Below are 144,179 nucleotides of genomic sequence, written 5' to 3'. Positions count from 1 at the left end.
GGGGCAGATACTATTATCCATAGCAGTTGTTCAGCTGGACATCATTACAACAACAACACCTGATGGCACATATAAATCATTCCACATCATCTATCCCATTATTATGGACCAGGTACTACATTCAATTACATGCATATATACTTCACATACCTGTTGTGGGAATGTTGTCTCTTCTGGATACAGTTTGCTGTGTAGATGGATGGATGTGTGTTTGTTTGTTTGTTTGTTTGTTGTTTTTTTTTTTTTCTCTCTCTCTCTATTTCGGTTTCTCTCCACTAAATGGATTGAGCTGCTTTGAATAGATTGCAGCATGGATTTTGTAGGTAATGCACATGATCAGGTGATGGCTTCTGCACCAATTAGTGACCACCACTTGCTACCTGCATGCAGCTTGCTGTGTAGTACTTCCAATTACCACTGTCATGGCAACCCACTACTATAAATTCCTAAATCATGTGGGTGTGGTCCCTTTACCTTTCCTGTATGAAGGACATCCTTCCTGTGTGTGGCCAGCAGTGTTACAGACAGTAGGTAGCAATACCTCTTACAAGAGGACTTGCAGACTCAGGCCAGCTACATATTTGTATAAGGTTCCAGACTTACAGACAGTATGAGTAGTGTTGTTATATGCATTGCATACCTCTAGTGTTACAGGGTTTGTGTGTACATACTAGTTTAGCATGGAATGCAGTCTGCCTGCATAGCTCTCAACTGTGGGCCTATCCACATGATGGCCGAAGGATTTCCTGTTATGTTTTGTCTGTCCACCCCACAGGTCTTGTCTCAGATATATCACTGGCATTCTTTCTGTTGAGTGCTTTCAGTACATGGCTACATCCATTTGTGTTACTGACTTCATATTTCTGACTAAGGGTATGTTGCAAACAATCCTGTAACACCAGCAACTTTCTCAGTGTATAACAACAATATTGCAGATATGGCCTTGTGTTCCATCCTCTGTCCTCCACCTATATACCAGGCTTTGTGCATATGACATGCAGTAAGAGGTTGTTATGTAGTGGCCTGTGATTATGTTGTGCTGCCATTCCTGCCATCATTCCAGTGATGTTGTGGTCCCCACACATATTGTGGGGTAGGGTCCATATATATATATGTGGGCTGCAGCTGGACAAAACGTTGTGCCCTTGTGCAGTCCAGAGGTCAGTGTATGTAACACTGTTATATGCCCCTGTAAGTCAGTCTGTGGGGGAGGGTTATGCATCATATATAACCTAGCCTGTTACAACATGTGAGGGATATCAGTAGTAAGACACCTTAAGGTATATGGCTGTACATTATTATACATTTAACATTGGGAACATTGGTGGTCTAGTGCTTACTGTCATACAGACCGTTCTGTTTATCAGTGTGATAGTGATGTTTTATGTTAAGCATTGTTATGTAACAGATACATCCTCATTGTGAAAACTTAATTCTTTTCCCCCTAGGGGTTGAGTACAGAGTGTAACTGGAGGCTGCTGAACTACATCTGCATTACTTACTGTTGATTGATTGTTATCCTCTGGTCCAGTCTTTCTTTACTGTTGTACTACTTGAAGGCCTTGGCCTAGACAGCAACATATGTTATGCTTTCAGATTACTGTATAAAACAATCTGCTTGAGAGTTGCATTACTCAGTTAGTATGTATTTCAAACACTTAACAGCTAAATGACATGGCATATACAACCATAATAGTACACAAATAAACATTTCTTATGTATGCAAACCTGTGTGTGGTGTCATAACCTTTGACTTCTCTGTGGGCATATGTTTCATGCAGTAATTGCCTTTTGTATGACAGAATCATACACTGTCCATTTTAAAAGGTGGCAACTGTAGGAATACTGACTGTTCAATATGCTGTGCACCCACTAAATATGTGTCTTCCTATACATATCTATACATAGTAATATATGTATATGTGTATATATATATATATATATATATATATATATATATATATATATATATATATATATATGCATATATCTGTGTGTATGTATCATTGGAATGTTTATTGCTTCCACATTGTACATTCACTATGGTAGTTAGACTTTACTGCATAATATGTTATTGATTCTATCCTGACATTGTGCAGGTGGGATGGATTACTGTTAACTTCTTCTGGCTATGTTGTGTAGGGTCCTGTGTATGGGACTTGCAAGTGTTGGTATTGTTTTGCAAGGCAGATCTATTTGGCTGTGGGGGAAGGGATGATATCAATAATAACAAGAGGTACTTAGCTTGGGCCCTCTCACCCCCATTAACAGTGCCTTTGGTCATATATGTATTTATTGTGTTCTCTTTTATATCTGCAGATTTATATCTGTATATATATATATCTGTTTATATATATATATATATATATATATATATATATATATATATATATACATATACATATACACATACATATACACATACATCTACATGTATAAATACATTTCCTTACTGTTGAATGACTGTGCTGGATGATATGTTTGGGAAAGCATTAGGGCTATCTATATCCGACATGGCTTAGTGGTAAATCGCTATGATGTGCAGGGTCCTGGGTTTGAGACTTGCAAAGGCTGATTATTTTGTTGCTGGGCAGAACAAGGGCTGTTGGATACAGAGTGATTAATGCACTTTTAAGCAGTTGTAAGCAGGTTTGCAATGGTTTCTGCAATGGAAAGCAATGCTAACTTCCGGTTAAATATGCTTACAGAGAGTTAGCTTTAACCTGTGTGCGCATTGCTTACCCCTGTGCAAACAGGCTTAAACCCACTTACTACCACTTAAAACTGCATACTCCCACTTACTCCCACACTAATTTAGAATGAAATGAAACATGGGTCTTGGGAAAGTGGTAGATTTAGACACTCTATGGATTTATCATTCATTACACATTATACCTTTATTTAGTATCCCTGATTCATGTGTACATATGCTGCATGGGGCACTTGTGTTTATCTGTGGTTTTTACCTCATTATTGCAATGACACCTCACATCTGCACTTAATGCAGTACTCCAGTTCACAAATATATGTTATTTAGTAAGTTATACAGCAGGAAAATGTTCATAAAGTGATTTCACATGGAAAATGGAATTTACTACAGTGAGAATTGAACCAGGAATGACTGCTTGCAAAGCGAATGCTCTGACAACTAAACAATTGCAGTTCTGTTTCAATTGAATGTATCTTGCTATTTATCTTCTTGTGCTATTTAAGCTACAGTATGCGTAGCTAAGCAATGGGCAGACCCGCGCACCTATGGTTAAATTTAATCTGTTTGAAAAAAAATAATTCTATACTGTTATTTTCTCTGGGAAGGGACAGGTTTCACTTATTGCTGTGGATTTCTGTTTGCATCTGCACATTTGGCAGACATCCTAGCAACCCCCATACCTCTCAACCTCTTCAGGCAAACTATCTGGACAAAGCTTGACAAACTGTGGTACAACTACAGACATATTTTAATTATTGCTCTTATAAACTTGGGACAGTTGCTACATTAACAGGATTTGTTTTAATATACATTTTCTGATGGATTTTGGTGTCTGAGATTCAAATATATGACATTATTTCACATCTTCATTCCTGACATCATCCCATGATTTCCCTGTACAAATGGGGTGTATGGGCAACAAATCTGGACATTATGGGATGATTTGTACAGTTGGGAGGTATGCAACCTCCTATGAGCATTCTCGCTCATTGAAATTGCCAAATGGCACTTCCTGAGGGCAGGGGCATGTGTATTGTGAGAGCTCTGTTCTCAGACACACCCCCTGCACTCGTCCATGCTCCATGTCCTTTTAGGAGCAGAGGCAGCGTGCCTTCATTACTATGCATGTTGCGCTGCCGTGCTGCCCTTTAATGGTCGTTTCCATACAGGAATAACGTATTCCTGCACAGGAGATTAGTGAATCCCGGGGAATGTCTTAGAAAATGAAATTGTCTTTACCCAACTAAATGTCCAACTTAAATGTTAGTAATGTTTTACTATTTCTAAATTACTTCTGGTTGTTTAGAGAAATGCATTCATATCAAGACAGATCTACAAAAGTGAAGCTAAAATGTTTCTAAAAAGATTTCATGCATAAATTCCCAATTACCAGAATACAAACTCTACTGCAACACAATATCAGTTTAGGGATACTGAATAAAAAATGCAAACCATTACAAAAAGTGGCAGCAAAACCCTGTCATTAGAAAATACATATTCAGCTGTATAAAACTTTTGCTTAAAACAAACAACTTCTTCAAGAAGCAGGTTAAAACTTGTATAACTGAAATTCAAAATTGCAGTGTAGCAATTGACATATCCTCATTTTGGTATAAACACAATCCGGACCTCAATGTGACCAGTTTGAAACCATACCCTCTGCATAGGCTTTGTGCCATTCAAATAGAAGACTGAAACAATTATCCGTCTGCACAGGAGTGGACCATCAATGGATTCTGAGACCTACAGACTCATTAATCTGATTAGTGTCATATGCAAAATCATGGAAGGAATTATTATGGAAACTATTAATAATGACATAGAAAACCATCAGACACTGGACTCAACCCAGTCTGGTTTTGTCAAATGCAGGTCATGCCTTCTGAATCTGGTGGACTTCTTTGTGGAGGTCACCAAGGAAATGGATATGAGTGAAATAGTGCATACTGCCTTCCTTGACATAGCTAAGGCATTTGATACAATACCCCACTCAAGCATTGTAAACAAACTCACAGAATTAGACATAAATCCCTATGCAACTTGCTAGAAAGCGAGCAAGCTCACAGATAGGACCCAGGAAGTTAGGACTGGAGAGACCACCTCCACAAAGATGCCAGTCAGCAGTGGATTCCCTCAGGGCTCTGTGCTCAGTCTACTCTTCTTTGGCAGATATTTTTCAGAAATCAAGGGCCTCTGGCTTACCAAGTTTGCAGAAGATTGCAAGCTAAGAGCAATCATATAAGCTTCTCAAGATGCTAACATCTTATAGGAAGGACAAATGATGACAAAGCCATGGCTTAAAACTCAATGCCAGGAAATTCATAATAGTACTTTTTTAGAAGTCAAAGACCTGGGGAAACTACCTCATTGATAAAACACCTCTAACAGTAGACACAGTAGTCAGGTATTTGGGGACTCATGTAGATAGTAACCTGACTTTCAACCAACTTGTGACTATATTTGTAAGAAAATCATTCTTTGTCACTCGAGTATAAGCAAATGTATGGCATATAGGTCCAGGGAAGTCATCATGCCACTGTACTCAGCCTTCATCAGACCTATCATTGAGTATAACACTCCCACTCTCAACCAAGTAGAGACAGATTGCAACAGCATCAGGGATAAATCCAGAAATAATTTGGGACAAACCAGAACGCTTTTAAAATATTAATGCTATTAAACTTGACACATTGACGAATAAGAGAATGTGAATTAACATGTATCTTATGCAGTAAAAAATGTCTAAAACTGTAGTTATTGCCATTATTTATTAAGTGTAATTCACTACATTTTCTGCAAAAGTCACCAGATTTAAGAGTGATTAACAGGAACAGAGTTAATATTTGAGTCAAAATCATGGGCAGCCCTGAAAATCAAGGAGAGTTGAGAGGTATGTACGTACCTGACAAGGCACATGCAACAAATAGAATGTCTACAAAGGTTCCTCATAAAAAGAATACAGGGCATAAACACAATGCACTATGCAGATAGACTAAAAAGCCTTATCTCTATACTCTGTTTCCTACACACTGCTGAGAAGTAAGTTATGCCTGGCATACAAGGAATCATTGGATACCACTCTGATGGCTCTTTTATACATCCACAAAAATGAAAAGCACCAGAACTACTAGATCTAATGATTTTGTTTTTGCTTACAACTTAAATATGATATAATAGAGGGATGGGGATGTATCTCAGAGAATTCCCTTTCTCTAGAATAGGCTTCCCATCATTGTGGCCAAAAGCCCTTCCCTAACCATATTCAAGGGCAACCTAGACCAGTGGATGGATAATAGAAAATTCACCCTTGGTCTGACACTGATGGACAGAGACAGACATTAAACCATGCCCTAACTAACATATGCCCCTTATAATAATCTCTGTGTAACTTTATATAACTTGTGGGATACATCTGGGTTACATAGCTAGGCTCATAATGGCTCTAATATCTATTAGCTTAATATACATCTATGAACGTATGAATAAATTCAACGATCTGAAGTGTATTTAGTAGTAATTAATATTACAGGAAGCTAAAAAAAACTTATATTGTTGTATTTAGCTGGAGAGAAGGTTCATGAGGTTTACTATCATGTGTATTCAACCTAGCAGAAGGTGACATCAGTCACCCATGCTATGCACCCTATTACTTAACTATTTTGCAGGGAGCCCCCCTGCACCACCTTTGTGGGGGGCTCTGCCTCCCCTGCAAATTAAATATACCAACTCCGAGATCGCACTACAGTGAGGAAATGGGTTAATTCCCTGTTCCTCACTGTACCGAGATCTCCACTCAAAATGTCAAACTCAGATAATCAAAGTACACTACCCATTCACTGTAGTGTATTCAATGTTACCTGGTTCGGCCTCCTGGAAAACTATGTTTCAACTACCACAGGCTTGATCACCTGCTGTTCGGACATCAGATAGTAAACCAATCCATGACATATATTATTTTGGCAAATGTGACAAGTGCATATGAAGAGGCTAAAATAAAATTAAAAACATATTGGACCAAATAAAAATACATAGCATGAACTTTAAACGCTATGTGAGAAAGGTCTAAATCCATAGACCTGTACAATAAAGGACTTAAAATAGGATCAGTAAGTAGCAATGTTGGTGACATTGATACAAAATAAAGAGGCAACTGATACAAGGTTATCTATCAGCTAAATTTTCCCTGAACAATTTCTTGGAACACACCAAAGCAAAGCATATTTCTCAGATAAAGGCTAAAGGTACAGAACAACGCCAAAAACTGGAAATTAACTCAGTGGCAACTACTAATAAATCTAAATTAATTTAGCAGCCACTGCTAGTAAATCAAAACCATACATAAAAAAAAAACTCACAACATAACAAAGGCAATGTGATTAAGAAAGCCATTGAATACTTTAGCACCCTGGGAATGCAAATACCAACACAGATGAGACTGTCTTTCCAAGAAGACGCACTCCCAGTCTTCTGGAAAATGCAATCATTTTGCTTACTGATGCAAAAGGAATCCATTAAGATACAATACATTTCAGGAAAATGCAAAATATTCTTTCAAACACAATAAATAAAAATTCCACTAAGTGAATTTTGAATGTATATCTACAAAACATAACACAGTCAGGAAGTGATCAAGCAAGTATGCATGTATAGAGTTAAGTCACAGATAAGGAATGGATTCATGTTGGCAAATCAAATGCCAAACGTTTGAAACTACAGCAAGATAAACATACCAATCAAAACTGCATTATTTAATGGAAATTTATAGCCTCCATGCACATTGAAATCCTGCTGCTCGACAGAGAGTATTCAGAAACAGTTATAATGTGATCTTGCTATGCTAAACAACATGACAGAGGTAGCATGATACAGCTTGACCAAGCTTAGGTAGGCATAAGTGTCTATATAGTGTGGATATGACTGGGATAGTGCTAAATAATGAAGCCTTGTGGTCATGAAAATGGATGTCAGTATACAAGCACCTGGCCTGGGTTATGTAATGTCACATGTACCCTGAGAACATTGGCATGCAAACAGCATGCCCAATGTGACACTTGAAGTGCATTATAGCTGCACTGGCAAAGCTTAGGCTCTATGTATGCAAAGGTACACAGTAAAGTGCCAACTGGTTTTATTTTATAAATATAAAATAAAGGGATTGATGGGACAGACAGACAGAGCTTGGAAACAACAAACAGAGGAATGCACAGGAGGAAAATGGAAAGGGAAGTGTGGTATGGGGTGGTGGAAGGATACTTTTGGTGGGACAAGTGACTTATTTATTTATGTATTTAGAGATGGGTGAGGAAGAAGAAAGCAAGAAGAAGAAGTGGGTAGGAAGGAGAGCACTGTAATGGAAGCAAGGGTAGAGACATAAGCATATAATGCAGATGGAGACTGACAAGGGTGCAACAGAGGTACTCTCAGAAATTGGGGGGTCATAACTAAGATACTTAGACCGATAAAAGGTAGACAGCTGATGATGGGGAGGACTGGACTACAAACAGGTGATGGGTTGTGACACACAATGAAGGGAGACAACACAATGGGAGTAATGGGGGGCAGTGATGGCCTGCCAAGCAGGCTCAGAGGGGAACCTACAATGAAATTAGTAATTTCTGTGACTGACATCATAGGTGAGCTCCATGACAGGTGGCCTGATGGAATGGGTCAGTTGTTTATGCAGCTCTGCTAGCCGCACAAGGAGGCACTACAGTGTGCCAATACAAGTATAAAGCTACTAGCTCATCTCCCTCATCACCAGCTCAACTGCTGAACCTTATGACAGGGGATCCAGGAGGGCCCCCCCCCCACCCTGCACCACTGTTTGCTGATTTTAAAGTATGGTACTTTGGAGCCTCAGAGACTCAACAAATAATGTAATTGGAAGTACGTGATTTGAATTGTATGCTTAATTGATTAATTGTTTTGTGCAATATGCTGTATATAAGCAAACAGTATTTTGTAGTGTTTTTACTCTTGGAAGGCTGTGTAAGCCGCGGTTCTAAGTGTTTCATTAAATTCGCTTTCTTTTTGGATCGGTGGTCTTGGTGGTATTTTAATACAGTAGACTTACCCTTCTGCCTAGAGAATCTGGCCTGCCTCCTTTGGCAGGCTGTCCTGTTTGCTGCTGTTTCTTCCTTCACTGCAAATGAGGAATAGCATATTAATGAGCATAGCATGCCCATGATGGTGAAGGCATGTGTAGCTATACTTTTTCAGCCTACTGTATAGTGACTCAGCAGTAATAGATATTTTACTGTAAGGTGAAGGCTGTCTATCCCTACCATCTTCATACTGGTAGAGAAGGTTGTGTGGCACCTCTATGGATCACAAAATGTCTGCCAGTGGCATCACTCACGACCCTAGCAAGTTCATGTCATACATATACTTTATATACAGGCCCACCATAATCCCCCAGCAGGTGCTCCCTATGCTGCATGTACAGTAGGTATAAAAGGTTTTGCACTTTCTTCTGGAACATAAGGGGCCCTACCAGGCCATATTGTTTGGTCATGTCCAATCACCAGGTCGAGAAGAAGAGCAAAAATCATAGCCATGGCCCAATGACACACACCATAGACACTACATGATACGCATTAATGGGTAGCATAATACCAAGATGCTGATCTGTTGCAGCACAATGCACATAGTCAGTGGCATGGGAAAGGACAACATTTGCATGTGTGTGCATAACCTATATGATCTCCATGCCGCAGCAAGGCCACATGGGGCAACTGCGTATCATGATGTCCATGATCATTAGCATGATGCAAATTTGCAGTAATGCAATTGGGTATCATAGCTGCATAACCCTTACCTGATCTCATTAAAAATGCATGAGCCAAACCAAGCCATGCTGCCAGGAATAAAGTTGGTACTTTTCCGTTAAACCCCTACCACTTGGCGGCTCTGTCTGTGCAACCAATGAAATGTCTGCAAGGGGGTAGGTGAGTTAAAACTGAGAGGCAGTGCAAGACATGAGAAAAGTGTTTGGACTTTTTTAGCTGAAAAGTATCATGAATAGTTTGAAACTCACTATTACCTGGTCTTTCATGTGAGTCAGTTAAGAAACCGGCGTAACCTTATTGAAATGGCTGGAGATATACAGTGGGTTAGTAATTCAGTATGCAGAAAGGAGATTAGGATGTGGCAATCAGTTAAAGTGTAGAGTTGTTGAGATGTTTGCTACTATTCTTCAATAATAAAGTCCATTAGGATGGAAATTACTAACTTGGGAATCAGGGGAGCACATCTTTAAAACAGAGTTGTGTCAGTATAAAAAGACCGCCTGTACTTGGGTTTTATAGCCCCTCTGTTGTTTAGAAATGGAGTAAAAGAGTCGGTGTAGTGATTAGACTTGCCTTTATTACATTTGAGGTTGTTATACAGTTTGTGAGTTAGAGTATTTTCATTGTGTACTGTTATTTTAGAGAGTAATGGTTTGCACATATGAAGCACAATGGATGTCTTCAAACGCCCAAGTAAGTTATGTGTTTAAACGCCTTTTAATATATTACCTTCCATATATTTGTGCTGCATCTCTACTTCTGCATGTAAAACATGGATCGTGTAAAAATAAGCATGGCTGTGTTACTGGCGGTGGTTGGCAATAATCTGAAAACAGGAGAACAATTCGAAAATCTCTGGCTAGACCCTTCTTACCAATTCATCTTTTCCAATTTAAGCATTATATTTCCACCTTCTACTCTTTCCAGTGTAGTCCTTAACTTAAGCCTACTATAATGTGTAAGTACCTTTGGATTATTTTTTTAAATATGTGACACAGCAGTGTCACTCTCCTTAAGATTGTAAAAGTAAGCTCCTTTAGAACTATAGAGGTTACACAATACTGATGCATTTAATTTACCTTACACTCTCCTGTGTCTCTATTTCATTGGTTACGCATAAATATGTAAATGACTGTCTTCCAGTTTTGGAGTTTGCGGCTGTACTTAAAGCTGTGTGATTTCAATTCGTGTACAGCCAAGTTATTTGGAGTTTTTGTCACATTTTAGCTCTGAACCTTAACCCTATTTTTTGTGTTGAGAAGTAAAGTCATATGTTATGCACAAGTTGCAAAAACCAGACCAGCACGAAGTGGTAGGGGTTTAACGGAAAAGTACCATAAAGTTATAATGCTATGCTAGGTTATTTCTTTCTCCCTATAACTAGAAACCATATAATATCTGTTGGAAGACCTTCAACCATTGCATGGACTATGGTCAGTGGGATCCTACTTGGCAGCCATTAGTGACCTCCCTGCACTACCCTTACTTATATGTGCTGACTAACTATAACCCTAGCCTTAACCCTAATTGTAAGTTTAACCCTAACCATAATGCTAACTGTAATCATAACCCTAAGCCTAACAATATGCAGACAGCTGAGGTTTGTTGCATTTCACCACTGGTATGTTTGTACTTGAGTAACTAAACTATTCAATTTGATTTTTCAATATTTTGAGTTTTTGGTTAAGTGACCAGTGTATTTGCAGATACTCATGTCTATAATGTATGACAGCCTTGAAGCCATAAATTGGGTAGTTTGTTTCTGCCTAGAATTGCAAAGACAATGTAGATAGCCACTTGTTCCTTAGGCTGTCGTTAAAATTGTGGGCATTGCTTCTTATTTTTATTATGCTACTCCTATTTTGTCAAATGTAAGCAGGTAAAAAACCTTTTATGACAAATTAAAATTTTAATTCCAGGCAATGCAGCATTATTGTATATTGTTTTAGATATTCAAATTTGTAAGATTAGCAAGCTTATTCAACATCTCCCATGGTCTTGTAAATAGATGTCACATACAACAGGCCTATCTCAGTTATCTAAAAACTGTAAAATGTCACTTTAAGGACCTGGAAGGAATATTCAAGCAACTTCTAGTACTCCATATTATCCTTAATTTTATATTCACATAGATAACAGCAAAACTTAATTTAAGAAAGTAGGAGTACTTACAGATTGTTTGCATAGTATAATCAATCCCTGTCTTCCTATAAGGCTTTCTCCTCCAACTATTTTTTTTTTGTGTGAAAAAAAAGTGGTGGGGGGCATAAATGTCAGGCTGGCAAAATTACATTAAAATGAGAACACATCTGTCTTACTGGATAAACATAGATTTTATAATGCGACTCCACAGGTTTGCAGACTACATTATCCCTGAATTGAGAGACAATCAATTAGCTTTTGATGAAAAAACTTATGTAGTCTGAAATCTCAAATAGCTGAGTTGCAAAATCAATCCCCTGGATTCAAGAATGGCTATTTTCCGTGCAGGAACAGTGTAGGAGCTCCTGCATGGAAAATGGTCGCCGAGCGATCCAGAAAAATGCTGTTTTCACGTGCACAAGCAGCCCTACACTGTTCCTGCATGGAAAGCCATACAGGATGCAAATCACCTCATTTGCTGGTAAAAAAAATCATGCAAATGAGGTGACTTTACGATCCATGAAGCTGGCCGGACTCTGTGCAAGAACAGTGTCAGAGCTGAAATGTATTCAGTTAGTAACTGAATACATTTCCACATTTGAGCAAACGGAGGCAGGACAGCTCATGGAAAGCATATATTACAATCAAACACACATGCCAATGGCCAAATATAAGGCCATTGGCATTAATAAATGTTTATATTTTTATAAAATTAAACTTTTTTTTTTGGCCGATCACGGACGTTTAAGCTCAGGGCAGCAAATGGGATTGTGCTGAAAATAAAAAAAAAATGAGAAAAGTCAAATTTAAGATAAGTCTGCATTTTGTCATTATAGTCAATGGCATGCAGAATGTAAACAATATGAGGGAGCACTGGTTGTCAAGGGGAAAGGGTCTGTCTAAGTGCAGCAACTAAGGATGTACACACTGGGGTATGCAAATGAGGGGAGTTATATTGAATCACAGATTTCTTCTAAGTGTCAGCTTGCACCTAACCATGTAGGTGCAGCAATACAACAGTGCAAGTATAAGAGCTGAATGACTTCATAATGGGGTGTGTCACGCTTGCTGTAAGTTCATTGGAGCTTTGTGGCCCGTGTTTGCCCTTAGCTAAGCACAGCTAAGGAAGGGGGTGTGTCTGAGGCTGTAATGTATTATTTCATGAAATGCAGAGCATGTTCACATCCAGGGGAGGCCATTTCTGCTTAAAAGAGCTTACATTAGCTAAAAGGCTGTGCTCAGTGTGCAGCGGGCCAAAAAAAAAAAACAAAAAAAAGGAAATAGCAGAACTGCATACATTTGTGCACCGGTTATGCGCGGCGCACCTCAGGGCTTAAATAGGGAGGAAGTGGGAAGGGGAAACAGCAGTAGGAAGGCAATCAAGGAGAACTAGCATAGCTGTCGGGTGGAATGTATCAGAATCAGCCTATTACACATACAGCAGCCCAGCACACTAATAAAAAGTATGCAAACACCCTACAGACTGTTTTTTTCCGACAAACTCTACACCACCAGTGTACACAGATGGGGGATTTTTAACTAGCAAAAATAACTAAATATGTTAAAGGCTGCTGCTGCTTTACTCCATCAATATGTGCTAGAGATTGAGGGTGGTAAGGAGGAGAATGCTGACAACTGACCCACAGTGAAGAGGAGGAGAAGAGTGTACAGAACCAGGGTAATCTACCAGGGTATACATGAGCTGGAGATAGTGGAGCGCTATAGGGTGGACAGGGACATTCTACAGCAAACTGTTGAGCTGTGCCGGCCACGCCTTACACACACAACTAATAGAGGGGAACCCATCCAAGTAGATACCAAGGTATGCCTAGGCTTAAGAATACTAGCCACAGGTGCCTTCCAAAGACCAACTGAGGATATCATGGGGGTCTCAAAGGCATCAGCATCTAGAGTACTCCACTAGTTCCTGGATGCCATGACATAACATACCAATGACCACATATATTTCCCCACTGCCCGTGAGGTGTTGATCACATGTATGCATCTCTTCCACCATATAGCAGAATACCCTGAAGTAGTTGGTGCTATAGACTGCATGCACATCCACATCAAAGCACCACCTGGTGAGCAGGGCAGGGTCTACATAAACCACAAGGGTTTCCCCTCCCTCAACTGCCAAGTTGTGTGTGATGCCCAGGGAATTATCATGAATGTGTGTGCTGGTAGCCCTGGAAGCTATCACGACTCCCACATCTGACATTGCTCAGAGCTGTATCAGGTGTTTGCCAGGGGGGACATCCCATATGGCCATCTAGTGAGGGATGCTGGCTATTCACTGGAGCCGTGGTGATGACACTCATCAAAAATGCACACACACCTGAACAAGAACACCATAATGAGGCACATGCACAAACCAGGATCATTGTAGAGTGTGGGTTTGGGATGCTCAAGTCATGGTTCCGCTGCCTTGACATATCCAGTGGAGCCTTGCAGTACTCTCCAGCTACATGTACACAAATGTTCATAGTATGTGCCATGCTACTCAATATGATCCTGCAGAAACAGCTGCAGCAGAAACAGCATGGGGCAGGGCCACACAGCCCCCCACCATTGACAAGGCCAGCACAGGCACAAAGGGACTCAGAGGAGGAACATCCTGAGCCTGCCCCTGTAGGCAGAAGGAGGCATGCACAGTATGCCCAGGCCTTGGCAAAGAGGCAATGCATAGCACACACATTGACACCGTAGGGACCCAGGGGCTGATACCTCTCTCCAACTCACACAGACAGTAAAATGGATGCCAAACATGACACTACCTGAAACTTACCATGTACAGGGAGTGTACTATGTGCATCCAACATAGTCACCTCTCCACCACTGTCCTCAATACTGGCCCAGCAACAAGGTAAGTCACTCTTTCTATCAATTACTGAATGGCGTAGTATGTTCTCATACTTGTATGTATGATATGGATGCAAGCATGCAAGGGAATTGGGTGGCTGAATGGGATAGCAGCAGACAGCTATATGGGACAGCAGGAAATTCATAACAAATGCTGGTGTCAACATACAAGACAGCACTACACAAGGTGGCATCCCCTACTGTAGTACATGTTATGGCCAAAAGAACTGTGGCTATCAATAGGTCACACACATGGATGTCAATGAGGGTCACATACCCACCACCAGCCTCACCCAGCAGAACAGATGTAGATGACCATGAAGAAAGGCTGAGCTAAGGTCCCCAAATGATGACAATGGTGAACAGCCCCCCACCAGACCTACACAGGCATACTACAACAGGTCTGCCAGTTGCTTTCCAGTTTTGAATGGTAAGAAGTCTGAAACTGAAATATATGCTATTAAGATCTAACATGTGTACTCTACTGATATGCCTCCTGTCTGCATGATAGGTCACAATACAATATGAAATGGAAGCCAGCAGAGTAACTGAAATACTAGTACAGTCATTCCAAATGTTAATGCCTGCAGGTGTGCAACCCTCCCCCCCACAATCCCATGTAGAAATGCAGTAACAGATGGCCTGCAGCACTCTCAAATGGCCTACAGTCTTCTGGCAAAGGCCCATGCCTCACCCATAGTGTCAATGTATGGAATGTCAGGGGGTCCCAACTAACAACCTAACAGTGAACAGAAAACAAATGTAAGGTCATGTTGACAAATGCCACTAACATGCCTCCCCATGTCCTCCTGCAAAGGCTGTGGATCAGGCCATAAATACTACTGGGATAAATGCCCAACTATAGGGATACCTCTGCGATATTGCTTACATAATGTTAGGTGAAGGAGAGAATAACATGGGGGTATAGAAGCATGGATGTCATGGAGTGTGTGAAGTCTGAAACTCTAATATCCACCCATACTACTTCCGACTGCAAACCCATGAACGAATAGCCATAAAACCACTTGTAAACCACAATGTGAAGGTAAATTGACCAGATATATGAGTTCTGCCTCTGGATAAACTGGGTGTATCTTTACAGCTGAGAGGTATGACCGCAGCAGAATATGGTCATTCCTTGAAGTTGAGAAAAGCATAAGGAGGGTAACCCCAGCCAGCACACTAACAAGGTGCTGCACTATTTACACAGAACCAGCAGTCTATTGTCTGTAGCTACCTCTCCACAATGGCAGGTGTGTGCCAGAATGTGAAGTCTATATGCCTCAGAATATTGGTCTCAGCAGCATTCATCTCATATTTCCCGGTAAATAACTGTGAGCAAAGAATGATAACTGTCAGTAGTTGATGACATTACACATCACAGTGTAAAACAGTACATATGTCAGAATATCTATGCTACAACCAAACATGTCACACAAGCAGCACAGATAGCAATAGTTACAGTATCCCCTTCTTGTTAAGCCTATTGTGTCTCCATATTGGCAACCTATCTACAGATATCCTGCAGAAACAGTTGGTGTAGCTGTAGCACACAAAACCCTGAACTGGAGTCCAACCCTCCCTGGAATGGATGCACACACTCAATATAGAAGGTCATACTGGGCATGCTCCTACACATAGAGAAATGAAGCCCATGTCTCACAACACAGTGGACTACAGTTATTGGTTATTCGCAGCTGTCTGTGCACACACACCAAATTGTACACCATTGACACACACACATTGGATAGGAATAAACACACATATCTAAGGCAAACACATTATAATATGTCAAACATACACACACAGAGAGTGGGGAACAGAAAGACAGATAGCAACAAAGAGCACACCATTATGAGGCCTGTCCCACCCGTTACACATTCCATTGGCCTATATTACATGATGTGCTGATGTCATTCACTGTAGAAATACCTTTGGTTAGCCCTCAGCCCTATAGTGTCAGTGGTGCTTCTGATAACTATGTAACACTACAGTACAAATAGGCATCCATGTAGCAGTTGTGAGCTCAGTCCTGTCAAATGTAAAGTTGTGTGTGAGTGTGTGTTTCTAGATGAATGTGGCTGAGGCCATTCACACTCACTAAATATCCTGTACCTCTCCTTTAGCACTACTATGAGAAAGTGTGTGTATCCTTGTAGAGACCTGATTTTGTGGTCATTCACACTTACAACACTTTTCTTATTCCTCCTTTCCCACTCCTGATGTCACTCACCTTCAAAGATACCTTGGCAGAGCCCTCCACAATGTAAGCTCTATGGCACGTGTGATAAATGTGGAATAATGTTGTAGCAATAACTACATAAATATGGGTTTGAATCCTGACCCTGGCAAGTGTTTATGTATGTATGTCCATAACTCAAAGATTGTGGCCCCATTTACACCCAGTACACATCTCCATGCCTGACTTTAGCAGTCCTGCAGATATCATCCACCTTAGAAGTACCTGTTGCAAACCCTAAACCATGTAAGGTCAGTGGTGCATGTGGTAAATGTGTAACATATTGGTCGAAAACATAGTCAGATAGAGGTTTGAACCTTACTCCTGGCCAATGCATATGTGTGTAGGAAAAGTATTTTATGAAATCTCTCACCCACTACAACACCCAATGCCAGTATTTACAAGGGTTGGTGATGTTCCTCACCTTAGAAGTACCTTCGGACAACATCCAGCAAATAAGCTCTGTGTCATGTGTGATAAATGCGGCACACTGTAGTAGCAATGCATAGCTAGGCAGGGGTTTGAATTTCAGTACTGGCAAGTGTGTGTATCATCAGTGCCCTGTGTGGAGGTTGGTGTGATTGTGTAATAACAGGATCCATTGGGGGGTGGGTTTTGCTAAATTATTATGTTGAGGACCTAGTACATGTCACAATATCCATATTACAAGGACAACAGATGTGAAACACCGGAGATGTTAGTGTAGACAATCCACAGCCCTAAATGTGACAGTATGGATTAGTAAACAATATAGGCAACCCTTCTATTACTCAGAGACCACTCTCCACCTACGTATCATACATAAACACACTTGGCTAGGCAACAACCACTATATTGGTAGTTCCCCTGTATATTGCCTCACAAATAGTACCCAAGGTGTGATAGCAGTGGACTACATGCTTGGTGACCACAACAGTGCCACTGACATCAGAAAGTACTTTGATGTGTTACATCTCCTGATTGTGTGTTATCCAGCAAGTAAAAGGACATGGCACCCTGTTCCATCCCCTCAGTAGCCCAATAAATGTGTACAGTGGCCCTTTTGCCATGTCTCCCACTGGACGCCTGCAACAACTGTAGAGTCTGCAAATGTACCCCACAAAGGGAATACCATGCCTTATACACATACCCTGTATGGAAAGACACCACTAACTCCAGTGAATACCAGTATCATACTGTCAATGTAGGTGCAATCATGACCTCAGTTATATAGCAGGTCTCACCAAATGAGGTCAGGAATACTACATCAGAAAATACCAATCTGTCCATACAACATGCCCCAGAGACCTCAAGCACACTTCCACAAGTCAAAGAACATGCATGTGGGACGTGCACAACCCAGACATTGTCCATGTTAATGAATATAAATCACATACATGGAAAGCAGTGGAATCACTGGCCACCCACAATATAAACCTGGATGAGTGGATGGGGAATACAATACCTACCCATGGGGACCATTCCAGTGACTATACCCCTGAGCCATACTAGTGTCTATTTTCATGTGGCCTGATGCCATGGTATTCCCTTGAGCTAGCCTTGTAGATCCTTCAGGCCCATTCACCTACTACACACCTATGAAGCAATGAACCTATGGATCTCAGTACTGACAAGTGTGTGTGTGTGTGTGTGTGTGTGTGTGTGTGTGTGTGTGTGTGTGTGTGTGTGTGTGTGTCTGTGTGTGTCTGTGTGTGTGTGTGTGTGTGTGTGTGTGTGTGTGTGTGTGTGTGTGTGTGTGTGTGTGTGTGTGTGTGCGTGTGTGTGTGAATAGTAATCTCAGTGTGTTTGTTTGATGAATATCCCCTGTGGCTGTGGTTATTAGCAATCGGAGGTGTGTCCAAACCAGAACATGTACCATTCTCCATTCTACAGCAGATGTTGTACATCAACATGTACCTATGTACAACCCTCAGCCCTATAATCTGAGACATATGCAATCACTGTGTTTCAGACCAGGAATTACCATGCACATACTGTACCCTGCCTATGACATGGCGAATGTGTCACCACACTGCCATACCCTGTGGCCTTGCTGCAGGGCCACATCCTGGTGACACGCAGATGCCTAGAACAGACATGGGATACAGCATGTGAGAACACATTCACTCAGCAGTTCACTTGTGGGGGGAGAGAGGGGTAAAGCTGGCACTGAATGTGTTGGCAAGACTGTGACAATATCTGTTATCTCAGGATAGGTATTAGGTTTGTGCAGTAACTCACAGCACTTGTGTTTAATGCTGTGGAGGTTGTTGATGTAACTATCATGGATGTTGCGACTGTCATCAGTGTCTGCTGCATCTCTGCTGCCATAGATGCCTGTCAGGGACTCCATGAGTGATCCAAAGTGGTGTTTGAGGCTAATAAGGGAATTCAACAGTCATGGGACACCACCTTTCCCTGCAACAGTGTCCTGCTTCTGATGTACACTTCAGTAATGTCAGGGGACCATCACACTGTCTCCCAGTGTTTGGATGACAGTGTCTGGATTCTGTTGGCTCTGGATAGTACCATGCATTCATGTACCTGTTTGTATAGTGCCTATGTGTATGATTCCACAGTCATGCACCTACATTTCATTGCCATGGGTGCAGTGAAGATATCCACCCCTGTATTCATGGCTGCAAAGTCAGCTTTGGAGAGTTTTTCCATGTGGATATCTTTGTGAGGGGTGTGGCTAACATGTTGAGTTCCATGTTGATTACAGCCTGTGTGAGTCTCACCATGCAGGGATTGACATCTGGGGATGAGCAATGGTCCCCTATTTAAGTGGTCAACACAGGTTATGGTTGTTGCATCCTATACCATGGGTCCATATGAGCTGGTCTAGAGCAATGGAAATGATGAATCCCTGAAGTGTTGGGCCACTGTACTGGCAATTGTCTACATTCCCCAGGTGATGGAGGGGTAGTTGAAGACTTCTACTATGTCAGTGTTGCATTGGACCATCAGAGATGGCAGGGTGTTGAGGAATGTGCATTGACTGTCTAGGGACATAGATGTGGACCCATAGCAGGCTATGGTCTGGATAGCACCATTACCCCAAGGCAGTTGTACCGGAAATATCTCCAATGAATTATGATGGGATGCTAGTCTGGAGGTTTTCCTATCCATAATGAATATGGAGACATCACCACCTGTGGAGGTGTGGTGTGGTCCATGTTTGGGGGCTGAGAGCTGTGGGATGCATCATAGCCTGATACTACAGGTCTGCTGTCTGCTGCTGTGAACCACCTCTCCATCACAGCAGGCATGTGTCCTCCACTTCGACTGCTATGAGCGACTGCATCCTGACAGTTAGATGTCCACTGTTTGAGCAGCATTACCCTCATATTGCATACATGTGTAGCTGTTATGGTGGTAACAACATTAGAAACACTGCCTAATTGGGCACCATAGGGGTGGCAAGACACTTAGCCAGTACCTGGCTACCCAGTGGTGACAGATGTAGGACATCCATGGCAAGTCATTGGGTTCTGTCAATTATGTCACCCAAGCAACGAGGTTCTGGATCCCCTGAGAATGACACATAACACATAAGCCAATGTTGCAGTCAACCATCTGTTGATAGTATCGTAGCATCATTCTGGGTGACAATCGTACACTTGCCTGGACCACATAATCAGAGATTTCAACCATGTCTCCTGTCATGTAGTCCTGGGAGGTGTATCCCAAGTCATTCACACCGACATGGATACAGAGTGATACATGTATTTGTTGTGGATTGACATGGCTGACTGTGTCATGTGTTAGACACTGGCATGTGATAGATATTTGGCTGTTACCTGCTCCATATTCAACTTGTGTGGGATGTGTGTGCCTCGGTATCAAGTTACCCATGATCACTGTATTGTGCAAGGTGGTTAGCCTTAGGAGCTTAGGATGGGGGGGCACACTGTGTAGATTAAATATGTGTCCCTTGGCATGTGCCATGTCATGGTGTCTGAGTGGGTGTCTACCTTGCTGGTCTGTGCTGTTTCAGTAAATGTCTATTGAGTGCCTCTGGGAAGGTGGGTGTGTGGATTTTTCACTGTATGTTATGGCTGTCAAATTGGGTGTCATGGTGACTTACATGTTCTACATGGTGTGGTGCAGGTGTTGATCTTATTCTCTTGACCTGCTAGTCCAGTCTTTGCTGGAGAGTGCATATGTCCACATTGGGTGATATATGGGTAACCCTCACAGGTCTGAGTGTTTGGAGTTTAGAGAGGAGGGTTGTCTGTGTACATGAGGCAGTTGCAACAGTGCCCCAAAATGGACAAGTGCACCAGGTTAATGGGTAAAAGCACAGATAACTGCCCTTCAAACGTACCAGGAGGGGTGGACATAACTAGTAAGTACTGGGGCTACATCTGTGATGAAGGAGTAATGCTGACAGCTGCCAGGTGTGCCACACTTCTTGATACAATAACCTGGTGAAGTGCCAAGCCATAATGCTAGCTGAAATGCAGGACAGAAAGAACTAGCATGATGTACAGGTGGAACAGAAGGCAGACTGTCTGCTACCTATAATACTTTAGCACAGCTGAGCAGTTATCAGCAGCTTTGGCCATATGAAAGTTCAGTAAGCTCTGTAGCATGTGCAGTAACTGTGTAACACTATAGTAGTCATACCTAGATAGGCAGGAGTTCTAATCTCAGTACTGGCAAGTGTGTGTGCATATGTATGTGTGTGTGAATCATGTACTGTCTGGCTCATACAATTTTTGACCTGTATACTACCCTTTATAATTCCCTTCACACCAATTTAGTAGACCTGTTGATGTCATTCACCTTAGAGGTACCTTTGGAAAAGGTGAAAATGTATAAGCTCTGTGGTACATCTGATAATTGTGTATCACTGTAGTAAGAATACCTAAATAGGCAGGAGTTCTAATCACAATACTGGCAAGTGTGTGTGAATTGTGTACTGTCTGACTCATACCACTTTTGAACTGTATACTACCCTTTACACTTCCCTTCACTCAAATTTAGTAGACCTGTTGATGTCATCCACCTTAGTGGTACCTTTGGAAGAGGTGGAATTGTATAAGCTCTGTGGCACATCTGATAACTGCATAGCACTATAGTAGGAATACCTAGATATGAAGGAGTTCTAATTTCAATACTGACAGGTGTGTGTGTATGTGTGTGTGAATCATGTACTGCCTGGCTCATACCATGTTTGAACTGTATACTACCCTTTACAGTTCCCTTCACTCCAATTTAGTAGACCTGTTGATGTCATCCACCTTAGTGGTACCTTTGGAAGAGGTGGAAATGTATAAGCTCTGTGGCGCATCTAATAACTGTGCAGCACTATAGTAGGAATACCTAGATAGGCAGGAGTTCTAATCCTAATGCTGGTAACTGTTTGTGTGTGTATGAGGAACATATCATGTGTGGCATATACCATTTTGATGTGTATAGCATATACAGCTGGTGACCAGCTCCCGCTGCCATTACTTTATATATTGTGGTAACAGCATCTGCCTCACATGCAGCAGGTTAAACCATTGTACAGTCTTCTGTACAGATGTGTCTGGAATATCTATATGTTTGAAACCTACATGTGGTTGGAAGTGGTCTGTGTGCTTTAACAATGCCCATGTATGTGATATTATAGCAAAATAGGCCACAGTGAGTGTACTGACACACATGTCAGCATGAGGTATCATACCTGACTGAAACATCATGCTGAAAGGATGTCTGCTGCCCTCACAGGTAGCCAGCCATGTAGGTTCAATACATGAGTCCAGATGCTTTGTTTTACAAGTGAACTGTACCTTTTATGGGTCACATTAAAGGCTGGAAGAGATACGGACTGTCATATTGTGGTCCTAATTAGTATGTAACAGGAACACCTTGCATGTTAAGAGGGGTGTGTACATAATTTATATCCACTGTATACCAGTAATGTGTCATGCATGACCTTACCTTAGGCCATCTGTCCAGCACAATTTGCTGGCCTCTGTCCAGACATCTTGGCACTGACAAGTTGTGAGGTATGCTACAGGAATGTTGAGTTCATGTCAGATAGCCCCAGTGGTGACCACTGTGATGCAATACAGTTAACCCCAGCACAAGTGGACATGCACAACAAGCAATATAGCTATTACATAAAGCAATATAGCTATTACTGATGGTTGCGTGCATGGTAAATTGCATGCACTTCACATGCATGGGGTATTGCCAGGCAACAACAGAACAATGTCATACTCATCAGCTTCAGGCTGCTGTCCCATGTGCAGACCAGAGGGTCCTAGGTAGTTGTGAGAGGGTGCTATTGTCAGCAGATGCACATGTGGCCTTAGTACAGGATGGATGCAGCATGTCTGCACATCTACAGTACTAACCGGAATAATACACAATGTTCTATCCTCACCATAGGTGTGCACCTCTGTGTATTAGAAAACCCCATCCACAACTGCAACTGGACCTGACACATGCATGTAAATACAATACAGATACATGTATGAATGATACATTAGTGTACTAATCTGCATTGGGCCCTTACCTGCATGGTCCTCACCAAGTGAGTGTGTGCAACCCACCTCCACAATGCTTCCCTCAGTGTCATGGCCTGTGCATTCGGCGTGTGGGCCAAGTGTGGTGAGGAGCTTCTCTGTGGGTGTCAGTGGGGGGCTGTATGGCTGGGCCCCCACCTATGTCTAGCCAGTCCCTTGCTGCAGCAGCAGCCCATTGATAGGCCTGACATTTGAAGTCAGTGGCCCGATGCTGCACATGCATGTAAGTTCTGCTGTGCAGTCCAGCATCATTTACCCTGTGGACCACACAGTTCCACAGGGCAGTCCTCTCCCACACATCTTCTGCTCTCCGTCCACATGACAGGGCATAATGTCCAATCACATATTGGGTGATGGTTTCTGTTCCCCAAATAGAGAATGCTGGTAGTTGAGCACTCTGCATGTTACCTGGAAGACATGAACAGGAAAAGGTCACAGGACCTCATACAGTTGTCAAAATGCACATCAACAGTACATATTACTTGCAAAACATCCAGACTACCCCGGAAACCTCCAAGCTATCATGGCTATAGCAACTTGCATCACACGCCTGTCTCAGAGCTATCTTATTCCCCCCAATGTTGGACACTTGACTGTATAATCCTCTATCCTCCATTCATTTCTGTGTAGAGGGTTGACAGTGGTCTTCTTCCATGTGGATGGTGTGTGTATGGTGGCAGGTCTGTGTTTGACTGTGGTGTGTGATGGAGTTCTGAGCACATGCCTGAGTTCAAGTAGGAGGCAGACACTGATGTTAGTATGCCCCATGGAGATATGCTGTTGTTGCCATCAGTAACAAAATGTACATTCTCACTATTGCCATGGGCAGGAGTGTGGTTGATTAGCATATCTCCACATATGACTGGAGTGGACAGGGTGGTGATGTTCCCACTTAACCTATGTGATGCAAGTTGCCTATATCCATTGCATGTGTGTATGAGGTTTTCTTTTCCCCCAGTACAGGGTGAATTGTGTTGTTTCATCTGAGGCTTTCAACATATATGGAGACGTGGTTGCAATTGTCCTTGGTGGTGTGGATATGTCTGATTTGTAGTCATATTCAGCCTTACAGGAAGTCACCTGTGAACTTACATGCTTGCTCAGATAGAGGTGGACTTGCTTCAAAGTTGTTGCCTGCACCTATGTGTCCCTGTACAGCCAATGCAGCAACCTGTTATGTGGTTTGTGTATTGCTGATGTCCACGAAAGGGGATTACTCTACCTTGGTGGAGGCTGGATATACAGGTCAGGTACTGCTGTGTCCATATAGCTACAGTGGATATAAAGTCTACACACCCCTGATACACTGCCTGGTATTTGTACAATAGGAATATGACACCACAATAACTCATTTCATAACAATTATGACCTATAGCCTGTACAATTCAATTGAAAACATAACAATCTGGTTTGTGAAAACATAGAAATAATACTCAGTACAATAAGCCAGTTAAATGAGTGTGCACACCCTTAAACTTGTGTATGCACCTCTTGAGATGGTTACAGCATTCATCCATCTTGATCTGGACTCTAACATCATGGCACATATTCACTTGTCAATAGTTGCTCACCTTCCTAGAAACACCTTTGATTGCAATGGAATTGGACAGGATAGGGGTCACATTCAAGATGAGAATGATTATGAAATGATCTTCTGTGGTCTGATTGCCATACAACACACAAATCTGGCATTCCAGCAGGGGTGTGTGTACTTGTGATATCCACTGTATATAGGTGTTGATATAGTTGGTAGTGGTAGGCATGGACAGAGGCCCATAACACAGGTGGACACTTCTCTGATTAATACCTGATAATCATGCCTACTCCAGTACCTACATCAGTGTCAGGGCAATGCAACTACCAGTAGCTGTACACATATATGTATGTTGTATGCACTGACACTGATATAACACAAATGTGCTACATGCACAACCTATTTACCTGGCTGCTTGAAACCTATGTGATTAGTTCTGTGCCTTCCAGCTGAACATATGCATACATACATGTGCTCAGGGGATACCTGGTATACATTTAGATTGAATGTAAGTATGGCACACTGTATTCACAGTCTTGTTGCTCAATCATCTTTCTCAACCTGTTACAGCAGTACGTCTAGACAATGGCACATATAAATAGGTGTCAAAGGGGACATCAGTATTGATACTGTATTAATATAGCTGCACCATATATTAGTACGTTGATTGCACAGTAGGGTTTGACATCATTGTGATAACCTGGAAGATGTCCAACAGTCATAAGTGGGCTATTTGGTTTCAATGCCATTGCTCACAGACCTGCCATTGGTTTGGGTGACATAACACAGGTATATGTGTATGTGAGTACAGATATCAGTCACAAATATGTTTATTGTCCAGCAGAACACTGTACAGTTTAATGTTATTAAGTCAAAATATCACATGCAGCTTAACACACATCTGCAACAGTACTCTACTATGCACATGCCCTCTATAGGTATCCTAGCTTTACAAGTCAAAGATGTGCCATACTCATAATCCCAGGTAACATGGATAAAGACGATGCAGTGGTGCAGAGGTAGCATTGTCACCTCACAGCAAGAGGTTCTCCGGTTCAATGCTTGGCCGGGGTGCTTTCTGTGTGGAGTCTGCATGTCCTCCCTGCATTTGTGTGGGTTTCCTCCAGGTGCTCCGGTTTCCTCCCATGTTACAAAGACATGCATCTGGAGCATTTGTCCCCAGGCCTCCACTGAAAATTGGCCCGTTCCAAGTCGGACTTTCCCAGTTAACAAATGTTAAATAAATAAATATGGAAAACATCCCATTAACTGGCCTATAAGTGGCACAATCACAACTGTTTGACAGACACCCCTGCAGTTGTCATATGTGAGCTGTTCTTTCACAGGTTGGTAAGGCTCATGAACTGTGTTCCCACCTCTCAGAGCATCACATCTGGACAATGCCTAAAATGATGGGGGGATAAATAGGGACAGACTTTAACTATACCTGCTACAAACATAGGAAGTTGGTAGAATGATGCATTTCGCATTACACTGAATATTCTTAAGGATGTGGAGTCTCAAACTCAAGTGTTTGTCATTACTTGATGACTTCAATCCTCAACTATTTGCCAGTAAAGTAGAGATCTCAGGAGGTACAGACAAAAATACATGATGGTAAAATGTGGACATTCTGTGAGGATCTGTACAGTTGAGAGGTATTTCTATGACATCTCCCACTGCAGAGAGGGCCAGATGCTATGGCCATAGCAGGTGTTTAGTAGGACATTAGTACAGCATGTCTTGTTGGCACATATATTCCGCCAAACCATATTTCCCATATTGCAGACCAAGTACTAGATTCAATTACTTGCTTACATGTTCCACTTACCTTTTTTCTTTCTTGTCTTTTCCACTTTATGTCTCATTTGTTATTTCCCTCTCTCTCCCTGTACACTACAGGGATAGAGCTGGTTTGAATAGATGGCAGTATGACATTTGTAGGTGATGCTCATGACCAGGTGATGGCCTGTGCAACTACTGTGGTTCCCCATGTGCTAATTGTATGCAGAGCAGCTGTGTAGTTCTTCTAATAGCCAATGTCATGGCAACACACTCCTATAAATGAGTACTCCATGTGGGCATTTCCTTTACTTGTGAGGAAGACATCCTGGAGTTGTGTGGGATACTACCTCTTACAACAAGACTTGTGGAGACAAGCCAACTCAATGGTGGGGAAGGTTCAGGACTTAGGAGCAGAATGTGAGTATTGCTGTAATATGTTGGGAATACTTCTAGTTTAACCAGGGTTTGTCTGCACATACAACTTCTGCATGGCATTCAGTCTGACAAAGTTATGTTTCTGAATTGCTGTCAACTGTAGGGCCATCCACATAATGGCCACAGGTTAGCCTGTTATGTATAGGCTGTTCCCCAGGCAGGTGTTGTCCTTGAAAAATCAGTAGCATACACTGGGGATTGCATTATGTAGATGGTAACATCCATTTTTTCTGACTTTATATCCCCCAGAAAAGATATGTTACAACACACCTTGTAACATTAGCAACTTTCTCAGTGTATAACACAATATTTCATGTATGGCCATGTATTTGGGCTTCTGTCCACTAATTATGTCAGGCTTTGTCCAGATGTCATATAGTAGTAGGTGGATAGGTATACTGGTCTATCATTATTTACTGCTGTAATTCCTGCTGAGGGGAATGGCTGGGAAACATGTTGAGGTCTGTACATTCAAGAAGTAGGTGCATAGGGAATGCTCTTGGATGGCCTTGTAATATATTTTATGTGGGGGACAGTAACACATGTTTTAAAACTAGGCTGTTGTAACATGTCAGACATATTACTGATAAGGAATATGTCAGTTCTATAGCTGTATATTTGTATAAATCACACCATGGGGTCTCAAGGTGCTGTTTCTGAAAACGTCTGTTCCTCAGTGTGATGATACATTCATAAAAGGACAATTGTTATGTACAGGCTTCAGTGTATTAATATTAACTGTGATACTTTATCCCGTAAGGGGTTAAATGACGAGTGTAATTGGTGGCTGTGTATTCAATTATGTAATTAGGTGTTAACTGCTTCTTGGGATTAAGGCATGTATTTCTGGTGATGTTTACTCCATGAAGGCTTTGGCCAAGACATCAGAGTATAATAAAAATGTGTGAATTACTGGCTGGTTGTATTTTACTTTGCTATGTTCAGACATTTTATTTGTTTTGCTAAGAGATTGTTGTATGTCTGGCCATTGTGTATGGCCTATCATGATTTTGTAGCAGTGTACTGTTCACTCATTTATTTGGACTGTGGGGGGAGGCAGATGTGAATGTCATGGCTGCTTTTGTATCCAATTGTGCATGCATACTGCCCCAGTTGTGGGTGGTCTATCAGTAGCATATGTTTGTATGGGCATTTTGGGACATGTATGCATATATATATATATATATATATATATATATATATATATGTGTGTGTGTGTGTGTGTGTGTGTGTGTGTGTGTGTGTGTGTGTGTGTGTGTGTGTGTGTGTGTGTGTGTGTGTGTGTGTGTGTGTGTGTATGTATGTATATGTATGTGTGTGTATGTATATATATATATATATATATATATATATATATATATATATATATATATATATATATATATATATATACATACACCTCAGTATTTATTGTTCATATATCTATATATTTTTGTACACATATATGGATCTACCTACATATCTCACTCTCTCTCTATGTATGTGTCTGTTCAGATATATATATATATATATATATATATATATATATATATATATATATATATATATATATATATAGATACCAATCCTTCCTAATTGCACACTTGTCTCTTCCCTATTGTAAACTGGCTGTAAAGAAGGGTATGTTTGAGGCAACATCCTGAAACAATAGAGCTGAGGTGGCTTACTGGTAAATTGTATAGGCTATGGTGTGCAAGGTGCTGGGTTGAAGACCTACAAGGGCTGTTTATTTTGTTGCTAGGCAGAACAAGGACTGTTGGATATAGAGTGATTAAGGTAGTTTTGAGCAGCTTTAAGTGGCTTTGCGTGAGTTTGCCCAATGGTAAGAGGTGCTAACGTATGGTTAAACGAACAGGCACGTACACTATGTAGGCTTCACTTACCAGTGCGTAAATCTGCTTAGTATTTACATTTAAGCAATAGTTACACCTGCTAGGCATAGCTTAGCCTTGGTAACCAGTGATCACATTCCAGTCTGTTAAATAGCAGGGCAATGACATCTTTAATAAGTGTATTTAATTCCCTGTACATAATATGCTTCTATGTGCTGTCATTACAGTAGCAAGGGGTGTGAGTATACTGTATGGGACACCTGGGTATACATGTGTAGTATCACAATCTGTTCTGTTTCGATTTGTTTCATATATAGGTAGTATCCCAAGTTATATACAGTCACACTTGCATGTTACACCAGCTACAGTGCACTGGTTGACAGAAGTAGTTTAACACATATGGTATCATTACATTTGTACTTTTAACAGTGCTTTTTCAAGTAAGAGTAGATTGCAGATTGTAGTACTGGAACTATACACCCCTGCATGCAAAGCTGGACTCTGAGTACTGAGTATCATATTCTACGTGTTTAAGCTGTATGTTTATATGTATCTCCTACTGGATATTGATCTGATATGTTGATATTAACTGTAGACTACTATGTTCTTTGGACATGTCATTGGGGACTGCTGTCATGTAGTAATGGCATACCTTTAAGTTTCAGACGTGTATGTTACAGTACATTCATCCTAATGCATATTCTGCTGGCTATCTACTTTCTGTCTGTCCTCTGTACAGATGTGCAGATGTCAGGTATTGCTAATGCCATACCATTATGTAGGTACCCACACTGTATTGTGCTGTGGGTCTGGACACTGCTGCTAGTTCCGACATATGGGACATTCCTTAATGCGGGCCTTGCCCCATTTCCTTGCCTGTGTGAGGGACAATACAGAGGTGGTGGCCTACAGATTCACAAACAGTGGGTGGCAATTTGTCACAGGACAGGACTTGTGGAGACAGCCAACCAACATGGAGGACATATCCCCAGATTTCTGAACAGATTCTATGTCATCAGTGCTGTTAGACACATGGTGGATTGATAGCTTGACAGGGTTTGTGTGGAAATGCATTTAGTGTGTGATGTCATGACTCACAGTGATATGTCTCTGGCATACCTCTCCACTCCACTGGCACACTGTCCACAGACTAGCCACATGTCTGCCTGTCATGTTTTGTGTGTTCACCATACAGTTGGTGTCCTTGATATATCAGTTGTGGACTTTGGGGAAGGCAGTCAGTAAATACTTACTTCTGTTGGTATTGTCGATGTCATATTCATCATAAAGGATGTTACAACAAACCCAGTGACATCTGCAACTGTCTCAATGTCTGATGGCACTATGTCCAATCTACCCCTGTGTTTGTGCCTCTGTTCCCACCCAGTGATATAGGGGTGGATGCTGAGCCTAGTGAGTGGGGAATGTATTCAAAGGCTTTGGCAAGATCAATGTAGGCTGTAGTTGTCACCTTGCCTTCATCCACAGCACAGATGACTGACAGCAAGAGGTTGACCAGGTTGAATATGCAGGTATGACCTACTCTTCACAAAGGTACACTCTATGGGATCCTGAGTCTGCAGATTCCCATATCCATGTTTATTAGGTGCATGATAATGCATTCCATAGCTTCGCATAACAGACTTGTCAGGCAGTTGGGGCAGTATTCCACAGGGTCTGTAGTTACACCTTGTTTTTGGGGGTGACTGTGGCAATGCACAATTCAGTAGGGACAACACCTGAGGTGAGGCTGTGCTTTAACAGGGCACACAGGTAAGGTACCATGTCATTCTATAGTTCATGTAGAACACAGCCAGGGGCATTCCCAGGTCCCATAGAGGCTGTATTCTTAACCTTGGACAGTGGTGTAACCTGTGCTGCAGTAATACTGGGTGCCTGGCGGTGTACTGGTATTGATCCTTTGGGGAGATGAGGGGTACTGTTTGCACTCAAGATGCCAGCCAGTATATTAGCATATTAGCTCAGTCTTGGAGGTAACGTTGTCTAGTTGCTCAGAACAATGTTGGTATTGCCATGGAGATTCTTAACATAACTGCATGTGGCCTTGTTGTTGTCTTTACTATGTGCTCCAAGTCTATTCTCACAGCTAGCTTTGTAGTATATGATGAGGGATGTCAACTATTCACTGTGGCTGATAAGGGTTTATTTCCTGTCTTGGATCTTCACCTTATTCCACATCAGTTCCCTCCTTCTGTTGTACTGTTTCTTTATGGCAGGAGACCACCAGATCAGCTTCCTTTTTTTGGAGGTGAGGGTCCTGATTGTATTGGGTAAGGTGCTATCCATGCATTTGTGTACATGTTCATAGTGCATTGTTGTTTGATTCAGCTGTCATGCAACTAGTCTCCATTTGCATGGCTAATGTGAGGTTAGCCACCTCTGCTTTTATGAGGCCATAGTTAGCTTTGGAAAGGCTTTTCATGGTGGTTACCTGTGCAGTGAGGGTAGGATGGTGGTGGATTACTTTGTGCTCAGATATAACATTTGAGGTGTTGACTATTGGAAACGCGATTACAACAGAAACCTTCCAGTCGTTCTCCGGTGGATAAAAAAGTCAAGAAATTACATAAATTCTCCAGAAATGTAAATTGCTCTCCACACTTTATTTTAAGCTTAACACATCCAGCTTTTCATTGGTTAATGGAAACCAACTTCCTCAGAACAAAAAAACACATCATGAACATTCAAAATGTACTTATAGCTTAAAATCCCCTCACGTGATTTCTATAACAAGAACTATATTATACAATTCTTGAAAAACATAGGGTGAGTTCGAAATAATGTCATGAACAAATAAAATAAAATAAAAACTTAAAACTGTAAACTGGCGACATTTAAAACTATCAGTTAGTTAAAATGTTTAAAATATTAGAAAATATATTAAACTCTCTGATCTCCAACAGCTGAATACTCCGTAAAGTGGTCTTGCTAAATCACTACTCAGCAATGAATTAATCAACACTAATAAATATATAGATAATAAAAAGCAGCCAAATTCAAAATAAAATAAAATGAAATGGATACAAAGTGCTTGATTTTAAACAAACATCATGGCCATTCTATGATATCAATAAGTATCCAAGTGTTACTTTACATGTATCTAAATCATAGCACAAAATAATGACACAAAATAACATCATAACAAAGAAAGGAAAAAAAATGGATTCTATTCCAGTTGACACTCCAATACACTGTTATATGCACTCATTTTGTACCTCATAGGTCATACCGTATAGGGTTAGCCAAAAAACATGTATGTGGATATATAAGTAAATATATAAGTATAATCCTATATTCTATATTATATGTTGATCATATTGTAATTAGTTTAAATGTTACTTTCTCATATTACTCTATCATAAAGGAACACTGGAGGTTAAAATAAGATAATAAATAATATAAATCATAATATTGCTCTGAAGAATAACCCCCCGGTTCTCGTGGTCATGGCTCTACATGCAATAGAAAGAACCTAAACAGTAAACAGAGGCTGCCTAGTCTGTCGATAAGACCTGTACATAAACTGTAAATACACATAAAAAACTTAAACTGAGAAAGTAACATTTAAACTCATTACAATATGATCAACATATAATATAGAGTATAGGATTATACTTATATATTTACTAGGGACCTAAACCTTGTCACCACAATAAACAGAACATGCTGGAGGGATAGATTCCTGTCCCAGAGACTTCCCATACTCTGGAATAGACTACCTATCTATGTCAAACAGAGCTCCTCATTAGCACTCTTCAAGAAAAATCTTGATGATTGGATAGGTAATAGGAAATTCACCCCGGGGATCACTTCTGTGGCTCTGCTTGACAAGGGCACAGGAAAATTATTTTCTTGGGTGATGAAAGCCAGGGTACCTTTTGGCTAGGCTTGTATAGGCCCTAGGGCCAATATATATATATATATATATATATATATATATATATATATATATATATATACATATATATATATATATATATATATATATATATACATATATATATATATATATATATATATATATATATATATATATATATATATATATATATATATATATATATATATATATATATATATATATATATATACACATTTTCTACAGCTCAGATTGCTTAGTGGTAAATTGCTGCGGCTATGGGTTGCAGGGTCCTGGGTTCAAGACTTGCAAGGGCTGATTAATTTGTTGCTGGGCAGAACAAGGGCTGTTGGATACAGAGTGATTAAGGCATTTTTAAGCAGTTGTAAGAGGGTTTGTGAGGGTTTGTGTGGTGGTAAACGATGCCAACTTCCGGTTAAATATGCTTACAGACAGTTAGCCTTCAAAGTGCTTAGTCTGTGTAGCCATTGCTTAGCGCCATGGAAACAGGCTTAATCACACTTACTACTGTTTAAAAGAGCTTACTCCCGCTTACCCCCATGCTAATTTCTTTAAAAGAAAAGAAAAAAGGGATGATAGGAAAGTGGTGAAAAAGGGGACACAACGAAGGATAGACAATAGGAAAAGTAGCTAGGGATGTGCAGGATGGGTGTAGGGAAGGTCCATAGCTGTCTATTTCATCTACAGCAACAGCTGTGCATATATACTGAATTTGGAGATATATTTGGATACTCAAACCCCTGAGAGAGGGATGAGGACAACAAGAATGTGCTGTGAAGCCAATTAGACCAGATTACATGTGCCCAGTGGGCATGTGTGCGAATGGACAGCTATGTATGGGGTGAGATTTTTTTTTTGGAACAGATTGCCCCTTTTTTTAAGGTGAGAGTGGGATGCTGGGGAAGGATAGTAGGTATATTTGGGGAGGTAGGAAGACAGACAAGACAGATAAGACAGCATACAGGGGTGGTATATGACACATGTGGGGGGTAAACATCTTGGATGGGGAGGGGTGTTTGGAAATCAGAAGCCCATGAGTCCCCAAATGGAAACAGTGGGACTGAGGTCCCCACCCACATGGGCAGTCACCACTGCACCTTCACGGCCCCGAAGGTGGCTGTGTTGGGAGCTGAGCAGGAGGGGCAGGCTCACCCTCTAATTGCACCACATGGCCCTCAAGCTGGCATAGCAGATCTCCAAACAACTTTCAGAGCTTGCTATGCACCAAACCCTGGACCTGGCTTCAGGTGACAGATTCCTGTCCATGCCCACTCATGGGGGGATGAACCCCATCCCCTGAGTGGGTTCCACCTGAAGGTGGTGCAAAACCAGCAAATGATGAGGTCCCAGGGTGGGTCCCGGACATGCTGGGGCCCATTGCCACAGCCAGATGAGGTGGGAGAGGTGGGTCCACTGGGACCAGCCTTCCCAAACGTGCTATGGTGTTGCAGTTTTAGAACATATGTGGGTTAGTAATAGTCAACATAATCCAGGATTAGTTATAACAGCATGCATAGGTATTCCCATTAACCCAAAACAACAGATTTGGAACAGTTGCATAGCAAACAGAACACATGCATATATGGAACCACAGTGGCCATTACAATGGCATGCAGGTTACATTGATAGCAACAGGCCACCAATGATAGTATTTCAACATGGAACATTAATAGAAACACATTTCAATATTTGTTGAACAATAGGACATATGTCCCAACAGTAGATTTGGTTTAAACATACCCATTGATTTGTGTGTTTATATTATTGTTGCAGATATGGTGGCTGGGGGAGTGAAAGATGTCAATTAACAACTTGTATATCCTTGTAGTACTCACAACTTTAATGATCATTGCTCTAATCATTACTCTACAGGCATTATTACAATACCCTATGGCCTTGGTTTGGGCAGTGGTATGTTTGTACACAGTGTATACTTTGACTGTCTTATAGCTAAATTCTACTTCTCTTACCTGGTAGACCTGTGGAGGGAATGTTTGTTAACACTACCTGACTGTTTCTACACATATTCCCAAATTCTTAATTAAAGGTATGCACATATCTCTTAATCTCTTCATGCACAACATCTGGACAAAGCTTGACAACATGGGGGTACAAATAGGGACATATTTTGAATATTGCTCTTATAAATTTAGAGAGTTGCTAGAGTAACAGGATTTGTTTTAGTGTACATTTTGTCATTATGTAGTGACTACAATTCTGAGATCATCCCAGTGATTTGCCAAGGAGAAAGAGAAACAGTCCAAAAATATGAGCCAATTATCTGGACATTCTGCGAAAATCTGTACAGTTGAGAGGTATGATTATGCATACAGCTTACTACCACTCTCAGGATTTGAACAATGGCTGTGTGTGCTAAAAATTTGACTATTTGTGTTTCATCAGAGTGAGCTATTTAGAAACAGTTGTTTGTTTCTTCAGTGTTTTCTTTCTAACTCTCTCTTGGTTGTACAATCAGACCTTGTACTTACAACAGTCTTATACAGACATTTCTAGACATATTTTTTATGTAGCACAGTGTGGGTAACTGTGGTTAACACAACATTACTATTCAGAGAATACAACACTAAATGCCAAACAATACCAGAGTAAACACAACTAGTCCAGGATTTAGAACTTTATTGCCAGGCAGTTATGGTTTTATTGAAATGTGACCTATATGGGACTATTACTTTCATATTGTCTGGTTTATTCAGTACAACCCATACACAGTTTTTATACTGCCAGTTGACTTTCTACTACTTTATATTTATTTGGTATGACTACTACAAGCAGGATTGTTACTCACCAGCCTCGCAATACAGCCTTTGCAACCTACTGGCATGGGCTTCCTGATTCACAGCCCACTCATCTGCAACTGTAAAGGGAATAAAGAACTATTTAAGCATACTTATCTATCACATACACAGGCTGGACTTTGCTAAACAGTTATTGATATGAATACTTATATACTGCTAGGACATCACCCCTCTGCCTTGCTTCTTGGACCCACTCATCCAAGAGCTCCCTCTTCCTCCGCTTCAAGTCGGCATAGTGGTGCCGGACCTGCTCACCAGTCCGAGGGATACCAGTGGCACTGGTGAGATTATGGGTGAGACAGAACCAGGTTTCCATTTTATATTGGGAGCCCTGGTACTGGTCCTTCAGCAGTCTCTCATCATAGTTATTTACCAAAAGTCCTACCATGACCTTGGACTCCTGTATGCCTGCGGGCTGCACCTGGAAGCACATGCCCTCACCAAAACCTGCCATACTGACTACAGTGGGAAGCTGCAACCAGTTATGAGCTGTATTCCCACCTGCGGGGTTTAAATACAACCAATTTCCCACCCTTTGCCCTGACTGGACAGTTTTGAATATGCTGAGCTAAGCTAAGCTACAGGCAAACCTGCTTTGCTAAGGTTGGCAGTGCTTAAAGAAGCAGGTTCAACACTGCTTACAAATGGGCAAATCCACTTAACTGGGCTACTCATTGCTTAGCAGTCATATTTACACAATGCTTACACCTGGTAAGCAGAGCTGTGTAAGGCTTAGCATTGCTTATATTTTATTTTATAGACTATCTGCTGTGTGGGATTGATTCATCATTCTTTCCATGTTATAAATTTGTTTACTGTCCCTGACATCCCCCAATGTGCTTTCATTACATTTATCCATGTGTGACTATACTGTATGGGGCACTTGTGTTTATATGGGAGTTTCACAACTTTATTAAACTGACATCTCACATTTGGATCTACTACAGTACTCTGGTTAACAAATATATGTTATTTAGGAGCTAATTATAAAAAAATATTTATGTACTGCTTTCACATGTAAAATGCAAATTGGTTACAGTAGGGATTGAACCAGGAATCGCCACTTATGCTCTAACCACTACACTATTGCAGTACTGTTTATGCTGGATGTCTCTTGCTATTTAACTTCTTGTACTGTTTAAACTGGACTAAGCGTAGCTAAGCAATGGGCACACTCACACAGCTATGCTTAAACATTATTGCATGTATAAAAAATGTATTTGTTGTGTTTATTTATTTGTACCCTTCAGAGTATCCATGCTAATGCTGAACCTGTTATTTTATCAACTTTCTGCTTTGTGGGACAATTGTCTCTTATGGCTTTGTCCACATTCTTTACTCTGATGGGTTGGGAGGTGTGCACTATGTGCTTATGCTACTTCTATTATTCTATCAACTTTTGCCTTGGTAGGGACGATTGTCCCTTATCGATTTGACCAGCTTTCTTACCCTGATGGGTTGGGGGGGTTACGAGTATTCTCTCTCATTTTAAATTGCCGAATGGCAATTCTGGTGTGCAGGTGGAGTGTGTATTGTGAGAGCACTGCTCTCAGACACAACCCCTGCACTCGTACACAGAACTGTGTCCGTTTTGCAGCAGCACGCCTTCATGAATATGCATGGTGTGCTGCCGTGCTGACGGGAACAGTGCCTTCCATGCAGGAATAAGCTATTCCTGCACAAAAGTTTATTGAATCCCAGGGAATGTGTTGCTCCAATTAAAGATATTACATTAACATAGTTTCCAGCCTTTAGAAAATAATTTTACTTGGGCTATATAAAACATGAATTATATCAGCAAGACACTCACGATGCAAAACCATAGCCAGTGACTTGACAGTGTGAATTAGAGAAAGACTGTAGTTTCTTCTGTATCTCTTATAGTCTGAGACAGATTCCTTTCAGAAATAACACAAAATCGAAATAGGAAAAATATTATGAAACTTTCATGATCTGTGACAAGAAAAAACATACTTGAAAAATTGTACAGAAAGAACCTAAATGGTTTCTGGGAACTATAATACACCTACATGCTGTAATAGGGAGAAAAATAATTCCCAGGACATAACATTAAATAAAGAGAAAATTGAATTACTAAGACCCAACTAGAATCATATAGCTCCTTATTCTTCAATCAACACATGCCATTATGAGTCATGGAGCGTTCTAGCATAACAAGACCACAATTTAATTAGAGTGTTCTAAAGGATGGTCAAAAACTGTCCAAACTTTAAAATGAACTTTTCTACAATTATGGAACCTTTAAGAATCATTATAAAGAAAACAATGCCATGAATATAGATCTAACTATACAGTCATGTATGGAAGAAAATTTACATAAATAAATAAATAAATAAAATAATGTGCATAAGGTAAAGGCCTATTTTGATATTAACAAAAATATTCAATTTTTAGTAGTTGCAAATCCAAAAGGATGAAGGACACTGTTAATGCAAAACACAATAGTCACTACATTGCCAAGTAAATCATTAATAAAAATGTATTTTTAAAGTGTAAAATAGAAGCACTAATCATACGATGTTTTGGACACTGGCACTGCTACCTATCTAGCCACAGCTTCACTTTTGTCATTGACCATAAATTCCCAGAAATAATCTAATGCAATCAAAAACCTAAACCTTCTGGAAGAACAGGAAGATGAAGCCTCAGATGAAAAGCTTATTCTTGTAATATTATTAAAAGGGAATGAAAACTCAAGTGAGTTCTCGTCTAGACACAGAGTCCAAAAAGAAGCAGGGCAGTGCATACACACATTTCATTGCACACAACGCAGTATCAATGACTTTGATACTAATAGCAATCCAAATGCTGATAATGATTTTACATTACAAAAGGTCAAAAACCATGTCAGATATGTGTGTTGTAAGATTAATAATGATGCACTGTATCCCTCATTTTCGAAGAAGTATACAAACTGACAACATGACCTAACAGTTCACAGAATAAAATCCACAGACCAACCACGACAGCTCCAAGTAAAAGTTTAATTCAGTAAAAGATGTAAAAGGTTAGCGCTTTCATGCCCTTACAAGAGCACTTCTTCAGACCATCATACAACAGCTTAAAAACACACTTCTTATATATTAAAACACTAATTACTTAACAAGTGATGTCATAATCATTTTAATAGATTACAGGCCTTCAATATAGGTTTTAAAGGTACACATCCATTCAACCCTGGATGTGTATCTGCCTGCATCCTTACTATCCATTCAACTTCACTTTGCTCTACTATATTACTGATGACTCCTAAATGCTGCCTATATTCCTTCCTTTCTAAAACCCTGAACTTAAAATTATGTGCCTCCCCTGTTTCACATACACATTTTGCAAGAGCATTTCTATAATCTCTATTCCTAATGGATAAAAGATGCTCTCTTATCCTTTCCTTTAACTTTCTTATTGTCTTTCCTATATAAAAGCAAGAGCATGCTTGACAGCATGCTAAATAAACTATACTTGCTATAGAGCAATCTGCTTTCACTTTAAGTTTAAACTGCTGATTAGTGATAGGATGTATGAATATATTCTCACTGTCTATATATTGACAATATCTACATGAACCACATGGTGAGGTACCTCCCAATATGAGATTCTTCACTCTCACTTTTTGTCCATGACATAAAATACGTTCAAGTGAATTTTTATTTTTGAAAACAAAATGAGGGTATGGACCTACAACTTCTGCTGGTTGGTCTGTGGATTTTATTCTTTGGATTATTGTCTTTTGTTATTTCCACAACCTTTATCGCATTGGAGTACCTGTTTCTTCTGTTTTTGTTTTTATGACCTAATAGTTGCAGCAGGTTGCACATTTATATTAAAAGAGACAAGACTAGTTATACTGGCTTAGTACAAGAAAAGGTCTTCAGAGCTATTCCATGAGATTTATTAAGTGACTATAAGAAAAAAAGTTTTGCTTAAGAATATGAAAGAGATGTCGACTTCCTGCAACCGAGAGAGAGAGCACGCGCGAGAGACAGATGCACTGTGAATATCATGCAAATTTGTATCACTTGCCAAACATTCTAAGCATTAAGTTATATTCTATTTCAAACTGCAACTCAGCTTCCTGGATCAATAAAGGCAATCCTCCTTATCAAGTGGGTACCACCAATAGTTCCGCCTTGTGATACAAGGAATAATTCCAAACGAACTCGACACCAAATAGTTCAAGGCTTTATTGTGTAAAAACTTCAGATTTAGCGCTTTCGTCTCCTCACCAGAGACCTCTTCAGAATCAATTAATAACCACTGACATCACTTATTTATACAATGCTAATCACACTTAATTGTCGTAGATAAAGACAATTTGTCTTAAAAAATCATTTGTGTTGCAATCTATCCCAAAGGTAAATAATAACCGGGTTAAACAGTATAAATGTTATGCTTTCCTACAAGCCCACTCGATAAGGAGGATTGCCTTTATTGATCCGGGAAGCTGAGTTGCAGTTTGGTTGTACTATTTGTCCACATTTCTTTTTGGTTCTTTTTATATTCTATTTCAGCTATCAGCAATGAATACAATCTTGTGTGAATGTAAATGTGCAAGAATTAAAAAAGCACAAAAAAACACTTAAAATAACAGATAAATTAGCGTTGCCTACACAACACTAAACTAGATTGAATGCTGACTTCTTGCATGCTTGGAAAGAGAAGAATGTCTTTTGCTAATTACAAATGATTATTGCAATTTTTAACAATAAGGCCTGTTTCATCTATGTCACTAATGACTGTTGTTCACATCATGGAAAAATGTCCTCTCTCTGCTTAGCACACCGTATATTCATAGATCACCTTTCAATAGCCATCAGTCTTCTATCATTGTTAATTACAAACAAAACCAATAAAGAGCTAGGTGTGTGTGTGTGTGTGTGTGTGTGTGTGTGTGTGTGTGTGTGTGTGTGTGTGTGTGTGTGTGTGTGTGTGGTGTGATTCTATGTGTCTGTATGTCTGCATCTGTGCATGTTTGCATGTGTGTGTGTATGTGTATGCATGTGTATTTGCGCATCTGAGTTTCTGTTTATGTATGAGGAAATGTGTGTCTCTCTCTATATATATATCTGTTTCTGTGATATATATATATGTGTGTGTGTGTGTGTGTGTGTGTGTGTGTGTGTGTGTGTGTGTGTGTGTGTGTGTGTGTGTGTGTGTGTCAGGGGGGCAATCAGTAGGATTCAGAAAGATCATCACTTACTTGAATTGTTTACTGTTGGTAGATCAATTTATGTAATAGTGAATAGTGAATACTGAAAATGAGATTTAGAGACAGCTATGGCCATAATGATAAAGACCAAAAACCAGGAAACAAACACAAACTAAAATTCCAAAAACATAAGGGGCAAGAGGCTGTCTGGAACACAAATCCACATTTATTTTAAATATTAAAACACACCATTAAGTACTTTTGTCATCCAATTACGACTTCATCAGAATGATAAAGACCTCATTATCTGCTCATCAATATATCTCTGAAATACCCTTGTCTGAGTGTTTTTAAATGTGATGTTGGTATTTCCTTAGCAGCCCATGCATTGCATTGGAAAAGGCATCCTCCTTACACTTGCGCATATGTGAGTGTGTAGACATACACACACACACACACACACACACACACACACACACACACGCACACACACACACACACACACACACACACACACACACACACACACACACACACACACACACATTGCCAGACATTCACACATACACACAGGCACAATCATGTGTCAGTCACCTGCTCAGATGTTATTTAAATCATTATACAGACCTAAGCATGCAAGATTTTGGGCAGAGGATATCTGCAAAAGATGCATCAAGGAAATGACTGAATACATGATAGAAAGTCAAGTTGAAAAATATGCTGACAACAAAAGGCACTGCGTAAAGTGATTTAAGAGAAGAGGCAGTGTGCTCTTAAAGCTATTATGAGCCATTAATATATACATATATTTATTTATTTATTTATTGTTTATTGACATTTGTTGACTGAGAAAATCCATGGGTCTGAAAACCCATTTTCAGTGGAGGTCCTGGTAGAAAAGCTCCAGTTACAGATCAAACAGTTTGTAACAAGAATGATATTTACAATAATATAACAGTGTATAAAAATATACAATTTGATAAAATTTCCTAATGATTAGTAATACACAGAATAGAAAGCTTTACACAGACTGGTTAGGTGGTAGTAGTATACATACAGTATTTTTGTTGGCAATACATTATATGGAGGAAAAAGACAGCAGCTACATTAATAATAATCAGTCAATGAAATTCAGTGGATGTACAAACTGTCACTTAAAATAGAAAAGAGGCATACTATTCAACAGAATCATACTAGCCAACAGAATCTTAGAATTTTTTTTTTATGGTAGTCTATAGTTCTGGGCACAAGGACAGATTTAAGTGTTAAGAAAGGTGGATTTTTAGGGCAAATTTGAAGGTTTTTATGGAATCAAGTTGTATAATAGAGGGGGGTAGGGCAAATAATTTTGCTATGGAGCGGGAGTACAAACTTCGTCCATCTCTCTTATGGGGTTTGGATACACTTGGAAGCTGTTCATTAGTAGGATAGTTTTCTGGGTTGTATATTAGTTTATGAGCAAGAGTTAGTTGGGTGTATTGAAGGTAGTGGGGGAATTCTAACAATTTCAGTTCTTTAATGGCCTGGTAGTTGTGTGTGCAGCTTGGTAGACCAAAGGTAAATTTTGCAGTTTTATAGTAGCATGATTGTAGTTTGTTACTTAGAGATGTGTGAAGGCTGGTAAAGCTGGGGGAGCCATATAGAAGTGAAGGGAGTAGGGGGGTATTTGTCAATTTTATTTTTGTGGCTTTATCCGTGTAAAGTTTATGTCTGTAGATTTTGTCTAGTTTAAAATGTGTTTTTTTATTGTATTAAGAATATGTTGTTCAAAGTATAATTTGTCATCTATAGTAATGCCTAGTACTTTTGCTGTCTTCACTACTTCAATTTCAGTCTTATTTTGGGAGTAAATTTTAAAGTCTTGTGGAGGTGGTTTAGATGAAAATAATAGTAGCTTAGATTTCTTTAGAAGTAATTGTGCTTCATTTAGCCAAGATTATATGGTTGAGAAGGAATTTTGTGTTATTTTTAGGAGATCTGGGAAGTTGTAAGAGGAGGAAATGATAGCTGAATCATCAGCATATTTGATAACTAAACTTTGTAGGGAGACTGTATAGAGATTATTTATAAATACATTAAAAAGTAAAGGTCCAAGAATGGACCCCTGGAGGATTCCTATCTTAGGTTCATAGGTTCATAGGATGATACTAGGCTATTGGCCTGGAGGATCTTATAAACCTAGCCAAGAATTTCACGTTTTCCCACAAAGTCAGCACACCTGTATTCCCTGTCCAGCAGGGACACAGGTGGTCTCCCAGGGGTATATTTTCTTTTTCCCATCCAGTCATCCAGGTTCCTCTTAAAGAGGGTTAGTGAGGTACTCTGCTTGACATGGAGAGGAAGTCTATTCCACAGATCGGGGAGTCATTGAGACACAAATCTATCCTGCCAACAAGTTCTATTAATGTCACAGACCAGGCTGAGACCTTGAGTGTGGGTCTTATTAACCAGATAGCCAGACTGATTGTTTTGCCATCTGACAGACTGTTAGCTGTTGCTCATGTAGTTGGCAAACTAAGTAAGGGTATTTTCAGAGCATCCTAATGTTGCTACTTGTTGGAGTAGTTTAGTATGTGATATTGTGTCAAAAGCTTTGGATAGGTATAATAAGACTGCTGTAGTCAATAGATCAGAGTCCAGAGCTTTGTTCATGGTATCAGTGAAAGAAAGTAAGGCTGTAGTAGTATTGTGTGCTGGGTGAAAGCCTTGTTGAGTAGGGGTGAGGAGATTGTTGTCAGAGAGGTGTTTTAGTAGTTGGGTGTGTACACACTTTCCCAGTATTTTAGATAATGGGAGAAAATGGAAATGGGACAATAGTTAGTTAAATCACTAATATTTCCACCTTTATGCAATGGGGTTATGATGGATTTCTTCCAAATTTGAGGGATTGTGGCTTTGGAGATGGATCAAGTAATTAAAATACTGATGAGGTAGGCTATTGCTTCGGCATCAAGTTTCACGTATTCAGAGGGGAGGTTATCAGCATATAAGGAGCATGGTCTTAGTTTAGTTAGGATTTAAATACTAGACAGATGGGCACAGGCTCTAGGGAAAATATTGGAGTTAGTGGGGTATTGTTAGTGTTTTCTTTGTGGAGTGAGGGATGTAAGGTGGGATTCTTATGAACTGGATACCGGGTGCTTATCTTATTGTTGGGGGGGTTGTTTGTTATTGATGTTTTTTTTTTTTTGACAAGTTTAAGAATGCTGTGAATAAAGTGTGAGTTATAAATGTTGATTATTTGTTGTGGGTCTTTATTAGGAGATGGTGATTGATTTTGTGTGGTCCCAGGATTAAGCAGAGAAGAGACCGACTTTCATAATTTTGGAGGTTATTTATTTGATTCGCTAGTTGTTGTGAAATGTATTTTTTGTCATTTTTGATTAATTTTGTTTCAAAGTTGTTTGAAGTAAATTTCATTTGCTTGTTTTTTGTTTTTACTCCATTCTTTACCGGTTTGGTTTCTGTAAAGAAGAATTGTTTTTGTTGGTTTTGTACGCCAAGGAGAATGATTGAGTTTTATTCTTTTGCACCAAATGGGCACTAAGGTATTTAGGTTATCAAGGAAGACCTGCATTTTCTAATGGTAATGTTTTTAATGAGGTCCAATTATGGGCTTTTAGGGAGTTATTGAAAGTTATTTTGTTGAAGTTGGTTAGGTTTCTAGATGTTCTGTAAGAGTGGGTCTTAGGTACCTGAGTGTGGGATTTATGTGTATAAGTTGGTTAATGGTCACTTAGGGTGTCAGGGAGGGTGCCAGTGTTGGACTATTTGTGTGGATCTGAAACTAGGATTCAATCCAAGGTGGATTCAGTTGCTTGTTTAGTATTTGTGTGATGTTACAAGTTGTGTATAACTGTGTAGTTTAATACAATTACCTGGGGGAACTGAGATTAAATTTTACCAATTAATGTTAGTATCATCTAGAATGACAGTTTCAGTGGATATGTTTTGGGTTGTCCAAGATAGGAAATCCTCAAGAGTAGGAATGCTTTGGCCTGGGGAAATATATAGTGCTGCAATACAAACATGTTTACTATTGTTTACTTTTAATGATGCTAATAAAATGTACATGTTGCCAAAGGTTGGGACAGGTTTTGGAAAGAATGCAATGGTTAAGGAATTACGGCAGATTAATGCTACACCCCCTTTCTTTTGGAGTCTATCTTTTTGCAGGATATTGTAACCAGTTGGAATTATTTCAGTGTCTGATATATTTGGCTTTAGCCATGTTTCTGTAAGATGTACGATATCAGGGGTATATTGAGAGAGCCATGCATGAAATTCTCTAATTTTGTTACAAATTCTCCATGTATTGATTGTTACTAGAAAAATATTTTGAGTATTAGGTGCCTTGGAGGAGAGAGGGGGGTAAGACTGGTACTGGGAGAGAGGGAAGGGCTGGGATTTGGGTGTATATCTCCACTTTGAGATAGTAGCAAGAGATGATGTATAAGGTGTGAGAAGTAGTCAGTTTTAGAAGAGGGTCGAGCTAAAGTATATGGAGTTATTTTGAGTTTATTAATTGGGAGGACTCTAAATTTGGTAGTGTATATATACTGCTACAATTAAATAAAGATGAGATGTTAGAAAAACAAATTATATTGGATTGTGGTTCTGTTGTTAGGGTTGGAGTTTTTGAAGATAGTGAGAATGGTGTGCTCTGGAGGGAGATATCTTGGTTTAGCATGAGTAGAGGAGTGCAGAGAGATAAAATAAATATAAGTAGCTGCATTGAGTTAGACATTTTTGTGCAGTAACTGATATAGGATATAAGGTAGAGCTGGAGTTAGTGGTATAATGATGTTTGGAGGAAAAGTGGGTGATGTATAAATGCTATTGACACTTAGGAGATCATACTTGGGTGTGGTTGAGGAGTGGTTTATTGGGTGATGGTATATAGGTGCATGGTCAAGGGGAGTATAAGAGTAATGAAAGATGGTGTGGTTGGGAATGGGGGTAGGGTAGAGGAGTGGAGTGAGCCTGGGCATAGCGAGGGAGAATGGAGCAGGTTAAAACCATGCAGCACAGCAGGCAATGACACAAAAACAATCAGTTACTGTACCATTCCCCAGGTCAGTTTATCTTTGTATTAATTTAACTTACACTCAGTTACCTCTGGAAGAGAAATGTAAGACTGCTTAGAATTAGGTGGAATCTATGTCCAGTTGACAAAGAGCATAAAGAGACAGGAGATAAAGTAAAAAATGTTTATGAGAACTATGAGCTGAGGGAACCTATTTAAGTGAGTCCAAATATTATGCAAACCACTAGCCTAGAGAATAGTTCTTAATTGTATTGACAGATTCTAGGTAATGAGCAAAAACAGGACAAACACTGCAGGATTTAATAAATCTTAGGTAATCCTGAAGCACAAATGCTGTTGAGGATGATAGCAGTGAAGTCTCAGTAGCAGCTCAGTGAGGAAACAGTTTGGGGGCAATAGTGTAGGGACTGTAAAAAGAAGAAAACAAGGTATAATGTTTAAGGGAGGGGTGAAAGAGTATTCAAACAAAGGTCCAGGAACAATAGAAGACAGGGTATGCCCATAAACAACATAAGATTACTGTGAATTATGATTGCCATTCAAAAGTAAAATAGGTGAAACCCAGAAATGTGTAGTTAGGTTACTCGATTACAGGAGGAAGAAATAGGCAGTGCAGTAATCAATAACTAGCATTATCATTACAGTAACCAGTCAAACTGTTTAAAAATATGGCATTCATGCAATCATATAAGTTAAATAATGTAGTAAATATAGAAGAATTTTAAATCATAGAAACAGATATGAATCAACCACTAGTATTAGTATAATCTTTGGGGAGAATTTAATAAAGCCTGCATGGACTTATTTTCCATGTAGGCATAGTGGCACACTGCTTACATGAAAGTAAGCAGGTTTGCAATCCAGGAAACAGAGCTGAGGGATGTGCACAAGTGTCTAAGGCATGCAAATCACCACATAAGCAGATGAATTGCATGCAAATGAGGGTAGTAGAGCAATCCAGCAAGCAGATAATCATTCCTGCAGACCCCTTGTTGGTGTCTGAAATGTACACGGAAAATTCTGTGTACAGGATGTTAAACAGAGAACAGGGGCTGTAAAAGTGCAGTAAGAAGGACAGAAATAGCATAGCAGACACAGATATGTGCAAAACTATCCATTGTGAGTCCAAAACCTAATGTAAAATTATTTAAAATAATATTTTTTTTAATAATCAGATTGTGTTTGCATGGTGTGCTGCAGTGCACAAACATACTGTTAAGGAAAAAAATTATAAGTGTAAAAACAAAAATTAGTAAAATGTGACAGGAATGCATTATAGGACCCTATATGTAATATGTACAATGGTAGACTGCTGTGGTGATAATGAGGCAGGGCCTGGAACTGTGTAGTTCCCAGGTTGTGTGCATGGATCTCTATGCAAGTGAGGTGGGGTTACTGAATAGCACAAATGGGTATCCGGGTCTGCAGATCCCATCTGTGTAGGCAGAGAGCCATGTTGATGTCCACAGAAGAGGTAGCTGACAGCAAAAGTGGATGTGTTTGCATCCTTTTAAACTCATTGGAGCACAGCTGCACTTGTTTGCACAGCACGCTGCTGTGCTCAGCAAGGGGGTGTGTACACTGGCTGCTAAGCTTTTTTTAGCTTTGGGAGCATGTTTCATCATGTTTGAGCAGCATGCCACTGTGTTGAGCATGACCTTTCATGGGGTGTGTACACCGAGTGCTGAGCATTGTTTACCTTTGAGGCATGTGTTTGTGTGGTGCTGCACAGTGCTGAGTGAGGAAGGCTGTTAAAAAAATTGGCTGAGAAAGGCAATGAGATCTTAATTACTGATGGCCCCTGTTCCACTTTAACTAGGTCCCTAATGATGTACATGGCAGGTGGAATGCATCATAGGTAGCCAGTCACAAAAGCTGCACCTACAGCAGAGAATTACAAAGGTTGCAGAAATCCTACAATCTGATTTCACCCCCATACTCTGCACCACTGGAGTACAGACTTGCGATTTTTAACTGAAGAAATGTTAGGGGCTGTTGCAGGTCTACTACATCTGTATGTGCTAGATGCTGAGGTCAATGCTGCTGCTTCTGCTGTTGACTATAGGCCAAGACTGAGAAGGAGAAGTGTGTTCAGGCCCAGAGTAACCTTTCAGGGACTACATGAGATGGAGATTGTAAAACACTACAGGGTGGATAGGGACATACTACAAGAACTCACTAAGCTCTGCTGACCTCAACTCAGACCCAGAGCCAACAGAGGGGAACTCATCCCAGTGGAAACTAAGGTATGTGTAGCTCTTAGAATACTAGCTATGGGCACATTCCAAAAACCAATTGGGGACATGAAGGGGGTCTCACAGGCATCAGCATCCAGGGTACTTCATCTGTTCCTAGATGCCATGCTACCACATGCCAGTGAGTACATTTATTTTCCCTTCACCCCTGGGGTGAGGGTCAGTGGTATGCAACACTTCTTCCATGTAGCACACTACCCTGAGGTACTGGGTGCTATAGACTGCACATATGTACACATCAAGACACCACCTGGTGAGAAGGATAGAATTTACATCAACTCCAAGGGGCACCATTTCATCAACTGCCAGGTCATGTGTAATGCCCAGGGCATTATCATTAATGTGTGTGCTGGCAGCCCTGGCAGTTATCACAACTCCCATTTATGGCATGCATCACAGCTGTACCAGATGTTTGCTAGGGGGACATTCCAAATGACCATTTACTGGGGGATGCTGGCTATGCACTGGAACTGTGGATGATGACACCCATCAAAAATGCACACACCCACTGAAGAATGCCATAATGAAGCACACACACAAACTAGGAACATCATAGAGCATATGTTTGGGCTTCTGAAGTCATGGTTCCAGTGCCTCCATCTATATGGTGGAGCCCTGCAGTACTCTCCAGCCACATGTGCACACACATTCACATTATGTGCCATGCTACATAATATGACCCTATGGAAACAGCTGCAGCAGTATCAGCAAAGGGAAGGGATACACAGCACTCCACCAGTGCCTAGGTCACTACAGCGACACCCACAGGGGGACTCTGAGGAGGAAAATCCTGAGGTTGTCCCTGTAGGCAGACATAGGCGTGCCCAGTATGCCCTGGTCTTGGCCAAGTGACAGCACATAGCACATACACTGACAACCTAGGGCCCTAGAGACTGACACCTTACTCTGACTCACATACATATTAGTAAAAATGATACCAGCTACTCCACACAACCTGTACCTCACCATGTATTGGCTGTGGACTGCATGCATCAAACAGAGTCACCCCTGAACTACAGGTCTGTCAACTGCTGTATTCGCAAGGTAAGTCACACAGCTACTCACCACTTGTAAGGGGTACTCAAATATGGTAGCATATGTATGGACCTGCCGCATGTATGCAAGGGAATATAGTGGGCTCTTGCAGAGATCTAACAGCCACTTGGGACAATAGGTACACTGTCCAATAGTATGTGCCCCATAATGTTCACTAGGCCACATGACTGGTACCCCACTATATTATTCAAGGGAGACACCAAATGATTGGGTCACAGAACAGTCACATGACTGTGTATGCCAGCAGAGCATAAGCTGGTCAACCCCCACCCCCGACTCATCAGTGTACCCATATAACTGCTGTAGCAGTATATTTTCATGATATATCAGCAGACTACCCAGTTCCAGGGCTGTGACATAGAACTTGGCTGCACATTCTATGTCTCATGTAACGCAGGGGTGACAATGTATGTCTGTATGCTGTTGATTGTGTGATGAATGATGCACCTCTGTCTGGTAGCCAGTGTGGCTCAGTAGGCTAGGGACATTAGCATAGGTGATGGCCCATATGGCAGTAGCTACATCTTTTTCATTTGAGGTAGTCGTATGGTGGTATTCCCACAGACTGTCATAACCCCTCAATCTGTTACTGCAAGAAAGCTGAACAAAGGCAGAGGGAATGGAGGGACAAAGGGCCAAACCTACAGACAGATATTACACATGCTCTGAGTAACCTAGAAGGTGGCTAGTATAACAGCAGGTTGGAACAGGTCAGATTAGCTGCAGGATGTAAAGGCCATCACTTAAATGTCTCAGTAGTTACAACAATTCAGTGACTGCATTTTATAGTATATTACCGAAAAAACACAAATGTATGAGGAACAGAGCAGACATATGGGGCGAAATGCTGGACATCCTGCAAAAACATGTACAGGGAGAGGTATGCAGACTGTCACCCTGTTTGTGGTGTTACATCATGTACCCCAGTCACATTATAACTCTCAACCTCTTAAAGCAAGAAACCTGGCCAAAGCCATGAGTAAAAGTGGGTCAAAGGACCACAAATAGGGACATGTTTGAAATATTGCTCTTACAAATGTGGAATGTTGATAGAATAACAGGTCTTGCATTAGCATGAATCTCCTGATGTGTATGGAGTCTGAAACTCAAATGTCTGTCATTATTTACTATCCTCAATGATTTGCCACTAATTTGACAGAAAACCGCAATATTACGTAAAATGGACCAAAAATATGAGGCAAAATCCTGGACATTCTTTGAAGCTGTGTACAGTTCAGAGGTATGAGTCATATATTAAGGTCAGCAAACAGCTGGGGAATGCCTTGGACAATATCAGGGAAGTGCAGTACTGAGGTGACAGCTACAGCAGCCAATGGCTTGCAGCACACATAATCCCAAACTGGAGAACAGGTAGCTCTGGCCTGGAGTTACCATGTAAGTACTGACAGTCACATTGGGAATGAACCTAAACTTAGCTAACTTCAATTCAAGTCTGTTGCCTCTACTGCTCAAAGACCTGCTATGAAGAAATATGTCTGTACTTACATACAGCTACATCTGCATCTGTCTCTCCCTATCCCCTCATGCTGGATTAGTGTATCTATCAGTATGTGGCACATATATATATATATATATATATATATATATATATATATATATATATATGATAACAAGATATATATAGCTATATAAAGTACAATGATACATAAACTCTCCACATATATCTACATCACACATTTATATAACATACACACAACAGTTAAGGAGACATCCCTGTGATAGACATTTATATAGATATATGTGGGAATGTACGAATGTCCCACATACCCCAGAATGCTGGGGTTATCTGCACTTACACATCACAACAGTTGTCCAATGGAACCAGACCAAGGACACAACAATATATAATCCACTCACCCACAGACCCCTGTTCCTGCTGACTGTCACCCTGTAGACAGACACTGGTATACAGGTGGTATAATGTACAATCGATGCAACGCATGCCTTGGACAAGGCCATAATGTCTCTGGCCACATGTCCGCCTATCAAACTGTAAAGAGCCACATATGGCCATACTGGTAACTCTACATACATAGCAGAGATATTACCAGGTATCCCACTCCTAGGACACTAGATACATAAGTTCATAGGTTCATAGGTTTATTCTAGGCAATCTGCCCTAGGGCATTTATAAGCCTAGCCAGAGTGTGTTTGGCTTTCGCCACCCATTTTAAATTAATTTTGCTATGCCTTTTTTTGAGGTTAGTATACTGTGCCTCTGTCTAACAGTGACACAGAAGTGATAGCCGGGGTAAATCTACGATCTCCCATCCACTCATCAAGATTCCTCTTGAAGAGAGAACAGTACCAAGCAGCATCACCTTGCAGGCCACACATGCTGTCTAACACAAGGCCACTTTGCATACTACATAAGTGCTGTGTCTGTATCCACCTATACAACAGACATAACCTATTGTGCATGTGATAAGTACTGTGAACTGTAGTGTGTAATGCTAGATAGGTAGCAGTTCTAATCTCACATCATCCAGCTTGTGTGTGTGTGTGTGTGTGTGTGTGTGTGTGTGTGTGTGTGTGTGTGTTTATATATATATATATATATATATATATATATATATATATATATATATATATATATATATATATATGGGTCTATATTATATCATCGAATGCTTAAAAAAGCGAACGCTGATTGATCGACCTAATTTAAGCGAAAGCTTACAATCCCGAACTGTCAGATCAGCAATTTTTTTTCTCAGGGAACAAAATCGCTGATCCAAAACGCATACACACAACACAAGCACACCAAACAAACAGAAATCCACACACATACACCTAAAATATGATACCTAACCCTACACTAAACTATGCACACACAACTAACTACCCACGTACCTTAACCCAAACCCTAACCCTAAGGTCCGTCACTATCGCACACTCACCTCACCCGCTCCCTAACCCTAACTCACTTAAATCTGCCCTCACCCTCATGTCCACTCAATCGCACACACACCTAACATGAGCCCTAACCCTAACTCACCTAAATCACCCTAACACTCACATCCACACAATCGCACACTTACCTGAATCTGACTGGTAACTTTCCACCATAACACTGAAAATACCGAAGCAACAGAAACGGACAACCAAATTCTTTCCCTAGGAAAAAATTTGAGTTTCTGCTGCTTCGATATTTTGCAGTTTCGTGAAAATAAGTTTGATCAATCAGCGTTCGCTTTTTTAAGCATTTGAGGATATAATATAGACCCTATAAATATATCCCCTTACAAAACTATGGACATGCACATATGGGCTATCTCTGTGCAATGGTATGCATTTTAAAGCCCTGTAACTAGCTGCTAGCCTCTACATTGGCCACCTTTACAAGGCCTGCTGATGTCATGCATCTTCAGGGTACTCGCTTACAGTCTATTGTTAGATAAACTCCTTGGAGCATGCAATAAGTACTGCGAGCTGCAGTGTTGTCATAGTAGATAGGTAGGCGTTCTAATCTCACATCATCCAACTCTGTGTGTATAAATATATCCCCTTACAGCACTACAGATGTGCCCATATGAGTTATCTCCATGCAATGGTTAAACATTTTACGGGCATGTGACTAGCTGCTAGTCTCTAAATTGCCCTCTTCTGCATAAGGATAACTGATGCCTGCCACCATCTAGATCTGTATGTTCAGAAAACCCAAGTGACATGTATTGAGGGTAGCAGACCTTGTCACAAAGTATGAATGCATGATTATGCTGACTGCCCCCATCGTCCCTGATACACTGTTATACACATATGTACCTAGGGAGCCATGCACGTATACTGCCTTACCCTGCTGACATCATATGTCTGCTGTGCCACCAATCCATCCTGCGCCATTGTATTGGCACCATATGTTCATTGTTTAACCCCTCAGACACCTGGAATGGACACATAAACAGGTCTGTGACACACCTGTCATTCTGTAACTCTACCACCAGTCTAACATCATGCAACAAAGATATAAAAAGTTTGATGTGTAGTCATGACACATGCCAGCCTATAATATTTGTAGTGGCCCACAACAAGTGCCATGGCAAACAATACTGCACTACACAAGTACATGTACAGGAATATAGTCATCCTGTTCATCAGACCCATATTTGCATTTCCCTGCATCGATGTCACGGATGGCAGGGATGTGGTACAAGTATCATCACATGCACAGGGTGTGGTGTGGGGTGCCAGAGGCCTAGGCTGTGCCAAACAGGTGACACCATGTGCGTAAGTCAGGAAGGGGTGCAGGTTAGATGGACCATGAAGAGGTGCCGTGTGTGTCTGTTGATGACCTGCATGCAACAGTGGTTTTCAAGTGTTTGCATGCACACAATCAATCCCAGTGCTAGCCCTACAGGTGTGCATATTGGACAGCTGTGGACTATACATGGTAGAGTGGACGGTTCACCATCTCCAGCCATGAACACGTGAATTAGCTCTGCCAGGAGTAGCACTGGTACCACCATGCCCAAGGTTAGATGCTGTGCCAGTACTTGACTGTGACTGCAAAATGGTAGGGCTGTGTCTCACATGGGATCACCCAGGACCATGTGCCCATGGCCTTCCATGTTGTGGTGTGAACAGCACACTTTCTTCAGTAGCGTTGTAGGTTCTGTCACTACCGGAGCATGAATGTGCATGAACAAAAGGACTCCCAGCAAATGGAGTTGCTGACCTTCATCATTGTGTTCAATGCCCAACTCCAACCAGATGTTTCAGCACAGACATCGTGCAGTCAAAGGCAGACACTGTCTCAGCCCACCGTCTATCCACAACAGCAGAGAACTGATCCAGGGTGTCCCCAATATGGTGGAGGCAGTTACGGATGTCAGACTGTGCTGAATCCATAACCCTAAGCATCCATCTGGTGTTGCATTCAGAATGTGCCTGCACCTCCATGATGGACCGAAACATGTGCTGAGTGACCCATGATGTGACACCTGCAACAGGTGATGGATGGATAGCAGTCATCCCATGTGCACCCCCGGTCAATCTGCCTGTGTGGGACCTCACCAGCTCTCTGGCTATGGCCAGTGTCCACGCTCACTGAAGCCATGGTTGTCACACTGCCCTGTTCAATGTCACCACACTCTAACTGTCCACTATCTGTGGCCTCTGGGGAATGGGTATGTGGGGGAATACTGACTGTGTGTGGTGACAATGAGGGCAGAAGAGGGATGTCAACCTCTGGAACAGATTCAGCCACCAACAACCCCACCTGTGCCTCATTATGGCCACCATCATCAGCATCCATTGAGACACTGACATCAGGTTGTGAGGGGGACAGACTTCAACCCCCTCATCACCTGTGAGAAATAAAACAACTGCAGTAAATTACTACCTGCACTATTATGTATGGTAATCCACACAGACTCATACTGATGAGAATCCACAACTGCATCACAAGTCCCACATCTTCACATATCTGCTCCCATGCAGAACAGACAAACTCTCAACATACACACACAAGTCAGGCCCATTATAATATACACATCAGCTATATCCAGTTAACATTGCCAGTACAATAAACCTGCAAGGTATGCAATATGACAGTGTATGTGATAGAACTAAACATAAAACCCAGTACACCTATATTGAGAATGATATGCCAGTAGTAGTATCACTGCCTCAGGTATGTACCATGAGTGTGGGCCTTTGATTCCCAATTAATTATGGCTATGTCCTAAGTTCCTGCTGCAGGAGGTTGATAGGTATGTTAGGCATAGCTCTCAATCAAACAGGGACAAATGTCAACAGACACAAGGACTTAGCCAGAGTACATCAGGGACATTCAGGGCCACTTTTACAATGTTAGAACTAATTATGTGAGACATGGACAGAATGGGAGTAGGCAAATTACAGTATATCTATGCATGTGGGAGAATGAGGATCTGTTGAAACAAAAATTATTATACAAAGAATGTATTTATATTTTAAAGTATAATGCAATGGTCCCTAAGGGACTAAATAATGAGTAAAATTGGAAGTGTTTACTTTAAATATTCAATGCATTTAATTATTTAATTGTTTAATTAATTGGTGTTAAAGATTTTTAAGGATATATAAGTGTGATTTAGAAATGAATTGGTATTCCATGAAGGTGGTAACACTGAGGCGCTAGAATCTGTTACTATAGAATAAATATTCTTATTTTACTATTTGTGCGTTTTCTTCTGTGCGTTCCAGAATTTGGTTTGGATCTAGTTGTTGCAGTTTTTTTGGACATTGTTGTTGCAAAATTACAGTATATCATTTGATATTACAGGGGGGAACACCCTCCCTTATTGTCACTATGTATTACATGTAATCCACTAGCTTTCCTACAGCAGCCAACTGCTGTAGGTGGGATTGACAGGGACAGAGCTGAGATGTGATTGAAATCACGGACATCTGAGAGGCATGCATGTACGTGTAGGACAGCTGAGTATCAATGATATGTCATTACCATAGATCTAAGACAGGCTTACTGCTGTAATTCCTATTCCCCATATCTCCATCCTCCCATCTGCATCCTGTTATATGTATAAATCTATTACATACCTTGTGGAGTGCAGTACTCCTTTGTTGAACTTTGCTCCAAGTAATCTTTTGATAATACACTCTCTGTGTGTGTTGTCATCTACAGATCTGTTCCCCATAGCCAGCTGCTTTCCTTTGTAAAGTACTGCTCATTAGCAGGTATTTGCACTTGCACCACTCCCTGGCTCATAATTGCTAATTGCAGCCAAAATAGCTGTATTCCACTATCATTAGCCAATTACATGCCACCACAGTGCAGTATATAAGACCTTCATGTAGGCCTTGGCCCCGGTCTTAGTTCTTGAGATGGACATTACTGAGGTGTGGAAACTACAGCATCACAGAGGGTAGATACAAACACTGTCCACTGCAGAGATTTATGATGTATGTCCACTGTTTTTCCTCATATGTGTGGTCAGTGTCCCATACCATTGTGGTCAACTGGCAGTGCACTGGCAATCATTGTGGGCTGAGGTCAGTAAGGGTAGACACTTGTGTGTGTAACACTGCATACCCTTCAGACTATGCATGTTACTGCAATAGCTGTTATTCTATCAACTTACTATCTTTGTAGGGGCAAACTTTTACACATGTACCTATCTGTGGGCCTTTGCCCCCCCCCCACCACACCCCATTAAGTATGGCTGTGTCCGGATCCCTTGTTCTAGGGTGTTGGGAAGTATGGTAGGTCTGTAGCAGCTACCTTTACATACACGCTGCAGCTGCTGCTACTACAGCTTATAACACATGGGGAGAGTGTGAACACTTTGTTGGACATCAAGTTGTATGTGTAACTGTGTCAGCTGTGTCAGGCCAGTTGTTATGGCAGAGCCAGAGAAAGGGTATTCTATACAGTGCAATTGGGGCATGTGCTTAAGGTATGTCTGTTATGCAACAGTGCAACTAACAGAGTAGTAGGTGACATATAGTTAGGCTATATGGATATGTGCATTGTGTCTCTGCCTGCAGGCCTTTGTGTTGCAAAACTGGGTAGCAGTTAATTAAGTAGCAGTAACCTGTGGAGAGTAAGATTGCATGACTCAGTCATTACTTGCTGTCTTCACAATAATGTAATTGAAGTGCGACACAATACTGGATTCGAACCAAGGACCGTGTGTGGCAAAATATACTGCGTAGAAGGCATTTAACAGACTGAGCTACCGAGAAACTGTAAAATGCATGAATATTTGCAGGATATATGTGCACATATACAAGCTGTGAGAAACATTCCCATATCCATGAGTATGTGTGTGACTCTATATGGTTGTATTTCTGAACCAGGGTCCCAGTTGTACACGTACTTTGCAATTGCTGCCTTAGCAAGTGTCTTTCCACAAGTTGCTGATAAAAGGGCACATATACCCGCTATTTCAGGCCTCACATGTCTTCATTATTATTTCTTATTGCACCAGTGTCCAGGGTACACTCACAGTTTTCACATTAGTTTTTTATTTCAATTACATGCATAATGTCTGTAAGTAGCAAGCAGTATGTTTTGCTGGAAACACCTGTTTAACCTAAAGGCTGTGTAACATGGTGCGTTAATATAGTGTGTTCTAGTTGAGAGGGGGCCTGGGTTTGACACTTGGCAGAGGTGTTTATCCTCTACATGTGAGTAACAATGTAGTAGACACACAGACATTAAAGCTTATTTAAGTTCATTTATGCCAAACTAAGTGAAGCCGAGTGGCTCGCCATGCCAAGCCATGCCGCTCCATGAAAATCTGCACTAAAAAAAATATAAAGAAAAGAAAAAGGGGGTGATAGGAAAGTGGTGAAAGGGGGGAACAAGTAGGGGGAAAAACAATGTGAAAGGTGGGTAGGGATGTGCAAGACATGTGTAGGAAAGATCCACAGCTATCCATTTCTTGTACAGCAACAGCTGTGCATTTTGACAGGTTTTGTAGATGAATTTTTAGGGGTGAGGACAACATATCTGTGCAGGAGATGTCCATAGGTCCGATGAACAATCCTGCTCACCATGAACAGCAGTTCCTGTTGGGTGACTGCAGTCCCTCCACCACTGCTCCCATGGGGAGGCTAGGCCCCATCCCCTAAGGTGGTTCCACCCAATGCTGCAGGAGGTGGCCTGGGTTCCAGATGTGCTATGACCCGGTGCCATGGCCAGTTGAGGCAAGGTAGCCAGATCACCAGGAACCGGCCTACCCTGATATGCTGTGGTGATAGAGGTATAGCAATAAGTATAGGTTAGTTATGAACAAAACATAGTAATAACAGCATTCCAGAGCAGTGAAAATAACAGAGTTACATGTCAATGCCTATTATGTACAGCACAACAATACATCACAGAACAGTCAGTGTGTTAACAGCATGCCAGTAACAGTTATGGCATAAGGACAACAAAATAGGTAATTTAACAAGAATGTTAATATGCAACCATTATAATACATAACAATAATAATACACATGCCCAAAATACATGTAATTTAACAACATATGTGAATAGTAAACCATAACCAATGGATAACAATAACAAAGAAATAAAGGTAAGGGATGGGGAGAGAGAGAGAGAAAAACAGTCCATTAATACCATTATAGACTATTTACTTGACAACAGTACTATTATCTACTCTATGGGTCTGTCCTTTCTTTATGTGTACCAGATCCCTATAGCTGCTGTAGCATGCCTCCCAAACTATTCACATGGAACAGTATGGGCCAGGCAGTAACAATTGCAAGTACACAACTACACAGAACACTTGTACATCAGGTGGACCTATATAACTACCAAGGAGTACTGTGGCTGATGTAGTGATACTTTGCAATTTAGGTAATTATTCCAATGGTAATCCTGTGACAGATGGATTACACACTACTAATTACATTACATGACAGCACAACACTTGAGAGACAGGTATGTGTACAGTACAGAAACTAAACAACTATCAGGACTTTCTTGTCAGGCATGGGGATAGACCCCAATAGCAGTGAGTGCAGAGGTAATCTGCATGGAATGTATGAATTGGCTGTCGCAACTTTGAGCAGGCACTCCAGGCATACAGCCATATCAAGATTACACATGTTATGTATTTCATTTTATTATTATTATTTTTTATTTTTATTTCTGTTATGTTATGCTGTACTTTCACATTCCTACTAATAATTTTAACAGTATCTGACATCTAAACACACAATTATTTACTCATTATCTGGACTACCTCATCCACTTACCTGTAGTTCCTGTGGAGAGACAATCTGTAAACATTACATGACTGATATTGTAATATTTAGTGCTACATAGGACTGGATTCGAACCCTGGTCTGTGTGTGGCAAACGTACTACAGACAGAGCATTTAACAAACTGAATTACTGAGTAACTGCTGACTACTGACTGATTTATATTTGCCTGGAGTTTACCTGGAACCAGTATATGACCTGGTAGTACTACTACAGTTGTATACCAGACTGCAGTGACAGTAGAACATACATGCATAAAATAGAAGCATGACAGAGATAGTAGGTAATCTATACCTTAGTAAATAGAATGCAGTGTACACAATATATTGTTATTGGTTTGAAATATCTGTGAAGTCAGCAAACAATATCAGATCATGGAGTGGCCTACCTCACCCATATACATTGCTTACCTGCTGTTTTTGCATGACAGAGCATTATGTGACAATATTGGCCTAGAAATAGCCTTGAACAGTATTGTATGTGGTAAATAAGACCTTTGGCTGCCATTATATTTGCATGCTATTGCTATTACAGTGTTATACTTGACTGCAGCTCCTTACCTTACAGCCTGAATGCATACAGTTGTATTGCAGTGGTGAAATCAAGACAAACCTGATATACACACTTTATTCTGGTGTTATTGGTAGTGGTTCATGTGTTATTGCAGAACAGCTGGCATTATTAATTTCTTGACAAACAGCTCTACTTACAAATGTATTGCACTACATACTTTATTGTATTTACTTTCATGAGGTTTCTGGTACTGTTTCAAATTTTTATTGGATAACATTTGTCATTATTCAGGTCTTGCAATACAGCTCTACTTACAGAGTTATTATACTAGACTTTCTTGTATATACTTTAATGCATATAATGCTATTGTTTCATGTTTTTATTACACTACAGTTGGCATTATTCATTTATTGCACTACAGCTCTAAGTCCACATTTATTCCAATGCAAACTTTAATGTACATACTTTACTGCAGGCAATGCCTTACTCTTTCTTGCTTATTTCACTACAGTTAGCATAATACATCCATACTCACCACACTCACAGTGCAACCTGGCCAAGTGCCCGGCATGTACCTTGAGGTTGTGAGCCCTCTCCTCTGCAGCTGTTGGGAGAGCAGCACACCATTATTCATACCAGTTTAGCAGACATTCAGATTAGATATTGGTGGTACAGAGGTAAAAGTATTTACATACATGTGGGACATCCGCTGCCTGAAATTCTTGGACCCAGGTATCCAAGAGATTCCCCCTTATGTCTCTTCAGGTTGTCATGGTGGTGACACTATTCACCTGTGAGGGTAATACCAGTTGCACTGGTGAGTTCCCTTGCCAGCCTGTCCCAGGCATCCACCTTGCACTCTGAGCTCTGGTAACCTCCCTGCAGAGGCTGGCCTTTAGGTTTTTTTACAAGGAGTCCGACCATGACCCTGGACTCCAGGATACCCTGAAGTTGTACCCAAAAGCGTGAACTCTCACCAATGACTGCTACAGTATTCTTCAAAGACATAACTCCAACAGATTATGCTGTATTCCCACCTGTTGGGCTTAATATAGCCTGGTTTCCCACCCTTACACACCATTGGGCAACATTTAAAAATGTAGCCCATTGCTTAGCAGCGAGTAAACCAGTGCAGTGGAGCTGAGGAGTGTGAAAACCTGAAGACCCATATACTTAGCAGTGCTTAGTGGTGCACAAACCAGCTAGGCATGTCCGAGCAGTGCATAAACATTTTCAGCTGTTATTGTGTTTATGCAGTGCTTAGCATGGTTATCAGGTCTTAGCAGAGCTAGCGAAGCGCAGCGGGCCATGATTTAAATATAATTGGTATAATTTATATTTCAAAAATAAATGCTTATTTTCCTTCCCATGTATTCAAACCCTGCACCTGCTGCTCATGAGGCTGTACCTCATTTAGCTACAAGGCTATGTGGATTTTAGCTACACCTTTACATATACTTGGCAGCTGCCTATAAGCTCTGCTGAGCATTGCACTGCACCGAGCATACCCACTCAGCTATGCTTAAACATGACTTTTAAATAAATAATTGCATCCAGTTTCTATTTTTAGATGTCTGGCAGGTGTCTCAGCTCAGCTTGGCATTGCTGCATGCTTTGCCGCACAAAGTCCTTTAAAAAAAAAGAATAAAAACAAAACAAACATTTAAAACAATAAAATAAACAATTGTCATTATACAATTGAACAGTGCAGAGAGTTTCAATAACCATGTTCCATGGATCTCCCTCGGCAACACGCCATGGTTAATATGCATGGCACGCTGCTGAGGGGGAATCATGGACACAGTAACATTCCATGTAGGCTCTACACTGTGCCTACACAGAGCTTATTAAATCCTATTGATTGACTGGACTGCATAGCATTCAGAACACTTCAGTATTTTCCAGTCAATGGAGTGTAATATTTTAAAGTCTAACAGACTGTAAAGTTCATGGGTATGTATAACTTAACTGATGCACTTATATCTTTCTACTATGTTAACTAATTTAATAATAAACGTTATTTGAGCTGAACATAATTGTGAAAGTCAGCATGTGTGCAGAGTATCAGAGGTATTGCACTATGCGGATGTGCTTTCATCGTACTACAATTAACTACAAAGCTCCGCAGTTGTTATTTAACCTAAGCCCATGGGAGAAAAAAATGACAAATCAATGTGTTATTATTGAGTTGTTAGCCACAACAACAATCTTAGTAGTAGATATTAAAATATAGCACTCATGTGGTGAGCACACTATTGTTAGAATGCCAAAAGAGAAACGGGAAGCCTTGCAAAAAGCATTTAAAAATGGTGCCCTAGGAGTCAGGAGAACTCTGTTTGGATGCTATGAGTGGGAGGCAGGGACGTCGGGAGGCATATGCACTGTACTGATTTCAGTACAACTTATTTAGAAGGGGGGTAGCTTTTTAAATTTTTTTTTTCGCGCTTTACTGCACGATGACGTCAGCTCATCAGGGCAGCCAGTCGGAATGGAGCTAACCGCGCATGTATTTCCGGCCGTTTCAAATGCGTTTTCAAGCGGGAGGATGTTGGATGTACACGAGCATTATGGAGAGAGGGTATGGACGTTATTTAGAAGGGTGTTGGATGTATATGAGCGTTATGGACATTATTTAGAAGGGTCTTGCAACCGAGAGCGGGAGGATGTTGGATGTACACGAGCGTTATGGAGAGAGGGTATGGACGTTATTTAGAAGGGTCTTGCAACCGAGAGCGGCGTTATGGACGTTATTTAGAAGGGTCTTGCAACCGAGAGGGTTGGTGAGTAATATGAAGAGAGTGTGTGTGTGTGTGTGTGTGTGTGTGTGTGTGTGTGTGTGTGTGTGTGTGTGTGTGTGTGTGGTTGTTTTTTATTTTGTATTAGTCTGTCTCCATTTTGATTAGAGGCTTACTGGCTTCCTCCTAGGTTTTTATATACAATTAAGTTGTTCTGCTTCTGTTTTGGAACCCCTTTGTAAGTAGAATGTACCTCTTGATAGTTATATGTCTTATGCATCATTTCAACTGTTTTCCTATTTGTCAGCTTTTGTGAGGATGTTTAAAAATTTGCTATGAAGATGTAATGATCAGTGAGGGGATATTATTTGATATGTTCAGGAGGGATGAGGGTCATGATATGCTTATAGCTGATGGCAGCAATAGATGCCGGGACTGAAATGAGATTGATAGACTGAGTGGCCTGGAGATCTTTAGTCATGGGGCAAATTAAGAAGGAACATCATTAGTAATAAGGATCCAGGATGGAGTTCTTATTTCACTGCCTGCAATGATTAATTTGGTTACATTCTGGAACATCAACAAGTTTGCTAGCCAAGTGAAGACAACAAAGATTTTTCTGTATGTGAGGTCCTCCTCTCATATTTTTATTTGTCTGCAGGAAACTCCTTTGAAGGAGATGGAACATTTAAAGCTGGCCTGCAGAAGTTATGAGCTGGGGAGTTTCTACATTTGTCCAAAGGGTCAATGGAGGAGCCCGGTGATACTTAATAGAAAAGGAATGCTGTCTGCCTTTCTTGAAAAGGTGGCAGATGCAACAGGAACATATTTAGGGATACAGGCTAATAGAGAGCTTGCTCTTTATGTCCCTGAGGAATATCTAAAGCAGAGATGAGGACTATGCTGACTGAATGATTATTCTTTCAATAAAGCATGGTCATCTACTGTGGCAACTGCAAAATGGTGCTCTTCACCTGCAGAGGTACAGAAAGGCCCTAGAATGTTCAGCATACTGGCCCTTGGAAATTTAGTAACCTATACATGAATAGCTTGGGGTTAGTGGACATTTAGAATTTACTTGATAGGGGAAGGTATACTGTTTTTTTAATCCAATGTCAATCATATTATTGTACAGACAAGATAATGATCACAAAAGGACATGGATATTTAGTGAAGGCTTTTGACATAGCCTCTCTGGCATTATCTGAGCATGTGGTTAGTGTTGGTATGTATTTTATTCTTTTTGTGTTTTTTTTTTGCTTTTTGGTTAAGTGGTTATTCATGTAAGTGCATTTTAGAATAAATGTACTTTCAGGAATAAGGGGTCGCGCAATTACAGTTCGTTAAAACGTAATTTTGTTTAATGAAATGAGACCCCATATATATATATATATGTATATGTGTGTGTGAAAATGCCCCAGGTGGGATGTACTGGTGATTACTCATGGTGGTGTGGTAGGAAATACCTCAGGCTTGAACCCTGTACCTTGTATGCAGGTGTTAAAGACCTGAATTCCCTACCCACCACCATTTGTAAAAAAATTGCAGATTTTTGCCTCATATTTGATCTGATCAATATCTGTATCGTATCTGTGGTTTTTAAATATTGCAATGCTTGAAATTTGATGGTGCAGTGGTAGCAACGTAGCATTGATGTCTCACAGCTGTAGGTTCTTGGGTTTGGTTCTTGGCTGGGGTGCCTTCTTTGTGGGGGTCTGTATCTTCTCCCTGTGTTTGTGTGGGTTTGCTTTTGTGTCCTCCCATGTTACAAAGACATGTCTGCATTATTTTTCCTGGGCCTCTGCTGAGAATTGTTTTTTTTTTGTTCCAAGTCAGACTGTCCTGATTAACAAATTGACAGGCATTTAAATTTCAGACTTCAGGTTTCTGAATGTTTACTTCCTTGCATATTTGATGGTGCAGTGGCAGTATTGTTGCCTCACAGCTATAGGTTTTCTGGTTTGATTCTTGGCTGGGGTGCCTTCTGTGTGGAGTCTGCATCTTATCCCTGTGTTTGTGACATAGTAAAACAACTTTTTATTCTAGCAATAAATATATACTAACACAACCTTTTTTATAGCAATTTTTTTAAGTTTATGACTATTTGAAATTTGTCCTTATTTTTGGGACTGTAATAGCCTGTTATTGGCTTTGTCCAGGATTTTTGTGCTAAGGTTGACAGCTATGGCAAGAACTGAATTCACTGAATATGTTTGAGGGCTGTATTCCCTCATTACTGGGTTTGTCCAGGTGTTTTGTGCTAAGAGGTTGACAGCTATGGTGAGAACTGAATTCATTAAATGATAGCCATTTAAGTTTCAGTCTTCCTCTCTTTCACAAAGCAGGTGATTTGGCATAGTGGTATGTTGTTCTGACTATTTTGCACAGTGACCTTGGCAGTAAAATGTATGATGGTAACACAGCATTTTATTCTAGCAGCTTTCCAAGATTATACAAGCAATGTTTAATGTGTTCCTGTTTTTTGCCCTTTTGACCCACCCCAATAAATTTGGCTTTTTCCAGACTTCTTGTGCTGCGAAGTTGAGATGTAGTTGAGTATTGCGTAGATTTTACAAGGAGCAGAGAGCTGCAGGGGAAGAGAAGTTTAGTGCTGATTATGCTAAGTCGGCTCACATTGCTAGTAGCACAAAATGTCGTGTACTTGCTTTTAATGCAGAAGGTTGTTGGTTCTACTACCATAAGGGGTGAATGCTGCTGTACTGAAAGTTAAGACACTAACTACGAGCCTGTTATCAGTTTGCCATCCATTTCCTATTGCAATATTACTAGCTTATTATTAATGTAATTTAGGCAATTTATTCCTCAGGGGCATCAGACACTTTATTTTTCGGTGAAGTCATGAAATATAAAGGTGATTGCTAGCAGCAACCTCTTCATTAGTTAGATTTATTTAATGTGGAATTATTTAGATGACTTTTTTTACTACTTCAGAGATTGTGCATATTATTTACTGATAATGGTGGACTGTAAAAGTTTAACTAGACTTTTATGATGGAAATGTTCTGAATTGGGCAGTTTTGTTTCATTGTTTACTGGAAAAATGTTCAAAGCAATAGGAAGGTGTATCAAAGAGCACATGTATGTTTCATATGCAAGGGGCCTATGATTTAAAAGCAGCCCAGAATTAATTTTTATCTGCCACGGATAAAATGTATTTTTCTTTGAATGTGGGTTTTAATGTTGTTTCAATGAATGTGAGTTTCAAGGGCAGAGAAGTTTTAATGCCAAGTTTGTTTAGCAGATGTCTTAGTGTTTGTGCTGTAAAATGCAAAATAAAACTTTCAAATGAAGTTCAAATCATCATAGAAGTAAATCAGTATGCACATTAGTGTTTATGGTAAATGGAGTGAAATAGCAAAGTAATGGATCATTGGAATGGCTTCAGGAGGAGGATCCATTCGACCATGGTTTTGTGAGGGGGAAGGGCGGCAAACTTAGACAGCCCCAGCTGAACTATACCTCCCAACTGTCCAGATTTTCAAAGAATGAATAGATTTTTTGCTTCTTATTTTTGGTTTGTTCCTCAATTTGTGGTTTTCTGGTAAATGATTTAGGAATTACGTCACTAAATAATGACACACTAGTTTCAGACTTTATAACCTTCAGAAAAATGCATGCTAAAATAAGACCTGTTCTATCAACTGTCCCAGTTTATACAAGAGCAATTTTTAGTACTGTTTATATGTTCCCTCAATATATTTGGCCTTGTCCAGATTTATTGCATTAACAGGTTGAGAGGTACATGCAAATAAATTGCTTTATAGAATTAGGCATAGCCAAACCTCAACTGTCCCTGATTTTGGCTCAAAATGTTGCTCTTCCCCTAATGATCCCTCCACAAAATAGCAATTTTGGAAGAAAACATAGAGGGTTTACTTTACTTTTATAAATAACTGTAATGATCAGAGTTATACATTACTTTTATTTCAGAAATGCATGTAGATTCTCTAATTTTGTCAGCTGCTCTAAGTTAACTGTGCTCATATTAAAATGGTGTCCCTCCTTTGACAGGTTCCCAGCTGTATTGTCTGGCAATTTTATATTTTTGCATCACATTTTTGGTCCGTTTTTCATAAAATTGCAGTTTTCTGGCAAATTAGTGGCAAATTGTTAAAGACTGAAGTTAGAAAATAATGCAGACATTTCAGTTTCAGATTTCATACCTTTCAGAAAATTTGTACTGATGCAAAACCTACTACTATTCTACTATCTTTCTAAGTTTATAAGAGCAATATTTAAAAAAAATGTCCTTATTTTTGGGCCTTTGCCTCAGTTTTATTTATGAGTTTGTTGCTGTAAGAGGTTGAGAGGTGTTGTGTGTGTGTGTGTGTGTGTGTGTGTGTGTGTGTGTGTGTGTGTGTGTGTGTGTGTGTGTGTGTGTGTGTGTGGTAGGTAGCATACCTCTCAACTGTCCACATTTTGCAGAATGTCCAGATTTTTGCCCCATATTTTTTGTCTGTTCCTCATAAATTTTGTGATTTTCTAGAAAATCATTGAAGGCTAAAGTTGCTAAATAATGACAGACATTTGAGCTTCAGACTTCATGTCCTTTAGAAAAATTCATACTAGCACAAATCCTGTTATTCTAGCAACTTTCTAAGTTCACGAGAACATTATTTAATATCTGTCCCTGTTTATTTTAGGCTTTGTCCATATTTCTTGCACTAAGAGGTAGGTAAGGGGGTGTGTGTGAATGAAACATCCTAGTTAGTGGTAGCAGGTTGTTAGTAATTTACTCAAGCTCAAAACCTGTACCTTAATTACAGAAAACAAAAGCATAAAGTCTCTACCCCAACTACCATGCTGCATTTTTCAAAGAACTGACATTTCAGGTTAATTTTCAATTCAAGGAACTGAGTTTGAGTGAATTTATATTATATTACTGAAGAGGCATTACAGCGAATGCCTCTTCATCGACACTAAAAGAGCGAACCGTGAATTACGAGAATGGCCGTAGCTTGGCTGGGGAGGGGGGTAGCAGTTTGAGAGCTGTCAGTACAAATTTGAAAATCCTAGCTACACCCCTGGTGGGAGGGGCACTATTTAGAGTTACATAGGCAGGAAGGAGTAAAGGAAGAGAATGAAGGGAGAAAGTGGGAGTGAGGGGTGAGACATAGAATGGCTAGTAACTGAAACCATGTGACACAGCAGGCAATGACACAAAAAACGATTAGTTACTATACCATCCCCAGGTCAGTGCCTCTTAGTATTAATTTAACTAACAAAATCAGTTATCTTCAAAAGAGAAATGTAACTGAATTTTACTGAGTTGTTAAAATAAAATTTCAGACATTACTCCGTCCCTTTGCTTTTTGCCTCAGCAGTGTATAGGAGTCAACACTTAGTGGATATTAGCTACTTCCATAAGATATTCTCTCCTGTAGAGGTTTTAAAGTGCAAGCTTAATATTTCCAGACAACCAACTTCCTACCTAGATTGAAGCCTCACTAGCCATATGAAAAAGGGGCTGTACTCATCAGTGTTATGGCTAGCATAAAACCAATGTATGTTTAACTTGATATATCTAAGTTCACAGCCTACTTCTTAACTACTTTTTACTCTCTTACCAAGTGACTACATAGTGTAAAACTGTAACAAACCTTTATCTTTAAATACTCACTGTGCAGCTCTAATTTCTGTAAAATTATTCAAGCTGTGTAAAATATATGTATCTTATCATCTGTGAATTGTATAAAATCATCACTATAACTATGTGTAGCTAACATTTATTATGTGGAACTTTTCTCCCCAGGCCTCTGCTGAAAATGGGTTTCTGCCCAGTCAAACTTTCCCGGTAAACAAATGTAAAATAAATAAATAAATAAAATCAGTACGATTACCGAAAGCAGATACAGGCATCTGTTGCTATATAAATCTTCTTGCAAGAAGATTTCTAATCATTTATTGAAGCACACTAATATTTGAAAGTTAACATGATTTTTGAGAACAAACTGGATATTCACATAATGCAAGTGAATTATAATATCTAAGAATCAAGCATCAGTGCACATAAAAGCATTACATGAAATATAACCATAAAAATGTAAAACATACATATGTTAATGAAGCAGAACAATATAAGTAAAATATGAAATGAAACCAGTAGTTCATATGTGACACATTAAAGCTGCTGAGAGCTGCAGCCTACTGAAGCCAGCAAGATAGAACATTCTTAAGTTTCCAGGCCTTATAGATAAAGGCATGATGTGGCAGTAGATATAGCGCAGACCTTCATAGGTTCATAGGTTAGTACTAAGTTAACTGCCCTTGTGAGCCATTTTAAGCCTAGCCAATTAGCCCTTGTGAGACTCAAACCCTGCACTTTCTGCTTGTAAGGTAAACACCTTAACCATTAGGCCACCCTCCCACCTTCACTCCCTTCGATGCCACCAACAGCTCTTTGGAAACAGAGGTCACAACCAGGAGAGTATGGAGTGAACATCTGTTAAGGACTGAGGAGACCCATGTCATCTTGGGAAGGTAAAGAAAAAGTAGAAGCTTATAAATGATTCTTGACTGAACAGGCAGCCAGTGAAGGCTTCAAAGATCAGCATAACAGTAATCAGGTATGTCTTTTAGTAACTAGGCAGTGGAGTTTTAGATGAGCTGTAGCAGTCATGTTCATAGTCTGAGAGACCTAAGAGATAAGGAGTTGATGTGGCCATGATGTGACTAAAGCAGGATGTCTACAACCTCAGCAAGGTCCTCAGACACAGTTATTTGATCTGGGAAATATTACTTAGATGGATGCCTACAGATTTTTTAACAGGTCACATTTCTTTCTTTACTATCTGGTTATTAACTCTGAGTCTGCATGCTGTAGACTTAAATTCAAGCATTTCTGCTACCCCTTCCCCTTTAAATAATACAAGAATTGGATTTAAAGGTTGAAAGTTCAAGAGTCTAAGTGATCATGGGTTCAAATTTGTAACTTAGCTTCACGATAACAGTTCATTACTGATCTATGACATGAATAACTTCTACTACAACCTAATTTTCTCCCTATCAATGAATGTTTGAAGACCCAGATCAGAAGTGAATTTATGGCTTCCCGTCCATTCATTCAGCCATCCATCCATCCATGTTGCGCATAAAGAAGTCATGAAGCAACTTTGTATTATATGAAAGGAAACTCTATTACATAAAAGAGGGATTCTTTGAAAGACAGCTATTAGCCCTCTCCAGCTGCTTATGATGTAGTGGAAGCTTAGTTCTTTTGAGCAGGTGTTTAAGGTATGTTTTCGGTTTGCAGCTGTGTAGGAGGTTGTATAGTGGATAATCTATAGCTTTGTAGATGAAGTAAAGGTTGCCTGTCAAAGTCTGTAGGAAACAGTGAATAAGAGAGAAAACTGCTTTAAGACCATCTGTATAGCACAAGGAAGATAGCGTTTTAATTCTCTTAGTGAAAATACACTACAATTTTATTTTTAAGTTGTGACATACATTTGGACAAGTACAAAGAGAAAGGGGCATTATATTCCAGTATGAATCTAATAAGGGAGGATTAGAGAGGGATGGCGTTTTTCCTTGACCTAGAAGATAAACATACCCTGGTAATCAGTCTGGATAAAAGAATTTCCTAATGACAGTGGAGACATGGTGATCAAAGGATAGTTCTTTGTCAATGAAATTGCCCAGGTCCCTAGTAACTGTGTCTTTTTTCAAAGAGGTCTCACCTATGTGATAGGTGCATGGGTACCCATGTTTGCCAAAGAACATATTACTGCATTTCTTGGCATTTATCTTGATGCTGCAGTTGAGGTACCACTTGTTTGCATGTGGTAGGCCCTCCTACAGAATCTGGAAGTCAGCTGGAGAGTTTATGACTGGTCTATATTTGCAGGCATCTGCTACTTGGTTAGCCACAGGCCCTTGACATTGACCTTGGCATCAAAGTAAATACCAAAGTGAAGTTGCTCAAAGACCCATCCCTGAGGGACACCACTTATAACAACTCTTTTAGATGACAGCATGTCTCTCCTTTATCAGTAGATTGTGTGCTGACAGTACATGAGCTTGCTATCTTAGTTTGAGTAGCCTGTCAGTAATGCCAGAATGTGGGACTGTATCAAAGGCCTTGGTCAAGTCAAGGTATGAAGTGTGAATCCCACTGATTGCATGCAGTGCATCAGAGACTTGTTCAAATAAGTCCACCAAGTTTAGGAGAGACTGTATCTTTAAAGAGTCAAGAAAATGTATACTGTTGATGTCCTTATTAATAAGTTCCAGAATGATATTCTCCAGAGCTTTACAGATAATGCTGATGAGGCTTATAGATCTGTAGTTTCCAGGGTCATTGATGGGTCCTCCCTTGTGAAGTGGGATAACCACAACATTTCACCCCACCTCTGGCAAGGCTATAGTGGAGAGGCTCAGAATGAATAACTTTAGTAGAGAGTCTTTAAAGCTGTGCTTAACGTTGACAAGATGGCGTGCTAGCACATTGTCTGCACACATGGAGCTAGTGTTTTTAGCCTTACCAAGAGCCCTTATGACTTGCTCTAAAGTGATCTGATGAGTCTGCTAATATTTTGGGGGAAATTAATGGGAAATAAGGGTAGAAATTTCAGCTAAATGTATCCACTATGTTGGTTATGTCTTCTAGGGATGAGTATGTGTCATTATGTATTGGCTCAGTGCATTGCGGATCATTGCTTCTAAGGTTTCTGACATTGTTGAAAAAGGCTTTCTGTGTGTATTTAACATAGGTAACAATTGTCAGTTCATGGTTATAACTGAAGGATTTGATTTAGCTTCTGAATTCTATGTTAATCGTTTTGAGTTCAATTTTAGAGTTTAGAGTATTACGTTTGTTATTACAGAGAAAACGTTTCTTCCTTGTATTGTATAGTTTGCTTATTCTATAGGGCTTTATTCCAGGATTTGGCATTGAATTTGTGTTTATGAGGGACTGATGCCTCAATGCATGCTTTTAGATGAGCATAGAAACAGTTAGATGAAGTCATCAAGGTGAGGATGGGATGCTTACATTTCATCAGTTCATAGCTTGCTATAAAAGATTTGTCTTAGAGTAGTCTCTAAAGAAAGAAGATTTGATGATAAATCAGATCCTCATAGTTAATATTGCTGGATGATTGTTGGATTTGCGCAATGATGGGACAACTACAAGTGTAGAACATAGTGGGGTTTATTAATGAGGACTTGATCCCCAAGTTGTGATGTGAACTAGTTGGTCTAAGGAACTAGAATTCAGAATGTCTAGAAAGCATTGTGCATAATTATTTGTGATAGTGTAGGTTTCTCTGTTGATAGAAGAATAGTTGAAATTCCCCACAAGAACTGTGTTAGGATCACTAGGAAAGGATTCCAATTTGTTTAGCTATACCTGTTGGGTGGTGGTGACATATAGGGTTATAGGATATGATGTGGTACAGATTTTTACTGACAGTAAGTATAATATGGAGGAAATCAAAGTAATTGTTCTGCCTTATGAGTTTAGATGTGATTTTACATTTTAAGAATACAGACACAACCCTCCTACAACACAGCTATTCTCAGTGGTGGGGGGGGTCTGAAAGAGTGGTAGACACTGATACATTACACTAGGGGTGCTACCACAATACTGAAACCATGTTTCAGTAACTATTGCATATATATATATATATATATATATATATATATATATATATATATATATATATATACATATATATATATATATATATATATATATATATATATATATATACATATATATATATATATATATATATATATATATGTGTGTGTGTGTGTGTGTGTGTGTGTGTGTATATATATATATATATATATATATATATATATATATATATGTATATTGTTGATGGTCAGGAAGGCCTGTATGTTGTGTAACATCTTATTAAGGCCTCTAGCTTTGAGCAGTGCTGCCTTGATATAGTCATGATTTTGTTTGATTATGTCACTAGTTCGAGGAGACTGACCTTACCTAAAAATACAGTATAGGGGGAATATGCTTTGATCAATATACAAAAGCCATGATGAGAAAGGAGCAGGCCATCCCTAGCAAAGCTGGAAGTGCAATTGACATCAATACCTAAGCCAATAGTTAAAGTCAATTATTGTTTTTTTTTATATTGTGGTATCATGCTTGGTAACAGGAGGATGCTACTCAAGTCTAGTTTAATATAAACCTCAGATGCATATTCTGAGAGCTCCATCATGTCTGTGTTTCAAGTCATTCAGTTCCATTTGTATAAAGATAAAGTTGTATGCGTACCTTGGGGGAAGAGACTTGAGAGCCCTTGTGATATGGCAGATACTGGCAACTGACAAACAGCTTGAGATCACCTTATTCTTGCTCTGCCTGCTAAGTGATGCATCTGTGTGTCTCATTATGAAGCCACTTATGACTAAGATGTTACTAGATGTGATGGCTTGAAATATTCTGTCTTAATAACATTAGCCTGCCAGCTTGGTGACCCACCACCTTTTGCTCTTCTACTGTTTGCTGTGTCTATAGATACTGCTTGCTTGTATGTGTGACACTGAGTATGATGTATATTCAGCGTACATCCTGGAGGAATTTCAGGTTTTGGTAGGGATTTCTTAAACACCTCAGCATAAGATGGCTAAATTGCTGCTATAGGACAAGGTGTCCTTGTTATATGAGGTGGTCAGTACTGACTGGGTACTACCACTTTGCTAGGGTGGGGCAAGAGAGGCAACTGCCCTGTGCAGAAAGTGTTGGGAGGGGTGCATTCATCTGATCTGGATCTCTCTTTAATGCTTTTAAAAGCCAGTATTGCATTTGTGGTCAAACATACTTCCCATGTGTGGTTTAAAACTGCAGCACCTGCTACAGTTTAAAAGCAGAATTATTTTGTTAATGAAATTTGGAAAATTAGGGTCAAGGCAGGGCACAAAAAAATGGCTGGGGAAGATTGGAGGGTGGGGTTGGTGTGCCAGTAGAAGGAATGGATGATTTTTTTTTTTTTTTTTTTTTTGCTCTTCAATGGAAGAGGTAGTGGGCAGCTTGGATCTAACTGTAATAAGCTAATCGTTGCAATGTAATGATCAGTATAACATAGTAAAATATATATATATATATATATATATATATATATATATATATATATATATATATATATATATTTTTTTGCTCTTCCCTTGAAAAATTGAGGGACGAGGGTGCTGGTTTGTGATACGAGCACAGAGTTGAGCCAGCTTTGCTTTCTGGATACTACTACTACTAGCCTCCAAGGTTAGTAAATGCCTGCACCTCTCACATATATATTCATGTAGCAGAAGAAACAAATTGCTGCAAGTAAGCATGAGGTAGTTGTTACACTGCTTCAGGGTGCCTAGTTCTATTACGCTGGCTACAGATGGTGTGGGGAAACTGTGATCTCATGATTTGCAATGACTGGTGTGTAAGGAGTGCTCATGAGGTTTGTTGCAGGGAAGAAATTTTTATATTAATTATTAGTTAAAAAAGGAGGTAAGGTTTGCTAGTAAAGTAAGATATTACAATAGACTTAAAAACATAAAAAATTAAATCAAAATAAGTTTAGACAAAGAAACAAACCAGTCAATTTAAAAACACACTGCACTGCAGCCAATAGTAAGTTTTGCCCAGAACAAAAGCAACAAACAATTCACTCACAGGGGGATTACTCATTATACCAGTTCTTAACGCAAACATCTGTAGAGGACTTTGAAATTAACCCTACGGCACTCTAAGTTAAGTGCAAAAACAGAAAATACTTACTTCCCAAAATAGTGGTATCAGGTTTTGAGGTGAATTCTGAGTAGATGACGACTTCAGATGTGCTTGTATAGTCATAGCCCAGCCAGGTGGAGCTTTGACATTTACAAGCACACAGTGTGTTGAGGGCAGTCATGACAACTGTTTTGGATGTGCACAGCTTGAGCTGATTACAGATAATGCATCTATGGATGCAGTCAAGGTATTCGGCATGGGAATACAGAGCTGGTACTGATATCTGAGGGAAGAAGATACATAGCTGTGTATCATTGGTAAAGTAATGGTATTGTAATACTCTTCTACTACTGAGAGCATCCAGGGCAGCAAACATCAAGTGATAGAACAGGACATGGGATAAACTGCTGTGGTATAACATAATTCAAAAGAAATGACAAGGAGGAATTAATGCCAGAAACTACCCTCTGTGAATGACTGGAGATGTTACACTTCTTCAGGGTGGCTACTTCAAAGTATCAAATTACCTCTTCATCGAATCCCACATCACTGAGACGACATCACAGAAACTGCAGAACATCGAACACCTGGGACATCAAAACTTTCCATGGGAAAAGAACTACTTGGCCACCATGGTGAAGTTTGCCCTTTCCCCACTGTAATGTGATCTCGGAGTTGGTATATTTAGTTGGGGGGGGCTTCTCCTCCCACATTAGTGGGTTTGATTTGCTTCCGTTTTTTTTTTTTTTTCTTCTTATGTTGGGTTAATGGCTGTTTTTCCAGGGTTAGTTTTCAATGTTCCCAGTATTCAATGTTCTGCAGTTTCAGCGATGTCATCTCAATGATGTGGAATGCGATGAAGTGGTAATTCGAAGCTTTGAAGTAGACCCATAGGGCACAAACTGCTGCAGGTAGTTGTTCAGATGATACAGTAGCTGGCAAGGCACTCCAGTAAGATACAAGGATCTGCTGTGCCAAAGCATGCAGTGAGATAAAAGAGGATCAAAGCTGAGCATGACCATTGTTCTTTAGTAGTGAGTAAAACACTGAAAACCCTGGTGATTGCTGTCTTGGTAGAATGATGTGTCAGAAACCAGACAGGAAAGATTATAGACATCATGTTCCCTAAAAATTAAGTTGTATATAAACTACCTTAAAAAAAAAAAACTTTGCTGATAAAAGGCAGATTGACGATATGGTCGTAACTGTTTAACTCATCAGAGTCCAAAGAAAGTATCTTCAGGCTTGCTTAAGATGGGAATAAGCTGAAAAAATAGCGACTCCAAAGAGAATCAGATGATCTTGTACACAGCAGGCTCCAGAACCTTTGGACAAGATATGAGAAGCCTGGGGAGAGGGCCATGATTAAAAATTGCAGCATGCCTGATGTCTGGTGCATGCCTGAAACTATGGAGGCAAGCTCAGAGTAATCATGCAAATCAAACGCAGAGCAGAACCCAGAAGTATCACTATCAAGAGTACAGCCTTCCTGATTTTGGTCAATGGTACCCTTCTTTACTTCTGATTTAGTGTTCTAGCTACTGCTATAATTGTCTCTTTTCTCCTTGTCTAGTCCTTCCAGTTACATTAGTGCACCTTGCATTTTAATAAGTTGTATACATATGTGGGTAGACACCATGGGTGCACATATGTTTTTCCCTTCCTTTCCTTTAGGTCTCAGCAACCGTAATTCTGCTTGAAGACTCTCCTGAAACACAAGGTGGCTAGCTGTATAATAAAAGAGCAGTAAGGAAGAAACTGTGAATAGTCAACTTCTCATAACCAGGGTCCAGCAGAAGCAAAGAATCTGCCGTTAAGGGCCACTCCTATTAGTGAGCTGGGGAGTTAAAATGGAGGATTCAGAATAAAACTTTGTTCAAAATATGGGAGTCATCAACTTTTTTTTTTGTAATTTGTTGCTTTCTAATAAAACAACTTTATCATCAGTCCCGGAATTCTGCAAGCTATATTACCTGCTTGCTAAACAGTCTTCTGGGCGTGGCCATGATTTAGTGTAACATAATCACGTGGCCATGAAACAGAGACTCTTAATTTTGCATTAATTATCCAGTCTGACTCAATCACTCACCTTTTTGATTGGTAGACTATTTTTTCCAGACTTGGATTCTTTTGTCCTTCACAGATCAAAGCTTCATGTTTATCTTTCATGTCTCTGCCATTTAATATATCTCAGCTATGCAAGTAAAAGAACAAAAAACAATCTGCCGCCTAACATTTGGGAATCTCACTGTGCTTATCATTTCCACTAAATTTAGTACATAATCAACAGAAAATGTATGCAAAGTTCAAGAGAAAAGTACCTTTTAAATTGCTCCTGCAAAACATTGCATCCGAATTGAAAAATAAAATAAAGGTATGTCAACAAGATGGTTAGCATGCCTGTATGGACAACATTTGGAAATAAACAGTTATTTAAAATGTATTGAATATAATGTACAGCATTAATGTTTACTGCCAGATTAGGAACTGTAGAAAAGCAGATATGCCAGTTTCTGGAGTTAAGTACTGTAGAGCCTTGTTTTGTAGCATGGCCAGGGATGCTTTGCATGCTAGTTGATTTAGAGTTAGGTTATCTCAGTTATTCACAATGAAATAGACAGACCTTTACAATTGATTTGTGTTATCTCAGCCGCCCACAATAAAATGGATGCCCCTTGCAGCAGAACCAATTCATCTGCATGTAACTGGTTTTGATAAACAAATCCAGCAAAAGCAGCATATATTTTCATTTTCACACCTGTGCATATCTTATTATTGTGTTGTTTGACAATATAAAATCTATTAGTGTTACTAATCTTGTGCAAACACTGTTCCCAATAGAAGTATTTAAATTCCCTATGGTTAGCTAACTCAGATCCCCTAAGGGTTTTGATGCTGAAACTGTATACAGTTTGGGGGGAACCTGCTACCCATGGGATATGGTGGTGTTCACCTCCTTACGGTAAACAGGCAATATGACAGTGTGCATGGAAACTGTAGGAAAGGATGAATGAAGTTCTGCTACTCTGATATCCAAGTTAAACAAAAATATTTTATAAATACAGTTATGGTGCTTTTTCCCACAGACAAAATCAAAAAGTTCTTCAATTTTCTCACAACAAACTCCAAAGTTCTTCAATTTGTCCGGCAAGACAAATGCAACAATATGTAAAGATCTTTGACCAGCATAATGAATACCCTAGCCTTTTCAGTTATTTCAAATCCACATTAGAAAACAAACAGTAACAATAAAAGCACCAGCGTCTACTGAAGTATCTTTCTTTTTCTTTTTGTAAAACTTAGCTTCATTACAGAAATAAACTTCTCAAAATTGGTTGCCCCAGAAAAGCAAACAAATAAAAAAAAGATGAATTGTGAGACATTGTTATCTGGTCATTAAAATATGTGAATACTGCTGTCACATGTTAATAATACTTGAGTTGTTAACACTGCTTTTTCCAACCCATGCAGAAAAATCCAACTGCGCAAAACTGAATGTGCAAACAGCATTATGTCTCACCTAGTACTGAGACAATAGAAATAATGAAAAGAACAGGTACACAGTTTACAAGTATGTATATCTGCTTCTTTTATTTTGCTTTTAAAATGTATTACTTTGTATACTATACCAGCATAACTGATGGTCGAAGTTTATGAAGCTACATCATTGTAGCCATGCACCTAGGTGACCTCTTTGAGCTTTGTGATTGGCAGGTATCTGGTAACATTTAATTTACATTTAGTAAATATTTAAGACTCATGTGACATCAGTTGTCTCTTACAATCTGTAAGATATAGCTGCAATGTTCTGTTTCTTTTATATGTCTTGGGCATTGATTGTTCATTATGGATTTCTCTACTCTGAATAGTTTGCCTATACTTTAAAATATTATTCTCACCATTTACTTGGATAACTTCCATTTACAAGAGGCAAGTCTGAATATACATAATGCAAATAACACCATCATCATTAAACATCACTAAAATCAAGTATTTCAAAGGCTTAAAATAGATGCCTTCATTATGCACTTAAAATCATGCACATGCACACACACACACACACACACACACACACACAGACACACACACACACACACACACACAAGTGTCTGTGTGTGTGTATGCATATATATATATATATATATATAGATATATATATATATATATATATATAGATATGCACACACACACACACACACACACACACATATATAAGTAATAATTGTTGGTCTTATCTAGGGGTATTATGAGGTACAGTGCTTCAGAAAGGGGGCCTTCCCATCCTGGAAAAGTCTGCTATTTCCTATAATGCCTGTCCTGTATGTACTTATACCACTTAACAATAGAATCAGTTTTTTACATTTTTTTTAATTATATCTATTATTCTGCTGGCTGTTTTCTTTTTGAATTTAGTGTGTGTGCATGTGTGTGTGTGTGTGTGTGTGTGTGTGTGTGTGTGTGTGTGTGTGTGTGTGTGTGTGTGTGTGTGTGTGTGTGTGTGTGTGTGTGTGTGTGTGTGTGTCTGTGTGTGTCTGTGTACACATGTATGCTTGTGTGCATGGGAATCTGTGTGTTTTTGCATGTCTGTCTGAGTCACTGTGTATGTGTTTGTGTGTCTGTGTGTAGGCATATATGTCTGTGTGTTTATGTATGTCAGTGCACCACTATGTGTGTCTTTAGTGAGTCCGTATGTGTGAATGCGTGACTGGTGTGTGTGTGTGTGTGTGTGTGTGTGTGTGTGTGTGTGTGTGTGTGTGTGTGTGTGTGTGTGTGTGTGTGTGTGTGTGTGTGTGTGTGTGTATCAGTGTGCCTATCTATGTGTGTTTATTTATATATTTTAAACTACTTCTAGAAAGCAATATTTGACATTATAATACTTACATGGTTGGATTTATGGCATTCTGTTTTGTGTTACATCAGACAGAATACATATTTTAACATAATTTTGTGATAATACCTGAACTTTACTCCTCCATCTGGAACTATAATGAGGAGAGGATCCTTGTGAGCTGTAGTATTTTGTAATGTACTTTATAGTAGTAGACATTTTTTTCCCATATGCTCTTTCTCCTGGTGCCTGCTGATCATAAAACCTCCACCTAACAGCTAGATGCTTGCATTCCCTCATCCTGGGTTATTCCATTGAGGGTGAGAGCTGAACAGTGGAGGCCATCATACATGCAGCCTCAGCAGTAGTTTGTGTCTCACTGGCATCTTGAAAATGAATGTGTCATATGGGTCCCCACCCCTTTATGTCCTAAATCCTGAATCACCATGAAAAGCACTATACCTTCCCCTTGCACAAATGTGTTCCTGTGCACCCTTGATGAGGACTAACATATTTGTATCTTGGTGGCCAAATGCCTGCCACTGGGCCATCCTTCTGCCACCACCCCTCCTGTAAGGATTGTGGCACTGAACTGTCCTACAAGGATAGGCATGTTTATCCTCCCGACATCAGCTCCAGCAAATACCTGGGTTATTAAATGCACTCCACTCACCTGGGTCATTGGGACTGGCCTTTGTAGGACTGGACAATTGATTTATTTTAAAATAATTCCAAAACACAATATTTGGCACATCAGTGCTTTTCTGTCTGTTCTAGACTTGTGACTTTCTTTCCTGCATTTTCTGAGACAGGACACATATGTTGACAGTCTAGTGATATTCTGTAGTAATAAGCATTATTCCTGTTATTCCTGTATTGTACTTCTTTGACTAGAGATGCGGCATTGGGGAGTGGCGCTTTTATTCTTTAATTATTACAATTTATTTCACATTGCATTTTATATGAACAGAGAAGTAAGATCCAAAAAAAAAAAAGATTTAGTTGGGAACTCCTTGGCAATGGTAAAACTGGGAGCCAGTCCTTTTTTTTTTAACTGCCTTTGTTTGTCAGTTATCAAAATTGCTGTGAAATCATAGAATTTGACAGCTATTTGGCACATGTTGAATTATGCTGCAGTCGAATTACACGAGGTCAACTGTAACATAATTCACAATTTTTTCACAGCAGAGCAATACTGGAGTTATTTTTTTTAGGTTAATTTCAGTTCTGGGGTGGAGGACCTCACCCTGACATTGCCCCAACATGTAAAAGTAATTAATTTTAAGTTTGCAGGTGACCACAAATATTAATGCTTTTGCTTACATTTGCAATCTTTCTCTAGGAACTAACATCACTGGGATGCTCCATTCACTATGTGACTCTTCTTGACTGCTAGTTTGAGCATCTTTTTAACTTTTACTCTTAATAATTCTTCACATGACTAATATTCTGTAAGGATGCAGTCTAACTTCAGTCCACGTTTTGCTTCTGTGTTATATTATATCAATTTTGTTGCTTCAGGCATGTCTAAAAACATTCCTTTATTCTTTAATTAAAGTTATGTTTTTTCTGCTTTTGTACTTTTTACAAGTATTTCTCTAACTGAACTTCAGGTAGATACTACCCAATCTCTTCATTTAAGAACTTCAGCTTGCAAGCTCACCAGTACCCTGTACATTTTTCTGTAACTTCAGTATATGAGTGTGAAAGATTCGCTCTCTTTCTGTTTCGTGGCTCTCTAATGCTGCAGCTCACTACTTTTATTTGTTCAGCTGTCTCATACAACCCTTGTCACTTAACCAGAAATGTATTCCTCATGGAGAGAGAGCTAATAAGCAGTACTCTGGGATGTCTGCTTTGCTTACATACATTGAAGCTTATGCCATCTTTTCTAGAGACCAAACAGTAAGTAGGGTAACAACTAGTTCCAGTTCTTCCTATCTGTGCCAGTAATTTTCTATAGCATGGATTTTAGTGATTTATTGCACTTCTGTAGTAGCCCATCATTCTGTGGATAGCTGATTGATGTCTTCAGCTGTTTGATGTTAAAGCATTGTCACAACTGATGCAATGGTCTTGAAATAAAGGAAGTGTCTTGTTCAGTATGCAACTCTTTGTATAAAATGCTGAGCTGACATAACAATTACAAAGAAAAATAGATACATTAGTTGATTTATACTTTGGTGAATAACATACCAGTTCCCTGGCAATTGCCTTAATATTAGCTTTATGCAATGTGACTGCTTACAGAAATGTTGTCACATGATCCACAGTTACTAGTATGTACTGATATCCATTGTTAGATCCCACAATGTTCTCAGCAATATGATCAAAGGCACCTCTATAACAGGCATTGGAATGAAAGGAGCCTTATGTCCAGGAAAGAGTCCTGTTTTCTGGCATTCTGAACAAGAAGCACAAAAACTTAATGCCAACTCCAGGTGGGGAGGGCTAAAGCCCTGACAGTGTACAAGGCTATGTGTGTTTGACTAGCAATGCAGGCACTAAAGGACAGGGCATGAGAGAATGAAAGTGAGTGACCTATGATGGCTCAGTTTGGCAACTTGGCTAGATGCATTAGTAACACCTACAGGAATGCAGATGTATCACTGGTAACATGTAGAGCCCAGTATACTTATGATGCAAGTGGTATGCCACATGGAGAGAAGAATGAGCATGCATGTAAGTGAGCATGCACCTCCCAAGGTCAGTTACTGCTGAGCTTACATGCTGCCTTGGAAAGGAATGATCTGCAGACTAGCCTGCTGCCTAACAACCAATTCTTGCTTTCACTGGGGAACAAATGGGCCAGCAGTGTTTCGTCTTGGAGGAAGAATGATGGTGTAAGAAGAGGAGATATTGGACCAATCCTGGTATCTAATAAATATATGTATATTTGTGTGTGTGTGTGTGTGTGTGTGTGTGTGTGTGTGTGTGTGTGTGTGTGTGTGTGTGTGTATTGTCTGTATCTATATATATATATATATATATATATATATATATATATATATATATATTTGTTGTTGTGTCTTTCGGCTTTTCCTGGTTAGGGGTCGTCCCAGCGGAACTCTGGTCCGCTAATGATTGGCAGTTGATTTTTACGTGCTGAATTGCCGGCCCTAATGCACAACCTTCAACAAAGGTATGCCCATTCACGCATGTCTCCACAGAAGATGCTGTAGCTGAGAATCGAACGGGACAACGTCTGTTATTTATATATATATATATATATATATATATATATATATATATATATATATATATATATATATATATATATATATATATATATATACATATATAAAACAGATATACAGAAATTTTCTAACACTTTCATTTAGTTAGGCCAATAACTTCTGGCGAGTATTCATCCTCAGCTGACTTCCTAGCACATTACTATGAGTTAACTTTATAACTAGTGTCCTTTGAGGTTTTGATACTAGCAACTGATGTAGACTTGCATACCTGTCTTTACTTACTCTAAATAAGAGGTCATCTTTTAACTAAAAAAATCATCCTCTTCACTGTCCTCACCTACAATCTTGGTTAGTTTTTCTCTTACCCTATTTAAAGAATGACATTCCCATTGATGTAAAGTTTGTTTGGCTTACCTGCAAATCCCTCTAGCTTAGGGCTACTTTCTTCACAAACTTGTCTTGAGGTAGAATGTATAGCTTGCTTTTCCAAAACACACTGGCAATACTGCTTCCTCTGTGTCTTCTCTTACAAAAGGTAGTTCTAGACAAAAATCTACTTCTCGTTTAATTTTGCAACAGTGTGATGATCCCCCTGGATTCTGTGTGCCTTGCACAGCGTGCAGGATCAATGCAGGAGCTCTAGCAGGCAATATGTCTGCCGTGCGATCCAGGAACAGCCTGCAGGGGTGTGCACGAGTGCTCCTGCACTAGTCCTGCACAGACTAAGCCCCTGTATGCAAATCATCCCATTTGCAGGAGAAATCCATGCAAATCAAGTGAATTTGCGATCCAGGAAACTTGCAACTGGCCGTTCAGGACTACTGCAATCTGCAGAAATGTACTCTGTTAGTAAGGTTTAAAAAAAAAGTTAAACCAGGAAATAGCAGCTCTGTGCACATTTGAGCACTCTGTTTGCGCAGCGTGCCCCTGGGCTTAAATAGGAAGGCAATGAGAAGGGAAAACAGCAGTATGAAGGTAATCTAGGAGAACTAACATAGCTGGCAGGTGAAATGTATCAGAATCAGCCAATTACACAGGCAGCAGACCAGCCCAGCCCAGAACACTACTATAAACTATGCAAACACCTTCCCCTCCATTTTTTCCCACACTCAGCACCACCGGTGTAAGCAAGCAGGGAACTTTTAAAACTCACAAAAGCAAAATGATAGGGGCTGCAGTAGCTATCATACAACAACTTGTGAAAGAGGTTGAGGGTGGTGAGGATGTGAATGCTGTCGACCAACCCACAGTGAGGAGACAGAGAAGAGTGTACAGACCAGGGGTAACCTACCAGGGGATACATGAGCTGGAGATAGTGGAGCGATATAGGGTGGACAGGGACCTCCTACAGCAAATTGTTGAGCTGTGCCGGCCACACCTCACACACAGAACTAACAGAGGGAAATTCATTTGAGTGGATACCAAGGTATGTGTAGGCCTAAGAATACTAGCTACAGGTACCTTCCAAAGGCCAACTGGGGATATGATGGGGATCTCACAGGCATCAGCATCCAGGGTACTCCACCAGTTCCTGGATGCCATGTCAGCACATGTCGGTGAACACGTATATTTCCCCAACACCCATGAGGCTTTGGCCAGCAATATGCAACTGTTCCACCAAATAACAGAATACCCTGAGGTAGTGGGTGCTATAGACTGCATGCACATATGCATCAAAGCACCACCTGGTGAGAAGTGTAGGGTCTACATCAACCGCAAGAGCGTCCCCTCCATCAACTGCCAGGTAGTGTGCGATACCCAGGGCATAATAATGAATGTGTGTGCTGGCTGCCCTGGAAGCTATCATGATTCCTACATCTGGCATCTGACGCAGCTATACCAGAGATTTGCCAGTGGGGACATCCCTCACTATCACCTAGTGAGGGATGCTGGATACACACTTTAGCCATGGCTGATGACACCCATCAGAAATGCATACACACCCGAACAAAAACTCCATAATGAGACACATGCTCAGTCAAGAATTATTGTAGAGCATGTGTTTGGGATGCTCAAGTCACAGCTCCAGTGCCTGGACACATCCAGTGGAGCCTTGCAGTACTCACCAGCTACATGTACCCAAACTGTCCTCATATATGTGCCATGCTACACAATATGATCCTGCGGAAACAGCTGCATTAGGAACAGTATGGGGTAGGTCCACACAGCCCCCCACAATTGCCAAGGCCTGCAGAGGTACAGAGTGATTCAGAGGAGGAACAAACAGAGCCTACCCCAGTAGGCAGAAGGAGGCATACCCAGTATGCCTTGGCCTTGGCAAAGAAGCAACGCATAGCACATACACTGACACAGGAGGGACCCAGGGAATAACACCTCTCTCTGACTCTCACATACACTAAAAGAGATGCCAAACATTACACTACCTGTACTCAACCATGTGTAGGGAGTGTACTATGTGCATCCAACATAGGCAGCCCTGCAGCACCACCCTCAGTACTGGGGCACCCACAAGGTAAGTGACTCACACATGCCAGTCAGGGGGGGGTTCACATACCCAACAGTCACAGCCAGCAGGACAGGTGTAGACTAACACAAACAAAGGCTTTCTATGGTTTCTGAATGATGCCTATGGGTGTCCTGCCCCCCCCAGGCCTTCACAGACAGACTACAGCAGGTCAGGCAGTGGGTTGTTAGTTCTGAAGGGTAGGAAGTCAGAAACTAATATGTAGCTAAATCAAAGCTAAGATCTGTAGTACACTGGTATGCCTCTAGTCAGCATGATAGGTAAGAATACAGAATGAAATGGAGTACCTGACATACCAGTACAGTCATAGCAAATGTGTACAAGTGTCAGGTGTACCCCCCCCATCCTACGTAATAATGTAATAACAGTCAGGTGTGCCCCCCAATCCTGTGTAGAAATGTAGAAATAGGTGTGCCCCCCCATCCTAAGTAGAAATCTTAATAACAGTCAGGTGTGCCCCCCCAATCCTGTGTAGAAATGTAGAAATACGTGTGCCCCCCCATCCTATGTAGAAATGTAACAGTCAATGCCAAATGATTGACGGATACCCAGCAGAAACAGTATGCTACCTGTAGGTGTACAACATAAAGGTCAGCACTGCAGTACAAACTACCTGGACTCGATCCACACATTCAATACAGACGGGCATACAGGGCATGCTCACACACTTAGAGAAATGAAGGGAATGTCAGTCAACAACATACTGAAAGGTCATACTGGGCATGCTCACACACTTAAACACATGAAAGCCATGTCTGCAAACACCAGTGGACCAAACATATCTGGCAGTCGCAGATGTTAGTGCAGACATTCCTCAGTATGCATCACACATGCTTTGCACACACAGTGGATAGGAATACAGACATATATCTAAGGACAACACACTACAATAAGCCATAGGTAGATGTACATAGATGTGTGGAAGAGGGTGACTGTGACAAGGAGCCATTCAGGTCTGTCCCACCCAGCACACAGCCAAAGGTCCACAACCACATGAGGTTCAGATGTCACTCACTGTAGATACTAGCCAACGGTATCTCTCAGCATTACAGACTATGTGGTGCACATGCTAGCTGTGCAACATGACTGTACAAGGAAGTAGTTATCTAGCAGCTGTATACACGTACCTGTGAAATCTGACCCTGTGTGTGGCCGCATGTGGGGTGTCACCCTTTAGATAAATGGGTTATGGCCCATGCACACACACTGCCCTCTCCCTAGCCCTACTATGACAAGCCTACTGAGGTCATCCACTGTGAAATACACCTTTGGGAAAGCTGTAGTCCAGTAATCTCCATGGCGCATCCCATAACTGTGTACTGCTGTAGTGTGATAAACTAGTTAGGTAGGAGTTCCAATCCCAGAAATGACAACTGTGTGTGTGTGTTTGTGTGTGCGTCTGTCTCTGTCTGTGTAGAGAGCAATGCTTTTTAGGGTAGTCACACTCCCTACAATTCAAATGCTCTACTTTGGTAAGGCTGCTGATGTCATCCACTTAGAAATACATCTCTGGGAAGGGTGCAGTCCAGTAATCTCTGTAGCGCATCTTATAACTGCATACTGCTGTAGTGTGATAACTTAGTTAGGTAGGAGTTCTAATCCCAGACTTGGCAATTGTGTGTGTGTGTGTGTGTGTGTGTGTGTGTGTGTGTGTGTGTGTGTGTGGAGAGCAATGCATTTTAGGCTAGTCAAACTCACTACAATTCAAATGCCCTACTTTGGCAATCCTGCTGATGTCATTCACTGTGAAATACAACTTTGTGGAAGGGGCACTCTAATAATCTCCATGGTATGTCCTATAACAGCATTATGCTGCAGTGTGATATAGAATTCTGGTAGGGGTTCTATCCTTGCACATGGTGTTTGTAGATGTTTTGTATGTGTTTCTATGTTTGTGTGTGGAGAGCAATGCATTTTAGGCTTGTCACACTCACTACAATTCAAATGCCCCACTTTGGCAATCCTGCTGATGTCATTCACTGTGAAATACACCTTTGGGGAAGGGGCACTCCAGTAATCTCTGTGGTGTGTCCTATAACAGCATCATGCTGCAGTGTGATGTAGAACTCTGTTAGGGGTTCTATCCCCACACATGGAAGTTGTGGATGTTTTATATGTGTTTCTATGTTTGTGTAGGGAGCAATGCATTTTAGGCTAGTCACACTCACTACAATTCAAATACCCTACTTTGGCAATCCTGCTGATGTCCTTCACTGTGAAATATACCTTTGGGGAAGGGGCACTCCAGTAATCTCCATGGTGTGTCCTATGACAGCATCATGCTGTAGTGTGATGTAAAACTCTGGTAGGGGTTCTATCCCCACACATGGCAGTTGTGGATGTTTTGTGTGTGTTTCTATGTTTGTGTAGGGAGCAATGCATTTTAGGCTAGTCACACTCACTACAATTCAAATGTCCTACTTTGGCAACCCTGCTGGTGTCATTCACTGTGAAATATATCTTCAGTGAAGAAGAACTCCAGTAATCTCTGTGGCACATGCTATACTGGTGCAGTGCTATAGTTTAATATATTAGTTAGGTAGGAGTTCTAATCCCAGACATGACAGTTGTGTGTGTGTGTATATGTGTGTGTGTGTGTGGGTGTGTGTGTGTGTGATTCATATCCTGTGTGAGTGTGTAGCAACTGGACTCAATGTGGAGTGGGTTTTTCAGACTTCTTATATGGTGGGCCAAGTATATACCACAATGTCGACCGTACAGGGATAACAGATGTGAAATAACCAAGAGGCTGGGGTGCAAATCCATACCCCTAAATGTGACATCAATGCCAGATAAACAATGTTAGCAGCCCTTGTATTACCAAGGGTACACTCTCAACCCATGTCTCATACACACACACACTCACACACACACACACACACACACACACACACACACACACACACACACACACACACTTACCTAGGCAACAGCCGCTATGTTGGTAGTACCCTGCATATTGCCCACTGATAGTAACCATGATGTGATTGCAGTGGGCTACAGAGGGCATGGCACCCTGTCCATCAGTCCAATAGGCATGTACATGCTGACAGTGCACCTCCCCCATGTTCCCCACTGGACACCTGCAACACCTGTGGTGCCATCAAATGTGAACCACAAAGGACATAACATGCCTGAAACACAAGCCCTGTATGGACAGATGCCACTGACACCAGGGAATACCAGTATCATGCTATCGATGTAGGTGCAGGGCAAACCTGCTGTCCATGAACAGTTCCCATCACATGAGGCGAGGACTGGCACATCTGATGATAATGATCTGTGTACACAATATGGCCCAGACACCCCAGATACTGTTCCACATGTCACTGTACATGCATGTGGGAGGTGTGCACATCTCAGACACTGTCCATATCATGGACCAAGGATCCTATACATGGCAAGCAATGCACAGCGTTGGCCACATGCAGTAGTCACCCAGGTGACTGGATGGTGACTACAATACCCACCTGTGTGGGCATCTCCAGACACTACACCCCTGAGCCACAATGCAGAACATTGTCATGTGGCCTGATGCCAAGGTATACCCATCACCTAGCCTTGTATAGCTATCTGGCACCATCCACCACAACACACCCGTGAAACAGTGCACACATGCATGTCAGTGCTGGCACCAGTGTCTGTGTGTGTGGTGTAAGATGCGTATGACCACATTCACACTCAATACAACCCCCATTGGCATACTGAAGCAGCTGTCTGAAGTCAGACACCTCCACATACCCTTTGTACATATAACCTCCGTATGACCCCTGTGGTGCATGTGACACCTACACAGTACTGTGTTGTGGCAATCCCACTAGTGATGAGTTGTATTCCTGGCCCTGCCAAGTGTGGCAATGTGTGTGCATCCCTGTGAGAGTGTGGCTGTGTTGACGCTGACACCTGGTCATACAGGCGGGCAAGTGTACAACACCTACCACATAGCTACAATATCCCTGTTGCAGATGTCACTCACCATCACATATATGTTCTGAGGACTCCCCAACATATAACCTATGTGGCGCATCCAATAACTGCATGGACATGTGATAGCACTGCATAGTTGTCAGGGGTTTGATACCCTGTACTGGAAAGTGTATGACACAAACATGTGTAAGTTTTACTCTCCCACCCCTCCCTGGCTTTTCTGTGCCTCTGTCTGCCTCTCCTACTCCATCTCTGGTAGATTTGGAAACTTACATCTGCTTTGCTTAGGCAGCAGCATGTGTATTTTGAGTGATGCTCAGGATCAGCTGATGGTCTCTGCACGAATTGCAGTCCTCCTCTAGCTGATTGCATATGGAACAGCTGTGGTAACATCCCCATAGCCAATTGCATGGAAACACACACCAATATCTAGGAACATCATGTTGATGGTGGACCGTTCATTCACTGTGAGCAGAAACGCGATCTGTTGTTTTGCAAACAGCATCTCAGATGGATTGGGGTTTACCTCTAACAACATACACTGTGGAAACAGGCCAACACACAGGAGGGGGATGTGCCTGACCTGGCTACAGACTGTAAGTGCTGCTATACTGCATTTGGAGTAATGTTGGTTTAACAGGGTGTCTGTGGATATGGCTGTCCTACATGTTTAAATACCTGCCATGTCAGTGCTATGTTAATGAGGGAACACCCATCTGTAGGGCCATCTGCAGACTGGCCAGTGTGTGGTGCCTTTTGTTTCAGGTGTTGCCCACAGAGCACCTATGTATTAACTGCAGAAGGTAGTGTGAGTATTGCAGTCTGTAGATGGTGACAGCCGTGAGAGTTACTGACTTCATATCCCTCATAGGACATATGGTGCAACAAACCCTGTTACAACAGTAAATGTATGAGGTTATCATAGCAACATGTCAGTATTGGCCTTGTGTATGTGCCTCTAGCCAGAACCCTAACAACCTTTGTACATATGTCATGCAGTAAGGGGTGCATATGTACTGTACACCATAATTAGTGACATCATATCTGATAACAAGCCAGTGAGATATCAGACTGCTACACATGTAATGTATAGTAGGGATTACATTTTTGACATAACCTGGACATTCTGTGGTTGTGTGTATAGTACTGAGGTATGTGTACTTATGGTGATTGTCGGCAGTGTGTGTATTGTTAATATGTACCTTGGCCTGTGTACAGACTGTGGTAGATGTCATTGTTCTTGGTTCTGTTCTATCTGATGTTACATGCTTCTCCACTGTATGTTACCCTATTGGCTTACATGTTTGTTGGGCCATACACACACATGTCCCATACCACAGACAGGCAGTGGACCACACTGTGTAGCGGCCCAGTATATGTAGGGTCAGTGTGTGGGTGGCACATATGAGGTTGGTGTTGAACAGATAGTCCATATACTGTAATAATAATAAGCTAGCATGCCATATGTAGCCGTGGCTGTGTTCACATTGGTTGTGGTAATGCACTTACACACAGGTGTATGTTAATATGTGCTGTGGCATGCCTGTAGAGCCTGCTGTCTATGTGCAGGTACATGTGCATTACCCCATAGAAAATGTAGGCCAGTGTTGAGCCGGTCTGCCTGTAGCCTGCACAGTGCTTTGTTATATGCCTAGCAGCTTAGTGTACTTACCCAGTGAGATGTAATGTCCAGTTACTTGCCAGATGTACTGCTGCCAGGCCACCATAACAGTCATGTATGCCAGTCAGAGCAGTGGTATGCTGTGCAGATGTATGTCAATATCTAGTGGGTGGTATGTGGCCATGGCACCTCCTTACCAGCGGTTATTAAGTGGCAGGACAGACTGGGATGTGTGACTGCATAACCTACGGGGGAAAATGTATACCAGTGGTTATGTGTTATACCCATCTACATGGATGTTAACATCCACATTGTCAGGATTGGTCCACATGTCTTGCACTAAGGGGTTATGTGTATACCTCTGGACTGTCCAGAGTGTGTCAGACTGTCCAAATATATTGGCCATTATCTCTGCTGTAGTCCACAGGGGCATTACGCACTAGCAGTGGTACTGTACTATGATGTACTTAGGATGTCTGTCAGTAGCCAATGGTGCACATGTTAAAAGCAGATGTGACCTCCCACACACACCATGTCTGTGAAGACAATCCCTATTACAGTAGCAATACTCTACAAGTATACCTGCTATACAAACCTGACATCCCCTTGCACTATGACCTTGGAACTTCAGGGGCTGAGGTAGGGCTACACTCCATGTTCAGGACATATGGTGATGATATATGTACATATACTTATCCAGATATCTGTATAGACATACAGATATACATATCGACATACATAGATGGATATGTATATATACATAGATATACAAATAAACACCCAGATATATACATATACAGAGCAATATATGTCTACACATATACAGACAGAGCTACATATGCACATATACGTATGGATATCTACATATATATTGACAGTAGTAGGTATATCAGAAGAGATATGTATGCAAATATAGTTATTGATATCTACATATATACCAACATAACTAGACATATCTGTACACATAGGATGTGCATACATATATGGCTATATATGCATATATCTATATCTATATATATATATATATATATATATATATATATATATACATATACATATATCTATGTATACATATATCTATATATATCCATATATGTATATGTGAACGCTACAGAATCCTGAAAACCCAAAGTCCTGAAGACCATCAGGGGTGAGCTGCCTTAAGGTATATGGATGTACATTACCATACAATCCACCTTGGTTAAATGCAGGCCTACTGCCACCTGCCATACAGACTGTTCTGTTTGTCAGTGTGCTTGTGATGGTGTCAGTTGTGCCTTGTTATGTAACAGTTAAACCCGTTGTGTCAAATGTGGTCTTTAGCCCCTAGGAATTGTCTACAGAGTATAGAAAGAGGCTGCTGAACTATACATCTGCATTGCTTACTGTTGATTGTTTGGTATCCTGTGGCCCAGTCTGTCTTTACTATTGTACTACTTGATGACCTTGGCCTGGTCAGCAACATTTGTTAACGTTTTCAGACTACTGTATCAGTATGACTGTTTCACAGTTGCATTACTCAGTTTATATGGATGTCTATGTCTAAACAGCTATATGACATGGCATATACAACTGTAATAGTACACAAATAAAGCTTTCCCATTTATGCACACCTGTGTGTGGTGTTATATCCTTTGATATCTCTGTGGATATATGTTGCAGGCAAATAATGTCATTTGTATGGGTGGCTCATACAGTCTCCAGCTGGTAAGGTGGTAACTGTAGGAATAGTGGCTGTTCCATATTGTGTTGACATACTACATATGTAATTTACTGTACATATCTCTACGTGTGTATGTGTAGTTACATATATATATATATATATATATATATATATATATGTATATATATATATATATATATATATATATATATGTGTATATCTGTATCTGCATATATGTGTCTGTGTATATGTATCCTAGGGATGCCCACATTGTGTCTGGTCCTGGTTATGGGATCTGCAACACTTGGTAGTGTATCGCAGGGGGGGGCGTGTTTGGCTAGGGAGGCGTATACCTATTTGTACAAGACATATATTGTTTGGGGCCTCTCAACCCCATTAACGTTGCATGTGGACATATATGTTTTTGTTATTTCCCCATTGTTATCTACAGAGGTATGTCCGTATATTTAAATATATATATATATATATATATATATATATATATATTTAAATATATATATATATCTGCTGACATATATATAACCTGCAGTATATATTTAGACATATAGATATAGACATACATATCTATAGATGTAGGCATTTGCATGTATATATATATATATATATATATATATATATATATATATATATATATATATACGTATATATATATATATATATATATATATATGTATGTCTACATATATGGATATGTTGTATCTGTTTAGATATTAATATATTTACACATACACATGCATCTAAATGTTGGAATATATTCTCTGTACTATTGAATGACTGGGCTGGATGATATGTTTTTGAAAATATCAGGGTTATGTATATCTGACATGGCTTAGTGGTAAATCACTTTGGCTATGGTGTGCAGGGTCCTGGATTTGACCCTTGCAGAGGCTGTTTATTTTGTTGTTCGATTTAAATGACCCCAAAGGAAATAGCAGCATACAACACACAGGACTTCAGGGATCATAAACAATGTAGAAGAAAGGCAGCTTCAATTCAGTTCATAAAATCAAAGTACTTTATTTGGTAAGTGCTTTCATGGAAATAACTCCCACTTCTTCAGACCATTCAATAAAATGTATTTAAAACCACTCCAACAGCCACGGCACCACCACCGTTAATGAGAAATGAAGAGTTGAGTGGTGAGAGTTGTCACCAAAATGCAGGGAGAGTGAATGAGGTGAATGTGAACAGTGATTTGGATGTACCGAAATCAGCTGCGGATGGGCAAAAAGGCAACAAAACAACACAGGACCAGTTTTTTTCGGTCCTTCCTATAAGGCTGACAATGGAGCCAAGGAAAGATGTAAGAGACAGGTCCCAAAGCAGAGGGTAATTCAAAGGGAAGGGGGTGTAGGAATCTCCAGAGAAATGCACAGTCAAGAGACACTGGTTCCAGCATTAACAAATGATTCCCTGGTTTGGAATATTTCCTCTAAGGACTTAACAGCTGATGAAGTGAACTTATTGAGCAAAGGACTTTCGTTTATTCCTTCTCAAAGAACTTAGGTAACAGATAGCATTATTGATATCAAAATGTTTTCCAGAAATGTGTAACTCCAGCTGTTATATGGTAATAGCTGCAATTCTGATAAATGTGTTCTAAAAAACCCAGTACATTTGTTCCACCTAGCCACCCGATTATAGATGTTTTCATGAGTTTATGTGAAAAAGAGTTGTATGATAAATTACACAGTGGTAAACAGGAATTCAGACAAAACAGTTTGCATAGGGGGAATATAATGCCTTACAAGCCCTACAAAGGGATGAATCCATAATAATTAAAGGGGCTGATAAAGGGGGCCCTGTAGTTGTAATGGACAGAGCCTTTTATGATAACCAAATGGAAACACTGTTGCTTGATAGAAATGTTTACAGCATTATAAACAGTAGTACTGTCAATAATATAAAAGATAATTTGAATAAGCTCTTTATGAATGTTTAATGGATGGATGGATAACTATTGAACAATATAACAATTTCCTTGTACCTCCCCCAGTAATACCTTTAATTCAAGGAATTCCAAAAATTCACAAGGGCCCAACCAACCCACTTCTGGCTGAGCCTATATCTGTGTATATTGAAACACAACTGAGACCTTTAGTTAATAAGAATAGTGTAATTTTAAGTGACACCAAACAATTTTTGATAGACTTATTTAAACATGTTGAGACTAATAGTTATAATGATGGTTCCGTTATGATGGATGGTTACTATGGATGTGAACTCCCTTTTTACATCTATACCTAATAATGTGGGTCTGGACATGTTGAGGGAATACTTAATCAAGGATGGAACATACACTGGAAGTCGAATAGAGTTAATATGTTTACTCATGGAACAGGTTTTAATAAATAATGTGACGTTGTTTAACTACATTGTGTACCATCAAAAAGAGAGAGTGACAATGGGAACATCTAGTGCAAACAGTTATGCTGATATAATTACAGCCAACTGGGAACAGAAGTATGTGACAAAAGATAGATGGCAACAAGTCATCTTTTATAAATGTTTTGTAGACGACCTTTTCCTGCTTTGGAAGCGGTCCCAACAGGAATTATTAGCCTTCCATGATGAGTTGAATAGGAGTACTTCTTTCCTAAAATTTGAATTGAAATGTTTACACAATAGTATTGATTTTCTTGATGTTAGGATATATAGGGACTCAAGAGGGGAATGGTGTACGAAGGTTTACAGGAAAAGTTGCCACAGGAACACATTTGTACATAGAAATAGCATGCGTCCCCAACACATATTTAAGAATGTAGTGAAAGGACAGGTCCTAAAAGTATCCAGATTGACAGCAGAGGAAGACACATTTCAGGAGGAAGTAAATGAACTTTGTAGAAGGTTCAAAAATAGAGGCTACAAGGGAAATGATATCAGAGGCACAGTTAATGAAATTCAAACACTGAGAAATACAACTGGGAAACCATACTTCTCACATAGAGAAGAGACATCATCAGAATTTAATAATTTTGCCTGGAATAAAGTGAAAGTATCTACTAGCTACACTAGTAATGTAAATGTTATGAAAGATGTAGTAAGAAAATACTGGCCAGTATTGACACATGAACCCCAAATCAGGGAAATTGTAGGGGATGAACCTAGTTTCCTATTCAAAAATAAGAAATCCCTGAAAAGGTTACTTTGTTATGGACCCAAAATGGATGGATCCATGGGGGAACATCAAGAAACTATATCATGTAAAAATTGTAATCAATGTGGATGGATAGATAAAACTAATAAATTCAAATATCCTGACACAGGGAAGGAATACACATTTAAAGTTACAGCTAATTGTTGCACTAAAAATGTTGTATACCTAGCAATCTGTGGCCTATGTTCAGGATATTATGTAGGAAAAACAAACAGAGAATTTAGATATAGTATAAGACAACACATTTTGGGTACTAGGAACAGGGATAAAACCAATGCCTTAGCCAGACACACATTGGAAAGGGGAGAAAATCATTCCTTTAAGTTCATGGTTATAGAAATAGTGAATGAAAATGAAAGGGGGGATATCAGCAATAGAACAGATACTTCAGAAGCAAGATGGATCATTCAATTATAGGCTGACAGGGGCAGTGGCCTGAATGATAGAGTTCCACTGAATAGGAGTATTCATAAATAGGCACTTACTTCTAGTGTGTATTTTATTGTTAATATGTATTTTTATTGTTAGTGTAAATTTTAGTAGTATCTGTATGGCTTATATAGACCATATATTTATATATATTTTCTAAATATACTTTGACATATTTTTATATATAGTTTTGGGACTTTCATGAATTTGTGATAATATATGTTGTCCTATAGAATGTGAAAAATTATACATGCATATGTACCTGTATGTAGTCTATATATGTGTTTTTTATACATTTTTTTCCTGTATATGCAACTCTAGAGGGGGTTTATATGAATGGAGCTTTAATAAGAATATACTGGGGTATGCTTATCACTTTAAGACTGGAAAATGGTGTGGCCATGATTTGATTGATACTAATTATGTTTTTCTATGTAAATGGAGTGGTTTTAAATGCACTTTATTGAATGGTCTGAAGAACTGGGAGTTATTCCCATGAAAGCGCTTACCAAACAAAGTACTTTGATTTTATGAACTGAATTGAAGTTGCCTTTCTTCTACATTGTTTATGATCCCTGAAGTCCTGTGTGTTGTTGTATGCTGCTATTTCCTTTGGGGTCATTTAACTCGAGCTACATTCCTATTTCTTTTGTGTGTTTATTTTGTTGTTAAGCAGAATATGGGCCGTTGGATACAGAGTTATTAAGGCACTTTAAAGCAGTTGTAAGCAGGTTTGTGCAGGTTTGCACAGAGGTAAGCACTGCTAACTTCCGGTTACAGTTTCTTATACTCAGTTAGCTTCTAAATTGCTTAACCTGTGTGGGCATTGCTTACCCCTGCACAAACAGGCTTAAACCCGCTCACTGCTGCTTAAAAGTGCTTACTCCTGCTTACCCCCGCGCTAATTTCTTTAAAAGAAAAGAAAAAGGGGTTGATAGGAAAGTAATGAAAAAAGGGGCACAAAGAGGGAAAGACAGTAGGGAAAATAGCCAAGGATGTGCAGGAAAGGTGTATAGAAGGTCCATAGCTGCCCATTTCTTCTACAGCTGTGCATATACACTGAATTTGGAGGTAGATTTGGACACTCAAACCCCTGGGAGGGGGTGAGGACAACAAAAACAAGTTGTGGTGCCAATTAGACTGGATTACATGTGTCCAGTGGACACGTGCGAAATGGACAGCTATGTATGGGGTGAGATTTTTTTGTGGAAACAGATTGCCTTTTTTTTTTTAAGATGAGAGTGGAATGTTCAGGAGGGTTAGTAGGTATATCTGGGAGGTGGGTTGGGTAGGTTAACAGACAAGACAAACAAGACGCATACAGGGGCAGTATATGACACATGTGGGGGGTAAACATCTTGATGGGGAGGGGTGTTGGGAAATCAGAAGGCCATGAGCCGCCTAGTGGAAACAGTGGGACTAAAGTCCCCACCCATGGGCAGTCACCACTGCACCTTCACAGCCCCAAAGGTGGCTGTGCTGGGGGCTGAGTTACAGAGCCAGACTGACTCTCTAATCATGACATGCGGCCCTCGAGCTGGCATAGAAGATCACCAAATTGCTGGTTGATATCTCTACACACCACAACCCCAACCTGGCGATGGGTGACAGATGCCTGTCCGCGCCCACTTCCGGGGGTGTGAGCCCATCCCCTGAGGCGGTTCCACCCAAAGGTTGTGCAGGACCAATTGACAGGGAGGTCCCAGGTTGGGCCCTAGACATGTTGGTGCCCGATGCCATGGCCAGCTGAGGTGGGACATGTGGGTCCACTGGGAACGGACTTCCCAAGCAGGCTATAGTGTTTAGATTTCATCATCATATATGGGTTAATAATAGTCCACACATTCCAGAGTTAGATATAACAGCACACATAGATATTCCCATTAACCCAGATACCAGATACGGAACAGTTGCATAACAAACAGAACACAATCATATATGGGACCACAGTGGTAATAAGAACAGCATGCAGGTACATTGATGGCAGCATGCCACCAATGTTGGAATAATTCAATATAGCACATGCATGGGAACCATTAATATATTTATCAAACAATTGGACAGCATCAGAACATAGGTGACATTACATACCAGTTGGGGTGGGTATGTTGATTATTGTTGGATATATGGTGGGTGGAGAGAAAGATGTAAATTAACAACTACTATATTCCTGCAGTCCACATTACTTTCCTAGTCAGTGCTATTATCTATACCTTACAAGTCTTACTACACTACCCTATAGCCTTAGTTTGGACAGTGATACGGCTGTCATCATCGTTACACATGATCTGGTTTTACCTGCAGTATACACCTCTTACCTGGTATACCTGTGGAGGGAATGTTTATTAACACTAACTGTTTCTACACATACTCCTAGATTCTGGGTTGATGTTGTGCAAATAGCAATGCAACTCTTTCTGCACAGACTCTGGCCATGTGTTGACCACATGCTGGTGTGCCAGGACATATCTAGACTATTGCCCTCTTCCACCTTTAGTGACCTCACACACACATATACATGCTTTCCTACACAGTTTTATTCTGTAGCACAGTGTGGGTGACAGTGATCAGTGATACTTTATTATTCAGAGAAACTGCAATACTCACAATTCCCTACAATACCAGAGTGAACAGTACCAGTACAGGTTATAATGGTTTGCATTTCTCAGCACAGTGTTCATATCTGATGTACCTGTGGGAGCAATGTTTGTTAGCACTACCTGACTGTTGCCACACAAAGTTCCAGATTACACATTAGTATTATGCATATACATATTACTCTGTTACTGTACACACTCTGGTCACAGCTTGACAACATGGGAATGTAGATAGGACATACTTGAAATATTACTCTCCTAACAGTTTCAGGGGTTGCTACAGTGATAGGTTTGTTCTCATAGGTGTTTGACAATCACTTGCATTCCCTGTGTGCTGGCGAAACATCTGGGATCATCCCACAGACTTACCAGGGGGACAGGGGGATAGGCAGCAGATATGGGCCTACATACAACATACAAACGATATGAGATATGGACATTCTGGCCTCATCTGCACAGTTGTGGGGTATGATTCTGTATGCAGCCTACATCCACTCCCAGGATTCAGACCATGGCTGTGCCTGCTACAACTTAAACACTATCCATCACAGTTGTGTCTGCTATATAGCTATTACTGTATATCTCCTATCTGCTTTCTGTCTTATTAATCCCCTGTGCTTTTGCATTCTGACCTTGTATTACAACACTCTTATACAGATTTCCTAGACAGTTATATGCTGTAGGGCAGTGTGGGTGACAGTGATGTGTAATACCGCATTATTCAGAGCAACTGCATCAGTCACACTGCCATACAATACCAATGTAAATAGTACCAGTACTGGGTATCATTCTTGTATTTCTGGGCACAGTGTTGGTATTTGACAGACCTGTGGGAGAAATGTTTATTAGCACTACCTGAATGTTCCCACACAAAGTACCAGATTACACATTAGTATTATGCACATACATCTCATTCTGTTACTGTACACACTTGGACCACAGCTTGACAAGTTGGGGTGTAAATGGGACATACATGGCTTCTTAGTCTCATAAGGTATTGTGGAGTTGCTAGTGTGCCAGTTTTGTTCTCATAGATGTGTGTCAATCAGTTGTATTTCCTGTTTGCTGCCTATATGTCTGGGATAATCCCATTGATTTCCTAGGGGGGCAGGTTGATAGGCAACAGATATGGACCACTTTACTGGACATTCTGGACATTTCTGTACAGATGTGGGGTATGATTCTGTATGCAGAGTACTACCACTGGCAGGATTCGAACCATGGTTGCGTGTGCTAAAAAAAACAGCAGTTTGCATCTGAGTTGCATGTGCTATTCATCTTTTGTTGTCTGCATTTTCCCTGTTTTCTGTCTATGCATCTCTCAGTTGTACTAAATGACCTCTGGGGATTACATCTGTCATATACAGGCATTCCTACACATTCAATTTATGGTGCACAGTGTGGGTAACAGTGCTTAATACTACAGTACTATTACATGATTGCTAATCTACATTACCATATGATACCAGAGTATACACATGCAGTCCAGCAGTTAGACCTTTATTGTCAGGCTATTACACTTTTATTGACATACAAACGATATGAGACTCTTCCTGCCATAATTTCTAGTGTATGCAGTACTTGCCTTGAACTATACAGGTTTTATACAGGCAATTAATTTACTACTACTTTTAGTTTTATTTCCTATGACAGTAATTGCATGAGTATTACTGACCTGCCTCACGTGGCAACCTTGCCAGGCAGCTGACATGGGCCTCCTGGTTCGCGGCCCACTCCATTACAGCTGTGGGGGACATAAAAGGAATATTTAGCCATACCTATCCATGATATACTTGAGCTGGCAATTATTACACACATAGTGGGGTGATACCTATACACGATTGGAACATCACCTGATGCTCTAGCCTCTTGGAGCCACTCCTACAAGAGGTCCCCCTTACGCTGCTTCAGGTCAGCATAGTGATACCTGACCTGCTCACCAGTTTGGGGTATGCCAATGGCACTAGTGAGGTCGTGGGCGAGAAGGTCCCAGGCCTCCTCCTTATATTGGGTGCCCTGGTACTGGCCCTGCAGCAGTCTCTGATCATGGTCTTTGACAATAAGTCTTGCCATGACTTTGGACTCCTGGATGCACCAGAGCTGCACCTGGAATCACACACCTTCTCCCCTTACTGCCATTGTGCCTGCAAGGGAAAGCTACAACCAGTTATGAGATGTATTCCTTCCTTTTGGGTTTAAGTAGGGCCAATTTCCCATACTTTTCCATGACTGGTCAGTTTTGAAAAGGCTAAGCTATAGGCAAACCTGCTTGCCTTGGGTTGGCATTATTTAAAGGGATATAACACTGGGCACATTGAGTTAGCTGGCCTACACATTGCTTACACCTCCTAAGCTGGCCTGTGCAGTGATTACTGTTGCTTACATTAGACTTTGCATTATAATTCCTTTTTGGCATTGAGATATTATTCATTACACCTTATATGTATGCCTGGTATCCATGATTCATATGTATGCACACTGTATGGGGTCCTTGTGTTTTACTGGAGACTTCAACACTCTATTACAATTACCCCTGACTTCTGGCCTTACTGCTGTACTCCGGTTCACATATTTATGTTATGTAGCTGGTTAAGGCACATATGTCAGTATACTGATTTCTTTGACAGGCTCAGTTTGGTTTTACTATGGTGAATACTTGTTTGCTAATAGCTCATTCTTCTGTACTTCTGTGATGGCTTGGTGGTTAACTACTGTGACTATGATGTATAGGGTTCTGGGTTCGAGACCTGCATGGCTGTTTATTTTGTTGATGGCCAGAACAAGGGCCATTGGATACAGAGTGATTAAGGCACTTTTGAGCATTTGTAGGCATGTTTGCATGGGTTTGCCCAACGGCATGCACTGCTAACCTGCCATTACATCTGCTTACAGGGAGTTAGCTTTAGGATTGCTTAACGAGTGTAGGCCCTGCTTACCACTGTGCAAATGTGGTTAAACTCGCTTACTAGTGCTTAAATATGCTTACTATCACTTATTGGTGCTTCACCTGCTTGCTAGTGCTTTATTCATTATGACACTGACACCTCACATGTGCATTTACTGCAGTACTCCAGTTCATAAATATATGTTATTTAGTGGGTTTTGCAACATAAATATTAATCATTACGTGCTTTGCCATGGAAAATGGAATGTGCTCCAGTGGGACTCGAACCAGGAATGCCTGCTCGTAAGGTGAATGCTCTGCCCACTATACTATTGCTATGCTGCTTCATTTGCATATACCTTCCTTGTTATCCTCTTCAGCCATTTAAGCTGCATTAACCATAGCTAAGCGATGGGCACACCCTCGCACCTATGGTTAGCTTTAATGGGATTTTTATAAAAAAAATAAATAAAAGATTTGTTCATTTCATTTATGTATACTGTTGCTGTTGTAGACAAGAAGGACTGTTGGTGGAGATATACAGACACCTCTGAGCAGTCTCGCTCATTTCTGACCCCTTTCTGCATTCTTCATTTGGGGGGTGTGTATATTGTGAGCACTCTGCTCTCAGACATGCCCCCTGCACCCTTACATGCTCTGTGTAAGACTAGGAGCTCAGGCAGCGTGCCTCATTACTAAGCATGGCGCACTGCCATCCTGCTCCTAAACGGCCACCTCCATGCAGGACTAAGCTAGTCCTGCACAGAGAAATAGTAAATCCGGGGGGATGTCTTTTCCCTCCTTAACATTTTCTCCAGAGCTTTAAAATGAGAAAATCTTTTCCTAATATGACATCGTGAGTCAAGTCAGGGACTACAGCCTCCACAGGATGTAAACATTTTTCTAGAATGGTCTGAATTTCTGCATGTAGCAATTGCTATTCCTTTCTATTACCATGAATGCAAATTATCTTAACTTTTTTTGTTACTGATGTCTGACAAATATTGAACTTCACTTCCTTCAAGAATTATGATACACTTTACTGGCTTGGTCATAACAAATGACATAATGCTAACTTGGGTATGCAAGCTGCAGTGCTAACACACTCCATTGAAAAACTTCATTTGCCACATGCATATCAGTTTTCATACTTCCACTATCAGTATACACTTTGGACTAATGGAAAATATTGGAAAATAATCTTGATACATGAGCCCTCCCCTACATTTGTAACAAATCAATTGGTTCATTTTTTTGTTTTGTTTCACAGAAAGATCACAATTCTTGTTGTAACATTAGTGTCACAAGCAGACAAATGAATTTTAAGAAATTCTAGGGATTCATTAAGAGTTGTATACCCTTTGCGCTAAGCCTACACAATTTATGCATTATGGACTAATGGAAAATATTGGAAAATAATCTTGATACACGAGCCCTCCCCTACATTTGAAAGAAAGCAATTGCTTCATTTTTTTTGTTTCACAGAAAGATCACAATTCTTGTTGTAACATTAGTGTCATAAGCAGACAAATGAATTTTAAGCAATTCTAGGGATTCATTAAGAGTTGTATACACTTTGCGCTAAGCCTACATAATTTATGCATTTTAGCATGATTAACAGTAGTGCTCATTGAATATGCAAGCAGGTAAAGAAGCCTACACATTTCTGCAACACCTATTCTTGGCCAGCACAAATATTAGTGGCCGTGAAAAAGTGTAGGGAGACTCGAGTACAAAATATAAACAAAAGGTGTTGCCTGCGGGCAAACCTGCTGAGCGAGCATGTGAACCTAATACAAGGCAAGGCCAGCTTAATGAAAGAATTAAAGATGCAGTGGTAGGTAAATGTGGAAACTGTACTTAGCAACATGGATTATTGCACAAATAAGAAGCAGGGGAAGTTAATATATATATATATATATATATATATATATATAAATATATATATATATATATAATTTGTGCAGAAAGAGCATTATTGGCACAAATGAGTTATGCTTATGAAACAAAGTAATCCTGCTCACTTTTACTGACCCGTGTACATAAAGAAAAATGGAAATGACAAAGGATGTAAGAGTGACACAGAGCTACAGTGTAACAAAGGGGAGTAAATATGATAAATGTGTATAAAATGCTGAGCTGGCATAACAGTTATAAAGGACAGTATATACATTAGTGGATATTTGCATATACTGTAAGTATTGCATATCACATGTGCATACAGAAAGTTAACAGTTGTAACCAATGGTATGCTGTACTCTTCATTTTATCATGAATAAACATAGACTAAATTAACCCTACAGCTGTTGTCTCATGTATTTCAGAAAGACATTTGTTTGCCATTTGTTGTCACTTGTAACCTTATAAAGGTTCTTGTATGTGTAAACATGTATTAGCCAATCATATGTTGTATATTAATGTAAATGATAAGCTTTATTATAATTACAGTCATAGAACGTAAACATGGATGGTTGCCTTTATACATGCTCTGTAGCATGCTCAGTTATATTTGCATTATTCTCTCGATTGCACTGAAAATGCTTAGCTGCACGTGGAGGTGTTTTGAATTAATCTGCTATTGGAATGTACACTGTGGGAGTGATCCAAGGTAATAAATTATATCTGCATGCAGATTCAAGAACTGTAAGGCCGGAGGGCGTGGCCAAGGATGAACACAGGATAGCAGCAGATTTCTTCAGCTCCACCAATTTCATTACACTGACAGGAATTAATTACTTAAAAAATTAATTTTTGAAGTAATTTTCTTTCTAAATATGTTTGTTTTATATAGTTCTTGAACTATATCTAAAAAAGAAAGGAAATCCTAACAATATTCCTGTCAGAAATCACTTTGGAAATTTTCCTGTCAGTTTATCAGTCTGAAATGAGTTCCAGTAAGACAAATTCTCAAGACTCCAGCATCAAGAAAGAACTTCAGTCTCTGATAATTATAATCCAGCAACTTACTGCTAAGATGGATAAAATGGATACTAAAATAGACACCTTCATAGAAATAACTACAAAACAAATAGACTTGTTACATATAGACCTGCAACAACAGAAGATCCAGATGACAGGCATAGAAGAAGCTGTGAATGTCATGGAAAATAGAATCCAAGAAGAGGAAATCAACATTGAGTTTCTGCTGAAACAAAATACACATTTACAAACAAAGCTGGATGACCTGGAAAATAGATCTAGGCTAATAACATTAGGATTTTTGGACTGCCAGAAAATATTGAAGGTAACAATATTACTTCTTTTTTAACAACATGGCTCCCTAAAACTTTAGCCTTACCAGAAGCATTCTCTTTTGGTACCGACAGAGCACATAGATCTATAGCTAATACTAACTCTAACAAAACATATCCTAGATCAGTTATAGTTAGATTTCTATCATCTTTTGATAAAGAGATGGTTCTTAAATCTGCTTGGGCTAAAGCTCCTGTTAAGATTAATGAGACAACTGTGCGTTTTGACAATGACTATTCTTCCATGGTAATAGCTAAAAGAAAAGTTTTTCTGCCACTAATAAGGGAGCTTAAAAAAGCACAGTTTAAAACATACCTTCTGTTTCTTGCCAAGCTTAAAATCTTCCTTCCTGATGGTCCTAAAATTTTCGATGACTTAGACTCTGCTTTACTGTTTATCAAAAAAAAATAAGATTTTGGATAAAATAGAGGAAATGGAATGGGCTAGTCCTTCATTAAAGAGACTGTCAACTGAAACTTCGTGGAAGACTTCAGAGAAGAAGAAGAGACTAAAAAACAAATGATTTGTTCTATGTTTTTTTTTTCTCTCTCATCATTTTATTTCATTATTAATCTTTTTAAATATAGTTCTTGCATTTCCAGAAAGCCACAGATATTTTGAAAAAGATTTAATCAAAGTTATTCTCTGTGTGCAAAGAAATGTTTTGTTTCATAACCAGTCAATATATCTGAAGATTTAATGGCAAGCTGTGATTCAATTTGTTTCTCTTTCTGAAAAAGAGAAGTAAGGTCAGTAATTTGATACATTTTTTTTTCTTTATCTTTTTTTTCTTCTCCTTTTCTTCTTTTCTTTGTTTAAACAATGACATTCTATTTAGATTATGTAGTGGGTAAAGGGTGGGGGAGGGCAGGGAGAGAAGAGTAATGAAAATATGATTAATAGAATAATAACATATTTATTCCTTGTAAAAAGTTTATATGTTCTTCAAATGCTATTCCTAATTATACTTTCTTGATTATACAGCTTATGCTTGTTTGTAAATAATCTGTCATGCTTTAACTAGTAATAATTAGAACTAAATAATAGTAAATAATATGTTTTATTTTTAACTCTATTAATATAAACAGTAAGTAATATTCCATTGTATATACTTCTTATAGCTTTCTCTTACATTTTTTTTATTTCTGCCTTACACCCTTTTATTTTCTACTCTCTTTTTTTTTTCTTTATTAATATATAGAAATGCTTTTGATCATATAGACACAGTAAATAATAAGATTTGCATAAAAATTGAGTTGGGACAAAAATATTGAGTTTTATTACTTATTAATAATTTTGGGCTTAATTTCACTTACATAGAGCTGTAATAACCTGTAAAATACATTGTGAAGGTTTTGTCATGTTTAGATGCATTTACACTGCTAAATGAATGTTTGTCACTAGTTTTTAATAAGTTTCCCGCTAAAATGTTAAAGGAGACAATCTGGGATGTGGGCTGTCTCATGCACAGTGTCCATGAGCTACTTCAAAAGCTTCAACTCTCAGAATTCTCACAGAGAAGCTGAAAGCAGTTAGTCTAACCTTTGACCTAGATATCACACTGACACATCACAGATTCAGGAAGAACTCTCTACCAGGAAATAGAAATGATGCAAATGCGACTATGTGAAGGAAAATGAACTCTTTAACATCTAAATGTGAGTTATTTTATATAATTACTTAAATATCTATGTTATAATTCATAAAATATGTCAGTTATAATGAGTTTAAATGATGCAGTTTCTTGTAGTAAGTAAATGTCTTATTTTAGAAGGCATAGAAAATGAAACATTTATTTAAGTGTTTTTGAAAATCTACTTAACAGCAGCATAATAATCTGTGTTAAAAACTTATGTTCCAAACATATACATTACTATAACTCATTTAATTCATCTGATTGACAAGCATAAATAATTTTATAACTCTATTCTGGAAGAAATTGTCATGTGATATATTTTAAAGCAGTAGTATAGCATGGTTGTAAAATCTGGTTACTAAAATGTGTTTGCTGTGCATTATTTTGTATAAAGCAGACAGATTTATTGTAGGGACAGCAAGTAGGATAGTGCCCACAAGGACACAACTCAATGAGATCAGATATATATATATATATATATGTGTGTGTGTGTGTGTGTGTGTGTGTGTGTGTGTGTGTGTGTGTGTGTGTGTGTGTGTGTGTGTGTATATGTGTGTGTGTGTGTGTGTGTGTGTGTGTGTGTGTGTGTGTGTGTGTGTGTGATGGCTTCTTTTTTTTTTTTTTTACAATAATGCAAGTGTTTCTGAGAATCTGCATAACTATGCAGTATGATTTATAACAATTTCTATGAATACAATATTTTATTCTATTGACAATAATGAGTTTGAGTAAATGCTCATATACAAGCAATTCAAGTTTTTTTTTTTGGAAGCTGTTAATTGTATTTACATGAAAGAAAATAGATGCATCTTAATATATATAATGTCTGAATCATATTAGCCAAAGTTTTTGATTTAAATGAATGTTAGAACTTATTTTTCTCTCCTCTTGATTTCTAACATCAAGATTATTTGAATGCTATTTGAATACAAGTGTTTTATATTACATAGATGTATATAGTAGTATGAACAGTTTTTAAAAAAAAGTTTATTTTAGTTTATATGATGCTGTTTTACCAAATGTGTAGTCTTGTCTTGCTAGATAATTGAATTGAAAACTGTTAACCTCAGTTAACTATAACTAGTATTAAATTGATAAGGTGGTAGCTGAGGTACTGCTGCTTAGGGTAGGGGTTAACTTGAGTGGTAAATACTACTCTAAGTTGGAGTTTATAACTCCAGGCTGGATGCAAGGTTTAATCCTTACATTATTTTCACTTGTTCATTGTTATTTGTATATAGTTTTGACATCCACAATATATTTTGTACACTCATTGTCACTACAAACAAAATTGAATCCTATACAAAATCCCATAAGAGATTCAATAAATACAGCTATATTTAAAGGTACACCTAAAGGAGGAGATGTAACATTATTTATCTTGTTATTTGTTATTTTGATCATAAGATTCTTGAGTTTTAAAATGCCAAATGACATCTTTAAAAGGAATTTCTTTAAACATTAATGGATTGAATAATCCGTGTAAAAGGGCAAGCCTAATAAGATACATTAATTTACATAAGGCCAACTTAGTCTTCCTGCAAGAAACCCATCTCTTGAAAAAGATATTGATAAACTAGCCACAAACAAATATACTGTATTGGTTAGTTCAGAGCACACTCAGAAAAAAGAGGAGTGGCTATTTTATGGAATAAAAGTATGCCCATTCCTAAAACCATTAAGTCTTATCAGGATGACAAAGGAATGTTTTGTATGGTTACAATACAAATTAATGGGAAGACTTACACTTTAATTAATGTATATTGGATACCTGGAATTGGTATTAATACAGTGAAACATCATCTTGATAAGATCATATCATTCTCTATATGAGATATTATTTTAGCTGGTGACTTTAATTGTATACTACATGAAAGTGATACTACCACTATAGGGAAAAGAAGAATTACACCTAATGCAAAACATTTAAATGATTTTGCTAATTCTTATCATTTGAATGATATTAATAATCAGATAGATTCAAAATCTTTACCATACACCTTTTTTTCTAACAGATACAAAACTTATTCAAAATAGATAAGGTCTTTATTTCTAACTAGATGGTAACAGATTTAATTAATTCCAAAATCATTTCATGTCCTATATCTGATCATAATTCAATTGTTTTTGAATTCATGATAAAAAAATACTCATAATGTTCAGATCAAAAGGATACCAGCATACTTAACTCAACTAAAAGACTATAAAGAATATATACTTTCAGAAGTAAAACATTTTTAGACATAAATAATACTCCTGAAGTCTCCATTGTTTATGTTTGGGATGCCTTAAAATCATATCTATATGGACAAAGTATCAGATGGTATAATAATAAAAGGAAATCTTGGGATAAGGAATTGTTAGATATTCAAAGTAAATTAGACTCTTATAAACATAATAATAAAGAAAATATTATGGACAAGAAAGTTATTGAAGAAATAAACAAACTAAATGAGAAATACAAAGAAATTTTAACTCATAAAGTTAAAATAACTTTAGAGAAATACAAGTTTTTGTCTTATTCAATAAGCCCCAAATACTTACATAGACTTAAAAATAAAACAAAAAGGTTGAATAAACAAAACCATATCAAAGAAATCTTTTCTCTAAGGAAAAGAAGAATGTTTCTAGTATACCAGAAATACTAGATGAATTTAGAAATCACTTTCACAAAATTAACCATAATAACATTAACATGGAACCTAAAGATAAAATAAAGGAGTTTATAACCACAAACATGAATAAAAAGCTTAATAAACAACAGATTAAACTATTGGACAAGAGTATTTCATATACAGAAGTTATTACACAAATAAATAAGCTTAAATCAAACAAAGCACCGGGTAATGATGGTATTATACCAGAGATATATAAAATCCTTTCTAAAAGTACATATTCATTAATACATAAGGTTTTTATTTTGGCCCAAACTGAGTTAATAACCCCCATCTTGGCAATATACATTTATTTCGCCAATTTTAAAACCTAATAAAGATCCAACTAGATGTTCTTCATATCGGCCCATCTCATTACTTAATGTTGATTATAAAATGTTTATGAGTATTTTTGCTGATAGATTGAAGACAATCATTCCCGGCATTATAGATATAGATCAGACAGGCTTCATTGTAAATAGAAATACTTTTGATAATATAAGAAGAACTTTAACATTAATTGATTTTGCAAATAGGAAAAAGAAAGATTTAACACTTATTAGTCTTGATATAAGTTCAGCATTTGATTCAGTAAGTTGGGACTATCTGTTTACCTTACTGAGGTGCACAAACTTCTCAGATGCATTTGTAAATCTAATTGAGCATTTATACAAAGGAACATTGGCTTATATTAAGGTAGGAACATATGTTTCACAAAAATACCCATTCTTAAAGGTACAAAACAAGGATGTCCACTTTCTCCACTATTATTCACTTTAGTAATGGAGCCTTGGGCTAATTTGATCAGAAACAGTACTGACATAGAGGGTTTTGAAATAGATGAAAATACAACATCCAAAATTCAACTTTTTGCAGATGATGTTCTAATTACATCAGCAGGATCTAATTCTTCTATGCAGTCTCTATTTGATAAAATGATGAATTTTAAAAGTATTTCTGGTTTAATATTCAATGAAGAAAAACTAAAATACTACCTATATATACATGAAAAAATATTCTCATTAGTGATTTTACTAAATATGTACCCAATTCAGGTCAGATAACTTATTTAGGTATAATACTATCTAAAGATATTAAATCTATTATATATAATAATTATAATACCTGTTTTCTTAATATACAAAATCTTTTAATACCTGGAATAATATGTTTTTACTATGGAGGAGAGACTTACAATTATTAAAATGATAATATTCCCCAAGATTTTATACTTAATACAATCAATAATACTTCCACCTACAAAAATAATTATCAAGAAACTGAATACACTAATGTTAAATTTCCTATGGGCACCTAATAGACCTAGGATTGCATTAAAGAAACATACTAATAGCTGGTCTCAAGGGGTATTTCTTTTCCAGACTTTAATTTATATACTATCTCTTCTATTGTAAAAGTTATTACTTTATTAATAGATCAGTCATATGTCGCAAAATGGAAAGATTATTGGGAGCTAATTAGTATGCACTTCATGAAAATCTCCTTAACACATAAAAATATGATTGTAAATAACTCCATGTTATGGTTACTAAAGGAATTTTGTACTTCACCTATTACACCTAAACATATGGTTTGTTACCCATTAAATATTATTATTAACTATCGTAACTTTATATTCATGCACCCTAAGTATAGGGAATGGAATTTTATTGTATTCCCTATAATGTATACTCAGGGTATGCTTTTGTTATCTACTTCTGAAGGAACTCATTTAGCTATAGATAATGATCTAAAGTACTGGTATCAGTTGATATCTGATAATAAAGTTAAAAATCTAGATTTCTTAAAACAAGAATTTGATCTAAGAGAAACTTGCTGGTTAGAGGTTCAGACCTTTAGACAACATCTCATTAATAAAATAGATCTAATGTCTATAACAGTTAAAGAATCTATTCGAACACTGATTGATTACTTGATATTAAATTTACAACATAAATTTTCTGATAAAGGTAAACTTTCATACATACATAAAATTATCAGACAAGAAACTTTTACAGTGTAGATTCATACTGGAATTATTTCACTTCTATTAATGGGGACCCACCAAATCAACAAGATAAACAATATATATTGGAATCTGCTTATAGAACTACGTCTTCCATTGTCTGGAGACTTTATACATGGAAATTTTTACATAGATCTTTTTAGACACCTTTGATGATGAATAAAATAAATAATAAAGATAATTTATGTAAGAGATGTAATGTAGAAATTAATGCTGACTGGGCTCATATGTTTTATGACTGTATAAAATTGAAAGAATACTGGAAGTCAATTAATGAATTTTTGCAGGCTCTTTTTACAGATAATTTCATTATTTCTAAATCTCTTATATTATTCAACACTCCTGTACCTCAAAGTGTTAAAAAGGTTAAGCTTCCCTTGTTATGGTCTATTCTAGCAGTGGCTAGGAAAATAATAACTAGAAATTGGATTTCAGATACACCTCCTTCGTTCAATGAATTTAAAAATGTTATGAATATAATGTGCCATATGGAAATAAACATAATTAGGACAAGAACAGCTAGAAAAACATCTTATTATATTGTATGGGATAATTTAAAAAAATTGTTAAAAAAATTCTAATTTCATAGCACGGTATTTTTGTTTAATTAATTGATCTGATTGTAGTGGATGTCTTTGTAAATACTTTAGTTGTTTTGTTGAATATTATAATAATACCTATTTTTAATTACTTGTATAAAATTGTTATGATATTTCTCTTATATGTTAAAACAATAAACCTGTTTTGAAAAAAAAAAAAGAACTGTAAGGCCGGCGTTGCCTTATGTGTATATAGGTAACAATACTGATGGTTGTTATGGCAGTGCACATAACTGTGACAATGTAAAAATATTGAGAAGAATCACGGACACTTCGGCAATCATTCCAATAATAGTATTAAGGGATGAAAAAAAAACATTTTTAAGCAACATGTGTAATGTGAATGGTAGAATGTTAGTGACTGTTAATGCATGTTGCGAATGTATGTAACAAAATACAGAGAGACATGACACATATACAATGCTGTCACATTGATCAGGATGTAAACAAAATAACGATTTGATATACATATTACTATTTGTCTAACTATAGCAGATGTGACATATGTATGTGTAAAATGAATCATGCTAATGTGGCATGGAAAATACGCATAAATCAAGGTACAAGTCAAGTGTAGTCCATCCCTTGACAAATGGGCTATGTTTCTGAATGTCATTTTTTTTTAGTTTCTCACTGCTATTTTCTCTAGTGTTTCCCACTGAAACTGGGGTAGCTAGTACGTGTACCATGGTCCAGATACAGGTTTGCTGCATCTGGATCAGTTTGTAGTGATTGTTTCGTCTAAGCACATTTTCCAGGACATCTTTGATTGGAAGAGGCCTTTCTGGACTCTAGTGAGAGGAGTGTGCTGATTAGAACCTGTCTGGTGAAGGGTGGTTGGTCTAGGGCTTGGAGTAAGCATCCTCATTGGTCCTTGTGAAGCTTTTTAAAGTTTTTACAAGTTTTTAGCTTCTGGTATTTAAGCCCTGCAATTGAGCAGATTTCTGCTTGTTTGTACCAAGCTGAACTGAGGTGGGCTTCCAGCCACTACTCTGAGATGAGATACCAGATGACTAGAGGCCTCTGAGCATCCCAAAAACCATAAGTTGCCTGTTTTTTGCTTGTTTATACTATTTTACTGCACTTTTTATTGTCTGTCACTTACTTTAATACTGTATTTAAATACTGTGTACTAAAGTGCACTGTTGTGCTGCAATTGTCTGCCTCACTGTGCCTGATAAATCATATTTTATTGCTGTTTCACTGTTTGCAAAGCTCGTTTTGTTGTTTTCACTGTTTGTTAAGTATTTTCTGGTATCTTTCAATGCTGCAAAGCAATCTGTTCTGCTCGTTCTGGTTTTCCCACCAAGCAGTATTAAAATAACTGATTTGTTTGCTGTTTAAAACATTCTTTAGAGTCTCATTGCTGTTTTTCTGCTGTTAAAAATAAGCACGTTTTCCAGGTCATCTTTGATTGGAAGGGGCCCTTCTGCACTCTAGTGAGAACAGTGTGCTGACTAGAACCTGTCTGGTGAAGGGTGGTTAGTCTAGGGCTTGGAGTAAGCATCTTCATTGGTTCTTTTGAACTTTTTTAGATTTTTTTTGTTCGAGTTATTAGCTTCTGGTATTTAACCCCTGCATTTGAACTTGTTTCTGCTTGTTTGCACATCATGTAGCACTGCGCACTTCCACACAATTGTGTGTCATAGCTGGACAGATAAATTTGGCATTTTTTCCCTTAGATACAGTGGTAGGATATTAGTGTAGTCCTCATCCTTATTAGTTCTCCAGTCTAAAAAGTACTGCTAGTGAGCTGTGACCTATTAAACCACAAGCAGAAAAAAAAAATACTGGTAACCAACTAATAAAGTGAAAAACAGCAATAGGCTTGGATACACAAACACCAGCAACCCCCCCCCCCCCCAGCAGAAATATCCATCCGCTGAGCACCTTCCTGATCAGTTCTGAAAAGCCCCCACCCCTTTGTCATAACAGTTCTTCAACCCATTATGAACAGTTGGACTACCCTTCTTTCTCCTGGCAACCTGGTTGACTTGGGACTCCTGAGGCAGTGTAGCAATTGCCTCATGTACACTGACAACTCTCTACTAATAACTTACTCTAGTACAGAATACTATAGATGTATCTATAGCAAGAATCTTGAATCTCCTCTTTTGCACTCAAAACACTAACACTGAAGAGGTTTTCAACCTACCCACTACTAATCATGCATATAGTACCACTACTCATACACATAATATGCATCAAGCACAAAAATCAACATACGTGATTGATTTCAATAATTGGCTTAGTTTTTGGTGTCATTCAAAGGGGATCCAGTTTCTGCTAGCCTGGGAAGTCATGGTCGACAAACCTCACTGCTTTGGCAGACATGGTTTGCACCTGGCACCACTAGGCTTTCGGCTGCTGGCAAAGGCTCTTGTCTCCCCCATAGTGTCTTTTTTTAGGCAAAGTCTCGAAAACAAACTTACTAATGTGAAATCTGCTAATCATAACAGAATAAGGTTCATGCTACTAAACCCTAGTTGCTTAAACCAAAAAGTGCACACACTGGAAGTACTTCTATCAGTGGAAGATGTAGATGTCTGTGCAATCACAGAAACCTAGTTCAAGGCCTCAGAGAGTACCCCAGCCTTACAAGGCTACAATGCCTTCCATGCCTTCAGACCACAAAACAAATGTGTGAGAACTAAAAGAGGCAGTGTTTCTATCGACGTTAGAGATAAATTCACCTCTGTTCTAGTTAGACTGGACAACTCCATGGGGATACTCCAAATCCAGGTTAATGTGTTGAAAACCCCCATTCAAGTTATAGCCAGTTAAAGATCCCCCTCCATGGGTCATGATGCACAGAAAGCCTACTTCACCAAACTGTTATCAATCCAAATATTCCCGAGTACTTTGATTATGGGGGATTTCAATTATCCCATCATCAACTGGGAAACCTACTCTAGCCCTAACTCACTAGCGCAAAAATTCCTGAACTTTAGCTCAAATGCCCTGGAACAAATTTTTCATATGCCAACAAGAGGAACAAACATACTAGATCTGATTCTCACTAACATGACAAACAGATGCACTGCCACAATGGTCAGCAACTCATTAGTTAAATCTGACCATAAATCAGTCACGTTCAAGCTGGCATGAACACCAGAACTCAGAAAGGGTGACTTTAGACTAAAAAACTTCACCAAGGTAAACTATACCCTCCTAGGGAAAAGTATACATCCATTCCAAGTCCTGCTCCCAGCTGGAAGTGGTAACTCCACCGAAGCTTACACTAAAGCTGTATACAATCACTTGCATAAGTACATAGACTCAGCTGTATGAGAAAGAAACAAAGCTAGAGCCTCAAGTAAAAACAAGCCACCATGATAGACATCCAGCATCAACAAACTTTACAACAAATGCAAAAAGTTGCTGTCCAAGAAAACAAAGGCAAGGCCCCAACTATGGGAAATCATCCTCCTCAGCCCCAACAGGCAAATAAGACAGCCTGTCAAATCCTCTAAGGGCATCTTTGAGGAAAAACTTAGCAAGTACAGCCAAGGATAACCATAAGGCCTTTTACAGCTATGTACGTACCCTAAAAGGTAGGACCCAAGCATGTGCTCAACTAGTGACTAACGATATCACACACACCGACCACACAGAGATAGCAAACCTGCTAGCAGATAGTTTTGGCAAAAATTTCACTCTCTTATCCTCCCAAACTTATCACAAACCTTGCCCTAACCCCCCCCCCCCCCCACACACACACACACACACACTACATATCTGAAGAGCAAATAACACAGCCTCTATGGGACTAGACAGCATCCCAGGCTGTCTTCCAAACAGGCTAAAACATGAACTAGCATCACCATTAAATACCCTTTACAATCACAGCCTAACCACAGGCTATGTTCCTGCGGAATGGAGAACAGCAACAGCTATTCCCCTCCACAAAGGTGGCCTAGCAACAGACCTGGGTAATTATAGACCCATAAGTCTGACCAGCCTCATCTGTACGGCCATGGAACGTATCGTTATGGACCTCATAAATAAAGACATAGGCAAACTCCAAAGATCCTCCCTGTTAAATCTGGTGGATTTCTTCAAAAATGTGACCAGGGTCATTGACAAGGGCAAATCTGTGCATACAGCATACCTCGACTTGACAAAGGCTTCCAACGCAATCCCACACTCAGGCATTACCGATAAACTTAGCAAAATGAATGTAAACCCCTTTGTTGTAAGATGGGTTGCCAACTGGCTCACAAACTGGATATGCACTTTCGAAGTGGGTGACTCCATATCAACCAGCAGACCTGCCACCAGTGGGGTGCCACAAGGGTCAATGATGGGCCCCCTACTGTTTGGTATATATTTTTTAAAAGTTTAGGCCAAAACTAAGGGGTTGTAGCTGACTAAGTTTGCCGACAACTGCAACCTAGGTGCAATTATTGAATCCCCAAATTATGTCAGTATACTCCAGGAGGCTCTTAAACAGATCAACTACTGATGTCTTAGTCACGGTGCCAAACTGAATGCAAAGAAATGCATCATCATTCCCTTCTGCAAAAATAATGTCCCTTCACACTCTCAAATCAACAACAGTACACTGAGTACCCAAGAAATGGTAAGAGATCTGGGATCACAAGATGACTGTGACCTTAACTTTGACCACCATGTGTCTACTGTAGTAAGGAAGGCTTTTCACATAGCACACTTGATTAGTAAAGGCATCACATCAGCAGCATAGGAGATTATAACGCCCTCTATACTTGGCACTATCAGGCCCATAACTGAGCATAGCACCCCATTTGGCATGGATCGTGCAAAGCACCTGCAGCAAATGGAGAGACCTCAGAGGTTTCTAATGAAGATGATAAAGGGACTCCAGCATGTGCTTTACACAGACCGACTAAAGTCCCTGTCACTATACTCTGTATCATATAGACTTCTTAGGGGAGAGACTTATGCCTGGTTTACAGAACAATCCTAAACCCAAACCTAATGAAGTTGCTGCACATCTGTAAATCAAACAGGACTTGAGCTACCTGCTCTAGGGACCTAAATAAGACATGCTGCAGGAACAGATTTGTATCCCACGTATTGCCATGTCTTTGGAATAGGCTACCAATTAATGTGAAACAGAGTACCTCTATGACACTGTTCAAAAGGAACATGGATGAGTGGATTGGGGCACCCTAAATTCTTACCTGGGATAGTGCCCATAGTGCCCACAACCCTCCTAGACATGGGCAGTCATTACTAAATGCAGTCCTGGGTATTGACTAGCGTATCTATGGTATTGCATTGGGATGAAACAGCTCGGCTTGAAATGACTTCCAGATCGATAGGCTAGTAAACTCCTATGATCCTGTGATATATATCAATATGCCTAGGTTGTATTTCTGTTTATATTACAAATGTATCAGTAGCCCACAGATGACATGGGCAAAATAAAAGTCTACAATAACAGTATGCCATTAATACATCAGATAATGGGCAAATGTAGTAAACACCAGGTTACAATTATTTGTGACTATGATGCATTTGTGTTACAGTAATCTATTAGACGACGTGTGTCCTTCCTGATGTAATTTCCACCTCAGACGTATTCACTAGAATAAGTGTATTAAACTACAGATTTAAAGGTATGTCATTACAGTAATATGTAGCACACCCAGGTGAAGCATTAATGTGTATTACTAAGTCAACCATTGTACATTTTCATTGCAAATACATCAAATGTACAGTGGCCTGTGACAAATGCTGTTGTCATTCATCCTTAGATCACTAATTATATTGCATAGATATTGGCAAAGCCAATACTATAGAGGATAATTCACTTTAGTCCTGACCAAGAAAACGAAATGACAATAAATATCTCATGACATTCAGTAATTAAAGTTGTCTTTGGTAAACTGCATGCTTCTACTGCATCATTATGCTGGGCATGCTCACAAGGAATTACAACAAAGACTACTACAACTTCAACTAAACAACACAAGCATACAAGAAAGTCTCACAACACAGGCTCATTTACAGTTTCTGATGATTTTGCAGCATGCCACACATTAAGAAATATTATATAAGCCATCATGCCCTATAAAGTTCTAGTGTGAACAAAAGTTTTATAGTAATACATAAATGTGTGTATGAAGACATATAATACAGAGCATTATTATTTGTAAAATAAGTAGTACCTGTAAGTAATAACTGACATATTCAGCATATGCATCTTGCCAGAGTCGAGCACATGCCAGGACAGATCTCAGAGAGATGTATCTCAATCACTGATGCCATCAGTCTGCTATTGTATTGGGTATGGCTCTCCTAACTCGGAGTGTGAGACCTTAAAAACGTGGCCCTCTGACTGTGCCATAACTACTTATTTTGACCAAGCTACTCTTGCTTGACACAGTTATGTAACAGACAGATAGATGTTACCCGATTCAAACCCCTGTTGATCACACTCCACACTCTGCAGAGCTGTGTATTGGCTGTGTCTGCCACAGGAGATAGTAATGGAGCTACTTCTTCTTCTTCTTCTTCTTCGGCTTTTCCCGGTTAGGGGTCGCCACAGCGGATCACCTTGTCCGCACATTGAATGGCAGTGGAGTTTTACAGTGTCGAGTTGCCAGCCCGGCGCCCAACCTTCCACAGAAGGCACACTCACACGCACACCTAGGGCCAATTTAGAGTGTCCAATCCACCTGCAGCATGTCTTTGGGATGTGGGAGGAAACCGGAGCACCCAGAGGAAACCCACGCGACCACAGGGAGGACATGCAGACTCCGCACAGAAGGCACCCCAGCCGAGGATCGAACCGGAGAACCTCTTGTTGTGAGGCAGCAATGCTAACCACTGCACCACCGTGGCCGCCCTAGTAATGGAGCTTGTCACAAATAACCAAAATCAAGTTATGACGTACGGAAGGATGTTTTAAGTAAATTTATGTAACCAAAATTTGCCAGAGTGATGAAAAAGAGATAGCTATGTGAACAGTCTAATATCAATGTTGCTTGGCCAATCCAATCTTTTCTGTCCACATTGTTTTGCACACACACACAGTCCCACATTCAAACCACACTGTGTCCGTGTAGATATACTATACAAGTCAGTACTAATTGCCATGTGCCATGAAATTCCAAAATGTGTTGAAAGTTGTTTGTCCCAACAACAAAAAAATGTATAGAAACAACTTGATGCAATGGTGTTTGTGTCATGTCAGGACACTCACATAATGTTGTCCTTTGCTGGAATTGAACAGCTGCTTACGTAAGTCCAAAGGCTAATGAAATGTGTATGAATCACATGCACCACAGTGGAAGTCTTACTAAAAATGTGAGATTTCACCTATGTGAATTCATTATATCATATCACTGTATTGCAAATCAGTTGTTTGAGATAAAAAGGATGGGGAAGGCCTCTCCTAATAACTGTGCACATTACAAGTGTGATGGATGTAATTCATAAACCGCAGTATACTGACACATACATCATTGATTGTAGTCACTCTCTGTGGGTTGTGAACACCTAGCTATGTTGCCATTGAAGCTGCATGACATTGTGAAGACCGAATATGCCACAGGAGAAGTCTTACTACAATTGTGAAATATATGTTTATTTGAAAGCATTACATAATCTTACTGTTGCAAGGCATATGTATGTCTGTAATTTGGTTAAAAGAGTGATGTGATCTGTCTCATTGTCACACAATATTGAATGATGCATAATCACTGTAATGGTAGAATCCCAATCATGCACAGTGTGTACATAACCATGGATTTGATTCCATGGCTTAATAAGGCAGGAATTTGCAGAACATTATCTTGTTACTTCACGTCAGAGGAGAGGGCTTAATATTACTACTAAAAAAAGCAAATTTCATTAAATGGTGCCAAAAATTTTAAACTTTTAAACAAAGCATTTATCTGTGAAAAATGGACATACATCATTGTAAGAGGAATCCCCTGCTATACTTGTACACAGCAGATACGTGGGTGACAACATTGTTACCTACATGTACATTTACAGTCATACTAATATAACCAAATCTAAGGAATACTGGCTGGGTTTGAACTAACTACCTAAGATCATAAGCTAAAGAACATTGTATAAATCACAAATGCCACACAAGATGCTGTTTTACAACTGTGACAGTGCACATTTGAATGGATAATGTCACAATTGTTTCATAGTGTGATGGTTGTGCTAAAAAGGAAAGTGGTGGAAAAAGACAGTAACATTGTACAGCTACACAGCCTATGTGTGTATATGTACACACCTATGTGTGTATACACACACACACATATATATATATATATATATATATATATATATATATATATGTGTGTGTGTGTGTGTGTGTGTGTGTGTGTGTAAAACAACAGGACTGAAGTCTGAGGACTACAAGAAACTGATGAGAAAGGCAAAAAAAAATGAGGCTAGGACTGTAAAGCCAAAGATGAGACCTGGTGGTTTTAGCACTTTCATTCTTTTTAATGTAGAACTTCTTCAGAAAGTAAGACCCAAAGTGTGAGAACAATGAATGAAAACACTACCTCTATTGATCAATATATGGAACCAGTTCACAAAAACTCTATGTATAGTATCCAGTGAGAATGTGTGTACAAAATAGGTGTAACTTAGCTCTTAAATTAATGGGTGTATAACAGCCAATAGGGCTAGACGTGTAGGCAAGGGTACCCTATGTATAGTGTCCATTGAGAATGTATATGCAAAATAGGTGTAACTTAGCTCATAAATTAATGGGTTAGACATGTGTAGGCAAAGGTGACATATGGGGTCAGAGAGGTGACTGGAAGGTGTGACCAATGAGAAAAGGGACTGTGACTGTCAAGGGACTGGAGAAAAGGAGCCCACAAAAGGGTAGCGGAGAATATGGTTGGACAGGGACCCACTGAACTTTGGGGGTGATACCTATACCACTTCAGTGGGCATTTGATGTTAAGACTTTCATTTAAACCTGTGTACCTGTCTTCTCTGAGATGGAGTTGCCATTTCAACTCCTTCACTTAGAGCAGCGTTTCTATGTCACTAATAAAGGGTTTGACTTGATCCAAAACCAGGAACTTGAACAGCTGGAACTCCATGCAAGTCTGGCTGTGTTTAACCAGTGCATCTTCGTTGTCCTGGTTTCTGATCACACCTTAATGTTCTTTGATACAATCAGAAGGCTTCTTGGAAGTTTTGCCCACGTAGAAATGGGAGCAGACTGTGCTATAGATGTATTGGTAGGCAGTGCATTTGTATATAAAGTCTTTTCTACATGGCACCACAGCCACACTATTTAATCAAAGCTGGATTTAAACCACCTACCTATCTAGTTACACAATCTGTAGAGAACACTATTAACTGCATGCACCATAGGAGAAGTTTGATTTTGATAGTGAGAGAGTAAACATTTGAGAGGATGACCTCATCAGTGTGCTGCAGAAAAGATGTTTATGTTAAAAGTGGGATAACATGATGGAGGAGCCCTCTCCAGTTTTAAATGCTTTTTCTGAGTTGACTCAGCACATCCATTGTTGAAGTCATGTGTATGTGACATTTGAGCAAAACACACACACACACACACACACACACACACACACACACACACACACACACACACATGTTCAACATTGCTAAAAAGTCTAGGAAGAACAGCATCAACCATACCCTCCACAGAAGAAGCCTGACTTTCATAGATAAACACTTTTGAAAGGATGACCTCATCAGTGTGTTGCAGAGATTTTTGTGGTAAAAGTGAGATAAGTTGCTGGAGAAGTCCTTTCCCATTTTAAATGTCTCTTCTGAATGAAAGTGTATAGAGCACATCTGTTTATGAAGCCACACTTACCTGACACTAGAGCCACACACACACACACACACACACACACACACACACACACACACACACACACACACACACACACACACACACACACACACACACACACACACACACACACACACACACACACACACACACACACACACACACACACACACACACACACACACACACACACACACACACACACACACACACACACACACACACACACACACACACACACACACACACACACACACACACTCACAAGTTCAGCATTGTTAGACAAGTTCAGCATTGTTAGATTTGGAACACCTACTTTTCTAGGTACACAATTAAGAGAGCAAATTATCAACCACACATGCCACAGGAGAAGTCTGACTTCTATAGCGAGAGGGCACTTTTGAAAAGATGACCTCATCAATGAGTTGCAGAGAAGATGTTTGTGTTAAAAGTGGGGTAAAGTGATGGGAGTCCTCTCCAAGTTTAAATGTATCTTCTGAGTAGAAGTGGACACAGCACACCTGTTGTTGAAATTATATGAACCTGACACTTGACTGACACATACACTTACAAGTTCAGCATTGTGAGATCTGAACCACATATATGTCTAGTTACACAATCTAAAGAAGACAGTATTAACCCCAGGTGTCACAGGAAATGTCTGATTTTAAATGTGTGAAAATGCACATTTGTAAGGATACCCATATCACTGTATTGCAGATGAGTTATTGTGCATCACAGTTTTGGGTGAAAAGTCATGTGTTTTGACAGGTAGAAGTAATTGCAATGTGCTGATCACAAGTAATTACATAATACTCAGATAAGTTATCCATCCTGTCATTCATGTACATTGTGTTAATGTGAGTGACATGTACCAATGTCACAGTATTGTGTTTGAATGGCAATCACAATTGTGAAACAGCAGACTGACAGCCAAGTATTCATGTGTGTTCATGCTTTGAACTTCAGTTAATTCTTTAGAGTGTCACTGCTTTATTTTTGCTTCATTTATTGATTTGGCCTATAAATCATTCCAAAAGTCCCTAGTACTTATACTAATACATGGTAGTTTGTTTAAATTGTTTTGTTGTAGTATTACACCCCAAAGCAATATTTTTTGGTGTTTTGACATCAAGAGTTTAGCAGTACCCTGTACAGACAGAAACACCCAGAAAGATTTTTTTTATCTATGAAACTATCCTTAGAACAGAAACCTGTAACTTAGAGTTGCTCAAACAAAGCCATTGGACAGACACATGTTTAGGGAAGCTAGTTTGCACATTAAACAGCACTTCTATCAAATGTTTGCACAAACTAACCTAATCTAGTGCTAAACCCCAGAGACAACACAAGGAGACCTATGTATAACCCAGTACACAACCTACAGTAGTCCGCACAAATACAGGTCCAGACAACATAGATGTGCAATTTTCAAATGTCTCCATAGCTAGTATGGTAGATATGGGTGTAATGAGACAATGTAATAATTGTCTCATGATCACAGATAACCATTTAATCCTTAATGGAACAAACATATTATGTGAGAAATGCACATACACAATTTCACTGGAGGCAAAAATCTTGCATACAAACAAGTTTGTCAAGAATAGACACCCTACATCTACCACACATAGTGTCCACCACACACATGTGTTCTGAGGCACTAAAATGTAATCTTCTCAAACCTCAAAGACTGACAAAGCCTATAAGTGGCAACACCTATCCTCAGTAATCTCTAAAGCACTTACAAAGCACCAAACATCACACATACATCTGCACTCAGTAGAGCCCCAAGATCACAGCCCATAAGGGAAGCAAACACACTACCCAAGGCTAATGTCATAGCGGACTCCATTGTATTTCACACAAGTATCCACTCACCAGAGAGAACAAGGAGAAGATAATGGTTATTTACTTATCTGGAGTCATCTACCAAGTTATGCATGCACTCAACTCAATAAACCACATATACCAGTATGATCCTATCATAGTCTGTGTGAGTGTTAATGACATGAGACGTACTTCCCTGGAAAACATGAAGAGAGACATTGCTGATCTCACTGTTGTTGATAGTCTGACAGTCAGTTTAGAGGATTAATGAGCTGTTAATGAGCTGTTTGCTGTGGTCCATTAGTGTAAGGTTTGATTCCCTCAGCCACTATTGCATAACTGTGTGTCCCTCAGCAAGTCAGTTATCCAGACACAACTCCTGGGCTGAGTCTGAATAATATCAATGGAGATCAGTATTCTGCCTTGGAAAACAAATACAAATAAATAAAATCTCTCTGAATATGTGTCTCAGTCAGATATGTGCCTTGCATTGAGTTGCTTTCTACCTTTACTAAGGATGATGCCACAGTACGGGCAAAATATGATTGACTTCAATAGCTGGCTACGTGTCTGGTGTCTTTCCAGGGGGATTCACATTGATTTGCAAAAGATAATCTGCACCTGTCTCCGCTAGACTTTGAAATACTGGCTAAACATTTATCTATTCCCTTAGAGCCTTATTGTGCTGGTGTTGCTGGTCAGTGCAAGGAACCAAAACAAGAAACTTTACGCCCAACAAGCTGTCCTCACTCTAGAGCATATAGACAACTGTGCCTTTACTGAGACATGGTTTAAATCCATAGAAGGTACTCTTTGGCAGTGCAAGACTTCATTGCCTTCCAATTATTTAGTCCATTCACTACACAGAGATGCACAAAAGGTAGCGGAGAATCTATCTATATTAGCAACAAGTATAACTCTAGGTTGGTTAACAGGAAAATGCCCTGGAATGTATCCATATGCAAATCACCATAGGCAAAGTCCCACACCATATCCTAGCAAGCTATAGGTCACCCTGTATGTCCCTAGAATGTCATAGTTCATACCTAGACCTACTGGAGACATTCACATTAAACCAAATACCTTATTCATGGGAGACTTTAACTACTCCTCTCTACACTGCAAAACATACACTGTCTCATACTAGTAGGCACAATGACTCCTGGACTTTACTAACACAAATGGCCTTGACTAGATAGTGTGCACAACCACCAGAGTTTCAAACATACTGGACCTGGTATTCGCCAATATGGGATTGTGCTGCACCCTCCCCAATGTCACATCTTCACTGGTGAGCTTGAACCACAAAGGTGTCTCCTTTGAAATAAAAATCAACTCAGTAACCCCAGCAAATCCTGTAATATTTAAGAATTATTCCAAAGCAAACTATATCCTATTAAGCCATAGGTTATCAAAATTCAATGCCTCTCCTTACTGCCAGTTCATGGCAACCTATGCTGAATTGTTCACAGAAACCCTGTACAACAATATAAAGGGATGCAGAGGCTGTTGTACCTACTATACGTAAGTCCAAAACAAACTCTAAGAACAAACCACACTTGTAATAGGGTATATAACAAAAGGAAAAAGTCAAGGCTAAAATCAGGAAGAGCAACTCCCATAATAATAGGAGCTCTCTAATTAAACTGAACAGGAAACTACAAGGACTAAGTAAGTCCATCAAAGCCAATTATTAGGTCAAGATAGCCTTGCAGGCTAAAGGCAACCACAAGGGTTTCTACAGCTATGTCTGAAACCTCAAAGGCAGCTAGACTGGTGGTCAGTGGTGCCACCTTCACTTTGCAGAGCGACATAGTGAATTTGATGGCTGATAAATTCATCTCATACATCACCTTCCCCATACACCCCCACCTTTGCATCACCTTCCCCACACACCCCCACCTTTGCCCATGAAACACCTAACTAACATACCCCCCAACTATTAACAGGGTGCTGGTCCTGGCAGCACTCACTAAGGCCATAAATACTGCCTCAGTGGGCTTTGACAATATCCTGGAATGTCTCCTAAATAGCTTGAAACATAATGTATCAGGAACAAATGAGTCACATTTCAACCATAACTTTAAAACAGGCTTTGTACCATGAGAATGGAGGACTGCAGTGGTTATCCCACTTTACAAGAGTGAATCATCAACTGACCCTGGAAACTGTAGATATATTAGTCTGACTAGTCTAATATGCAGCCCCATGGAATGAATTATCATGGAAATGATCAGTGAAGACACAGACAATTTTCAGACACTGAAACCAACCCAGTTTGGCTTTGCTTTGTCAAGGGAAGGATGTGCCTACTACTATGGATGGGAGGAAAATGGTGCATACTGCCTACCTGAACCTACCTGAGCCTGCTAAGGCATTCAATGCAATACTCCACTCCAGTATAGTTGACAAATTCACTGAACTGAGCATAAACCCCTATGTAACTTGCTGGATTGCCAGCTGACATAGGTAAGACCCAGGAAGTCATGATTCTGACCACTAAGAGACCAGTCATTAGAGGGATACCTCAGGTCTCCTTGCTGGGGCTGTTCCTATTTGACATCTACTTCTTGGTGGTGAAGGCTAATATCAAGGGCCTTTTGCTGACCAAGTTCACATAAATTGGGAGTTAGCATAGATTCTCCCATGACACAAACATCTTACAAGAGGGTCTAACACAGACAAATGACTGGTGCCAAAGCCATGGATTAATCCTCAATGCAAAGAAACACATTATAGTGCCTTTTGGGAAACTGCCAACAGGCTAAATACTCCATCGATAAGACATCCCTAAGAGCTGACACAGTAGTCAAGGATCTGGAACATATGTAGACAGCAATCTGGTCTTTGACCATCATATGGCCAAGGAAGTAAGACAATAATTCTATGTTGCCCAGCTTACAAGTAAGGGCATTGCATCAATGTCCAAGGAAGTCATAGTGCCACTTTATTCAGCCCTTATCAGACCCATCATTGATCATAATGACCCCTTCAGCATGTACCTGACAAGACTCCCACAAAGGTTCCTCACCAGGAGAATCCATAGTATAAAAGCGTTGGCCTATATGGCTCACCTTAAAGCCCTATCTCTATACTCGGTGTTCTACAGGTTACTGAGAGACGATCTATGCTTGGCATACAGATCCAACTCTGATGGACCTTTTGCACATCTATAAAACAAACAGCATCAGAACCACTAGATCCAAGGATTTAAATTTTGCTTGTGACATACATCAGACATATTGCCGAGACATGTATGTGCCTCACTGGGTCCCCATTCTCTGGAACAGGCTCCCCATCCATGTAAAGCAGAGTCCACCTGTAACCTTAATTAAGTGTAACCTCAACCAATGGATGGGAAATCAGAAATTTACCCCTGGTCTGAACTACATGTCTCTGATAGACAGAGGCAGACAGTAATGTCCAAACTATCATACCCCCCCCAAATAACCTCTAGAAACTTCCTAACAAACATACCCCTCCTAATAAACACCCATGATACACAGGGACACAATTGGCTTGGGTTGCACTGCTAGGCTTATAAAGGCCCTGGTGGTCATTTGCCTAGTATATGCCTATGAACCTAGGACTGTATGCAAACATTAGTCATATGTGGTGATACTTTGACCATGTGCACTGTAAATATAAACAAATATGAGACTTGAACTGTTCAATAGTACTCCATACCACTGCACACCATTTCCCATTTTAAGTGTTGGAGTGCAGATATAACTTTACAGAATGATGTGTCCAGTCAACAACACACTGAAATACATATATCTTGAGTAAAACAGCCCATGAACACATACAGAAGTTATACAATCCATTCACATTTTTAAATCTCTCCCTAAAGTGCACCTCTCAGCTGTACAGATTTTCACAGAATGTCCAGATTTTTGCCTCATATTTTGATCCATGTTTCATAAAAGTGTGGCTTTCTGGCAAATTAGTGGCAAATCATTAAAGACTGAAGCTAGAAAATATTGACAGATATTTGAGTTTCAGACTTCATACCCTTCAGAAAAGTCATGCTAATGCAAAACCTGCTATTTTATCAAATTTCTAAGTTTGTAAGAGCAATATTTAAATATTGTCCTGAATTTTGGGCCTTTGTCCCACTTTTATTTACAGGTTTGTCCAGATTTCTTGCTCTAAGAGGTTGTAAGGTATGAGTGTACCTCTGACAAGCTCATTTGTACAATGGATGGCAAAGTGTTAGTGCATGTGTATTTGAAATTAGAACAGGAATTGGCAGTGGTCTATGGTGCTGCACACCATCCTTCATGCAAATGAGTACAGGCATACAAACTGATCTGATTCTGTTCAACTGCAGAACAGAGATGTGTAATCTTAATTTGTAATGTGCCATGATTTACACATTTCTCATGACACTTGCATTACATTAATCATTACATGGATGATACAGGTGTATAGCTACACAGACTTCATATCTAGTGACTGTCCATGTATTTGAGGCATGTTGCACTTTTGTTGTTATGTAGTTGTATGTGATTGTATGACATGACTGAGTAATAAAGTCAATAAATACATCTATAACAGACGTGTGCCATAATTTATATTCTTTAGAACATGAATGACAATGATACAATATTGATCCTATCGCCTTATGTGTGTATAGCAGCAATATTGCCTCATATTGCCTCACATTTAAAATCAAAACGGCTACTGTCTTAGATATTTTACTTTAGTTTCTGTTAATTGGTTAAATGAATAACTGGTCTCTACGCCTGTTAGTCAGCTTTTAAGGCGTCCGTTAAGTAGCCCTTAGCGACAGTGCTCTTTAAACGGCAACTGCCGGACTGCTAAGACGACAGCCTTATCCCAAATATTAAAATCAAAATGGCTACTGTTTTAGATATTTTACATGTAAGACTCCGCTCTTTCTCTCTAAAACCTTAGCGACTAGTGCTGCATAATTATAAGGCCAGTATTCCCCTCCTAGCATTAGATCGCAAATGTTCTAGATGTTTTTGGATGTAAAACTTTGCTTTTACTCTTTAAAACACTAGCGACCATTGATTTTAACCGGCATTCTGCCTGATTTAAGATAGATGTTTCTACCTTAGCTTTAGCACCTAGGCGACCAATGTTCTAACAATTAATCTGCCTACAATGCCTCTTTTTACATGCTGACATGGTTTTACCTCCAATACCTCAACAATTTATCCTGCAACCTATTCTGGCCTTGTTTTTGCTGATAGGCTTTTAAAGTTAGCTTTACCAAAGTTCTGCTTCAATCTGACTGTCTTAGTGTACACTTGCATATAATAACTGCATTTAACTGTTGTAGTGTACACTTGAATATAATAACTGCATTTAACTGTTGTACTCTATTTCCATGTGTTTAACAGAATGTTATAATCTGAGTTTAAGCTGGTACTACTGCATTGGATAATACTTCTACCTGGGAACTTTAGCAAGCATTGAACTGTTTATTTTTAAGTGCCCGACTCTTCTGTTTCCCTAATCTCTTTGTTTGCATGCTGCATTGTTACATGTAATTTATCACTACCCGTGGACCTTCTAATGCATTACTGTTTCAACCTCTCACTTTGCCAACTTCTCTGTTCCTTTTTCTCTCTTCCTTGGTCTTCACCTCTGCCCTTTCCTACCTCCTTTCCTCCTCCCACTCTACTCTAAATACTTCCTCCCTCTACTCTACTTTTACTTCTTTATACTCTCTCCTTCTTCCATTTTTTTTTCCTTTTCACCCTCATTCTAAAGTATTTTCTCATTCTCCTTTTCAGTTGCTCCCCAGATTGCCTTCCCCCTTCTTCACTGAACAAACAGGAGATTCCTCCCAAAGAAAAGAAGACCATGGATAGTCCGCTTGAACCATAGTGATTTGTTTTCTGAGACCCTTTCTCTCCTGCTAAGGAGACGCAGTGTATGTAATCTCTTGCACATGTTCTTTTATATTTATATCCACTACCTAACCTTGAGCAGCACTCTACCTCGGTGCGTGTGAGAGCAGCCTACCACTGGTCCCTGCACAGCCCCCCCCCCATCTTCCTTGTTTTTTCTTTTATTTTTCAGTCTCCCCCCCCCTAATTGCCTCTAGCTAATTCTCTTCACCCAACTTAGCTGTGGAACATCCTTTCCTCTGACTGTACCTCCCTCCTTTTCCCACTAGGTGGCAGTATACTCCAGACTAAAGTACTGCAATTAGTCCTTTCTCCCTGCTCCTCTAACTTTCCCTGCTTAGAAGTATTCACTACCCGACCCCATAGAACTCCACATACCTATATTCTTACTTTCAGAGTGTATCTTAAGAACCAAACTCAAAACCCCTAGTATAAACAATAAAACTATTTCAAACACTTACCTACACCCTGGCTGTTGTTCTCCTTCACCTGCCACAGGTCACTGATTGTTTTCGGGCCTTCCGCCTCCTTGGCTCTGTCTCCTAAAAAAAGTACACATATCAGAGAATTATCTCAGCTAACTAGATAGGAAATCGTAGTTGTTTCTGTTAAAATCAGAGATTCTAAGTGACACTGACAACAGTTTTAAAAAAGGGAAAATATATACATCAGACTTCATCACAGTTGTATCAGTTGTAACAACCCATAGGGTGTATGTGACATTCAGCAGCCATATTGATATGTAAGAGTGACTGTATCACACTTTGGTACTTTTACTTTGTTTTGCTATAGCGCTGTGGGTTAAGAACATTTTGGTGAAGGCAAGTGTGCTAATGCAGTCTAAGGCAAAAACTCACAAGATGTTGCCATAAGACGGGAACTACCATTTGTTGTCATTTTGTATTGCTGCTCGATGCCAGGCACTACTCAAAGGTTGAAGACTCAGACTGATAACACAGAAGGAGGTAAGAGAAAGAGGCGGGGAGAGGGAGGCAGACAGAAAACATTTCTGCTTATGGGATTTCTGGATTAGAATCCATGACAGTATGGAACAATTAGTCCATAGCTCTGACAATTATCTCAATATACCACATACAAAGTTCTACTTGCAAATGTTAAAATCACACACTTGAAAGGATAGTGACAACAGATTGAAGCAATAGATAATGTAGTTATTAGGCACCATCACAGTAATGGCAACTATAAAATCCCATGAGTTGAACATTACATTCAGCAGTCTGATAAAAATCCAAGAGTAAAAACTGATGAGACAGAAGTGGGGAAGAGACAGAAAGAGATGGTGACAGGGAAAGAGACAGAGAAAGAATTTTGTTTATGGGACTATTCTGACCACCTTCCTGGTGTGATAACTCAATTTTTTTCTCATAACTAATCTGTCATGTTCTATGCAATAAAGTGATTGCAATAGGAAGCAAGCAGGGATAGCGGAAAAGAAACATGATTAAGACATCAGTTGGGTAATCATGGGTTAATAAGTCATCACAAATGCTTTAGTGCTCTGCTGTTAAAATGTTTTCTGTTATTTTCTTTTTCTTGATTGGTTGATTAAATGTTTTCCTTCAACAGAAATAAAGATGTTTGCACTTACACACATAGTAGTATAAAATAACACTAAATAGTAGTTTGACATACTTCTGGAATCAAACCCTTGAAAGATATAGGTAAAAGATATAGGTAATCTCCAAACACTTGACCCTACTCAGTTTGGATTTGCCAAACAGAGATCATGCCTGTTAAACCTGGTGGACTTCTTAAAAACAATCACCAAGGTCCTGGATGAAGAAAATCTGTGCATACAGCTTACCTAAACTTAGAAATAAAAATAAAAAACTAGGTGAACACCATGGCTGAAAATGTGAAACGTTTTTAATAAAATACAAAAAAACAGCAGGCACAATCGGTAAGTGCTTTTACAGTCATAATACTGCTTCTTCAGACCTAGCATAAAATACTGACTACCATCTATTTAAAACCCCTCTCTAGCCAATCAGAAAATGCATTCAATTTAGCAATAAAACAATTCATTAAAACTGCTCACAGAAAACACTACATTCCATATAAAATACATCTAAGATGGAACCACGAACATTAAAAATAGCTATACTTCTTTATATTTAATATTTAATATGTAGTTTACATGGAAATGTCCCTTCAGACTGCATAGGTAGTATGTAACAGTTTCTCATATTCTTATAACAAAGTTGCCTCTTCAAAGACATACTATTCCAAAAACTAAACTTCGGTCTTTCTTTGACTAAATCATTTTAATCTATCATCCGTACACAAGATTGCCCAGACAACATTAATATTACTGTATAGGTGAAGGTCATTCTAGCACCTCCCTTCGGTATTCGCCTATCCCTCTGATTCTTCTTGTCCGTAGTTATCAAAGAAATACAGTCTCCCTGTAGTGTATCTTACAGGTAACATCGTACTAATACAATCATCCAACTCACTTTCATTATACCCTCTTTTCAAAAAAATCCATTTTCAAATCTAGCAATGCTTGTTTAAGATTCTCCTCATCATTATGTGATCTCATAACCCTAAGTACTTGCCCCTTCACCACATTCTTATGTATGTGGTGAGGGTGTATGCTTGTTTGATGCAGTAAAGCATTTTTCTTACACTGCTTCTTGAATATCGATATTTTGAAATTACCAACAACATCCCTAGTAATCTTCACATCTAAAAAAATAAATTCCCTTGAATAAACATAGCTAAACTTCAAAAATGACATAGTAGAATGTAAATACTCTGCAAACCTGTCTACTAGGTCAAGAGGCCCCTTCCACAAAATAAAAACATCATCCACGAACCACTTATAGCAAACAATATGTTCACAAAACTCGTTATTTCTAATCATGCTCTTGGCACAAGCTGTGTCTATAGGTATGCCAACCTTTTGTTGAAAAATTCTTCATTAAACAAAAATACATTGTTATCCAAAATTAAATTTACTAACATACAGATCAAATTAATGTTGCTATTGTTCATGTATCCACCTCTCAATAAAAATTATGTAATATTGTGTATACCCCAACTATTGGAGATGACTGCGAATAGAGGGGTCTATGTTAAATGTTCGAACATCCAAAATGTCGAACATTACATGGTCCAGACCAAATGTTCGACATTTGGATGTTTGAACATCAAATAAAAAAAACTAAAAAAAGAAAAACACACTTTAACAGTGTAGGCAGGGGGGCAAGCCCCCCACACCCCCCTACTTATTTATACCAACTCCGAGACTGCACTTCAGTGCAGAAAAGGGAAATTCTCCCTATCTGCACCAATCTTCGAACACTTAAAATTTTGAACATTTGGTCTCAACCATGGTAATGTTTGAAATTTTGAGCGTTCAAAGATTTGTCAGGTACTTGAATAGAGACGCTACATCAAGAGTCATAAAAATCAAGTCCACATCTTCCACCATATTGCTAGTAACATGGAATAAATCATTTTAAAAAATTCTTTGTGTCCTTCAAAACAGTCTCTACTTTGTCAACAACAGGACGTAATTTTTTCTAAATAAATTGCTAATGGTTCTGTGGCCTACCCTCTGCACGAAACAATAGGGCACATGGGGGGGGGCATGACTTGTCCTTATGTACTTTGGGAAATCCGTATAAAGTTGGCATTAAAGGATGCTCAAGAGAAAACTACTTAAATAAATCCTCTGTAATCACATTTGGTATAAACAAATTGAACAAACAGAATGGTAGTCTCTCAATAATCCCAGTTACTTAGATCTTGGACAAATGAAGATAAGTACTAGTGTCATTCAGCAACTCATACAACTGTTCTAAGTAGAAAACCTTATCAAAAATTAGAACAGTTCCCCCTTTATCAGAAAGATTAATCTCTACAGAAGACAACCCCTTCCATTCTTGTAGGGCAAATTGTTCACCTGAAGTCTGATTATGAAAACAACAATGCTGTCTACCATTTAGAGTTTGTTGAATTTCCTTCTCACAAACTAATGTGCATGTTTCAAGCAAAGGGTGTATATTGGGGACATAGGTGCTAGGTTTACGGAAAACATTGTGTTCATTACCAGAAGCAGGAAATCGTAGTTGTAAAGACACATTCTGAGCAAATAATCTCAAATCAAAAATAAAATCAGAGAGGTCAGACTTTTATGCAGGGATAAATGAAAGACCCTTAATCAACAATTTATACTGATCAGTAGTTAGAGGTATATAGATATAGATGATAAATTCACTACTAATTCATGTGTGCCCTGTTGCGGGTTATTACCTTTGTATGTATGTCTGTCAAAGGTAGTCTCTGTTGGAGTCATCCTCGTCTCGACTGACTCCTCGACATCCCTTTCCTGAAGTGCTTGGATATAGGGAGTGGCTCTGGTAAAGAAAAATGGGACTATTGCTCTCCAGAAATGGAGTCAGATGTAGCAGAAATGCTGACAGCAGTGCCGCTCATCATAGATACTTCTTTCTCTGTACTTCCTGGAACAGAAATGGTATTTAAAGGAACAGTCACTTGTTCAACTGGAACTTCGGTCACTCTAATAGCACTGTCTTGTTTCGGCCAAGAAAAAACTTGCCCTTTACTAAAATTATGTAGATCCCCTCTGCAACGTCTTTAACTTAATGACCTGAAGTTTCCTCTCATAACTGCACATTTTCAAACAATACCTTGATTTTATCCCCTATAACTTCAATTTTATCCCATATAACCTCTGTTGTAAAATTTCTAGTTATAAATTGTTGCAGAGATTTTATGTCTTTTAACAATGCATCTTCCATGGGTCTAAATTATTCTATTAGCAAGTGCATATAATCAAATCTACCTGGAATTAGTCAAGGCTTTTGACACTATCCCCCACTCAGGCATCATTGACAAACTCACCCAGCTAGGTATCAACCCTTATATAATTAGATAAGTTGCTAACTGGCTCACTGATAGAACACATATAGTAAAAATAGTGGAATCCACCTCCAACAGCAGACCTGTAACCAGTGATGCTTCACAGGGATCAGTTCTGGGAAATCTACTGTTTGGAATCTATTTCTCCAAAGTACAAGCAAAAAAACTAAATGTCTGTGGCTAACAAAGTTTGCTGATGACTGCAAACTGGGAGCGGTTATAGATTCTCCAAATGATGTCAACATCCTACAAGAGGGTCTTACACAAACAAATGATTGGTGCAAAAGTCATGGCCTTAAACTCAATACAAAAATGTATTATCATCCTAGCAATGTTCCTGCTAACTACGACATCAATAGCAACACCCTAGTACACACTCAGTGATAAGAGACCTGGGCACACAAGTTGACAGCAAGCTTACCTTTGATCACCATGTCTTCACAGTGGTAAGAAGGGCATTCTATATTGCTCATATCATAAGTAAGGGTATTGCCTCTAGAACAAAAGAAGTTATAACCTCCCTTTACTCTTCCTTCATCAGGCCAATAATTGAGTACAATGCCTCGTTTGCTATGTACCCTTCCAAGAATCTGCCACAGTTGGAGAGACCACAAAATTTCCTCACAAGAAAAATGCAAGGTCTTCAGCATCTGTCCTATGTGGATCTTCTGAAATCACTGTCACTTTATTCTGTTTCATACAGACTACTCAGAGGTGATCTCTTCTGTTTCATACAGACTACTCAGAGGTGATCTCTGCCTTGCATATAAGGCAATCTCTAACCCTACTTTATTGGAAATGCTGCATATCCGCAAGTCAAATGGTACACGGGTTACTCGCTCTAAAGACCTTAACCTGGTATGTAATATTAATAGAACCTGCTGAAGGGACAGATTCATCTCCCAGAGGTTACCACACCTTTGGATTAGACTCCTACTTCATGTCAAACAGAGCACCTCATTGGGCATCGTCAAACATAATCTGGATGTTTGGATGGGTAACTGTAAATTCACCCCCAGGGGTTTCACCTGTGTCCCTCTTGGACAGGGGCAATAGGTGCTGATTGTGGAAATAAGGATAGAACTTGGCTAGGCTTGTAAGGGCCATAGGGCCTTTAGCCTAGTAACTTCCGATGATCCAATGATCCTTGACATTGTGCTAAAACATCAGTCTACAGATGTGAATTATCGCGACACACCAGAAAGAAACTGTAACTTTATGGCATTCAGCAGCCTAATAAGTGTTACAGTAACTGTCTGAAAGTAATATTCCTTTAGCGCAACAGGCTTAAACACATTTGCACAAAGAGAACCAGACTAGTGCAGGCGATGGCAAAAACTCACCAATTTTTGCCCTAGGATGTAAAACACCATTCACTGTTATACAGCATCGGTGTGTGATGCCAAGCTTTGTGCAAATGCTGAGGAAAAAAAGTGAAGACTTGTTTATCGGCCATTTCTTGCCATGTAGATTGTGTGCGATTATATTTTTGACCAGATTATCATCATCAGCCCCCCTTTTTCCCATTTTTCTACATGGGGTCAGGGTATTGTGTTAACTGTCCCCAAATCTGTTGATTTAGTGCCACACTCCTGCCTTCTTCAACACTTATGCCTGACTGTCGCAGATCTTTCACACAATCCATCCACCTCCTTGCTGGACATCCTTGCTTCCTCTTACCATTTTCCTGTCTGTCCCAAATATTCCTCACCAGATTGTCTTCTGCTTTTCTACATGTGCCCAAGCCACGGTAATTTGTACTCTTTTATCTTTTCTGCAATTGGAGCTACTTTGGCTTCTGCTCTTATGCCCTCATTTCTTTACCTGTCCCACAGTGTGCATCCTACCACCTTTCTCAGGCACTTAATTTCACCTGTAGATTCTTCAGCTGTTCTGCCTTTACTGCCCAGTTGTCTGTACCATACAGTAGTACTGGTCGTGCCACTGGCTTGTACACCTTACTTTTCAGCTTCTTTGGCATTCTTCTGTCATAGACTACACCTGATACACTGTCAGTTGGCTGCATCCCCTCTGATTCTAGCTTTGACCTCTTCATTCAGACTAACCTTCTCCTCAACTACCCCTCCCAGATACTTGAAGCTGTTTACCTGTTTGATTATCTTTCCTTCTATCTTTATTCTCAGCTTCTTCTGATTTCTCCAATTTGCTGCCATTACCACATCTTATCTGTGCTTAGTTTCATCCCATGTGCCTTCAGATTTGCATTCCATTCTCCTATCCTTTTCTGAAGTTCTAGCTCAGATGCTGCCTGTACTGTCACATCATCTGTATACAGCAGCTTTGTTGACCTGTCCCCTCCAACCTGTTTGCTAATGTAGTCCATCACCAGTATGAACAGCAGTGGGCTCTGAACTTGACCAGATTAAATGTGTGAAAAAGAGGTTGATAGGACAGTGGTGAAAATGGGGGGCAGGCAGAGGGGAGGGCATAAGGGAAAGAATGCAGGAGTTTGCAGGATGGAGATGGGAGAGCCCCATAGCTATCAATTTCTTCACAACATAAATGTAGAACTGTGCTCAGAATTTTATGAATTGGGAGAGTCGCTATACCAAGGATGGAAGACAACAACACAGTAATATTGTATAAATAATTGCACCAAATCAAGCATGTCAAGAAATAGCATAGGTGATGTAGAGAGATATGTATGGGGTGCAATTATATGGTGAGACAGGTGCCATTTTTTTTGTTGAAGATAGAGGACTGTTAGGGAAGGTGATTAGGAATAAGAGGGTCAAGTAGTTTAGTTAGGTTTAGTAGCATGTGCAGACATACAGGACATACAAGAAAGACACGGATGGTGATGGACACAAAAGGTTGGGGTCACCATGATTGAGGATAGGTAGGGGCTATCAGATGTACATCAGTGTCCAGCTTCAGCACAATGAGAATCTAGTCCTCACCCTCAGAACTATCATCACTGTCTCCTGTGTCAGTTTCCTGGATAAGTGCTGGATATGGCATCAATTCTGCAATCCAACACAGGACCTTTTCAACTCTGCCAATTCAGGCAACGAGGTCCCTCTCCATTATGTCGTTCACCAGTCCTGTCAGCTCCTGATGGGTGCCAAAATTGCCACCGCCACTAGTACTGCTCTGGAGGGTATCACTGCACCAGCAGTTGGGGCAGAACTGCCCGACGCAGGTGGATCAAGCAGGGCAGGAGTTATGGAAGCAATGCTGTCAGGTTGTGACACAGATGTGCTGGATGTCTGTGCTACTTGTGGTGATGCTGCCGCAGCCACCTGTGGAGATGTGGTAAGCCAAAGTCTATCTCCCCATGCTGATGATGATTTCATTTCAGCAGCAATGTATCCCCCCAAAAAACAGAGTGACAAAACAGAGAGAATAAGAGCAATGGCATGTCATATTGTTTTATTTTTTCAATAAATAAACAGATCTAACACATACATATGTTCATCTTTGACACATCCAGATATGATGAGAAGGCATTAATGTGTCATAAACTAAATCACTGTCAGTGTTATTATATAAGAAATGGAAACATTTATTTGACTATGCCATATTGGATATCTTCTTTCAGAGTTAATAAATCCAGTTACCGTCACTGAATTGTTAATGCTATTCAATATTGCAATTAGGATTTTAGAAATACCATCCTGTAATAAAAGCTATTTAATGCTTCTGGGAGTTGAACCCACACAAAGCTGAATTTGTTTACTCACTGCCTAATGCAATCAACAAGAGCTACTGGAACAGGCATGCATGTTTCATATAAAGATTAGATATGCCAGCTCATGTTAATATGAGCTGATGGCCTGAGGTGATCTCTGCCTAACATATAAAGCTATGTCAAACCCAGAGCTGTTGGACATGCTACACCTAAAGAAATCCTAATCCCTCCAAGCTACACGCTCTAGGGACCTAAACCTTGTCACCACAATAAACAGGACATGCTGGAGGGATAGATTCCTGTCCCAGAGACTTCCTATACTCTGGAACAAGCTACCATCTATGTCAAGCAAAGTTCTTCATTAGCACTCTTCAAGAAAAATCTTGATGAGTGGATGAGAAATAGGAACTACACCCCAGGGATCACTTCTGTGTCTCTGCTGGACAGTGGCACAGGAAAATAACTTTCTTGGGTGATGTATACTATGGTACCTTGCTGGCTAGGCTTGCGTAGGCCCTTGGGCCGATAGCCTAGTACCTACCTATGAACCTATGAGAAGGATTAATTATCTCTCTTGAATTCAAACTTGATGCATACTTACCTCGTGCCTCTCTGAGGTAAGCCAGTCTCTCCTGGTGTTCCTCATGGTTCATTGCTATGTCATCTTCAGCTGTACCGAAGAGAAAAAAAATAAAGATATGAAAGCATAATGAATAGCTGGCAAATCCATGCTATATCATTGGGTGGTTACAGGTCACTATACTTACACCACTGAGGGTTGTTTGCTGTCTTAAATTCCTCCTCCCATTGGCTCAGAAGACTCTGCTTGCCCCTCTTCATGTCATTATAATGGTGATAATATTGTTTCCCAGTGCGTGGAGTGTCAGTTGCAGTGGAGACAGCCTTGGCCAAGCTATGCCAAGCCTCAGCCTTATACTGAGCCATGTATAATATCCCTGCAGCTGCCTACAACTATACTGTTTGAGGAGGAGTGTCACAAAAATCCTGGGGTCCTCAACACCCCTCCTTTGTACCCTAAATGGAGCACATCCTCACCTTCACCAACCATGTCTACAGAAGTACACCCAAACCTATGTGTCTGAATCGGAGCCCAGTTCAGATCTCACATGTAACACGTGTAACAGCCAGTGCTCACGGGCACGCATCCTTGTTAGCTGCATTTGTGCAATTGAAAGCATAGCTTGGTAGTGACACTGACAATGATTACATCCAAAAACAATGAAGATTTGAAATATGGCCATAAGATTTGGTCATGTGTGATGCTCACCCTATTTACACATGTTTCACTGTTAAACACTTAAATGCTTTGTGTTGTTTGTTATATTCTTTACTGGTTGGAGGTAAAATGGTATGAGTTTTGACATTTTGAGCTTTTGGGATTTACTCATTGGTAAAACGGAGTAGTACCACCTTAGAGTCAAATTCATTTGAAAAAGAAGGATAAAATGTTAATGTTGGTTATTACCTGTCAGTGCTAAAGGAGAGCTTACATTTTCAATTGTTAATTTGAGGTATACTAATTTAAAAAGGAATGTAATGTAATTAAAAGTCACACACATACAGACATCTGTTAAGTAGTTGTGAAAATGCATTTCTATGTAAAAGGCAGTAATTGTAGTTGTGAATACATACATTTCAGATGAATGGATTTCCATAACCTGAAGAAGTACGTGTTAAGGTATGTTACATACATACTGTACAAAACACATAATTATGATATGAGATGACTTGTAATTATAACAGAATTATTGTGCACATCATACCTATGCAAGAACATTTTAAATTAAATATCACTGTTGTCATGTTTAACATAATTTGCACACATTATATTAGATTTATATAGCAAGCATTAATGATACATTTGCTGCAATAATCATATTTATGCAATTCATTTGTATTCACTCTTACATTCCTAATTGAAAGTTTGTGGCAAAGGTCATGGTCACACCTCATTAAAAGTATCTATAAATTGGATTTGAATGCTGATTTACCTGTCCTCTTTTTCTGTACCCACTGTACATACAACATGTGCTACAGAGATAGGTAACTGACAGGTGCATTTTCTTCAGTCAAGACTGTCCAGAGAGCTGATGGCCAAGCAACAATGCCAAGCTCGTTTTGCTACAGAAGACAGTCTAAATTAAATTTTACATTTTTTTTGTTTTCCCCTGTCAAGCAGGCATTGTGCGTTGCCAAACTGTGTGCAAATGCACAATGAAAAAACAATATTTGAAAACAATTAAAAGGAAAATAAAAACAATCATAGGGTATATCTAGCAATGAACAGAGCATGTAGTGCATTAAACTGACATGTTTATCCTTTTTACATCTGCTTGCCACATCAGGACTTGAATTTCTATCACACATTATCAGGTTTCTACATAATGCCAAGTAAAGAAAAGGGAACACATGGCACCAGACATTAGTCCCCTTTTGCCAAAGCAGGCACAATTAATACTGACATTAGTTTAAAGGAAATGTTTTACAGTCAGGATTACTAATTGGGAGCTATGTTTATGTAATTCATCATATATAATACAATTTTCACATCATGTTATTGCTTTTGTATTACCACAATTTAGAAAATGTCATTCATATTTAACATCATACATATGTCATATAAACACTGAAAACAGTTTGGTTTCAAACAAGAACAGATTCATATACAAGAAAGTGTGATAAGAGACCGTGGGTCCCAGGTGGACAGTAGTCTCTATTTTGATAATCACATCGCCACAGTAGTCAGGAAATCCTTCTATGTGGCACACCTCATCAGAAAAGGGTTCTCATCCAGGAAAAAAGAGGTCATTGTTCCCCTCTACTCGGCACTCATTAGACCCATTATAAAGTACAATGCCCTTGTTGGAATGTACTTCACAAGACATCTGTAGCAGCTGGAAAGGCCACAAAAGTACCTCACAAAGAGGATTACTAGCCTCAAACAGATGCCCTACACTGACCATCTCAAAAAACTCCAGATTTAGTCTGCAGCATATCGTCTATTCTGAAGAGATCTCTGCCTAACATATAAAGTTATGTTAAACCCAGAGCTGTTGGACATGCTACACCTAAAGAAATCCTAATCCCCATGAGCTACATGCTCTAGGGACCTAAACCTTGTCACCACAATAAACAGGACATGCTGGAGGGATAGATTCCTGTCCCAGAGACTTCCTATACTTTGGAACAAGCTACCCATCTATGTCAAGCAAAGTTCCACATTAGCACTCTTCAAGAAAAATCTTGATGAGTGTATGAGAAATAAGAAATACACCCCGAGGATCACTTCTGTGGCTCTGCTCGACAGGGGCACAGGAAATTAACTTTCTTGGGTGGTATAAGCCAGGGAACCTTGTTGGCTATGCTTACTTAGGCCCTTGGGCCGATAGCCTAGTACCTACCTATGAACCTATGAATACTTATTCTGAACAACTTATTAATATTATCTGTGAACTGAATTTGAAGCGTGCACTACCCATTTTCTTTCTCTATGCTCACAGCATTTTCATCTTGTGCCATAGAGATAGGTTGCTGACAATTCCAGTTTTTTCACTCAGTACTATCCAGAGTACTGACAGCATTTCACTGGTGCCAGGCTCATTTGTGTGACTGAAGGCAGACCAAATCAGTTTTTTTTCATGTTTTGCCTTGGGAAGTGAACTATTGCCAGTGACCACTGACAGTTCCCATTCTGCAAGGGCAAGCAGCACACAAAGGATGAAACCAAAAAAAATTTAGAGTATATGTTTGCAATGTTCTTTCAACTTTTGTTGCCTTATAAAATGAAAATATGCACATTATTAATGGCACAAAACATTAACCACATCTATATTTGAATCTTGATATTACGACATTAACATGACACATTTGAGACTAATTGCAGTATTTGCCATAGACAACAAACATATGTATGGAGAAGAGAGAGTAGCTTAAATATACTCAACAGGTGACATTCTATCACTTCACATTAGAGGTCCTACATAAGCCCTTTGTCACAGTTGTCCTGTGTAAATTCACAGATGTATAGATAAATGGTATGTTTGCAACAGTTAAGTTCATAATTCTTTTCACAATAACAAATGTTTTCAATATTACATTTTTTAATTTTTTCTGACCTTTCTTTTGTGAGCATTATTCTTTTTTATGGTAGTCTGACATAAATGCAAATTCATTTTGATTTCTTCTGATATATGTTTGCATTATTTAAGTGTTATGTATTTCATATGAATTATAGACAACTTCTTACTCAGAGGCACAACTGGATCATAAGCATTTAATAATACAAATGTTATAAAGTGTTTCTCTCCTATGTCAGTCAATGTATGCCCCTAACATTTTGTTAAGTCTATTCTCCCTGACACACCCTTAGTAAGTGTACATCAAAGTGGAAGGGGTGTGAAACACTTGATTATTCCTGCGGCAAAACTAATTCTTCACACTTGCAAGCCCTTAATAAGTAACACTTCTTAATGCTCATTCTTGCACTGCTAGGCCATGTGCAAGGAATTGTGCAGGTCTCCACACCATGCTTACCTGCCTAGCACTTAGTGCAGATTGCGGACTTCATTAATGCTAATGGGTTCACACTTGATTTGCATATTCACAGTGCTCACAGGGCTGAATATGCTCTATATAAACTAATAGTGTTGGTAAGGCAGTTGTAGTAGGAGAGACAGGATCAACAGACCTTTTGATACTGTTATTTGACTAGCAATACTTTTGCTACTTTAAAAACTGATTTGCTGTAAAGATATGTTGCTGTTTTTTGTTTTTGTTTTTACAAAGGGATTTCTTTTTACATTGCTGATGGCTTAAATTTCATAATAACATTGTTTGCTGTCTGCATTGTTTGCCCGTTGCTGTTGCCATAGCCATGTATATCACTTATTTCTTTTTATTAAACTTTTTTGAAACAAATGTTACCTGCCATTATAGAAATATTACTCTGAGAATGTGAACACTTGTTCCAAATGTGTGTTATATCACTATTAGTAATTTAAAGGGGGTTACAGATGTAGCCTAATGGATGTGTCAAACCTATGATATATATCTGTTGCCATCAACACAAATAGAAATCCTAATAACTTTATTAATTTTTAATTAAGTATAAATTGGTTGTTAATGATGCTATGTGGTACAGAGTTATATAATTGTTGCCATGCTTACAGAGTTTTATCACTGCTTTCCATTTACTTTGTTTTGTGTGTAGGGGAGGGGGGTTAGAATTCTGTATTTCCTATGTGCACTTATAGAGAGCCTTACATTTTATTTTGTGCATGATGGCTGTAATCATTCATGCATATTACTTTTCTTACCACTCATTTTTTTGCTTAATTTTGTTTTTTATTCTTCTTATGTTTCATCTCATACAGGGTTATGGCATCCAAGTCATATAGCTCCCATAAACTGCCATACACAAATGCAGAGAATGAAATGATTATACAGGTCCTACAGAGACATGGCTTAGCAAAGCTGACAATTCCTTCCACGACTGTAACTGGGATCAAATGGTTAGCGATGAAAATGCAATAGGATGACATGGCTGTGATTATCAGAAAATCAACATCAGGTCAGTGACATGACAAAGAATGCCAAACATCGGGCAACTGCAACTGCCCAGGAGCATATAGCTACTCGTGGTGGACCTGCTATCGAACCACAACAGACTGAGACAGAGGAGTTCCTGCCTACTGTCAAAAATCCAACCAGCTCAACAAGAGGTTCCCAATTCATCACTGATGTAGGTGCTAATGTGGAAGACAACCCAAGTGACTCTGCTGCTGAACTTCCAGGTATACCATATAATAAATCATTTCTCTTGCATCTATCTATCTCAGTAAAGAGAGACAGAGAGATACAGATATATATTGTTTATCTACATATATATAAAAAGAGAGAGAAAGTGAGAGAAAGAGTGTGAGAGGAATGGGGGAGAAGAGTGACTGAGATAAAGATAAGAAGGGTTGGGGAAAAGGAAACTGAGAGTTGAATTTTGTATAAGATGTTTCTTATTATGCAGATACAAAGCAGATTGTTTTCCAGTTATTGTTTTATTTGCATTGTGATCCGTATCTCTGTCTTTCTTTCCATTTCTTCTGTCTAGGCAGATCTGGTGCTGATTTTGCACAACCACCTGTACATAGTAGGCACATTTTTTGTTATTGTTACTAAACATAAAGAAGATCTATTTATACATTAAAATACTTTTTAATTGCATTTGCATCTATTATTGCTTAAATTATGTTTTATGCATTCAAACAGTTTTTATTCTATTTCTCTCTTTGTTGTGTTAATTACTTGTTATCATAGGTGAACATGCCACTGGAACTGTGGAACTCTTACAGCCTGAAGTTAGATTATCAGTAGCCTCTGATGATGATGGCAGTGATGAAGATGCACAGTCTAGGGGTGCAGAGGGTGAGTATGACACTGAGACTATGGCTCCGACATACTTTGTCCATGACACAGAGTCCTTAGATGCAGGACAGGCTGAGGGTAACACAGTTGATCAGGGTACTGTGGTTACTCCATTTGTAGAGCTGCCTGAGTCTGCCTATAGCCATCATGAGAGTGAGGTACCACACAAGGGTGTCATTAGAGGTGCTTGGAGGAGGCCTGCTGTCTACCCTCCTCCTGATGTTGGTGTGTCAGTAGATACCATGCAGCATATGTGTAGAGCCATCGTGGATGCACAGGCACATTCCACCAGGGCCTTGGAAGAGATAGTTCGAGTAATGCATGTTGAGCATTCTGATGTACTTGACTGCCTGAACCTAGTGGGTGACTCCTTAGACAGGATGAATGACAAAATGGATTGGGCAGTGTCTGTAATGGAATATCTACTGAAGGAAATATCCACATGACGAGAGACCAGCTGCATCATCACAGTGTTAGCTGAATTGGCAGTGCACAATCCTGCTCCTGTAGTGGCACTGCTTTCACTGCTCCATCAGTGCTTCAGGTGTCCACACCCAGACATGGTAGACCATGTTGTAGTGAGCTCATCCAGAAGGCATCAGTCACATTCAGGTTGCACCCCAACTTCTAGCCAGAGTCATGGAACTAGCATTGCAGCTCCTGGCAGAGTTAGTTCTTCTGGTCGGGGGTGGGGGGGGGGGGTAACAGCAGTGAACTGGCTACTCTACCATACACCTCTCACATTTGTCCAAGATATAAGGATATAGTGCTAGCACAGGTGCTTTTATTGTGTTCATGCAGACTCACACAAGTTAAAAATCATCACCTCACAGAAACACATTTTATGTATACAGTTGCTTTTGAAACATAGCAGTTTGTTGTTACTGGCCCTGAAAAACTGTATACTTTCTGAAAAACTGTTTTTTAACTC

Source organism: Protopterus annectens, chromosome 4.part0 (assembly GCF_019279795.1).
Source record: "Protopterus annectens isolate FY-2018-M chromosome 4.part0, PAN1.0, whole genome shotgun sequence".
Taxonomy (NCBI): Eukaryota; Metazoa; Chordata; order Ceratodontiformes; family Protopteridae; genus Protopterus; species Protopterus annectens.
The sequence above is the reverse complement of the archived record's forward strand: the minus strand, read 5'-3'. Positions refer to the sequence as shown.